Genomic DNA, 144,179 nt, shown 5'->3' on the forward strand with positions numbered 1-144,179 from the left:
ACTTTTAGATACAATGTTCCAACTTCATTACATCCGGATGATGCCTCTACATGTTGGGGCTACTTTATCAATCCTGTTTGGAGTTTTGGGAATTTCTATGTTGTCTAGTTTTGTTTACATGGAATTGATAATGGGCATTGTAGCTTGGGGATCCAAGAGAAATAGGAGATATCAGTTCCAATTAATGAAAATGTGTGATCTTCATGCAAATAATGAGTGTCTGAATAATATGAGGGTTATCAAACTTCAAGAATGGGAAGACAATTTCCAAACACATGTAGAATCTTTTAGGAATTCTGAATATGAATGGCTCTGCAAGACTATGTATTCTGTTTTAGTGAATACAATTACTCTATGGAGCATGCCTTCACTTATTTTAGTATTGAAATTCACTATATGAAACACGCTTTCACACTTGTTTTAGTAGTGACATTCACTACATGCATTTTTCTAGGAGAAAAAATTATAGCAAGGAAGGTGTTCACTGCAACATCTATTTTCAAAATTCTTCAAGAGCCCTTTAGGAAAGTTCCTCAAGATTTAATATCTATCTCACAAATAAAGGTTTCCTTGGATAGATTTGACAGGTATATGACCGACAAGGATCTTGATCCTGAGGAAGTCAAAACATTACCGCTAGGCAAAGAGATTTTTATTGTAGTTGAAAATAGTACTTTCTTTTGGGATGAAGAGGAATCCAAATCCACTACCCAGAATATCAACCTTGAGGTTTGAAGTGGATCTTTGGTGGTAATTTTTCACACAGTTGGATCTGGTAAGTCCTCTTCACTGTCATCTATTGTTGGGTAGATGCTAAAACTCTCTAGCGCGGTATAAGTACTATCCTTACTATCATATTTACTTCCATCTCCATCTTCCTCTTTTAGTCTTCCACTACATTAAAATTATGTAATTTATAATTTGACAACATTATCAAGATAACTGTTACAAAATTTGTTATGGTTTCCTAGTCAAAATTAGGCTAATGGAGAAATCAAGGCGAACTGAATTCTTGGCAAATCAAACTTGCTTCTTAGCCAATACAAAATTGCCATTCTTATCATAAAACATTAGCCTAGTTTTCTTGAGTTTTTCCTGTGTTTGAGCTGATGACTTACTCTCTGGTCTCACTGAAGTTTTTACGGAGCCAAGTTTTTTAACTATAAGAACCAAAACATGGGAAGGCTCCTCATGCCAGAGAAATGTGAGATTGCAATAGGTACAAACCAAGGACAAACGTATATTGAAAATTAGAAACCTGTACCCATTAGAAGTTTTGATTTCGAGGGACTCATATGACTAGTTATTCTTAGTACGTGAAACATAATTTATTGCAAGATAACTAGATGACAAAAATGGTAGTCAGAAGAAATAGAAATGGTAGTTGACTTGAAAAATTGTCACTTCAGAGGTATAATAGACTTGTTTGTTGTTAATTAATGATTCATTGATTCATCAAACATGATTTGTTCTCTCAGACTTATTTCCCTCATTCAGACTAAATATGTATTAGATTGAACTCTAGTTCTCACCAATTTTGTGAGAAATCACTTAGATCTAGGATCTCTGTCTCTTTAAGAAACAAAATAATTTTACTAGAGATGAAACTTTTGCAATGAAATCCCTTACTACTTGTATGGAATTTTTAAAACTGACTTTACATTTTATTTGTGCATAATTTCAACTATATTTTTATCTCTTCTCAGCATTCTTTTCCTTTTACTGCCTCTTTTTCCTAACTAAAACTTTCTTTTGTTGTACCTCTTACCTTGCGGTTCCTTAGCTTAATTTATTTCTTCTTGAACTCATAGTTGATGATGGTTTCTTCTCTCTTGTTTTGCGACTTTATTTATTTACATTTATTTTTATTCCAATTAGAGTTTCCTTCCAAGTTCACTTCATTATCTGATGGGGGTTTTCCTCGATCCTTCACTTTCTTAGGTTTTCTTGCATAGCCTATTCTCATTTTTCCCTTCTCCTTGCATCTCAAAACCATTCTTTCCTTTAGAAATTAGGTTATGGAGAGGTAAATAGTAGTTCTATATTCCATATTCATGGCAAGACTGACACTGAAGGGTAACCTTTTCATAATCTAAAACCTGTTTCTAGATAAAAAAATTGAATTTTAGAGGAAGCCCTAGTGAAGATCCATTTCCAAAAATAATTGTACAAGACATGTGACCAACTATGGGAGGCTTCATTTTCAGGTACTTTCTTAGAAAATTTCCAATACTATTCAAGGTTGATTCATACCAAAATTGTACTAACAAATTTAGGAGCCAAACTTGAAATGACATAGTTTCAAAATTTTCTATGAAAGGATTGAAATTTGAAATTTGTATGCCATGGTTTCAACCAAGGTTTTCCTTCCACAATTAACATGGCCTGACTTTTAGAACAACTAGTTTATTTTCTTGTAACTCAAAAATCAGAATAGAGAAACCCCTACCATAGTATTTTATATTGATAGAGCCAATAATTTTAAGCACCAATCAAAATTAGTACTAAAATGAATTGACCAATGCAAAAATATAGAGCTTTGGACAACTGGAAGCTTCTAAACATGTAGATCTGATATGTGCACAAAAGACAACAATGAGAGAACACTCACATAACAATAAAATGTAAGAGAATAATTGTCACAAATATACACATTGTATTATTGTAGTTTGACTCATCCAAGACTCTTTTGTTGAGCCTTGTGGAGTCTTCTCTAGCCCCCACATTCACTAAAAAACTCACCAACAAACTCACCACTTTCTACACTCACCATAAAATTTCCATACTCATTGAGAATCACCATATTTTTGGGCATTGAATTTATTATATTTTGAGGTTCATTTGTATTTATTGAGTCTTTCCCAATTCAGTGAGTCATGTCAAGTCATTGAGTATTTTTATTCCTAGGCTAGCGGTGCCTTTTTCAAGTTTGAGAGTGACAACATTGCATTGTTGTTAGGGTTGCATGACCACCTTACCTTCCATAGTTAGTGGAATAGATTATTAATGTATTGACAACCATCTTTATTAAATAAGGCTCTACACAGTAGTATAATGTGAAATCAATAAATGTAAGTGAACTTGTTAAAGAAGGTCCATTAGTTAGTGGTTGAGGCGTCATTGATGGAATTCCATTAGGTGGTTACGGTTTTCGTCAATTAGAAACTATATATATAGTAGTAGAAGCTATGTAATGGGTTATCAGGTGAATATTGTAGTATTTGGAGCTCCTCATGTTGGAGATTACCCCCTAGAAAAGGCAAATGAACAGTGCATTTAATTTGGAATATCAATAAAGGATTGCTTAAAGTGTTAATTTCGAATTTTAGTTATATTATTTTATTTTCATAGTTGTGTTCCATCCATATTATTTAATTTATTCCTGCATTTATATTATTCCCTTTTTTCTTTAAATATTCTATTTCAACTAATAAGAAACATCACAAATACAAGTGGTCTCATAGCACTTTCTCATGCCAACACATGTTCCAATTTTAGAAAAACATTATTTAGGTTAGAGATGTGTTTCAACATCTTCAGATAACACAAGTATCTATCATTCAATGGGGAAGCCTATAATTAGGGAAAAATAGATGTAGAAAATAATAGAGGCATCACCTTATTGAACATGTTTGTAACATCTGTTGGCACCCCTTTGAGTATCATTGCATCAAATAACATCTACATATGGAATTATCTTCCATGTTCCTTCAGGTATATCAAAATCCCCCTTCGTACACTTGAAACCAACCTTACATAAGCATATTAGTCATCCTATTGCCATGAGTACATGGAGAATAATACTTGGGAGATAACTATCACATACTACAGAATTGGGTAGTATGACTAAGGATATTATCTATCACGATTAGTTGGTGCCATGAAAGATTCCATTGAGTACTATTGACAGAAACAATAGGTATATTAAGAGCTATAGAACTTGGCACTCCTCTATCCTTAGGACCCTATAAAGCCTAGCCTCTTCATATAAACCATAACTTTTGCAACACAAGTAACAAAGTTCCTACACATTTCGTAGTATCAAGTGTTTTGGAATTTCATCACTGCAGTAATACTTCCCTCAAATTGAAAATATATGTATAGGGCCTGCCAATACCATTACAGGAGACCTAGCTCAACAAAATCCTTGTGCAACATTGATTTTTGTGGTGTCACTTTATAGTAACTAATTTTTCTGTATTCAAGCTTTTGTGATCCATAATGAATTAAACAGTCTTTCGGTAGAAATCACATGAGAGAATTTCCTTTGGCCAACACATTTCGAACCAGCAAGTGTGGTTCATCATCAGGACCAGATGAAGATGTAGATCATGGCAAAGGCTTAAATAGAGATCAATGTAGAGACATAATTTCAAGTAATGATTATAAAACATTCTCTCATGTGATTTCTTCCGAAAGACTTTGTTTAACTAATTTTTCATTTTTTGTGGACTAGCTCATACCATTACCTGTGGCTATCAACAAATGTATTTTTGTACACTCATTATGTTAGGCTAAAATTTGGCTAACCCCTTTGATAGACCCAATGGTCCCATAACAAACCTCGTAGCATGACGATCATGAGGAAGTACATAAAATAGTTGAGTCTTTCGCCTAGTCAATTATCAAAATGGAAACCAATATGTCTTCCCTCACATTTCACATATCCCCCATTTTCAAACTGATAGCCCTTTTTTAGAAGCTTTTCCATACAATGGTAGTTGATTATTTCTCTAGTGGTTTCTTTGAAACCTTTGAACATGTAGGAATTTCCATTCTCTTGAAAATTCATGTAGAATTCGAAGAAATCCATGGTGATAGGTCCTAGTGTTCTTAGCCATTCATCACCTAAAGAAATATCACATGCACCCATTTCAATGGAAAACATGTGGCTTCCTTGTGAGGGAAGACATACTGGTTTCCATTTTTATAACTTAGGGAAAAATTCCTTGCAAGCAAGGAGGAAGAGGTGAGAATAATACTAGGTGAAAAGTGGCAAGTGGGAATGTATCACAATGTATTTGTAAACATATAATTGTAACTCCCGTGTTTAGGAGACAAACAACCACCAATGACCCCATTGATTTCTCCATCAATTACTCCATTAATTAACCTCATTATATTTTGTCTTTTATGTTCTACAATATATCTGCATTTGTGGCATTCCTCTTTTAGTCTTCCATTTATTTTTTAAATGCCACCTATATTAATTCAAGGAAAAGGAGAAATTAGTTACACTTTTTATCATCATCTTATTTTCGTAAGGCTTCTCATCTTTGTTTGTAAGAACAAATAATATATGTAAAAAACATTTCCATCTTCTAGCAACAGTGTGATCTATTGTCAAGCGATTAACACAAGCTAATGTGCATCTTTGACCCATCCATGAAGCTAATGTGAGTTAGGATGAGTTGAGGTTGGTAACTTGAGTTACTTTTCCAATTGAAGCAAGAGAAGGTTATTTTGTTTGCCATTATAAATGACCATACATGTTATTTTGTGCTTGATTTGACAATTCTATGTACAAAGAGCTTCCTTATTGCTGGAAAGATTATCTTTGGGCATTAGCATTACGTTTGGATCAATGTAGGAGGGATTTTTGACATCAAACTCTAAGTCTCTAACCTCTCAATAATGCTTAGAAAGGAAGTATTTTTCCTTCCAGAGATATTTGGCCTAAATGTTTGACATTCCTCATTGGAATGGGCAAGCTTCCTATGATAGGTGTCATATTTATTCTTCCCACAGTGGGATAGAGGATACATAATTGTTTTCTCCTTTGTTATACCTAATATTATTGGTATGAGTAACTAGTAGAAATAAAATGAGGACGGAATTCCCTTCATCTAAAGGAACTAAATGGTCTTATGTAACTTGGCTTCAATATTGGAACCAATTTGCAATTTTTCATAAAATTCTCCATGGAGGAAATAGAAGAAACTCTAACTTATTTCTAATACTAGGGAACAACCCACAAAAAATTTGGTCTAGAGGTTATATTTTGGTCCCTTTGAAACTCTACCTTGAGTTGGGAGAGAGATCCATATCTGGCTCTCCATTCTTATAAAGATATGGTCTCCTTGGGTAATTCTGGTCGAAGGAAATATTGAGACTTTGAGGCCACTTTTTTTCTTCATTTTTCCATTATCTCCATTTATTGACTCCCTACTTTATAATTACCCTTGAACTCACCCCCCCAAAGGAGGATAATAATGAATCAATCAAGGAGGACATCTAATGGTAGTACATTCTAATCACCTAGTTTTCTCCCTCACAATATCTTAGATCTAAGCTAGCATTTAATGCTAAGAACTTTTGCAACTTAATAGTCGGATTTTTGTCCAACTACATATGAAGGCACTAATCCCATGGACTCAATATTCCCCTCCTCAACTAAGATCATGCTCCTACAATTTAGGCGTCAATATATGTATCATTATATTCCCTAAGAGGACAACATTTGTCGACACTCCTCCTTCTAGGAGGTGGAGAACAAAAATCACTTCATGTTTCAACTGCCCCATCTACTATGAGATGCTAGGGAGATTGCATTGCTTCTATAGAGAATCTAGAAAGTCCCTTGCGACCTTTTTTTTAAAACCCAAAACATAAATGCTTACCCTAATAATGCAAGTTGTATTTACTATTGGACAATCTGCCCTACAAGGAACTTCAAGGCCAACTTGGTTGACAACTCCATCTCTCAAACATCAAAGGAAAGAAGAGAATATATATAGAGCGTCACTAGCATGGACAATGATAGATTATTGAAACAAACGCCATCAACATGAGATATCATGAAACCACTTCATCCCACTGCTCTCCACTATAGTAATCCTACTGCAACCTCCTTTAGAGATTTAGGAGTCTTGAATAGCACCATAGCATGCTTGAAGCTTAAAGTGTGGTTTTTACTCTTGTAAAAAAAATTCATGACAGTCTTGATGTGGATGAGAATTGTAGCTCATCTGAGTTTGAGTCATCATTTTCTTTAAAGTTTCACTACCCTAAGAAAGTTGTGGATGACATGACAATAATTATGTATGACAACCATGAGTGAATGTGCAAAACAAAAATGGTGAATTGTTTATATACTCATGGAACAATTAAAAGTCTTTTGACTACTTTTGAAGCAACAAGTTGTTCACATTGGACAATACCATTTATGTCACTGCAAGGGATGGAAACAGAAAATGACAAAGGTATTGAAAATGAGAAGCTAGAGCATGTACCTTGATTGTTAGAGGAATTGTGAAGCTATTGCAGGCTTTTGGACTACCTACCTTGTGAATTATTCTTCGTTGTTAACTGTGCCCTTTGCATCACAATTAGTACAACCATTTGTTGTAGGCTCTGTCACTATTCCAAGGGATCCAAAGATTTTTGTATGTACTCTAGAAGCTCAAGTTCTCAATGTTTTTCTACTTATCTAGCGCAATCCATTATCTTGTCGCCATATTCCATCATTGACTACCTTTGTTGTTTCCATTATTACCCATGTATACACTTCCATAGGTGATGTTAAAGGAAATAGAAATGGTATTCTTGGAAGCACAAATCAATAATTTAGACATCATCCACATGATGAGGCTTCCATTTCTTTGATGGTTGACATGGGATTTCCAAGGTCCAAGGCAGAGGAAGCATTGAGGCGTGTTGAAACAAATAGTGTTGAATTGGCTATGGAGTGGCTCTTTAGTCATCCTGAGGAGCCAATGCAACAAGGTGATGAACTTGCCCAAGATCTTACCTTGTCACTGGGTAATTATGAGGTTCCCAAAGACAATGACAATGAAAAAGGAATAGTTGTTTCTTATGAAGAGAAGCCTTTAGAAAATTCTCCCATTGAGGATATATTAACTACATGTATGAATCTATTGCAAAGTATAGATGCAATTTCTTTTTCCATGACTAAATTGATTGTGACTTTTTGCAACTGAATTAAAGGCCAATACCTTATGAGAGTTGTTTCCCTTCTTATTCAACAACTAAAGTTTTGTAAGGTGGATGGATCTAAAAAAGGCACTAGTCCATTATCAACTATTTCTCATATTTTGGCATTAATTTTGAGTGAAGACAACAATAATAGAGATATAGGAGCCAAGAATGGACTTGTTGGTATACATTGTACTTATTGAAAATATTTATGCCAAATAACCTAATAGGGGAAAAAGTTTCATTTCCCAAGTGGGTGACTGCATTATTGCTCATACTTAACCATATGCTAAAATGTAAACTTCAACTTTCTTTAGATGCCTAGAGCACTGGTGCTATGGGAGGAACATCACTTGTCTATGGTTCTGAAAATATAACTTTAGTTGGTGCAACTGTTGTAGATAAAAATAAAAAGTCTTCGTTGGATGACAACATTAAAGGCAATAGTGCATTCATGAAGATTTTGGGAAATACTTTGGGATATGTGACAACAAAGGAACAATAGAGTAATGATTATATCTTGCAAATATTTGCAAATACACCATCCAACAATTACAATTCAGGTGGTTCTTCAGTTGTGTGCGAATTAGAAAGTCACATTCCGTGGCAATGTAGTTTCTCGAGAGAGGTGGATTGTCTTCCGTTTTGAGCCTTCCTAGAAGTTTTTTTCCCAGGTTTTGATAGCATGGCAGCTACTATTATACAACATCTTCTTGAGGATCCTCAGACTCTTTATATTTCTATGAAGGTAGAGATACTACAAACCCTAATGAACATGTTAAGTCGTCACGATGGTCATGTTTCTCATTGAACATTCTTGGCATCTATGGATCCAATCATTTCACGAGATCCAACAATTTTTATGTAGGCTCCTAGTATGGTTTATTAGTTATAGACTTTGTGGGGTAGGAGAAATATCATTTTGTGAAAGGAGGAGGATAAAGAGAAAGGTAAAGAGAGGGAAATGAAGCTCACTTACAACGAAGTGAATCTCAACAAAAAAGTGAAGGTAAAGAGATCATGTTCAATGAAGCAAAGATTATTTACAACACTCGACTACTAAAGCTCCTGTAAAGTTTCCCATGACTTTTACCTAGCCCCAACTCCATTTACATGCATGTGTGCCAAAATAAGCATGTGCACAGGTGAAGAAAATGTCATTGGAGGGACTAGAACCCTGGTGGGGGTAATGAAAACCATACTTTCACTAACTTGGCAAGTCATTGTTAACCTATCATGGTTTTTGGCTAAATCTGGACAACAACATGTTGTTTATTCTGAGAGAGGTGGAGTACTGTTTAATCCATATTTTACACATGATGAATCTATTGTGTTCAGGATATACACTAGTCTTACAGTCTGCTTTATTGTGGATTGAAAGGCTATGACAATTACAATATAATGCTGGACTTTTTATTTGTACACTTGTTTTAACAGATATAGTGTGCAAAATTGTTCTAGTTGTGATTGATTGTGTGCATTTTCTTGATATATGTATTTGTGATTGTATGCAATTTTTTGGATATATTTGGTTGTGATTGCCTACATTTTTTTCATAAAGATGGTCAACAATATGCTATTTATTCTGAAAGAGTTGGAGTTTTGTTCAATCTAGTTTCCACATGGTGTATGCATTGTGGTTAGGATATATGTGATTCTTAGAGCCTAATTTATTGTGATTTGAAGGGTTATGATAACTACTATAAAATTGTTGTAATTTATTTATTGTTCATTTTCTTTTATTTATATTCTATTATACCTGTAAGTTAAATGAATCTTACTAGTTTAATCCTCATTCATCTTGCATGTGTGGTTTCCAGTGGACAATAGTGATATCTAGAAATAATAAGATTTAGCAAGATATGGATTTGCAAGGCTTGAAATAAATTATTTTGACTGTTTATTTCATTTGTTTGTTGCTAGTAAAATTTTGTAATCGGAATAAATGGGTGGTTTCTTTTCTTATATCTTGTTTCTCTATTTTTCTCATGATCCTTGTGGCCACAATTTCTACTTGAAGTGCTTCCAGAAATGGATGGGACAAGGGAAGAAGAACTATGCAAAATTTTGATCTCCTATTCCCTCCAAAATGGCCTCTCAGCGCATAATCAATGCAACCCTTGTAATAGCTATCCATATGGAAAAGCATGCAACAAATGTGGGTGAATCCCAATCTAGATCTCTGAAAGTTTATACATTCATTTAGAATCAAGACAATCCTGATGAAGCTTTTATCAAATGCAACTAGTGGACGAAATTTTGTTACTGTTCCACCAAATCCCTTTGGTCCAATACTTCCAAAGAATGATCCAGAACAACACCAAGGTATGCTTGCGGGAGAATGATAGGGAGACAGAATGGAATACAGACAATGGGGTGTTGATCTTCCACATGTTTGCAAAATTCAAATGTAAAATATTTTCTCAAGTGAAATATTTTGCAAGTGTTTGAAGGTATATACTTAAGGCTGAGAATCTCTTTCCTTCGCTTGAGAATATTTCCCAAATGGTTGTTGTTGTGATGTGCACTATGTTGCCCATGCAGAATCAAATGGATATGATATGGATTGGTATAGGATTTTGTAGTTGGAAGTGACAATGAATGATTATTTAATTAAAAAGTGGTATAGAAAGCTTTCTCTACTCCTTCACAAGAACAAATTTTGTGGGAAAAAGATGACTGGAGGAGCTGAAGATTGCCTTGGGCAGGGCAAGTAGTTGTTCAGAGGAAAAATTATTAAGTCATGCTGACAATCCTCATCAAGGTATAGGACATGGTCAAGAAGAACTGTCTACAAAGGTGGTTGTTGATGGTAAGTGTTGTAACTGTTATTTATAATTTTGGTTAATTGTTCCTGCAACCTAGGCCACAATCTTTTTTTCAACCATTTACTTTGTACGTGTTACACATATAAATGGTTTTGTAACTGGCATGATTTCCAGTGAAGAAGTCATTATGTACCCAGTAATGGACTTCTTTTTGTGGTTTTATTCACTTATCCTGAACCCTAATTTAATAATCTATGTTTTCCTTGTAGTTTTCTGTTTATATAGATCAAACCTTAATGTCATTGATTATTGATGTCTTGCACACATAATGGGTTATTGGGTGGTGGTTTTGTGTTTTGAATGTTGTTACAATTTATGAAAAATGTTACTCCTATAAACCATATAGCATTTATTATGAGATATTGTGATTTTTTAGATTCACTAAAATAACAAAGTTACAGTGCTTAGTGGATATATATGTAGGAATGATGACTTACAATGTATTGGACTGGCTACTGATGTAAAATCATGTCTTGACCACAACCTGTTACATAGTAAATATTTTAGTAATTATTTATAATAAAATATGGTATTTCATAATAGCATAAGTTCATCTTCAGGATGTTGTGGGGGCATCATTTACTAGGAATATTATATGCTAAGTTTGCATTTGCAATTTCCATTAAATTTCAGGAACCATTTCACTGTTAGCAACTTCTAAATGGGTTGGAAGTGATGGTTATTTGGGTTGTTTTCCTACAGGATAGTTCCATTCTCTTTGAACTTGCATCTATAAGTAGTTTCTAGTGCCACAATTGATTTCTAATTTATGGTTATAATACTCTTTTTCTGCAAAAACAAAAAAAACATGTGTAGGTTCTGGTGGTGCATGTGTTGAAATGGACAAGGACATTTCTACAATACAAATGAATTGAGTTGTGGGCCCTGGTATCGGTGATGAAACTGAGAAAAATGAAGAGGTTGGAAGTATGCATGCTTCTGAGATGGTTAGATTAGATTATTGCAAAAATTCAGATGCCTCATTTGTGTCAAAGCAATGCCAAAATAGTGAGACTTCTATACAGATGCAACCTCAACCTGTGCTTCCAGGGAAATTTGGCAGTGAAGATGATTCAGGTAGGTTGAAGGAAAATATATTACAGAGGTTGGAAAAGCTTGAGTTATAACTTGATCTGACTGAGAAAGAGTATGAAAAACTTGAGGTTCAACCTGAAGTTCATTTCTCATCAAATGTCCCAGTGAAAAATGACTCAATGGTGGATGTGGCTAGAAACTTAGTCATGGTTGAGGTTCAACCTGATGTGCATACCCTGGGACAAAAGGATGGTGTGGGACAAGTTATCTATACCACAGAGGTGAGGGAAGCAGGAAAGGAAGTGGTTGATGATCATATAGGCATGTCATCCTCAAGAATTTAGGAAAACTCTTTATGTCTGCACAACAAGACTGATTCCAAGCAGTCATCATTTGAAGTTCACCATTCATTATCTTTTGATTATTTTCCTATGGTTTCTATAAGAAGTAAAGGAGAGGATGGAATCATCCAAGAAGATGGATGTAATTCAAAAAGAATCAACCTTAAGGGCAGTTCATAATCACCAACTTCATTCTCTGACCTAGGGGAGATGACAAGAGTAACTGACTCTAAGGAAGTTAATGCAGATAACTTATTAAATAATGCTAGAGGCAAATTTTCAAACATTCCCAACAAACCTAGGGTTTCAATTAAAACTGATGCAAGCGAATGTTGGAAAGTTTTGTATAATGACAATTGGGAGCATGTTGAGCATACCTCCAAAGTATTGGCTAATCGTCTTCCATATGCTAAAGTTGAGTCTGGTAGGGTGCTTGTTGGCAAGTCTAAGGACATGCTGATTCAGGAAGAAAGTATAGAAAGAAAGGAGAGAATCAAACAAAAATTGCAGGACATGTTATTAAAGAAAAAAAAATTGTCAGATTCAGGGAGCAAGTTCTTGCTCTTAGGTATCGCGTGTTGAGGGAGACATGGAAGCACGAGTAGGCAGGGCTTTGTCAGTGGAGTGATCATTTAGAAGGTGTCAAAAGGTGTGATATTGACCATAGAAATGGGAGATTAACACCTAGCCAATGCACATCTCATCGGTCATGTCTATCTGGTATGATTTATATTGAAAACTATTGTGATTATGTGTTCTTTATATTCTCTAAATTGTGTGAATCAGTAACTTGAAATTACTTGCATTTGAATGGAGGAGGTTTTTTTATTTTTGAATATGATTCTTTTGATGACAACAAGGGGTTAGCTTGTCCAAGGGGGAATCTAACTGTGGTGGGGGAATATCACCACCCCCACTTTACCAACTAGCTAAGCCACCATTGATAATGGTAGAAGATTTTGTTAGAATTGGTCGTGGTTTTTGATAACTTGTTGGTTGAAAAAAGGTGTGGTAAATAAGTTTGATTCAGGAGCAGAAAATATCAACTATCTCAATTAATTTTTGAGGAGACAAAGGAAGAAGCTTAGCAATGTATTTCTAGGAGATGATTCAGCACGTGTCAAGATCATTCTCTTAGGATCTGATCTGTGTAAGTTACATGCATAGTTGTGTTTTCTAATATTTTAATAAATGTTTCATCATATGTCTAGGTTCTTTGTTTCATTATTATTTAGTTCTCTATGGGTGCATTGCAGCTTTAAGCTCTATGATGGCTGCAATTGGCTATGCATGGTTGTTGGAGCATTCAACAACCCAGAAAATGTGGAATCCAGTGCCTGTCATCAATGCTACTTGACAAAGGATGTGGGGGCATAAGGAAGAAACATGGCTATTCTACTACTCTGGCTTGGATGCTCGAACCCTCTTATTATGTGATGAGGTAAATCATAAACCTGACATTCCTTATAAGGTAGGAGATAGGATTGTGAGAGCCCAATTGATGATTCTATACTACATTGTTTTGCTCCTCTAAATAAAATTTGTAGGCATAAAGAACTCCATATTAAGAACTTGGAAACACAACCAAGTAGTTATATTTTTCCCATGGGACTATCCAAACCAAGGTTAGAATATCAAAAATCACCTTAGAAGTTCAGAACAAAATTGCAATTAAGTGTATTATTTTAACATCTTTTTCTTTCTGTTTATCTTGAATGTCACCCATTGGCTCATGATAGTTTCAAGCTTGTCCTTCTGGTAGAAATATCTTCCTATTACCTCAGTTGAATGATGAATCCTCATTCACAAATTGATTTCCTTGCTATCATATTTGACTTTGACTTTGTAAATATTTTGAGTCACCTATTGCAGTCGTTGCATACATTTCATATTGTTTCCTGAACAGGCTCTCAAGTAACCATCATTCCCATTAACTCTCCTAAATAGTAGCCATGATACTTCTATACATAACTTCTACATTATATTTGATGTCAGTTGTGAATAAAGAAAACTTGGTACCTAGTCACAAAATGTTGAGAATGAGAGTATAATGATTCTAACCCTAGGATAACTCAATCTACTTGAAAGTTATAGGTAAAACTTCTCAAATATGAGTGGTGTTCAATTAATTTCCTATGAAACTTCCTCTCTATTGAATATGTCGTGAACATTTTAGTTCTCGCATGATTTACCTTGTTTATTTCTCTAAATTGTCATGCCTATGTGGCACATTCTAAAATCTGTTGAACATTATCTTGATTTACTTATTCTTAGTCAGGACTACTGTTGAAGTACTTCTGCTTAGAGAACCTGAATAGGGATAAGTCATTCATCCACATAACAAATGTTTCTTTCCAGAATGCTTCCAAAATGAAAAATTGACATATCATGCTCTCTTGTAGACCATTCCACTGGGAAAGAAACCATACCATTTCCATCCTAATTGAAATAGTTTTCTTCCTGTACTTAAAGATGTATCAAAACATTCTTCTATATTTATATTTGAAATAGGTTTATTTAAAATGCAATTATTTTTTCTAATTATGAAATGATGCTTACACAAAATAATATCCCCTACAACTGATACCCTAACTAAAAGGAACTAAGAAGTGATGATGCATCAGGCATGCAAGATTATTAAGAGTCTGATATGCTAAAGTGACTTGGCATAGTTGTTTCTCATACTCTACCTAGTTGTTTACCTTGTTAGTGGAATCATAGATCTATTCAAGTGCTTTCAAGGAGGATTCAAGATGCAGTGGTGAATGATTAATTCTTCTATATTCTTTAATTCACTTGTGATTTCTTCCTCTCAAGTATGTTTTGTCCTCATGGTTTATCCATTAGGAAATGATGTTGTACATGAGTTTGTGAGTGTAATGTCAGTGAAGGAAGACAATTAATTGAACATCTTTATGCCCTTTAATGACATGTTATGTTCCACCAACTATCAGGAAAGGAAGGAGAGGGTTTGGGGATGACTTGAAGATACCTTTAATTCATAGGGAATGAGGAGGAAGGGAAGGCAAAAAAAGTATGAAAAATTAAAATATTAAAAATAATTTTAAAAGATCTAAAAATATAAAATTTCTTTTTAAAGATACAAATTTTAAACAATAAAACTAAACTGCATGATCATCAAAATAGATTATTAAGAGATTAGAAATGGAGCTCATCCATTTGTACTTTCCTTTGCCTTGTGGATCTCATCCTATTGTACTTTTCCTTGTGCTCCATCGATTCCATGTCCACAGGAAGTCCAAGAGATTCCAAGATTCAGTTACATGAAGCTATAATTGCTTTTCCTTCATGGAGTTCACATGGACATTGTGGGGGGTCTTGATTAACGTGGAGCTTGGAGCCAACTTCTAAACTCCTAATGCAACAACCTTTTGGCTCCTATCTTCCCCCATAATGTGGCAGTGAGGGAATGGCTCAACTATTTGATTCGCTATAAGTGGTCAAAGTTTTGGTGACTTGCATGTTCAAATACTGTAGTTGAGAGGTTCATTGATGTGGATCTAGAGGCAACACATCTTCCAAAAATTTGGTCTTCTAATTCCGAGTAAACCCATGTTGATCTATGAACCTAATAACCTATGTGGTAGGCCATTGCATGGTTAGTTTTGCACACAATTCTCCCATGACTCAGGTCTCGCTTCTCCATGGTACCCATCATGTTCTTATCAATGTGGGGTTGGAAGGGGTGTGGGATCTTGACAAGAGCCTCATGACCCCATGTGGATGTGAGCCATCTAATCTCTCTAGACCAAACAATCTACACACTCCCATGGTCTGACAACACCCAAACAGAATGGGATGCACACACCCTCAATGGAATCTAATCTAATGGTGAGAGTGAGATAGTCTGACACCTTCTGTGTGTCCACTCCCTGCCATCTAGCCTCTTCCATATCCAGTGCCTTATTCCACATACAACATCAAGCCTCTAGTTGTCCCATGGGTGTAGTCATAACTACTAGTTTGTGTGAGCTATGCATTCCACATAGGATCCACCTCATAACTATCTAGCCTATGGATTATTGTCACATATTATCTATGACAAATATCTACAATTGTAGTCCATCAACTTGTTGGCACCCCGGTTAGGACTCCTCATTATCAGCACATGTTGATGGGACCCATCGGTACTTGTCATTGTTGGTGCAACTCACTACTTGTCATCGTACTTGTCCCATATTTACCATATCTTTATTAAGTATTGGCCTTGATCTTGTCTTGGCTTCAGTCCTTAGTCTCAATGGATTTAACATCCATTTCAGATCCAATTCTTGTTATTGAGCACTAAAATTATATCAAACAATGTTATAGAGCTTTATCTAAAATTTTAGTGGTCACAATGACACCAAATCACACTTTGTTGTTCATTCTTTGATGAATTTCTTTTGGTTTTCTTGTTTCCCACACTAGAAGGAACTTATGCAGTCTACTATGATAGCTTACATTCCAAGGGCTAGCATATGATATTAATGGACATTACTTACTAGGCAATGAAGCATATACTATACACCACAAGAAAAGATAATATTCAAAGAAATAGAATAATGGAAGAGACAAGATATATATTTTTACCAGGATAATGTTATAAAACTGCACCCATTTTCTATACAGGTGGACATAAAATTTAATTGAGACTATTTTTTTTTTGTGCAACGTTGCAATTTAAAGTCACTTTCAAATGTATGGCTACGTAGATGAGATTTGGTGCCTTCTATGTTTATTAGTATAATAATGGGGGTAGAGAATGAAATTTCAGGGGGTTATTGTTCCTCCTAACATTAACTCTGCTAAAAAGAATCAGTCTAAGAGCCTTTTTCATGGCAACTTCTGTATTACTTTCCACTATTACTATGTTTTAAATTAGTTATTGCTTCCCTGTTTCTCTTGAGTCTTTACATACATGCCATTTTTAATTTTGTTTGTATTAAAGTGCTAGAAAAACATTTTGATTCTAGAGTTGTCCCTATTGAAAGACATAATGTTGTAATTTTTTACGCTTTCTACAAAATTTTCATACTTAAGGGATAGGGTGTAATGGATAATGAAGTATTGTTTGATTAAGATGATCATCATTGTCTCTATGATTTGGTGACAGGTGGACCTTGAGATTCTTGTTCATGCTCAACAACTTAGCATTATGGTTATTGGACAAGATTCCTTGAAGACTGAAGATGAGGTGAATTCCTTTTTACTTGTAAATTTTTAGCCTCTTGATTCAATCCAAGAAATAAATTCCTAATCTCGGGAATTAGTAAATTATTTATAATAAATATTTCTTTAACTGGAAGAAAGTTGTTATAACTGTATTCTTTAGGGGATATTTCTTTCTCATTAAAATTTTTAATTTTTATTATTGGATCAGGTTGGTTCACTATGCACTAGGTAGTTTCCTTAAGCGATAAGCACTTCCCACTGAGATTCCTCCAATTTGTGATGTGTTGAAGCAGGTATGAACCTCCACCTTCCATCTTTGAACACATTTGTTTTGGGTGCATCAGGAGCTTGAGGGGAAGGAATGAGGAGAGCAGGGAGGCTACCTCTAGAAGGAACTCAAAGATCTAAGTGATAAAAACCAATGAATACTGAAACACCTAAAGAGACCACAAACCAGCAGACATAAAACCATAACCCAACCTAAATTTTTCTATTGCAAAAAACCCTTGAATGAAGCTCCTTGATCTACCATTCCCAAGGTGTTTGGCTTCCTTGTCTGCATTTTTTAATGTTGTGCACATTAATATCCACTTTATTTTGAATTTAGTGGATCAGTCTAAATTTCATCACCCTACCTTTAAATAATGTTCTAGGGCCTGGTGAACGGAGCTCATTGAACTGCAATTCCTAAGGTGTTTGGCTGACTTGTTTGCATTGAGGACTTCATATTGATTATTGTGCACATTAATATCCACTATATTTTCAATTTAGGGGATCAGTATAAAGTCCATCACCTCACCTTTTAATAATGTTCCAAGGCTAAAGCTCAGAAGATAACATAGCCCAATGATCTGCCTCCTCATTCATTTCTCACTTGAAAGAATCAGATTCATTCGAAAAGAGAGAGAATGTTGTTTGATTATGGAAAGGAGAGTCTTTATCTATACTTTTATTGATTGGATTGGTCAATTGTTTCTTTTATGACTAGATTATTCAAAATATTTTGAAGACCCCATATGTAATAGGTGTTTTCTATTAGATGTTTTGGAGTTTTTGGTCGAAATTTGGTGAAAATATTGTTGTTCAAATTTTGATTTATTTATTTAAATTGGTGTTTAGACTACATGTATGGATTAAAAACCCTGAAAAAACCCTCAGGAAATTGGATTGCAGATAGTTCACATCTCAAAGTTGTGATTCCATCAAATCCCTACTAGATATTAGGCAAATGAGACTAGAAAGTAGGCTAGAAAAACCTCTAAACTATACAACAGGTAGACTAGGACTACATAATAGGCTATCTTATTTCCTTTGGGATAGTGAAGACTTGGTATATTAAGCTTTCAAACTCGTCCATAATGTTTTATGTTTTTTGTCTATTAAACTATGTTTGTGTGGTGACAATTATGTGTTTCTTTAACATACATTATATTTTATAACAGTCGAAGAAATTGTCTGTTATGAAATAAATGTGATTTAATCACTAATTAATACTTTGGGTTATTCTTTTTAGATTTCTATATCCATTTCCTCTTGTACTTTTTATGTATTGAGTTGTTTGTGTGGTAATTTGGATAAGTGAAATAGGTTTTACAAAAAAAAAATATTTTAGATAAAACAAAATATGTTAATGTAACATATAACAAAAGATGTTAATGAAACAACTAATGTCCAAATATGGAATACTTGGTCCATTGAAAGTCACAATTCCTAGTTATTCAATCTTGTAACCTTAGTTTTGTTAGTCTAATAAACTTCTGAATTCCGTTGTTTTGGTCTTTTTATTTATGTTTGTGTAGTAGAAATTCTTTGTTTCTATGATATACATTACACATTATCTATTTTTCATTTTGTAGTTCAATTTTATTCCTCAGAGGAAAAAATTACTTGACGTTTTTGGGCCTTTTTTCAAAAAAGAAGGAAATTCTTTTTTATGGAAGGTAAACGTTCAAACAACCCCATCTCCCTTCACACACTTAAGCGAAGAATAGGTTTTGTTTGTACTTGGCAGGGCCATTCAACAATTTGACTGTAGGCTACATTGACAATATCCAATATACTAAATAACCACATCAGAGAAACCCCATTCAAAGGAGGAGCATGCCCACCGCGATTTATAAAACATGATATATTGGATTCATGATTTCATTGAAGCCTTATAATGAAGGAATTGTTTTGGGCCATCATATTTCATGTATTGGGATCAAGGTGGATGCATCCAACATAGAATTTATATCCAAAATTTCAATACCCACATGCCAAAGAGATGTTAGAAGCTTTCTTAAATTTACATGGAAATTTCCTCCACAATTGTCAGCCACAAAAAAAGAAAAAGTCATCAAAGCTAGTGCACCCTATTCATGGATAGAGGGATAATTATACTGAAGAGGACCTAATTCTATCATTTGAAGATTTTTTCAAGGTGATGAATTTCCAGAGATATTAAAAGAATGCCATGACGAACCATGTGGAGAACACTTTGTTGATAGAGGGACTGCTTATAAAGTACTTGTTGTTGGATATTATTGGCCTTCTCATTTTAGAGATGCCAAAGAATATGCCAAAGTATGTGATAACTTCTGAAGAATGGGAAAACCTATTCAATCAGACAAGATGCCTCTACATCCTTAGGTACTAATAGAACCTATTGAAGAATGGGCTCTAGATTTTATGAGACCCATGTTGGGTAGGGGTCCCCTAGGTCCAAGTTTTGTTTAAGTCATGTAAAGTCTCTGCATTTTGAGGAATAGAGAGCAATTTTCACAGAGTTCTAGGAGTCAAAGAGGCTTTAGGGTGGGTCAAAGCCCCTTATTTTGTAAAGGGATAGGATAAATTTGACTTTTTTGGGCTTCGCCCATGGTTTGCGGACCATGGTATTGTAAGTGAAAAAATATATATAAAGAGTCAGCGTAGTAAGTCAAAGGCATGTTATGTTACAGTTTTGACCCTGAAGTTGATATATATTTCTGTATTTGGGTGAAAGGGAAGGCTCCTGTAGTTGTGTGTGCAAAGAGCTTGGTAAGTTTGCAACTATGTGCACAGGGCCTTGCAACTACATGCACAGGGTCAGAAAGATTGTATCTGTGAATAATCCAAGTGGATATTGGTGTCCACCCGCCTATTCCACTTGGACCCCCAACACTGCCTCTTTCAGTTTTTCATTTTCCTTAATTGTAGCATAGTTTATTATTTTTGGCAGTTTTTTGGGTCATGAACTTCCATAGCCATTTTGAGGCCCTAAATGATGTTTTCAGGGAACACGAAGAGTCAAAAACCAACCCAAATTGGCTTGTGAATTTGTTTTTGGCCTTCTCTTTGAGATCTTCGAAATGAGGTATTATGATAGCCAAACAGAGATCATATGCCAAAGTTACAACCCTAGGAAGTTGATGTACCAATTTACCCAAACGGGGCCCACAATTTTGGCACTTCAACTCCTAGGGTTTGGTTTTTCGATGTTTAGGGGTTTCCATTGTTTCTTAGTAATAAATAGGCCCTTGAGCCCCATTGTAACATAGTTCAAAGGCATGTATCCACCACATCTCTTCTTAGAGATAAGCTACCATCGCCCGAGCTATTTTATTCCCATTATGTTTGTAAGCATAGTTCACAAATTCTTTTAATGAAATGAAGTGCTTTTCTACTGCATCTCTGTATTTATCTGTAAGTTGTTGCATTCCTGTTTAAGTTTGGATCAATGGTATTAGAGGGTCTACTCTTTCTCTATTTTTCTTTGCATCTCCCCAGCAAGGTTAAGGTATAAGGAGTTAGGGCTCAATCTGGTTTAACTGTTGCAAGATCAGCCTCACAAAACCTGATAACCTCCCATGGCAGAAGAAAATAAATATGAGGTGGTAGGAGATCCTTTCAAACTGTTGCTTGAGGAAGCCCTCGAGCGACAGAGGGATGTGATGATGGATAACTTTACCCAGATCCTTCGACGGCTACCCACAGGCAATGCATCTTCATCCTGCAGCCATTTTGGAGGCGTCACTCCTTTAAAGGTACAAGTTAATTTGATATTCCCATATTTGAAGCGCTGATAGATGCAGACGTCATAGATGAATGGTTAAATCTATTGGAAGGATATTTTTTAGTTCATGACTTTTCCATTCAGGAAAATATTACATTTTTACTTCTCAATGCCGCTCCACATGTCAAGAACAGGGGGAAACATACTATGAACAAAAGGACGAGAGTGAACCCTCATTATTTTTAGCTACACCCACTTGGGATTCTTTCCGAGACACCATCAAGGAAAAATATTACCCTGTCGAGAGCTATGAAGATAAATACATAAGGTGGACCACGGTACGACAAGGAAGGAACCAAGATGTGTCAAAGTTCAAAAATATTTTCCATACCCTCCGCACGAAGCTAGGCATCAAGCATATTGAGTGGAATTTGGTGCTCAAGAACCATGACTGTCTACACAAGTACATCTAGGATGAGATCGAGCTCCTGGACATTTCCTCGCTCGACACAACGTACTGCTATGTTGTCAATATTGAGCAGAAGTTTAAACAAAAGAAGTGGGACTTTGGATCTATGAATCCAAAGTGAGGAAAAAACACCTGCAAACCATAGAACAAAGGACCAAGCCAAGCCGGGGCTACCCATGACATCCTATCTAAGTTGCAAGCAAAGAACAACATGATGAAGACAAAGGAGGACACATGAAAATTGCATGAGTTCCATAAGAGCTCCACTCACAATACAAGTGAGTGTCGGGCCAAGCAGTCAGTGGTGGCTGAGTTGAAGGCTTCTAAATCAGATGCATGTTCCAACTCTGAATCAGAACCCGATAAGAGAACTGATAAAGAGAAGTATATCATTGATGCGGAGCCCAGTGCCACTGTGGCCACCACCAAGATCCAAAAGATTGATGAAGATCCAGAGGAGGGGGAACACCTCTTCCACACAAAGATGTGGGTGAAGGGCTCTCCGCTACAGTTGATTGTTGATAGCAGGAGCCAAAAGAAACTCATTTCAGCAGATGTCATGAAGCAGCTGGTTCTAAAGACTAGAACACATCCAAAATTGTACACCATCGGATGGCTTCACCAAGGATGAGATCTTCATGTTAGCCAACAGTGCCACCTTCCCTATAGCATCAAGACCTTCACAGATGAGGTACTATGGGATGTTTCTCCTCTTGAAGTTTGTGATGTATTGTTAGGACAACCATACTTGTGGAAGCAACATGCGATATATGAGTCTAGACCTCGCTCTGTGATTGTTTCCTTGGCCAACAAGTTTTACAGGATACTAGAAGTAGCCCCACCTACTGCCATCCCTTTTATCACTGTAAAGAAATGTAGTAAGATAATTTGCTAGACCAGGAAATTTGTTTTCCTTATGATTCGCCCTCAGGGAAAGAAGAAGGTTGTGGCCACAAATTCCAAGCAGGGCTCCTCTGCACAGCTGCAGCAGATGGATAAGGTTGTGGAGGAATATAGGGATATCTTTGCCTCACCCATAGGGGTACATCTGCACTATCAGGTCAAGTACTCCATCAATATGACCCCAGGCATGCCACTGCCAAATGGAGTGATCTATCAGCACTCTATTATGGAGAACGATGAGATCAAGAGGTAGATTGAGGAACTATTACAGAAAGGGCACATCATGTCAAGCTCATCACCATGTGGAAGTCCGATTGTATTGGTACAGAAGAAGGATGGGACCTGGAGGCTCTTTATTGACTACTAGGCATTGAACAAGATCACTATTTGGAATAGGTACCCAATCCTACAGATTGATGACCTTCTTAACCAACTAAAGGGGGCAAAATATTTTAGCAAGATTTAATTGAAGTGAGGTTATCACCGGGTACTTAACGAACCCTCTGATGTGTGGAAGATTGCCTTCAAATCCAAGGAGGTGTTTTTGAATGGTTGGTCTTGTCGTTTGGATTAACAAATGCCCCTGCAACCTTCATGAGACTGATGGACGACATCTTATGACCCTTCACCAAAGCATTCGTGTTGGTGTTTTTATATGACATCTTGATCTTCAACCAGAGTTGGGACCAACACCTCCACCATATTTGATAGGTCCTTCAAACCCTGCAACAACAAAAGTTGTGTGCTAACTTGGAGAAATGCACCTTTGGTATGACCCAAGTTCAATATCTTGGGTACATAATTGATGAGCAATGTGTACATGTGGACCCATCCAAGATACAAGTCATTCGAGATTGGCTAGCCCCAACCACTCTAACAGATCTCTGCAGCTTTTTGGGTTTTGCCAACTTCTATCGTAGGTTCGTGTTGGGGTTTTCTCATATCACTTAGCCTTTAAGTCAAGTCACCAAGGGTGGAGCAAAAGCAAAGTTATTTTGGTCTGAAACCCAACAACAAACATTCTCCAAGTTGAAGAATTGCCTCTATTATGCACTAGTTCCCACATTACCAGACCTGTAACAACCATTTGAGATTGAGACAAATGCCTTCGACTATGCTATTGGTGTGGTTCTTACTCAGCATGGGCATCTAGTGGCTTATCACAATGAGACACTTTCAAACACAGTTCGAACGTACCCCACTTGACAAAGAAATGTATTCCATTGTGCAGGCCTGCCATCAATGGAAGCATTACATTCTGGGGAAGGAAACAATCATCCACACAGACCACCGGCCTCTATAGTTCATTCAGACACAAGGGAAGTTGCAGAATGATCACCATAAAAAATGGTCCAACTCCCTGCAACAATTGCATTTGAACATCAAGTATAAGAAGGGCAGCACTAATATTGTCGTCGATTGCCTTAACCGACCACCGGTCATGGCCTTGAACATTGTGCTCGACTCCTGTGGGCACGAGACATCAGGGTGGCCATATCTTTACAAAAGCGATCCAAAATTCTGCAGCACATACCAAACACTCCTGGAAGGGAAGCAAGTTACAAATTATCACCTCTAGGATGCACTCTTATGCCACTTGGGACACATATGTGTTCCTTCAAGCAAGCATGCCAAGATGATTTAGGAGGCACAATACAGTTAGGTCATTGGACATTTTGGAGTAGAGAAAATAGTGGTGGTATTGCAGAAGTATTTTTATTGGCTGAAACTTTGTCAGGATGTTGGGAAATACATTAGATCCTGTACCGCCTACGACATTGCCAAACCAACCATCAAGAAGCAAGGCTTGTATAATCCTATACCTAATCCTAGTCGGCCTTGGGAATTTGTCTCCATGGATTACATGTCAGACCTTCCTTCTACTAAGAACAAAAATGATTGTGTTTCTGTGGTCATCGACAGATTCTCTAAGATGCCCATCATGGCAGCCTGCAAGAAGAGTATCACAACATAGGTCACTCTTAAGCTCTTCTTTGAGCGTGTATGGGTAGACTTTTGGATCCCATAGTCCATTGTCTCAAATCGGGACAACATATTCCTGAGTGCACTTTGGTCAAGTCTCTGGTCGATGTTGGATACAAAACTTACTAAGTCCATGGCTTTCCATCCCAAAACTGATGGCCAAATAGAGGTTTTCAATAGGATGATTGTACACATTATATGGATGTATAGCTCGAAGCATCCACGCACATGGGATCAAAGCCTCCCCTATGTCTAGCAAAACTACAATAGATATCTCCACAGCTTAACGGGCCACAACCCCTTTTAGGTAGGGCTTGGATTTCAACCATTATGTCCCATTGATGTCGCCATACCATTTGTAGCTACTCAAGCAAATTCGGCTCACATCCAGTTCAATGCTGATGAGTCTAATAGCTTCATTGAGTGCATTCAATACATCCGCTAGTAGGTCCATGATATATTGGACATAGCCAATGCTAAGTACACGCAGCGCCATGATCAACATCGGGTGCCGCACAAGTTCTAGGTGGGTGACAAAGTTTGGCTACATTTGCAGAAGGAGCACCTCACTGGACCCCCCCGTAAGCTTTGATCACTCTAATATGGGTCATACACCATCACCAAGGCTGTAGGGGACAATTCCTTCCACCTTAGCATTCCATCATTCCTTGGTCTGCACCCAGTGTTCAATGTAGACCACCTTCGGCCATATGTTCCACTACCATTGGACACATTTGACATTGTAGAACAACTCACACTAACAGAGTTAAACCCAAACTGCATGGAACAGGCCAACATCAATTGGATCATGGACACATAGATCAAGAACACTCTCTAGGAAAAGATCCAACTATATCGGGTTGTCAATGCTGGCCAAGTCCTTCACCAAGGAAAGTGGCTCACCAGGGACCAAGTTCAACAGAAGTTTCCCCATCTCATAGAGGCACTCAATGCAATGGGGACCATTGCTGCCGAAGGGGGCAGGAATTATCCAAGTGGATATTGGTGGCCACCCACCTATTCCATTTAGACCCCCAACACTGTCTCTTTTGATTTTTCGGTTTCCTTAATTGTAGCATTATTTACTATTTTTGGTAGTTTTTCGGGTTCTGAACTTCTGGAGCTATTTTGAAGCCCTAAACGACTTTTTTAGGAAAAACAGAGAGACGGAAAACGTCCCAACTAATCTTGTCTATTTTATTTCGACTTTCTCTTTGAGATCTTCGAAACGAGGTATTATGACAATGAAATGAAGGTCGTATGCTAAAGTTACTACCCCAGGAAGTTGATGTACCAATTTACCCAAATGGGGCCCACAGTTTTGGCACTTCATCTCCTATGGTTAGGTTTTTGGATGTTTAGGGCTTTCCATTGTTTCTCAATAATAAATAGGCCTTTAAGCCTCATTGTAACACAATTCATAGTCATGTAGTTGCCAAATCTCTTCTCAGAGATAAGCTACCATTGCTCGAGCTATCTTATTCCCATTCTGTTTGTAAGCATAGTTCAATATTTTTTTATTAATGAAATGAAGTGTTTTTCTATTGCATCTCTATATTTATGATTATATCTGTAAGTTCTTGTGTTCTTGTTTAAGTTCGGACCAATGAAAAATTGAGATAATAAAGAAGAATTTGGAACGAACCTGTGTATTTTTATATGTTTGCATAGTTTATGTATTTCTACATAATGAGGGTTCAAATTTGTATATTTCTTTTGTAATTACATTGTGAAGGTTCAAATGCTAGTTTATATGATGAATAATGCATGTTAGACTAGTTGGGCATAGCTCGTAAGTCTATTAAGTAGGAAAATTACGACTATAACAATAAGGTTAATAGTTCACGAAGGTCAAATTAAGCCCTAAAACGAAAGAATCCCTACAACCACACTGCATAGCCCCTTTTGATGTAGAAAGCTAGTTCTAGCATCCCCTAATTTCCCAGGGTGAGACTATGGTTTGCACTACGTGGATCATTGTCGAAAGGGCCGATAGTACAGAGTTTCATTGGTTATCACACACTAACTCTGAACATGGGTCTAAGCCCCTCAAGCCAACAAATGGTCCCGACCATAGAACCATTTGTTGTCTTCAAGGGCATAGACCCAGGTTCAGAGTTAGTCTATGCTAACCAAAATAACCCTATACTTACCGGTCCAAGTTTTGTCCAAGTCATGTAAAGTCTCTACATTTTGAGCAGCGGAGCATGATTTGTGCAGAATTCCAGGAGTCGTAGAGTGTTTTCCTACTTAATAGACTTGTGAGCTAGGCCTAACTAGTTTAACATGCATTATTCATAATATAAAACAATATTTGAACCTTTGCGATGTAATTATAGAAGATATATACAAAAGCGAACCATAATTATGCAGAAATAAAGAAACTACATGAACATATAAAAATACACATATTTGTTCCAAATTCTTCTTTATTATCTCAAATCTTCATAGATACAATCTTTCTGGCCCTGTGCATGTAGTTGTAGGGGCCTATGCACACAACTGCAAACTTACCATGATCTCTGCACACACAAATGCAGAAGCCTTTCACTTCACTTGAATACAAAAGGATATATCAATTTCAAACTCAAAATTGTAACATAACATGCCTTTGACTTACTAAGATGACTATTTATATCGATTTTCTCACTTACAATACCATGGTTTGTAAACCATTGGCAAAGCTCAAAACAGTCGAATTTATCCCATACCTTTACAAAATAAGGGTCTTTGACTAGCCCTAAAGCCCCTTTGACTCCTAGAAATTTGTGTGAATTGGGCTTCACTCCTCAAAATGCGGAGACTTTACATGACTTAGACAAAACTTGGAACTAGGGGAACCCTACCCAACATGGGTCCCATAAAATCTAGAGCCCATTCTTCAATAGGTTCAATTAGTACCTAAGGCTGTAGAGGCATCTTGTCTCATTGAATAGGTTTTCCCATTCTTTGGAAGTTATCACATCTTTTGGCATATTATTTGGAATCTCTAAAATGAGAAGGCCAATAATATCCAAAAATAAGTACTTTATAAGTAGTCCCTCTATCAACAAAGTGTTCTCCACATTGTTCATCGTGGCATGCTTTTAATATATCTAGAAATTCATCCTCTTGAACAATTCTTCAAATGATCGAATGAGGTCATGTTTAGTATAATTATCCCTCTATCCATGAATAGGGTGCACTGGATTTGATGACTTTTTGTTTTTCTATGGCTGACAATTGTGAGGAAATTTCCTAGAACTGTACGCGAAGATTTGCAGATGGCTATTGTTGTTCAAAGAGTATGACTTTGAAGTAATGGTTAAGCTAGCATGATTGAATGTTGGTGCAAATCACTTTTCTAGAATTGAGAACGGTGAAGAACCAACAAACATTGAAGAAGGACTACTCTATGCACAAATTTTTATAGTGAGGATTGTTGATGATCATTTTGCTAATATCCTCTACTTTTTGTCTATCGGAGTAGACCCTGCGGAGTATACAACAAAACAGAAGAAAGAACTTGTATATAGAGTTGCCAATTTTTCTCTGATTGCCGAACATTTGTATAAAATGGGTCGTGATGAGATATTGCATAGATATGTCCCTGAGCATGAATGACATAGTATTTTGGTAGAAGCACATGATGGTGTCGCGGGAGGACACTATGCAGGAAAAGTCATTGTGCAAAATATTTTTAGAGCGGAACTATGGTGGCCCATAGTGCACAAGGATTCCAAACAATATTGTGATGCTTGTGATGTCTGCCATAGGGTTGGAAGACCGTCCAGAAGGCATGAGTTTCCATTGAATCCACAAGTCACCTTGAAGGCCTTTGATAAGTGGGCAATTGACTTTGTTGGGCTGATCAATCCATCGGGAAAGAAGACTGGTGCATGATACATTATTAAGTATGTGATGGATTATATGACCAGGTAGGCTGAAGCAAAACCGGTAAAGAATTGCAGTGCAAAGACTGTTACAGACTTCATATTTCAGTATATATTGTCGAGGTTTGGGTGCCCAAAGATCTTGATGAGCAACAGAGGTTCACATTTCTTGCACAACACTATTTAAGTACTAAGGGAGGAGTTTTAGGTACATCAACCAAAAATCATGCCTTATCATCCTCAGGCAAATGGCATGGTTGAGGCTTTCAACAAAATTTTGTAGAATGCTTTGAATAAAGTATGCAATGTCAACAAGAATGACTATGATGTGTGCATACCAGTAGTTTTATGGACATACGAGACTTCTTGGAAGAGGTTGACAGGACAGACTCCATTTAGACTGGTGTATATATATGAAGTTGTAATACCTATGGAATACATAGTACCCAATCTTCGTATTTTTGCCATTACAGATACATCGAACAACAATATTATGGAGGAGAGATTGGAACAACTTCTCATGCTGGAAGAAGATCACTTTCTTGTGGGATTTCACCAACAAGTACAGAAAGCCCAGGATAAGGCATGGCACAATCGACATATTAAGAAGAGAACTTTAAGGAATGGAGACTGAGTTTTTTTGTACTATAGTAAGTTTGTGAAGTTCCCTAGTAAGTTGAGGATGCATTAGCTAGGGCCATACATTCTCAAGGATATCTCAAATGGTGGTGCAGTTGGGATCATGAAGCTAATTGGAAAATTATTTGTTGGATGAGTAAATGGTAGTAGAATGAAAATCTATTGGGACAATTCCATCCCTGCGACTGTGCAATGACTATATGAATGAAGGAAAGACTTAGTGTTAGAGCCAATTGGAAGGAAGCATGGGACTATAAAATACTCTGCTAAAGAGGGACTTTGTCAAAGAGGGAGGGTTGCATGATATTCAGGAGGATGGCGTAGATGGAGGAAGCTGTGACGAAGAAGGGGTAACTGCACTTCAAGGAAGGATCTGACACAGTTCGTCTAGAATATGTTAGTTGGGGTTGCTACAATTGATTTGACAGGGAAATTTTCAGTAAAAGGAGTGGGGGAAGGAATTTAAGGAGCATATATGGGCAAATATGTCACCAAATTCACATTTATCATGATGATATAAATGAGATCGAGGGGTTTGAATTTGAGAAAGGTTATAAATATGGCACCTTGCTCCACATTAAGACACTTTTATTGTTGAGAATTCGAAGTGTGATTTTTCACCTAAGTGTGAGCCGAGTGTTCTGCTGCATGTTTGGTTGGAGTTGGGAGGAGATTGAGCAAGAGTTTCGTATATGAGGGATAAGATACATTATGATTTCTCCACCGTCAACACATGCCACTGCACCAAGATCATCAAGGACAAAGCCTACTGCTGCACCCTGGATGTGGAGAGATCATCAAGGATAAAGCCAAGAGTCATAGTTCCCCACTATGGACCCTGATGTGTGCAAGGCTGCGAGGTATGCCTCACAATGGGCATCTAAGGAACTGATCTAGGCTACAGTGAAAAAATTGTTTTGGGTCTTATTTGAGATGGATCAATGCACAATAATAATCCAGAAGACATGGCTATCGCTAGTTTTGTTTCAAGAATATTGTAGCAATGCTAACTTTAAATCAGATTTTCACCATGTATATATCCGTGCAAATAAATATTTTGAGGAGGTATGGTATGAGCTACCATACTTAGTTACTCAAGATGACATCCTGATAATAATAGGAAAATTGTCTAGTAATTGCCTCACTCCAACTAAAGGAGAGCCAAAGAAGGCAGGCACAAGTAAGACAAAGAAAACAACTGAAGGTGCATAAACCAAAAGGACAATGTCAACAACAGATAAAAATAATGTGCCTCATAAGGTCACAATTGACCTTGAGAAGAACACTACGCAGGAAACAAAGTGTGAAGTTGAACAGGAGGAACAAGCCACCAAAGAGGGTGATTAGGGTGGTGATGACCCTTTTTTGGACACAGAGGACTTATATTCCTCGTTCATAGTGAAAAGATAGAAGAACCAAAGTGTTGGAGGAGCACAGAAGAAGAAGAGGTCAGACAAATCGCGAGCGCAGAGTCAATGGTACTCACTAAGGGTGAATTTGATGAAATTGGAAACACTACCAGAGCTGTGATGGTGGATATTTAGGGAAACATTGAAGATCAGTACAAGGCAGTATTGACAGAGGTCCAAGAGGGCCTCAAATAGTTTCAGGTTCAAGAAAGCATGTTCTAAGCGAGTGTGGTTCAGCCGAGCATGAGTCAAGCGAGCGTGGTACCTTCCGTTATCACTCAGGTTGTTCCCAAAATTTGTAAGAAAGGGAATACGGCCGAGGTAACCACAGACCAATCTTTTAGATATAGATTCTAGCCAATCTGCATCCAGAGAGGGCTCTCTCTTTATGATTTAGCTTTGTTTTTTAAAGGTTTTAGGCTAGTTATGAAGTTTAAGAGTTTTTTTTTGAGTTTTGGTGGTGAGATTCAATAGAATAGTGAGGTAAAACAGAACAGTTCAATCCATTGGGCATGATGGAATCAAAGAAGACAGATTTCTGGATTTGGTTTCTCAACGGAGGATGGCATCACAGAGCAAGGTAGTCAAACATGGAACAATTAAAAGGCTAGAATCAGAGGGAATGGACTCAAATGGGTGAAGGGCAGTTAAGAATCCTTCAACATATTGAAAGAGGGAAAGTGAATGATTACTGATAAGGAGCAGTTAAGAATTCCTTAGCAAATAGTCAACATGAGAGAATCAGGAAACAAGAGCAATTAAGAATTCACTGTTTATGCTAATTCTGAAGAAAAACACAGAGAATAATAAAGACTGAAAACAGAGTGCAGTCAAGCAAATTCTAAATTAATCTTTTGCTTTATCATTTAGATTTATGAAACATAGATGATATAACAGACAGGAAACTGTGAAACATAAGGTAGAAAGTACTCATTGATCCATGAGTTGATTCAAGACTTTTGTGACAGGTCTTTTGCATCAATTCTTGATCCAGTAGGCCAGACAACAGTTTGATCCCAACAACTTTTTATTCCAAAAGTTTCAATATTACAACAAAGTATAAGGAAATCTACATAGACCCAACCTCTTCAAAACTCTTATGAAAGGGGTATTTATACAACAAAATATGTACAACAGGTATCTCATCAAAGCTGTGAGATAATATCTAGAATTTAACCTAAAGTAATTTACAAGCAAAGTAGAAACAGCTAACTTATGTTGTGCTAGAGGCTGGCTCTTTAGGGTTCAGCTTGCAGGTGTCCTTTGTAGCTCTATGCTGACTATTTGTATTAACTGTTCTTTAACTTCTGATCTGCTTCTCTTAGTCGGCTCCGATATTCATTAATTCTAACTTGACTTATCTTTAGTTCTGCACTGATACTCTTTAAAGCTTGATTTGATACTCTTTAATGTGTTTTGACTTCTGCTCACCACTATCTGGCAAAATGGAACTGCAACGTGTCTTTTCACCGCATTTCCTCTGTGTCTGATGTCTCTATAGGTTCCCACTGGCTGGGGTAACAAAATATCTTTGTTCATCCCTTCATTTCTTTTTCTGTGAACTTGGAGTACTCTGTTTGCTTCAAACTGTTATAGAGAGGAAAGCTGCTCCATCCAGGTTGAATGGCTGGCCAAGGAGTTCATTGATGGAGACCTTCCTGGTCAGAGGTGATCAAAAACCTGAATTGAGAGCTTAGTTGGTTTTATGCCTAGAGCGCAAAAATGTAGGAAAACATAAAAAAAAATGATATTTTTACCCTTTTTGACAAAATAATTTTTGAAGAGAAAATTTGGTTCGAAGGACGGATGACATGGCAAGTGACATGGCAGTATGGATGGTGACATGGCGGGTGACTTCAGCGAGGGGTTATGTGGCAGGATGATGTCAGCAAAGGGTCAGCGGGAGGGCGGTAAGCTGTTTTGACTGCACCGCCTTTGGGCTTGGGCGGTTTCGAGCAGAGGGGCAGCGAACACGCCGGGAGAGCGAAGCGTGGCAAAGGTACAGTGCCAAAACCACTGTTTCCCCGCGGCCTAACATTCCGCGGCAAGGGGGGTCACGAAATGGTTAATAGCCATTGGATGGTGAGGTCCAGATCGGACGGATGGCGCTTTGCAGAGATGGCGGATGGTTAAGCAACGGGGGACCGATGTAGTTAACGTTAATAAGTTATATCAAGTACGCTTTAATTGGTTGGCGGGCTTGGTTATAATTAACTCGGGTGGTTAATTATCCCATAATTGCGTGCAAAGGAATGGTTATTAATAAGTTTCAAACAAACATATTAATCCCTGCTTTATGTTAATACTATGGTCGTATTTCGACCGGGGCGGGATATTAATAATGGGGATTATATTATATATATAATACGGGATAAGGGTATTGATTTACATGGGACTTATATAAAATAAAGTTAACAATTAATAAAAAAATGAATAGAACCAACGCTAAGTTGAAAATGTTTTTTGCATGAAAACTTAGGCCTAAGGAAAAAATTCCTAAGTAAAGTAGGAATTCACTTAAGCAATGAATGAAATGGAATGAGTGGCTTCAAGAGGGATATTAAGTAGATCTTAATACCTTGAGGAAGTTAGTGAATGACTGGGGAAAAGGATGAAGGGGAGTTAGTCATGCCTCACTTGAGCTGCTCCAAAAATATCTGCCTTGCACTTGTGAAAGTTAGCACATTTTTTAGAGACAAAAATCAATCACAAGTCTCATTCTGCAACATCATCTACCTACCCTACCTACTTTGCCTAACATTTTTTCTTCTCTTTCTTGGGTGCACTTAGGCTAGCAAACCCTCATAAATCTTCTTTTTCTTTTCATGGGAATCCTACCTAAGTCTGCACTTATTTCTTCCAAGGGCTCAGATTAAACAGTTGAGCTCCTTTGCTTCTCTACCTATTTACTTATCTGCCAAGATTAAACAGTTTGGACAGATTTTTATTCTCTATCTCTAAACATGAAATTCAAACATGAATTGGCCAAGATTAAGCTATTGGGCCATTCATCAATTGTGCCAAAATGTTAACAAGCTGCACACAATGCTTATTTACAGAAAACGAAATAGTAGTGGCATTTGGACTTGCACACTTTCCTGGTCTATTTTTATTTGGGGTTCATTTCTTTTCATTTTTTCTTTTGACCATTTATTTTTTCACCCTTTGATTTTTCTTTTAGGGTATACCCTCTTTGCATTTTTTAATTTTTTTGATTTTTTCATAATATGGAAAACTTTATAACAAGGAAAGGATGAACATATTATAGAGCTCAACCAGTCAATCATGAAATATGGCACCTATTACTATAGGAGTATAACACTGGCTTCACTTGGGGATGGCTTTCCCTCATGGAAAGTCAAGAACAAAAGGTTAGATGGCCTTATGAATACCTTTTATTGTGCTCTGAAATCTTCCTTTGCTGAATGTAGAAATTGTACAAAAGGATGCTGTGAAATATATACACTATTCTAGAGCTGATTTAAACAACTATACATCTGTTCTGGATAGCTTTCACTTGGATTATTTGTTGCTGCTCCCAAGTCTTCTTCTGCAATCTCTGATAAACTGAAATGAGGCAAAGCAAAATGGTAAAGTTCCTTCATTGATTTCTGAATTTTCTACACTTTCCTCCTCATTCTCATTGCTATAATAAACAAGCTGATTACTTCTTCAAGTTGTTGATCCTGAATTTCCTTATGTACATGTTAGAGTCAGAATATATCAAAAAACTGGATCAATGTAGTGTTTCAGAATTCAACCATTCACTGTTCCTTCCTCTGTTTCTGTACCATCCAGGCTCTTCAGAAAGTAAGTGTTGTTCCCTTGCAATGCTTGGATGATAAATGGCCCTTTCCACGGGAAGTCAAACTTCCCATGTTTTCCTTTGTCTTCTCTTCTGGAATCCCACCTCAGAACTTTATCTCGAATGTAGAAATCTTCTACTTCGGTCTTTTTATCAAATATCTTCTTAAGTTTTTCATGTAACACTTGGGATCTTTTGTGCACTTCTTCTCTGGTCTGCTGTAAATGGATGGTCTGATTTATTCTCCTTTGAATAGCATTGGGTTCCACTTGAGCTTCTTGCAGCAATTTTATTACAGGAACTCCTAAAGATGAAGGAAATATAGCCTCCATGCCATAAACTAGCTCATAAGGGCTGGTTCCAATTGATCTTTTTGTAGTTAGTCTGTCTACCCATAGTGCATTTGTGAGTTTCTTGTGCCAGTTTTTCTTGTTCTCCTCCAGCAGCTTCTTAATGATATTAATCAGGCTTTTATTGGAAGACTTAGCTAGACCATTACCTTGAGGGTAATAGGCTATGGAATGGCCTAAAGTGATGTGGTATTTGCTGCAGAAATTTATCAGTTTCTTGGACTTGAAGGCAGTAGCATTGTCGGTTATGATCTTTTCAGGACAGCCAAATCTAGACAAGATGTTGGTTTCTAGGAATCCTATAATGGTTGTATCATTGGCTTGTCTAGAAGGAATGGCTTCTATCCATTTGGTAAAATAGTTTGTGGCAGTAAGGATCCATTTGTGTTGGCTAGAAGAGGGAGCATGTCTTTCTCCAATGAAGTCCAAACCCCATTGTTGAAATGGTTTTTAAGTGGAAATTGGTATCAAAGGCAAGGGTAACTGTTTTCTTTTTCCTTCAAAAATTTGGCATTTGTGGTGAGCAATGACAAACTTCTTTACATCAGTGAACAAGGCTGGCCAGTAAAATCCAACCCTTAGGATTTTGTTTGCAGTTGATTTCTAGTAGAGGTGTCCACCATAGTCCCCTGCATGAAATTCTTTGAGAACTTTGTCAGCTTCTTCTTTTATCAAACAATTCAATAATATACATTCTTGATTTTTCCAAAAAAGAACACCATCTAAAATACAGAATTTTGAAACTTTCATTTTTAAAAACCTTTTCTTTGTTTTGGATAACCCTGTAGGAGCCTGCAAGTTTAATAATACATGAATTATATCAACATACCAAGGTGATTCTAAGAAGGCCTAGCTGATTTGTGGAGTCATCATCTCCTGTTCGTTATCCATTTCATTAATATCTATGGCTTGAAAGTTTGTTTCAGTCATGAGTTTAGCTAATCCCTGTCCTTTTATCAGCATTATAGGTTTTATTTCAATATCATACTCCAGTATTTTAGCTATCCATTTCCCTCTTTTGCCTTGAATTCCATCTTGAGTTAGGATGACTTTAACAACAACATTTGGCACGTAAGCTATTACATGTGAGTAGAGTATGTGGACTCTGAAGTCTTGAATGGCTTTCACAAGTGCAAAGGCCTGTTTTTCCATGATTTTGTAATTTATAGGTGCATCTCTAAGTGCTTTATTGAAAAAGGCTATGGGTCTTTCACATCCTCAATCATCTTTTTGAAGTAAAACAGCTGCTATAGTGTGTTTTGATGCAAAGGAGAAAATTATGAAGTCTCTATCAAACTTTGGACTTGTAAGGAATAGTGTTCTGGTCAAAGTCAATTTAATTTCTTCAAATGCTTGTTTGGCTTCTATTGTCCATTTTACCTTTGAATCATTTCTTAACATGTTGTTCAACAATCTAATTAATTCAACCAAATTAGATATGAATCTTCTCAAGAAGTTAATCTTCCCTAATAAAGCTTGAAGCTCTTTGACATTTCTGGGGGGGTTATTTGCAGAATAGCTTCTATTCTAGTAGGATCAATTTTGATGCCATCTTTGGAGATGATATGGCCTAAGAGTTTCCCTTCTTCTAGACCAAACAGAGATTTTTTAGGATTTAATGAAATACCATATTCTCTGCACTTAAGGAACACTTGTCTCAAATGATCTAAATGTTGTTGATCTATTTTGGAAAACACAGTGAGGTCATCTAGATATACAACTAGAAAATTGTGAATTTCTTTTGCAAAAGCTATGTCCATTGCTTTTTGAAAGGTTTCCCCTACGTTCTTAAGTCCGAATGGAATTTTAACATATTTGAATGTACCCCATGGTGTTGTAAATGTTGTTTTTTCTTGGTCCTCAGAATGAACTAGAATCTGATAAAACCTGAAAACCCATCCAAAAGTGAAATCCTAGAAGCGCCTACTACCCTTTGTAAAATATGATCCATCTTGGGTAAAGGGTAGTTATCTTTCAAAGAAACCTTGTTTAAATTTCTTAAGTCAACTCATAACCTGGTTTCTCCTGTTTTCTTCCTGGTAGGCACTAAGTTAGACACCCACTCTGAAAATCTGATTGGGGCAATTATCCCTGCATCATCCATTCACCTGATTTCTTTTTCTATTAAAGGAAGCAGTACAGGGTTGATTCTTCTGAGCTTCTTTTTGAATGGTTTTTGATTTTCTTTGAGGGGTATTGTATGTTGAATTACCGAGGTGTCATGAGATTTCAGGTCCTCAGAGCTCCAGACAAAAACATCTTGGAATTCTTTGATCAATTCAACATACTTCAGCTTTTGATCACGGGGCAAATATTTGGACAATTTTATCATTTTTGGATTGTGTTCAGTTCCTATGTTGTAGTCTTCAATGTTTGCTTTTGGAGGTTCCATCTGAGGTTTCTTTGGAATATCATTGAAATCAAAGAGATCTTCCAAAGGAGTCAATCCTTTAGGTAAATGATTGTCTTTCAAATGGATGACTTTAGATTCTTCTTCAATCATTTCATCAATGTCTGTTTGTTTGAGCTCTTGTATTTCCTCTTTGGTGAATTTTGTTGGATGAAGCATTTTACTTGTATTTTTTGCTGAAATGTATATTTTTATTTGATTGGCTAGATCAAACTCACTAACTATGTCTTCATCTGCGTTAGTGATAGAAAATACCTCTTCTAGGGTCAAAAAATTGTTGATCTGATTATCACTTTCAAACACTTGCCAGTTCTTCAAATTATCAGGTATGGCTACCCTGTGTCTGATTTCTGCTGTGAACTGATGATTTGTTTCAAATGACAATTTACAGGTGTTGGCAAAAATTGCTAGACTGTGAGCTTGCAAGTTCTATTTTCTCGGGATTTTGGCAAGCTGAGTTTCCAAAAATGTGTTGAGGATTTCTATGGCTGTTTCTCTGTATTCTTTTAATCTAGGATCATTTGTCAAGAACTTCCCTTTTATCTATTGAATGATTAAATTAGAATCTCCTAGGACTGACACTCTAGTCGCTCCCAAATCCTTCAGCTGTTTAAGACCTAGAAACAGAGCCTCATATTCAGCCATATTATTAGTGTGTCTAATGTTTAACCTATAGGCATGACCTTCAGAATGTTTGTTTTCAAGGCTGTGCACCCAGACCCCTGCCCCTGCTCCTAATTTGTTGACAGAACCATCAAACTCTAAGTACCAAAGGATTTGCTATTTATGATTTTTATCTGGACTTGCAGGGATCTTTTCAGTAGGGAGATCTGGTTTTTTAGCTTGTTTTGGTTTATCCAACATTTCATGATTTTTAGAGATCTCTTGGATTCGGGCACTAGAATTTTCATTTGCTATTTCTTATGTTTTATTTGCTGGGAGTTTTATTTCATGTTGGGGATTAATTTCAGCATTGTACAGGATAAAATAATCCATGTCTGAATGTACTGAGTAGATAGGGAAATTTTGAGGTTTCTCTTGACTACTTACTACATACTTCATTAAGGTTTCTTTGTATAGCCTCTTTGGTTGACCAAACACTGAAATAGTAGCATAAGACATGTCTAACTATACAGATCCTTGAAGCTTTACACCCAAAGATCTAGACAATAACATACCATACTTTGGAGGAATATCTGCTACTACTATGTCCATTAAGATGGTTTTGGTAGGATATTGGACTAGTGACACACACAAATCTTTGATTAAACCCAAAAATTTGACCTAACTTGAATCAAAAGAGAAAAGGTCTTTATATGGCCTGGTGATGTCAAGGTCAAGTTTTTCCATTACAGATTTAGGCATTAAGTTATGGGAAGCACCAGAATCAAACATGGCATTATGGAGTATTTTATTATGTATGTTTAAGGCTACATAAAAAGGAGGAGCTTGTCCCTCTGCTGTTTTTCCATTTACATCATGGCCAAATATCAGTTCAGGTTGGTCGTAAAAAATATTTATTAAATCTTCTAAATCCTCGTTCACAGAAATTTTGAGTGATCTACTGATTTGACTTCTGTAGACATCATGTTTAGCTAATTCTGACAATGGAACAACTATATTTAGTTTTCCTACCTCTGTCTCAAGATTAAAAGGTTTTACGGTCTGAATCTTTGTATTTCAGACAGTTGAATTTTCTGTGTTTTTTCCTTCATCAGGTGTGGGATTATGGGCTGCAATTGTTTCCAAATCATGTTCTAGAGGTTGTTCTTCTTTCTCTTTAGCATGAATAGCAGTGGAAGGCTATCTGTTAGGTATTTGATTGTCTGATATATCTTCCACAATTGGATTATCAGGGTTAGGATGTGTTTTAGCAAGAATATGTATAGGGGGGTTATTGATCTTACCTTTGTTAGGCTGCTTGGTATCTTTTTGTTTGCTGATTTCAGGGACATCAATTCTTCTGCTCCTCAGATTGTATTGTTTATGGACTTCATAAATGGTTGTATCATATCCCTCCCTAAAGTCAAATGATTCACCTGACTGAGTTTGGAATTGTTCAAGGATGTGAGCTTCTTGATCCTCTTGGGTCAAGAAAACTTGTTGTTCATTGTTGAGTCCCATGAAATTAATTTTAGTGTATTCTATTGGTTCATCAGATATTGAGGCTTCAGCATAATTTTCTTGAAATGGGGGCCTAATATTTTGGTCAGGCCCTATCTTTCCAGTGCTAGGATTTTGATTCTTCCTGAAATTTGGATTTCTCCCAGTGTTGCTTGGTTGACCATCCCAGGGGGATTTTCTCTCAATTGTTTCCACTCTATCTCCAAGTCTGTCCATTCCTTTGATAATTGCATCTAGTTTTTGTTCAACGGCAGAAGGTTCTTCTTTGAAAGGTATCATTCTTTCAGCTTTGGCTCTAGACCGTTTAGATATCAGGTTGGCCTCCACACTGACAGCTATGCTCTGCATTTCTTCTAAGTTTCTAGGAGCTCTTTCCCTAAGTTGGTATGCCATATCAGAATCAAATACATTAGGGAATTTGATTAAGGCTAAATCTGGAGGAGGTATGAGATTTTGAGGAATAGCATTGTAGATATTGTTGAATCTGGTACAGTAATCTTGGATAGTTTCTTGTGTGCATCTTCTTAGGTTCTCATATTTTGATAAAATGTGGGGAGGATCTTTTTTCTTTTCCCATCTTTTCAAGAAATTCTGATAAAGAGCTTGTCGGTCATTGATACTGTTTGCAGGGAGGGCTCTAAACCAGGTTCTAACATCTCCAGTTAAGCTTTGAACAAATACTTTCATTCTGACATCATCATCATCAATCTCATAGTTTTCAAAATAGTCAGTCATTTTCTTGGTATGTTGTTGAGCTATGTAAGTGCCAGTACAGTTAAAATAGGTGATTTTGCTTTGATAATCTTGAGGCATAGCCCCTTGATTTGCAGGTAAGTTTAGGGGAGTATACCAGTTTTCCATGGTTGCAGAAATAACTGTGACAACTGGAAGAGTAGCGATAACAGTGGGAATGAGAACTATAGATGGAGGAGTGGAAAGGGTGACTTGAGGTGCTGATGGGGAACTTGGAGAAGCTGCAGCAATGACAGAAAGGTTTGGTGTTTTTTCAGAGGTAAGCTTAGATTGAATAGGGTTCTACAAATGTTTGTCAGGATGTGGACTAGCAGAATTTTCTTGGCTCTCTTGTCTTCTAACAATTCTAGAAATCAAATTAGGATTTTCAAACATAGGTAGAGGATTAGGATCAGGATTTGATCTAGTGTAATGAATCTTTTCTGAAGATAGTTTCTAGGTATGTTTTTGGTTTTTTTCTTGGAATATTTTTTGGCAATACAACTTTTAACGGTCTCTTCTAGGAAGTTTTGGATGTTTTAGTTTTGAACTTTCCTAAAGATTTATTGAAAGAAGGAACTGATCAAGTATTTGGAACCAACTGTTCAAAACATAAACTAGATCGGAGATAGACTGAAGCAACATTTATTTACTTCTGCAATTGCAAAGCAAAAGTAGTTTCAAAGGCTACCTAGCTAACTTCAGGCTCCATCTATAGCTTATGAAATAAACAATAGTAACAGACAATTATTCAGGTCCCCAGTGGAGTCGCCAATGATGTTATCACTTAGGTTGTTCCCAAAAGTTGTAAGAAAGGGAATACGGCCGAGGTAACCACAGAACAATCTTTTAGATACAAATTCTAGCCAATTTGCATCCAGAGAGGGCTCTCTCTTTATGATTTAGCTTTGTTTTTTAAAGGTTTTAGGCTAGTTATGAAGTTTAAGAGTTTCGTTTTGAGTTTGGGTGGTGAGATTCAATAGAATAGTGAGGTAAAACATAACATTTCAGTCCATTGGGCATGATGGAGTCAAAGAAGATGGATTTCTGGATTTGGTTTCTCAATAGAGGATGGCATCAAAAAGCAAGGTAGTCAAACATGGAACAATTAAAAGGCTAAAATCAGATGGAATGGACTCAAATGGGTGAAGGGCAGTTAAGAATCCTTCAACATATTGAAAGAGGGAAAGTGAATGATTACTGATAAGGAGCGGTTAAGAATTCCTTAGGAAATACTCAACATGAGAGAATCAGGAAACAGGAGCAATTAAGAATTCACTGTTTATGCTAATTCTGAAGAAAAACATAGAGAATAATAAAGACTAAAAATAGAGTGCAGTCAAGCAAATTCTGAATTAATCTTTTGCTTTATCATTCAAATTTATGAAACATAGATGATATAATAGACAAGAAACTGTAAAACTCAAGGTAGAAAGTACTCATTGATCCACGGGTTGATTCAAAAATTCTGTGACAGGTCTTCTGCATCAATTCTTGATCGAGTAGGCGAGACAACAGTTTGATCCCAACAACTTTTTATTCCAAAACTTTCAATATTACAGCAAAGTCTAAGGAAATATACACAGACCCAACCTCTTCAAAACTCTGATGAAGGGGGTATTTATACAACAAAATATGTACAACAGGTATCTCATCAAAGCTGTGAGATACTATCTGGAATTTAACCTAAAGTAATTTACAAGCAAAGTAGAAACAACTAACTTATGCTGTGCTGGAGGCTGGCTCTTTAGGGTTCGGATTGTAGGTGTCCTTTGTAGCTCTATGCCGACTGTTTGTATTAACTGTTCTTTAACTTCTGATCTTCTTCTCTTAGTCGGCTCTGATATTCATTAATTTTGACTTGACTTGTCTTTAATTCTACATTGATACTCTTTAAAGCTTGATCTGATACTCTTTAATGTGTTTTGACTTCTGCTCACCGCTGTCTGGCAAAATGGAACTGCAACGTGTCTTCTCACCACCTTTCCTCTGTGTTTGATGTCTTTGCAGGTTCCCACTGGCTGGGGTAACAAAATATCTCTGTTCATCCCTTCATTTCTTTTTCTGTGAACTCGGAGTACTCTGTTTTGCTTCAAACTGTTCTAGAGAGGAATGTTGCTCCATGCAGGTTGAATGGCTGGCCGCGGAGTTCGTTGATGGAATCCTTCCTGGTCAGAGGCAGTTGAAAACTTGAACTGAGAGCTCAGTCACTTTTACGCCCAGAGCGCAAAAATGTAGGAAAACATAACAAAAATGATATTTTTACACTTTTTGACAAAAGAATTTTTGGTGGGAGAATTTGGTTCGAAGGATGGATGACGTGGCAAGTGACATGGAAGTATGGATGGTGACATGGCGGGTGACGTCAGTGAGGGGTGATGTGGTAGGATGACATTAGCGAAGGGTCAACGGGAGGACGATAAGCTGTTTTTCCTGCACCGCCTTTGGGCTTGGGCAGTTTCGGGCAGAGGGGCAGTGAACACACAGGGAGAGCGATGCGTGGCAAAGGTACGGCGCTTTATGTTAATACTATGGTCGTATTTCGACCGGGGTGGGATATTAATAATGGGGATTATATTATATATATAATACAGGATAAGGGTATTGATTTACATGGGACTTATATAAAATAAAGTTAATGATTAATAAAAAAATTAATAGAACTAGCGCTAAGTTGAAAATGGTTTTTGCATGAAAACTTAGGCCTAAGGAAAAAGGGGTTTATACAAGAAAAGAGGCCACTTTCCTAAGTAAAGTAGAAATTCACTTAAGCAATGAATGAAATGGAATGAGTGGCTTCAAGAGGGATATTAAGAAGATCTTAATACCTTGAGGAAGTTAGTGAATGACTAGGGAAAAGGATGAAGGGGAGTTAGTCATGCCTCACTTGAGCTGCTCCAAAAATATCTGCCTTGCACTTGTGAAAGTTAACACATTTTTCAGAGACAAAAATCAATCACAAGTCTCATTCTGCAACATCATCTACCTACCCTGCCTACTTTGCCTAACATTTTTTCTTCTCTTTTTTGGGTGCATTTAGACTAGTAAACCCTCATAAATCTTCTTTTTCTTTTCATGGGAATCCTACCTAAGTCTGCACTTATTTCTTCCCAGGGCTCAGATTAAACAGTTGAGCTCCTTGCTTCTCTACCTATTTACTTATCTGCCAAGATTAAACAGTTTGGATAGATTTTTATTCTCTATCTCTAAACATGAAATTCAAACATGAACTAGCTAAGATTAAGCTATTGGGCCATTCATCAATTGTGGCAAAAAGTTAACAAGCTGCACACAATGCTTATTTACAGAAAATGAAATTGTAGTGGCATTTAGACTTGCACACTTTCCTGGTCTATTTTTATTTGGGGTTCATTTCTTTTCATTTTTTCTTTTGACCATTTATGTTTTCACCCTTTGATTTTTCTTTTAGGGTATACCCTCTTTACATTTTTTAATTTTTCTGATTTTTTCATAATATGGAAAAATTTACAACAAGGAAAGGATAAACGTATTACAGAGCTCAACCATTCAATCATGAAATATGACTCCTATTACTCTAGGAGTATAAAGCCTTCAACTTCAGTCAGTGCGCCAATAATACTCATAATAGAGTTTTGAGTTGTGCACTTACGAGATGGGTCCCTACATTTCAAGACCACAGAAGAGCCAGAGAACACACATAACTTAAAGAATTTGAGTCTCAATCTTGCGGCACTCCCCCTTCAGACATTGCATGAATTCCATTAGGGCATTATAGATGAACTCAAGTTATGGGAGAAGTGCACTCTCTTAGTCATAAAATAAGTGAAAAGAAACAACCAAAATATGTTCTACAAGAAGAATAAATCAATATAAGATCATGATAAGGTAGCTACGTAGAGAGAGTAGCTGGAAGAGACTATTACTAAAGCTTGCAGTGAGCTTCTTGAGCTCCAGATCCATACAGAGGCACCCTCAGAAGAGAAGCTTCAAAATATTACAGCAGTGGTCAAGGAATCAAAAGAAGAAGTGGACAAAGTCTTATTTGAGCTACAGATGGAGGTTATGGAACTCTAGATGAAGTTGTAGCCTACCACACCATGTGAAGTTTGAGAGCAGCATGAAGATGAAATAAAAGATGACATGGAAAAAGTAGCCATTAGAGTCAAGGAATGTTGTCAGATTTTTGAGGATACAATGGAGATATGGGCCTCGCTGCAGGAGGACCCACATGTGTAGAAGATCGAGGTAGAAATTCAAGACAAACAATTGTAGTTCAATGAGCTCAAAGCAATGATGCATACCTTAGCACTTGTGCAACGATTTTCTTGTCTTCAGGAGGGAATTATTTTGCAAGGAAAAATTGATGGGTTGTGGTGGAAGGCATAGATAATATTCGTATGGACACACCCTTGGGTAGGTGAGGCCAATCAACTTTCACATACAATGGAAAGAAAGTTGAAGAGCATCTAACATACATAGAGAACAATTGGTCTAGCAATAAAATGGTCGACGATAGAGAAGCTCGTTGAGGATGTTTGATAGGCCGCAACACCGTACACAGAGACACTTCATCAATTGAAGTTGGAATACACCAACCTCAAAGCAAGGGTTCATGATGTACCAATTGAGTGACTTGAGGACAAGTCACATATTTGGGTTGGGGGCTTGTTGGGTAGGGGTCCCCTAGGTCCAAGTTTTGTCTAAGTCATGTAAAGTATCCACATTTTGAGGAGCAGAGCACGATTTACGCAGAGTCCTATGAGTCAAAGGGGCTTTAGGGAATATCAGATGCCCTTATTTTGTAAAGATATGGGATAAATTCGACTATTTTGAGCTCCGCCCATGGTTTGCAGACCATGGTATTGTAATTGAAAAAAGCTATGTAAAGAGTCAACTTAGTAAGTCAAAGGCATGTTATGTTACGGTTTTGAGTCTGAAATTGATATATATTTTTCTATTCCGGTGAAGGGGAAGGTTCCTACAGCTATGTGCATGGAGACCTTGGTAAGTCTACAGCTATGTGCGTAGGTCCTTGCAACTACGTGCGCAAGGTCAGAAATATTGTATCTATGAAGATTTGAGATAATAAAGAAGAATTTGGAACAAATCTGTGTATTTTTATATGTTCGTGTAGTTTCTATATTTCTACATAATTAGGGTTCGCTTATGTATATTTCTTTTGTAATTACATTGTGAAGGTTCAAATACTGTTTTATATGATGAATAATGCATGTTATACTAGTTAGGCATAACTCACAAGTTTTTTAAGTAGGAAAACGCTCTACAACTATAAAAATCAAGCTAATGGTTCGTGAAGGTCAGATTAAGCCCTAAAATGAAAGAAACCCTACAACCACACTACATAACTCCCGTGGATGTAAAAATCTAGTTCTAGCATCCTCCAATATTGCCTTAGGTGAGACTGTAGTCTGTGCTGCGTGGATCATTGCCAAAAGGGCCGATAGTATAGGGTTTTGTTGGTTAGCATAGATTAACTCTGAACCTGGGTCTGAGCCCCTAAAGAAAACAACCCATCAATCCTCCATCTAGAAAAAAAAAGTATATACTTGTTTGAACAAATTATGTTACAAAATGGGTAGAAGCTAAGCCTCTTACTTTTTCTACTAAAAATTATGTAGTTACATTTCTTTTTGTGGATATTTTCTCTCATTTGGTGTCCCAAGGGAAATTGGGACAAATCAAGGTGCTCAATTTACATATATGTTGTTGTATAAAATTATGGATAAATATAATATCAAACACCACAAATCTATTTGGTATCATTCATAAGTAAATGGGAAAGTGGAATCCAACAAAAAGGTACTTGAAGCTATACTGACCGAGACCAATCCAGGTTATTAGGCTCTTCTCTTTTATTCTAAGTTTAAATATTTTCAAGGAAAGTTTCAAACACATTAGCTTGGTCCCTATAGAGTAGAAAGTGTTTTTGATGATGAGGCAGTTAGAATAAATAATATTGATGAATAGGGAGTCACCTTCCTTGTCAATGGAAGAGTTTGTTAGACACCTGCAAGAGAATTCTAATTTGAAATTGGTAGAAAAGGGAGAGTTTTCTCCCCTACTACCAAAACAAATGTAATCTCTTTATTTTAATTAAAAAAAAAAAAAGAGAGAAGAAAAGAAGAAGAAAATTAAAAATAAAAGCATAGACATTGTTGTAGTTTTTTTGGAGCACAAGTGTACCAAAAGACACCCCCTTAGCAGTTGATTTCTCCATGCAAAGGATCACAGTCAAAATTAGTGTTGTTAGTGGACATACTTAAATGAACACAAGATTGTAAATTATGGAAACAATGCATACATAAACATGAACTAAAAGAGGTACATAAACAAAACAATGCTCAAATGGAGCAAAGAAATCAATAATATATGGAAAAATATCCCTTTATTGATTACTAGTGGTAGAGGATGAATAAATACATGAACCTTAGACACTTGAAGAGAATGCTTTGAGCTATGGGGTTCAAAAATCCTCAGAAAGGGTGTTATGAAACTAGCTCATAGAAAGATAGAAAAGATAGATCAATGCCTTATAATTTAGCCTCTTCGAGGGGGAAACCTCCTTTACATTACACAAATGAACAATTCTTCGATGATACAAATGACTAAGCCTCCCTTCTATACATAGGAGTCTAAGGGGTCACAATATAATCAAACCGACATAAGAATAATAACAATAAGGGCTATAATGAAAATAGTAATGGGGGAATCACTAGTATTATAGGGACCTAACAAAGGGGGTTTCTTTCCTCAATCTCTTTGAAAGTTTCACCTTTCTCTCAAAAAAGTGTGAAGACTCTCCAATGGTGGATTCCTCTTATCTCACTAAGATGATGGGTTGCTTAGAAGAAATATGAGGAACATGTTAGTGCTATTCCCTTCTTTGGCTTCAACAATGCAACGGTGGTTTTCTCAAACAATAATTTGACCAACATAAAAATGTCTCATGTTTTGGTTCTCCCATTGCCTGTTTATATAGAAATTTTTGAATCCTTCTTCCCTCTCTTGGTACATATATGATAAAGAAGCATGAGTAGGACAAGATGATTCCATTCAGGGCTGCATATCTCTAAGGTGACTCAACTTCTGTTGTACTAGATTGAGATCATGTCATCGAATCAGCCCCAAGTGTGTAAAGTGGTCATGGAACGCTGAGTCATCCTTTTCTCCAACTGCACGGATTTTTGAGGTTATGTTGCGTGTGTGCATTTATCGAAGAAATAGACGTGTGACCTTAATTGTTTTTCCTTTATAAACTTTGAACCGTAGGAGTACCTTGATTTTTTGAGCTTCATAATGTATTCGATTGGAAAATGTTCACCTAAGAATTTTGCTGGACACTTTTTGTGTCTTTTGGACCATGCTAATAGGTGTACAATTTTTCGGTGTTAACAGTTTCCCCTTAACTTATGAGGTTAGGAGGAACCATATAGCTGAAATACATCACATTGTATTTTTTGATGGAGAGTTTGATCGATGTTTTGAGAGAGAGGATAGCTTGTTGCAGAGATGAGTAGTCAAAAACCCCACTGACTAAGTATCAATGGTAACCATGCTCTGGTGAAAGCCTATAATAAAAATGTGTCTCTATGAGGTGGGCATGTTCCATTCTCGTTATGATGGCTAATCAGACTTGATTACAATTTGGACAAAGACTAATTTTGGTCCAATCAACATTGTGGTTGTTGACATGCTAATAGATGACGATGATAATTTTTGATATCCTCAAGGGAATTTTCTGGTCAAATAGGCGTAATATGGTTCCCCTATGCATAACCAAGGTGAAGCACTACTGATTGGGGTGTTGTGGTATGAATAGGTCTTCAAATCTGGGAACCTCCCCCATATCATAATGTAAGAACTATTGAATGAGGTGCTTAGTGATGCGGGGGTCTTCAACTAAATGGATGAACTGCAATAGTAACTAAGTACAGTACCACCTTGACATGAATGCTTGAGTTGGTGTAGAATGTCAAGGGGACCAATGACATCAGTGGGAAATAATGGTTCCCATTGTGCCACCCAAGGATATCCCTTTTGGTGGGGTGGAGTATCCAAGGTACTACCTCTTTCTTGGAATACATTTGTTGAAATCGACAGGAAAGGGGCGTTAACCGCCCGACATGGTGGGTTGGGAAATCAATGTGAGAACATATTTTAATAAATTGGGTCGGATAGGAAGGATAGCGAGGGTTTTCGATATACGAGGATATGGATAGCTATCCTAAGGTCAGAGCTTGATGTGCCAATGGTGAGGGTCAAAACATGTTTACTAATGGTGATGGTCCTAGAGTCGATAGGATTTCCGGGATTGGTGTGGACAGGTTTTGATAGTTGTGAAAAATGGAAGGTGATTTGCTAGTGAGATGTAAGCTTCAAACAAAGGTGACTAAAGACTGTTGTTAGATCTAGGTCATGAATTTTAAACACAAAATGTGGATGTTTTTGAAAAAATATTTGTACACTTGCCAAAAGAATATGAGGGTAGTTTGGTTGTACAACCACGCAGACGGGTGACCCATGATGATGGTAGCCTGGGTAGAGGTGTGGTGTATCTGTTGAGGGAAGGGGCCTCATTGGTTGGTCTCCATGGTGGGTTGGTGAGGCAGGTGATGTGACCCAAATGGGCTATGCAATATGTATAAATGATAGGCCAAATGTAGGATGAAAGGGTGCATCCATTCAGTACCTGTGATAGCATGGGAAATGGGATGTATGTGTAATAAGTGTAGCATAGTGAGGCTAAACTTTAATATATGTATGTGAGATGGTTCCTAGGCCGAAGTGAGTGGCCATGGCTCCTTTTTAGTGAAGGAGGGTCTACAAAGATGAAGTGAGCCATGAGGGGGGCGGGGTCTGTTAGCCCCCTGTTGCAACAGGATATCATTTTTCATGATTGACATTTTTACATGCCAAATATGTCATACTTTGCAAGCTGCAGTGTTCCATATTTCCAGAACAGACCAAAGAAAAAGCCATGAAATGTGCTAGTTCAAAGGCCACTGCTGTGTTCTAGTTTTGGAGAGTTTTAGAGGGAGGTCCAAACAGTCCAATCTTGGTCTCCCTAGGTTTCAATTTCCTGTTGTAGAATATAGAGAATGATATTTGCCCAAACAGTTTAATCTTGGCAGATTTTGTAGATAGGTAGAGAATCAAAGGGACCCAACTGTTTAATCTGGGCCCTGGCAGAAATAAGGGTAGATTTAGATAGGAAATCAGAAAAAAGAAAATAAAAATTGTAAATATGGGTCTGCAAGTCTAAGTGCACCCAAACCAAAAGAAGAAAAAATGTTAGGAAGTAGGCTGGGTAGGCAGCTGTGGTTGTAGAATGGTGATTCATGATCAATTTTGTGTTTCAAAATGTTTATCTTTTCAGATCACAGTGCAGGCAGTTTTGCATTCAGAAGAGCTCAGAGCTGGACATCACTAACTCCCCCTTCTTCTAATTCCCCAAAGTCACTTACTAACTCCTCAAAGAGGTCAAGATTTGCTTGAGCCTCTTAGTCTCATCATACTCCATATCAGTTCCCTTGGTGAAAGATCTGTTTCACTCAAGGATTTCATTTCTCTACAGGATCTTTTCCCCAAATTTAGCCTAAGGTCCCTGACCTTAGCGCCCTCTGTTCATCTCCATATTAACTACTAACTTTATTATATAAACTCCCTATCAGTTTTTCCCATTCCCCTATTAAACTATACTTATAAAACACCCCTATGTAAATATTCCCTCCCTAGCAATATAGCCATATTTTCATAAGTCCGGGAAAAAATGGTCCATCTGGGGCTGTTTTTAGCCCATCTGAGTCATAGCAGGGATTAATCTGACACCTGCTCAGATTAATAACCTCTTCCCTAACCCTAAAAACCCTCAAAAAACCCACTTTTTATCCCTTTACCCCAAGTTTCGGGCATAAATTGTTAACCCACGCTCAAAAAACCCATAAACCCGCCATTTCCTAAGTCTAAACCCACCGCGCGCTATATTTAAATGGGAATATTCCCACAAATATCCCCGCCCATTAACCCGCTACTGCCCCTTATCCCTCCGTCATATCACACTCCCCGCCAGTCGTTGGATCGCCTGCCCCACAGATCAACGGTGGGCGGGCCGTCCCATCTCCAAAATGCCCGAAGTTTAACATCCGAGAGATGGGCGGTATTCCCGCCGTACTCCCGCCATGCGTCAAGCGTTGGGCTGTGGCGGAGCCCCCTCCCCCGAGACCGCCTTTGCCCATAAGTGGTGCGCCATGAAACCACTTACCACCCGTGACGTCATACCCCACGTCACCCCCTGCATAGTCCCTGCTTATGTCACCCCTTTGTCCAGTCACCCGATGAGTCACCTGCCTCCGTGGCTTCCTGCCACATCACTGCCATGTGTCCCTGCCACCGTACCTGCCACGTCATCATCCGTACGTGATGACATCATGTTGACGTCATCATGCCACGTCGCCCTACTGAAATCATGCTGACGTCACCCATCGTACAATGTCACATCATGCTGATGTCATCAGCACTTTTTTGGGCGCAGAGGCGCGAAAGTCGCACTTCGGAGACCCGGAATCCAATTCTGAGGCAGTTTTTGATGAGCGATTTGCGCCAATCGCTCATCGCAGGATTTTTTAGGCCGAAATGGAGAATCTTCACGGAATCTTTAGGGAATCTTCTCATCATGCGGCCCCAAGAAGCCCGAAGAGGCACAAAAATGATTCGTTTTCTTCATAGAGCATACCAAAAGGAGCAGAAGACAATTCCAGATGATACACAGGCCGAACAGCGGCCATTTACTGGTGATTAGACCCGCAGCACATCAGATCAACAGTCCAGATTTTGTCAGAGAGTATCAGTGGAAGAAAAGACGCCAAAGAGTATCAGTCAAGATTTTTTAGGGGCTCGAGGCACCTGAACATTGATGAGGCCCCCCAAAAAGTCAAATCAGGAGGCGTAAGCCCATCCTTGCCCTCAAATCACAGTTAAAGATTTAAATGCATACAGACAACGAAGGTGCAGAAACCCATACTCATTTATTTCAGAAAACACTGCAGAAAGCCACCAAGGACAACATCATTTATTCAGTTTTGATACGGCGGCCCTGAGCACAGCCCGAGATATTTTTTGCATTTATTTCTGGATAAAATTAGGTTAAGTAGTCATTTTTCTTTATGACCTAATTAGGTCAAGATGTAATAAAGGAACTCTGCAGAGAGTTTTTGCCCTATATATACCACCCTCTGTATAGTTTTAAGGGTTGGTAAATTGAGAATTTTTCACTAGAGACTCGTTGTGTATACCTAAATTTTTCTGTAATCAAAGATTGCCGAAAGCTTGGAGAGCGAACTGTCTGTTGTTAATGAATGTTTTGGAGACTTAAGATGGAATTCTTGTGCTACGGCCTGAAACAATAAGTTCCTCTTATCTCTGTTTATGTGTTTGCCATTATCTAAATAGCAGGAAAAAAGAATAGCCTAGAATTAGTTTAAATACTCTCTATGCTCAATTTCTGCTATTTCTTGATGTTTTCCTCTGAATGAATTGGTTATGAATATTGAATTCCTTCTAGCTCATGTTTACCCCAATTCACCTGTGCTGGCCAATTATCTAGGGATTCTTAACTACCCTTAGGTAGCGCCCTGTTACTTTCTCTGCTAATCTATTGGAGAGATTCTTAACTGCCTCTCTTTGTTTAGCATTCATTCCATCCTTTAAACCTGAAAATTGCTTCAAGCTCAGCTATCTTTCTCCATGTTCCCTCACTGTTATTAAGGAAACACATCAGCAGTTCCCCTCCTCGACTCCACGCCCAATGGTTTGAAACATTCAGGCTATACTCTACCTCTCTACCTGAAAGTGTCAATTTTCCCACCAAAGCAAAACAAAAAACCCTCTGGACCCAAGACCTAGCCTAAAATCCTTTCAAACAAAGCTAAATCATAAAGAGAGAGCCCACTCTGATTGCAGGTTGGCTAGAACCTGCAGTCCAAAGTTGGTTTGTGGTTACCTTGGCCGTATCCTTTTCCGGAGCTTAAGGACAACCTGAGTGATAACATAATGGCGACTCAACTGGGGATTTTGCTCAGTTAATTTTACAAAGTTTCATGAAGAAGGTAAGAAATCTCCACTGAGAGAACCAGACCTTCAGAACTGCTTTTCCAAAGTTTAGTTCTGATCTTTGATGGTGGACAGAGATCAGACACTCCAAAGTTGATCTTTTTCTTGGCGACTCCACATCATCCTCATAATAAAGACTCCACTGGAGAGATGAACCCAAAAGAAATTTATGAGAAGATCAGGCTTTTGACCTAGATTATTATCCAAGAGGTCATGTTCTTTCTCCTCCATAAAATTTTGCTGTACATATTGTTCGAACTTGACTTTTATGTTTTTCCCGTAGAAAATGTTGAAGAAAGCCATCCTTGCACATAATTTAGAACAACAGCCTCTAGATGCTGTTGATGCTCACCTTATAGTCAAGGGGGACACTACTGTCAGATCAAATCATCCCATCCCTATTCACACCGAACCCAATCATTTAGCCCCTATACACAATCCCTTGCCTCGTAAGGTTCCTGATAGATATAAGCCACTCATTTTGCCTTCCGTGCTTAAACCTTTGCCCAAAAATCATCCCATGTGTCTCCCAAGATTTGATGGAGAGAAAGGAGTGACTGCCCAAAAGCACATTCAGGTTTTTGAAGATTATTTGAACATTTTTGAAGTGGAGGATGAGGATGTTAGTGTTAGGCTGTTTGCCCTTTCTTTACAAAGTGAAGTTACGACTTGGTTTAAAGCATTGCCCGAGGCAAGCATCTCAAATCTCCAGCAGTTATTCAAGCTCTTCCTTGATAGATGGATGATCAAAGTCAATTTCCATGCGCTCATAGAAGAATATAATCAGTTAAAAAGGATTCCAAATGAATCTGTTCAGCAATTTTCGGACCGATTCAATCATGTTTATCATTCTATACCATTGAATATAAGACCTCCCCATGATTTGGCTCTATTGCATTATCCAACAGCATTTGATCCAGAAATAGAATTTCATCTGAGAGAAAGGAGCCCCTCTACTATGCAACAGATGCAAAACATGGAAGTAGATGTCGAGGTCAATCTGAAAATTAGGGAAAGGAGGTTGAAAGCAGAAAAAGGGGATGAACTTGATATCTTTGTAAAGAAAGCAGAGGAATTAAAGCAGGTGTGCACAATAGAAGTTGAATGTTTAGAGCACCAGAACAGATCTATTTTGCAAAAGGAAAGTAATGATATTCATGAACAAACCTGCCACAAAACAGATGACATATTCATACCGCCATACATGATGGAGCAGTCTCCTGATACAATGTATGAATATAATAGCTTCTCTTCTTTCAACGGTCTGCCCAAATATGATCAGTATGATGATGATTGTGAGCCTAATGACCAAATCAGTCTTACAGATGAGTTGCACCTTATTTTTTCACAGAGCACAGTTCAGGATCAGTTGCCTGAACACAATGATCAGAATGCCCATCTCAGCTATGAAGAAAAGGAAGAAAATGCAGAGTGTGTTGATTTCAGTGAAGGAACTTTACCTTTCTGTTTTGAATCTTTTCAATTTATTAAAGAGAACTATCATGCAATTAATAAGCAAGTATCAACAAGGGTTAATATTGACCGTCTGGAGGATGATCAAATCATTGTTCAAAATGTATTGCCTCTAATTTTGCAAACCCAAAGAGCCATCGAATATCAGATTGAGGAAGACTTGGAAGCAGCAGCATATGATCAAATGATCCAAGTGGATCCCCTGCCTCTTTGTTTTCAGCCATCTGAGTTATTTGAAGAAGAAGAAGAGGAGCAGCCTGCGCAAATCAGTCAAGTCCTATTCGAGCCAGATTGTAAATTGCAAGCACCTCTGCAAGTTTTGAATGACCTATCTGCTGGTAGGCAGAATGATGAAAGAGATCAATGCTTTTCTCCATTAGCAGGCTGCAAAGCTCAAAATCAAGTTGTTGATGATTCCCCAATTTCAAAGCATGATAGCTATCCCAAACTTTTGTACAGTTCTTCAAGTCAGTCCAGAAATAATGTATATATGCTACAGGACCCTTTTGTACAGTTTCTTGTTTCAGCAAGGAAGGTCAGCAGCTTCCTGACCTTCTCAAAGATTAATAAAGCCATATCAGATTGCAAGATCTCCATTTCAGGTAACAGCAAGCACAAGCAGCAGGGGCCATTCATGTTTATAATGCTTAAGTGGCTGCATTGGCTATTTCATTTCACCTAACGGAAAAGTAAGTGCTGGTTAGGGTAGGTAGGTAGGATTAATAAGGCAACCAGCCAAGCAAATTTTGTAGAATACAACAGCAATTGAATTCAAGGCAGTCTGACCTGTTGTTCTTGGATTTTCACAAGGAAAAGCCATCCCCAAGTGGAGCCACTGTTAGCCTCCTATTGCAACAGGGTATCATTTTTCATGATTGACATTTTTACATGCCAAATATGTCATACTTTGCAAGCTGCAGTGTTCCATATTTCCAGAACAGACCAAAGAAAAAGCCATGAAATGTGCTAGTTCAAAGGCCACTGCTGTGTTCCAGTTTTGGAGAGTTTTAGAGGGAGGTCCAAACAGTCCAATCTTGGTCTCCCTAGGTTTCAATTTCCTGTTGTAGAATATAGAGAATGATATTTGTCCAAACAGTTTAATCTTGGCAGATTTTGTAGATAGGTAGATAATCAAAGGGACCCAACTGTTTAATCTGGGCCCTGGCAGAAATAAGTGTAGATTTAGATAGGAAATCAGAAAAAAGAAAATAAAAATTGTAAATATGGGTCTGCAAGTCTAAGTGCACCCAAATCAAAAGAAGAAAAATGTTAGGAAGTAGGCTGGGTAGGTAGCTGTGGTTGTAGAATGGTGATTCATGATCAATTTTGTGTTTCAAAATGTTTATCTTTTCAAATCACAGTGCAGGCAGTTTTGCATTCAGAAGAGCTCAGAGCTGGACATCACTAACTCCCCCTTCTTCTAATTCCCCAAAGTCACTTACTAACTCCTCAAAGAGGTCAAGATCTGCTTGAGCCTCTTAGTCTCATCATACTCCATATCAGTTCCCTTGGTGAAAGATCTGTTTCACTCAAGGATTTCATTTCTCTACAGGATCTTTTCCCCAAATTTAGCCCAAGGTCCTCGACCTTAGTGCCCTCTGTTCATCTCCATATTAACTACTAACTTTATTATATAAGCTCCATATCAGTTTTTCCCATTCCCCTATTAAACTATACTTATAAAAAACCCCTATGTAAATATTCCCTCCCTGGCAATATAGCCATATTTTCATAAGTCCGGGAAAAAATGGTCCATCTGGGGCTGTTTTTAGCCCATCCGAGTCATAGCAGGGATTAATCTGACACCTGCTCAGATTAATAACCTCTTCCCTAACCCTAAAAACCCTCAAAAAACCCACTTTTTATCCCTTTACCCCAAGTTTCGGGCATAAATTGTTAACCCACGCTCAAAAAACCCATAAACCCGCCATTTCCTAAGTCTAAACCCACCGCGCGCTATATTTAAATGGGAATATTCCCACGAATATCCCCGCCCATTAACCCGCTGCCGCCCCTTATCCCTCCATCATATCACACTCCCCGCCAGCCGTTGGATCGCCTGCCCCACATATCAACGGTGGGCGGGCCGTCCCATCTCCAAAACGCCCGACGTTTAGCGTCCGAGAGATGGGTAGTATTCCCGCTGTACTCCCGCCACGCGTCAAGCATTGGGCTGTGGCGGAGCCCCCTCCCCTGAGACCGCCTTTGCCCATAAGCGGTGTGCCACAAAACCGCTTACCACCCATGACGTCATACCCCACGTCACCCCCTGCACAGTCCCTGCTTATGTCACCCCTTTGTCCAGTCACCCGATGAGTCACCTGCCTGCGTGGCTTCCCGCCACGTCACTGCCACGTGTCCCTGCCACATCATCGTCCATACGTGATGATGTCATGCTGACATCATCCTGCCATGTCGCCCTGCTGACATCATGCTGACGTCACCCACCGTACAATGTCACATCATGTTGACGTCATCAGCACTTTTTTGGGCACAGAGGCGCGAAAGTCGCACTTCGGAGCCCCAGAATCCAATTCTGAGGCAGTTTTTGATGAGCGATTTGCGCCAATCGCTCATCGCAAGATTTTTTAGGCCGAAATGGAGAATCTTCAGGGAATCTTTAGGGAATCTTCTCATCATGCAGCCCCAGGAAGCCCGAAAAGGCACAAAAATGATCCGTTTTCTTCATAGAGCATACCAAAAGGAGCAGAAGACAATTCCAGATGATAGACAGGCCGAACAACGACCATTTACTGGTGATTAGACCCGCAGCACATCAAATCAACAGTCCAGATTTTGTTAGAGAGTATCAGTGGAAGAAAAGACGCCAAAGAGTATTAGTCAAGATTTTTTAGGGGCTCGAGGCACCTGAACATAGATGAGGCCCCCCAGAAAGTCAAATCAGGAGGCGTAAGCCCATCCTTGCCCTCAAATCATAGTTAAAGATTTAAATGCATACAGACAACGAAGGTGCAGAAACCCATATTCATTTATTTCAGAAAACACTGCAGCAAGCCACCAAGGACAACATCATTTATTCAGTTTTGATACGGCGGCCCTGAGCACAGCCCGAGATATTTTTTGCATTTATTTCTGGATAAAATTAGGTTAAGTAGTCATTTTTCTTTATGACCTAATTAGGTCAAGATGTAATAAAGGAACTCTGCAGAGAGTTTTTGCCCTATATATACCACCCTCTGTATAGTTTTAAGGGTTGGTAAATTGAGAATTTTTCACTAGAGACTCGCTGTGTATACCTAAATTTTTCTGTAATCAAAGATTGCCGAAAGCTTGGAGAGCGAACTGTCTGTTGTTAATGAATGTTTTGGAGACTGAAGATGGAATTCTTGTGCTGCGGCCTAAAACAATAAGTGTCTCTTATCTCTGTTTATGTGTTTGCCATTATCTAAATAGCAGGAAAAAAGAATAGCCTAGAATTAGTTTAAATACTCTCTATGCTCAATTTCTACTATTTCTTGATGTTTTCCTCTGAATGAATTGGTTATGAATATTGAATTCCTTCTGGCTCATGTTTACCTCAATTCACCTGTGCTGGCCAATTATCTAGGGATTCTTAACTACCCTTAGGTAGCGCCCTGTTACTTTCTCTGCTAATCTGTTGGAGAGATTCTTAACTGCCTCTCTTTCTTTAGCATTCATTCCATCCTTTAAACCTGAAAATTGCTTCAAGCTCAGCTATCTTGCTCCATGTTCCCTCACTGTTATTAAAGAAACGCATCAACAGTTCCCCTCCTCGACTCCACGCCCAATGGTTTGAAACATTCAGGCTATACTCTGCCTCTCTACCTGAAAGTGTCAATTTTCCCACCAAAGCAAAACAAAAAACCCTCTGGACCCAAGACCTAGCCTAAAATCCTTTCAAACAAAGCTAAATCATAAAGAGAGAGCCCTCTCTGATTGCAGGTTGGCTAGAACCTGCAGTCCAAAGTTGGATTGTGGTTACCTCAGCCGTATCCTTTTCCGGAGCTTAAGGACAACCTGAGTGATAACAGGGTCTATTGACTGGCGTGAATTTTTATCATATGCATGGGTGATATGGTGATAAAAATGGTCGAGATGATGGAACCTATGGTGCGTTTTGGATAAATGATGTCAGGATATGCAAAGATTTAGGAGGAAGCTTATCATGCTGAGTGGACAATGATACCTGCTTTGTTGTTTGCTTATTGGCACATTGGTTGAAGTGGATCATGTGTGATGCTCCTGAAGTGGATACAACCAATACCCCAAGTGAAAGCATTGTTCAAGACATACATATATAATGAAGGCTGTGGATTTAGAGAACTGTATAAGTACCTGACATGAGTTTCTGGGTGCACGACAGGCCAAAAAATGAGTTTTAAATTTATCGGAACCAAGGGTTCCATGATGTAGATGGCGTGGTACTGATCTTTGCGTCTCTTTCGATTTTGTTGATGGATATCCCAGACTTCTGTAATAGACCCCAAGAGATGGAGAAAAGGGTGATATATAGGGTGAAGGGGCCCAAACATCACTCATTTACATTGCTGAGTTGTGGAGTTCAAAGAGCACCATTAGAGCTTTTCTTGCTGTTGTGGTCAACCTAAGTACCAAAGATTCGTGTGGAGAGATCTAGGTAAGAGCTTGTACCTTAGCCTTTGTGAATTTGGTAGTTTCTAGGTTAGGTAGGCCATACAGGGGTCCCGTGTATCACCTTTTATGGTTTACCTACTTGGCCGCATGGGTGATTCATCTAGAGTCATGTGATCATCGTACATATCTTGGGATATTGCGTGGTGACCCCATGAAAAATGGCCACTTAGACACGTGCACTGTGCATCTGAGAGGGAAAATGTCGCGATAGACCCCTGTGAGTTTCACTACAGCTTATTTGATGGATTACGCGATGGGCGTGCACCTGTGTAAGATACAGACATGTGCACCATGCGTCTGTTTGGAAAACAGGTGTGAGTGCTGGGAAAAACAAGATATTTCATTGATTTTTTACCCTCTTTTTGTTTTTTTGATAACTTGGGGGGTTAATAATTTTGGTTTGACATGTGGTATCCTGGGTGGCAAGATGATATGGTGGGAGAGAGATTGGGTGAGGCTACGTTATTGTGGTACAATATCATGCAACTAGTCAGCTGCTGGTGTAGTGGGGGCTCTTGAAGTTTCTTCAAAAACTCCTGATGAGGTCGTAGGACAACTTCCTGCATTTTCTGGTGTAGTGTTGGGACTCAAACTATCACATGATGGTCATCCATCACATAGACCTACCAATATCAGTTCATATCAATATCTATTTTGTTACAGGTTTGATGCCTCGTGGGGAGGCACTTCCCTATCCACTATTAGCTCGGTATGTGGAGATTCAACATTGGGCCATGGAGGGTGAGGGTCACTATGGTCTTGACCCTTATGATGAGGGTTTCATTAGGATTGCAATGGTTTTGGATTTAGCCGAGTGAGTAGCGCTGGCTATGATTGTCATATTGGTGGGGTTGGCATCCCCCCATCAGTGTTTGCGTCCCCATATAGTAGTACTGCAGTAGCTACAAGTGAGGTAAATTTTTTATTGGGTCTAACTACTGCATCAGGGAATGCTGTCACGACCCATACAAGTACAACGAGGGACCATGAGGAGCTTTTGTTATGGGAGTGTGGTCTACAACATACTATATGAGCAGGTAGTCATGTTGTGCCTGATTCTTATAGTACTGATGAGGCTTTCTAGGGACCCACGCATGTGCCACTGGGGAGAGGCGATGCTGAGAGTTGGTGCTGGAGTGGTGGGGTGGTACTAGAGCGCCATGGTAGAGGATTGGATTAACTCCAATCTTTAGCTCATCCTAGAATTTCATTGTCATGGAGTAGACTTTCCAGAAGATCCAGATATGGGGCTTCCTCAGGGTGTTTCTTGGGGACCAACAAGTATATTTAGTTTTCTCCATTCGTATACATATGTGTGCTTTCATGTATTGTTTATGGATTTTTATTTATGATGATGTTGACACTATGATTTGTTTACTTTGCAGATGTGGGGTGACGGGGGCTTCCACTAGACTATTTGGTAGGACATGATCCGATGCACATGGGTGTTGCAGGGGCTGCCCCTATTCCATAGAGACCAAGGGTGGTGAGGCCACCGACTATTCCTCACGGCGATGTAGAGTGAATAGTGCAGTGGTGTCAGTTTGATATTGGTGGGCCCTCCAGTGAGGGAGGCATGATAGCGGTGGATAAGGATGCAACGAGATTGCTCGCACATAGTGAGGATGCAAAGGCTCACTTAGAAGCTACTGAGGCGGTGTTATGGGGTTATCATGATTCCTAGGGGTGAGTTGAGTCCCTGAGTAGAGGGTTGTCCATTGATGGATTGGTCAACCTGGCAGAGGTCATTGTTAGGACAAACATGTCCCTAGAGTAGGCACACTGACCAGTTTTGGACTGCATTGTCATGGCTATGACTGTGGCTAGTCCTATTTTTGGCTCCACATGTAGAGATTGGGCTGCCAGGGCCCTAGATGGATTTAGTAGCTTTTTTCTTTTTGATGAGATTATATATGTACCAGGGTAAGCACCCATCTATGAGGATGCTCCCCTATATTTTGTTAACTTATTCTTCATGGTCATGGGCCAATGATTTTTTGTACTCATATATATTTTTATGTATATACTAGATTGATTTTGGCGGCTCTCTTGATGTGTTATATGCATCTACACTTTTTGGTGTATTTCTACATATTTTTTTTAAGATGTATTTGATATTGATGTTTTATGTATCTTGATGGTTATATATATGTGATGCATGCCAGTCTAAGATTGGACTAGCAATGTAATCAACTATATGGTTTTGATCTCTTGGTATATGTGTAAATGTGATTAGATCAAAATATCTAGCTAACCTTTGTGCATGTAGATATTTTTGAAAAAGACACGGATCACGAATTTGAAAGGTATTGTTTAACTGTGATACTACTAGATGGGAATCAAGGAATACATGGAGGTGACTGATACCTAGGTGGAGGGAATTAGCTAAGAGACCAATGATGGTGTCGTATTTTGCTTGATTGTTGGTGGTTAACCTGATACAAAGTCCATTAAAGAAATGAGTTGTCTAGTAAGGAGGGTATATGGGCCAGGCTATAGCAACGAGATTTTGACCAAAGAGATGCACTATCAACAAACCTATGATGATAAGTTGACAAGAGATCCATCTGTTGACATGAAATGATAGAATGCTTTTTAGAGTGAATCCATGATGAGGAGATCATCATAAAATAAGTCATGGTACATAAATGTCTACTCTAGCATTTTATGAGTGAAATGTTTTGAGGTAGAGACCATAGATGGAATTTTTTAGGCAAGTCCTGTCGGGCTCTGATAGTATGTATGCCCCCTTGAGGAGGAAATGCTTGATGATGTAGGGTCCCTTCCAAAGGGTTTCAAACTTTCTAGGTCATAGTGCTTCCTACGCGACATCATAGTGGAGGACTAACTCCCCGTTAGTGAATGTCTGAGCATGATGTTTTGATTGCACAAGGCGTTAACTCTCTTTTTGTGGGATTAATTATTCTGAAGGGATTTTTATCGGAATTCATCGACGAGGTATAGCTGTTTTATCTCTTAGGTTTCTGCAATCTTTATAGGGTAGATCATCTTCCGGATTCATTGCATTAGGTTATTGTTGCTCGACGTTTCGAACCATCAACGATGGTTCATCATCAGGAGAATTTGTGAACACTGGTCTTATTATTCATTTTTAATAAATAGATCTAAGAGATGTAAGAGATGTATTTCCGATAGATATTAGGGTTTTTTAAATTGTTACCTTATTATTGATTTTTTTTTTTAAATTTATATGATTAGTAAATAGTTAATTAACTACTTACTAATCATATAAATTTCAAAAAAAAAAAAAAACAATAATAAAGTAACAATTTAATAAACCCTAATATCTATTGGCAATACATCTCTTACATCTATTTATTAAAATTGAATAATAAGAATAGTGTTCACAAATTCTCCTGATGATGAACCACCATTGATGGTTCGAAATGTCGAGCAACAATAACCTAATGCAATGAATCCGGAAGAGGTATAGCTATACCAACCATTGTTCCAAAGGTTTGGTGTCAGCTAAAATTTGAATGGCCAAGTGTAAAGTGGGGATCTCACACTCGATGGGAAGTATTACTTTATACCATATACAAGCTAGAAGGGTGTAAACCCTGTGGATGCTTTGACTACTGTGTGGTAGTGCATAGGGAAGAGAACACCATATGGTGCCAATTGGTTCTGTAAGTGTTCACCATACATTGTAACATGATTTTAAGGACCTTGTTGATGGATTCTATTTGTTAGATATCAGACTTTTGTGATCCATAATACAAAAATAAGTCTTTCAGATTAATCACATTGTTAGGATTTGGTCGACGTTTCGAACCAACATCTTGGCTTCTACTTGCCTGTTGGGCTCGAGGTAGCATGGTGATGAAAACTCATGAGAGAAACTAAGATGTTGGGTCAGTTCCTGAAGGATTTCATTTTCAAAATGTTTAACATGATCTGACACCAATTCCTTGGGAACAACAAACCATGTTATGACATGGTTGAAGAAAAATTGTGTAGTGGTTTCGGTGGTGCTATTATATATGGGAATTTCTTCTATCCATTTAGTAAATAGTCCACGACAATGATAATGTATTTGTGGTTGTTGGATGATGGGGGGTTATAGGTCATGAAGTCGATGCCCCATTTACAAAAGGGGCTAGTGACTATGACTAGATGTAAGGGAGCTGGTAGTGCTTGTGCCTTATGAGCATATCGTTGGCCAAAAATAACCAACGCGGAGGATTTTTTGGGTAGTGGCCATCCCTAGTAGATGACTACCACGTGCCCCTATATGACAATCATTTAAGGCTTTCTCAGCTTGTTGGTGATCGAGGCATTAATGTAGGATGGTTTTAATGCCTCGTTGATAGAGTACATACCCTAATAGGAGGAAGTGGGGGGCCTGTTGGTGTATGCATCTCCAATCATCATGCATAAGATGGGGTTTAAGCTTTTGAGTTCGTAAAAAGAGGAGGATATTAATGTACCAAGGGTCATCTATGGACACCAAAAATATATGTTTGTCGAGGAGAGTCTCATTAACAGGAGAGCCTCGGGTCTCTATTTTGAGTTCCATGATGAATTTAGCGAGGATGAGTGCTTTTTTTCTGTTAGGGGTGTTAAAATGTAGACAAAACTCTTATAGAATAACTATCCACCTAGAATATTTGTGGTTCATCATACGGCGAGTGAGTAGGTACCTCATGGGGTTGATGGTTTTTATCACGGTCATGGTTCGAAGGATGATATAGTGTACAAGTTTTTGTGTAAAATGTACGAGTGCTACAACCGTTATTTCTTCAAGATCATACTTCAACGTAGGCTGGAATAAGTTCTTGCTAACGTAATAAATTACATGCTCCTTATTGTGTAGTCCATATTGGACTAATACCCCAGCAATGGCTAATTTTGATGTAGATAGGTACAGGGTATAGTATTTTTTGTGGTCAGGGGGGCTAATGAAAGGTGCTTGATATAATGTATCTTTCAAAGTGTCGAATGATTTTTTGGTTTGATCATCCCATCGGGAGGGGATGTCTTGACGAAGGAGGTGTAGGAAACATTTCATGCAAGTGGTGTAATCGGGTACAAAGTGGTGTAAGAAATTGGGCTTACCCTGTAAGCTTTGTAATTGCTTTAAATTTTTTGATGGAGGTACCTCTTTAATGGATTGGACCTTAAGGGGGTCCACTCTAATACCTTGTTGGGAAACGATGAAACCGAGATGTCTTCCAGCAGTGATGCAAAATACACACTTGAGGGGGTTCAAGCATAGGTTATACTTCTGATATCTAAAATGCTAGGTGGAGGTCCTCTAAATGGTTGGCATGTTTTCTAGAACACACTATGAGATCATCTAGATATGCAAGGATGAGATGAGATAGGTCATGGAAGTTGTAGTTCATAGACCGCTCGAAAGTGGTGCCAACATTTTTAAGGTCGAAAGGCATGACTTGGTATGAAAATGTCCCGCAAGGGGTGGTGAATGTCTTTTTGTATTGATTTGTGTGACAAATCTAAATTTTTTTGTACCTAGAGAACCCATCCATAAATGATAAGGCCTCATGATTGGCACAAGCATCAATGACTTGATTGATGAATGGCGTTGGGTAATTATTTTTAGGACATGCTTTGTTTAGATCCCTAAAATCAGTACAAACATAAATGGTTCCTTGTTTCTTCATGACGGGTACAAGGTTGGAAACCTAAGATGTGTGAGAAATTGGGTAGATAAATCCAGTTTTGTGAAGTTTATCAATTTCTTGTTTAATTGTTGTTGCCTTAGATGGATGAAATTGATGTTATTTTTGTAGATGGGATGGGCATTCGACCATGTGTTAATGTGATGTTCCACTATGTTGGGACTAAGGCCTGACATATCAGAGTAGTCCCATGCCAAAATATCTGTATATTCTTGGAATAGGGATTTATATGCGATTTTTTCTTCAAGTGAGCATGCTACCCCCAAGGAGATCTATTCAGTTTTTCCAAATCTGTTTGAAATACTCACCTTTATGGTAGGTGAAATGTTGGACATGTTCCCTTCCTCGAATGCATTAGATGTTGGGATGGGAGTTTTGAACCAATCCACTTTTCCTGGTGGGAGAAAGTATTTTGAGTCAATGGCACAAATGTCATGGGTCTGTGCATTGCTAGGAAGAAATGTATTTTCGGGTAGAAAAAAAGACCGATGCTGCATGGTTTCCTAAGTGCATTTAGGTTCTATCATGGCTTTGAGAATATCTTCTTATTAATGAAAAATATTATCCAGAGTTGACTTGGGGTGTGCCAGGACTTGAAACTGATATGTGGTCTTGGTTGTGCTAGTGGATAACCAAGAATATGACTCGTCGATTGAGGTCATAGAACCCAGAGAGACTGATAAAGCGTAGATTGGATGGTTCTGTACTGTTGGTGTTGTTACCATCGTTGAGGTGGATTTTGCCGTCCTGATAGTGAAAAACAATGAGCAGACAACATGAATCATGGTTCCTATGGATGAGGAAATAAATCATATATCGTGCTATGTGTCGTCAACATTGGGTGGTGGAAAAATATCAGTTATGGGTGGCTACAACTGTTTGGGAGGAAGCTCTTGCATTCTTGTTGGTGTACAAGAGGCAAGAGTATCTTCTTCCATAGGATGCTATTCTTTAATATTAAGTTGTTGAAATGTGTGTAACAAAGGGCATGCCTCATTGTTATGAGTAGTGTCAGTAAAGATTCCACATACTCACCTCATAGTATGGGTTGTTGATTCCTAGTTACAATATGGAGCATTTGACCTATATTGGTGGTGGTGAGGGGGAATAAGATGATAGGGATCCTACCTTGTTGCTAGTTGTCATTTCTCCTCAAACAAACATAGAATAGACCTTGATGATTCATTCCTAGAGGGTGGTGAATGATTTGATGGTTCAGTTTCTACTCCGGTCAAATCAGAATTCCCCTTGATAAATCACTGCATGAATCCTAACAATGGACGAAATTGAGAAATATGGGGACAGTGTCACACATGATGGTTTCCGACATAAATTTGGCAAGCGTGATGCCTGTGCCTTGATATAATAGGTTGGGTGATGTAGGGAACTGTATTTAATCGATTGAATGTATGTAACTCAGGGAATTTGTTGATTAAATGTTTTGGTGCATCACACAAAGCACAATTAGGTGACACTATGGTAAGTGTTTGCTGAGATAGCCTCCGATTGTGGTGGGAGGTTGATGAACCTATTGAAGGAGAGAAGTAAGAATCTTCTTCTCTTACAATGTAAAAAATATTTTTGGAACCATCCTCTGTGGAGAGTAATAGGGAATTGGATTGGGCTAGTGCAAGTAATGCATCCTAGTATCGAGGACTTTTAGGGAAATGATGGGTATAATTCCCGTACTTTGCATAGATCACACATGCATGATTGGTGCATAACGCTTTAATATGCATGGGCGTGTTATTATTCCCAATGGGCAGGGGGTAGGGTTTAGAGGCTATTTTGGGGCATGTAATAGAGATTTTAACTCTTTTAATTTGGGGCACTCATTGATCGGGTGCCCTATGTTTTCACACAAAGCGCAAGGTTGAGGGACCCTAGAAGAGGGAGCATTCAACGCTTTTTCCTTTTTACCTTTTTTATTATCCTTTTGTTTTACCTCAACTGGTGTTGGTACCAACACTGCTTTTGGTGTAGGCGCTACTTGGGTATGCAATGTATAGGGTGTTGTATTTTCCTTACGAGGAATAGGGACTACCCATATTGCAGTGAAACATGTGCTAGTTGGTGTGGCCCTGGGAGCCAAATACCAGACTGGTATTGTGAGGGCTATTTCAGGCAATGAGAGTGTTGCGATGACTTGATGTGAGACAAAAACTAGTGGTGGATATAATAAGGGTGTATTGGTGATATATTTAGGCAAGAAATTTGGATTGGTGACAATGTCATTGTTGGTGCACTAAGATGTCTTATTACAAGCAATATTAATACCTATATTCATTATCAACCCAAGGCAAATCTTCTTATTTCAAGAGTGTCAACACTATATATGCAGTGAATTCAGAGGTTAATTTATGTTGGAATTATTGCAATTGTTAATGTCTATTTCTCGAAATTCAATCAAAACACTTCTTAAAGGAATTCATAACACACTTTCAAAGCTACTTAATCTATTTTGAAAACAATTGAATTAGAATTCAAATAGAAAGAATCACACTTGACAATCCAACTGGTATTGAAACAAACTCATTCAACATGAAGGAAAGCTATGATAATTGAACAACAAATAACCATATAAACATCTTATGGAAATAAATCACTCTAGCTTTGAAATCTATAATAGTGTTACCTTAGAATGAACAACAATACGTAATTAACATAACTAATTCAATCAAGAGCATCACGCATATATAATCACACAGCTAAACCTAGAATCTTGACTGAACAATAAATGCAAATCAGAATCATCAATCCTCATAGTAATAAGAATGATACTAACTTTGCAAAATAACAATAATAAACACTGAAGAATAAACAGAAATGATTATAGCACAATTGAAGTAGTAGATCTTCTATTGACTACGCCCAAAGTCTCCATAAGTCCCCACTATTAGATATTCAGAATACGATTATGAATTAAACACAGTCTTCTTCATTAAAATGAAGAACAGAGTTAGAGCATCACCGAGATGAAAGTATTATATGTCTAAAAAGAATAGTTACAATCTACGAATTCCTAAACTAGCTGTTCAGTTCACCTTATGGCTTTATATAACATTTGGAAAAGTAAATATATAAAAGTGAATTGTCAGGATCAGGGGATCCTGAGGATTTCGCAATACTCAAAAAGGTTTCATCATAAAATAGCATTTTTGTTCCTAGTCTTCCGCTTCTTCCATGCTCAGGACACTATCTTTTTTCCTTTACTGGCTGCTGTTGTTTTGTCGATTGAACAACGATCATCCAATCCACATCCCTACATATAAAGATAGTGAAAGTCAGTTTTCTGTGCCCAGATTTATCTAATTTGTTACTAATCGATTTTACCCAGCTTCTACTATTGTTTCCTCTATTTTTATCCATAAAATGAAGATAAACATGTGAATACAAATGCTTAATTAAGCTATTTACGAGGAGAAAACATACCTTTTCCTCAGCCCAACATACTCCCCTGCTTACCTTATTGCATGTCCTCATGCAATCAGATGGTTAAGGTGTAGTTGAGTTAAGGAATAGGCTGGATATATTTCCTCCTTATACAACCTGAAACTGTTCTTATTTTTAACCACTACAAAATCCTAGTTCACTTGTTGATTTGTCAAGTTATAATCACTGTGGTACCCATTTGGGGGATACCAGATAATTGGACTTCTATATCAGCACCCTATCCACTCAGGGCCCATGCTCAAGACCATGTTGTTGTATTTATGTAAGTGAGTGGAGGCAGCTTTGAAATTCCTGAATCCAAATGGCTCTCTGTTCCTGATAGTATTGCTGGAGGCTTCCCATCTCTATCTGGCTACAGATAAAGCTTCTTCTTTGATTTCCTGGAAGTACTCCTTCCTTTCCTGTATGATATCTATGTGCAGTGGTCCTAATTGGCCCACAACACACGTTCGTTTGATAAATAGTTTGTGCTGGACAGAGACGTGCAGGGGTTTTGTAGGTTCTCCCCTAACCCACATGTCTATGTCATATTCTCTTTTTCTAAGAGTATTATGGGCCTTAGCCTGTTTGATATGGTTAGTGCCAAAGGAAAGAAAAGCTTGGACTTGGATATCTGCTATGAAGATGCTAGGATTGTTGTCTAAGTCATCTTCTAAAAAGAAATTATGCATGTACAATTCACACAGGAGGCGTTGTACCTGTTCATTCTGCTCCTTGAAACACTTGACAAAATCTGGGGTGGTCTTAATTTCTACTGACTTGCCAGCTTTAATAGCTTTGACCTTCAATAAGAGATATCTTTCTAGTAAGAACAGTGCATAGTTGGTGGCAGGAGCTCGGCATGACAAGGCATCTGAATAAATAGAGAACAATCTCCAATTGCTCTTTAGCTTTCTGCAACTTGACCTATGCTTTTTCGACTTTCTTTTGTTCCTCCTTGTAATTAGTGAAAGTCTCATCCTCTATGATTGTGAGTGCCTAAAATTTCTTTTATAATTCTTGGTGTACTCACAGAGGCACTACTTCCTCTTTATGCCGTGTCAATTCTTGCTGAGTCTTGACTAGCTCATTCTGCAATCTCGTAATGATTTCTTCCCTTACTAGGGGAATGTAAGCAGGCGTCTCCTCTTTCTAGACCTCATTGTCATGTGTTTCCATTAGGTTAGTCTGAACAACAGCCTCAGCCACTTCTCAAATCATGCAACAATCAACTTGGGTGTTTTCTTTAGTATTAGTTTGAACAGCACCATCAATAGTAGGAAAGTCTGTTTGGGTTTCCCGTGGGCAAACACAAGGATCTTTTGTCCGCATTTCACTGTTTTCTAAAATACATGGCTCTATTTGGGTTTCTTTTGAGTAAACCAACAGGGTCTCAATCTAGGTTTCAACATCTTCCCCAGGGAAATGTTTAGTTTGGGTCCCTGTGGTCTTTAATTCTACTTTCACTTTCTTAACCCTCACTGCTTCCTTCAACCACAATCTTAGCTACTTAATTTTTTTCTTTTGCCTCCTATATTTCTTAAGAATATTACTGAGTCTGTCATTATATGTTTTCCTTATTTTGAGGCTTCTGAAAAACGATGGCATGAATTTATTTACTTCAGGTCCCTGTTTAGGTGGAATTGTGTCAACATCAGGATGGGGTTATAATGGGACCGTGTCTCCTGATGGATTTTCAACTTCTAGGTCTCTATAGTCATGAACTTCCCTCTCAAGAGATCCTAATGGAATGGTGTCTCTTGAGCAATTATCGTTTTTGGGGTCTTCTTCAAGATGGGCCTTGTCCTCTGGGGACTTCATAAAAATGGTGCTCCCTGGTTGATTTTCACCTTCTAGGGTTCCTTCTGTAGGGTTTTCCTTAGCTAGGGGTTCAAGTTGACAGTAGCTTCAGCTTGATTACCTTCCCTAATGGTTTCCTCTACATGCACGCCTAGTTCAAGGGGCTCTTCCATAGAAGGGACTGGTTCCCTCTATTCTTCCAGATTACCAGTAAACGATAGGGTTTCATCATGACCAGGACTACTAGCAGGGGCACACTGGTTGGGGGCATAATTTTGTCCTTCAAAATTCTCGGATTTCTCCCTTCCTTCTCCAAATATCCCCATATTTTATAGCACTCGAGCAACCTCTTCCTCATAGTCTTGCAGAGAGACATCTTGTGGACTTGGAGGGGGTATGTGATATGGCCCTACCTCTTCTATTTGAATTGGGTTGTGTCCCTGTGACTTTATCCTTGAAGAGCATCTTTGCTTCGTTGGGCCTAAGGCCGAAGAGAGATTCTTCCTTTTTTGTGGCCTTTTTGAACCTGTCACTCTTGGACCTTACTGTTCAATTCTTGGGTTTTTTATAGGTGGGGCTAGAGTATGATTCAAAAGGTTATCTCAGGTTAGCTACTGTTGGGTCAGTCCATGAATGATTATTAATTTGATCAGCCCATGATTGTTGATGACTGTATGTGGGTCCTTTTCCTTTCTGACCCAGCGAGCAACATCATGCAATACACAATTTAAATAAAATGGTAGGTTAATTGTAATTTTCTGTTTTAAAATGGCTAACAATTTAAGTTAGCGAGGTTTTACCACGTCCTATTGTTTGTCACAAGTGATGTACCTCTACACAATGGATGCCAATTCCTACCATGGTTGTCTCAATGCTATAGGGTGAACCCCTTTTCCATTTCACACTAATTTCTCGGCTGGGTCGTGAAATACTGTAACTGCTTCCTGCAAAAGAACATGTTTGTTTGTCCATCTTGTTCCTTCTACTAGAAGTCTAGTGACTTCAACTATGATTACTTCAGAGACCATTATGTTCCTGCCTCTCACATGGTGTGGCCATTCTGCAAATTCTGTAGAAATTCAAGTGTCATCTCCTCATGAAATCCCTGTAATCTAGTCAAATACCTGTAATCTGCTATGATACCCTAAGTATTGTGGCTTCATTTCGAATGGCCTTTCCTCCCATGGTTGTTATTTTTCTGTGGCTAGTTCACTTGCATGCACTTCTCTCACTCTTTCATAGTTTGGAACAACAACAAAGAATGTTAAATCTATTGATAGGAAAATTACGTTGTTTTGAGAATTAATATCATAGACAATTAAGTTATTTGTCTTGTCAACAATATTTGGCACATGATCATAATAGATTCACGTGCTATCCATAATGGTTTCCTTTTTTCCTCAAATCAGAAATGTTTTGATAATTATTACACATACACAATCATCATGCAATCCTTTAACCAGAAATCAGTTTAATAATCATCACACAACTATCCATAAATTTTCACACTTGTTGTTCATACACAAACCATCCCCCTCCAATCAAAAAAGGGCGTCCACGCCCACCAAGCTTGATAAATAAAGGATAAATAGTTGGTAAATCATAAATGTGGGCAACCAATTAATAAAGGTGGCGTAATAAATGACAATGGAAATCAAAGCAGTACACATCAAAGGATTTAAAATGACTGTGAAATAAAAAAGAGATCTATACCATTATGTCAATAGATTTTTACCTTAATGGAAAAGTGGCAAACACAAGACCAATGATTAATATTAATGACTGGTAGTAAAGTGATTGGACGAATATGATATAATGAATATACAATATAAGTTACCATGCCTATTGGCTTTTAGGAATGCTATTCAAATGGAAATTTTCCTTTAGAAATGAATCCATAGGTGGTAATAGAACAAAGAGCATTTGGAAGTGTCAGATAGTACTTCAATACCACAAGCAGAGCCACTGCTGCCAGCAGGCAATCATAGCCCCGACAGGGTTTCTTTTTAACCCCACAAATGAGCTAGAGTCCTCTTTTTAGTATTTAGATGATCCTCGCTTTTCATTTGCTATAAACAAACCATTATGCTGGCATGGTAACCAGGTAATAATAGTGCCATTCATGAGGATATAACAAAGTGATCAAGATGGCTCATGATGAGACCCCCTATCCTTCTAACACTTTTAATTATCAAGAAGGTCATTACCTTGGTGTGGTGGCCATAATGGAATGTCACCCATTACATCCTTATGATCATGATAGGCTAGCTCATGTTGAGACCCCCTATCCTCTTTAAAACAATATTTGTTGTATTTTTATATTTTTATATTTTCATAGTTTGATGCTTTTGTTATAGAAAGAGGGAGGCTCATTTACTTTTTAAGAGTGAGGGATGGCATAAGAAGTAAAAAAAATTCCAATGAAAGTTATGCTTTTACCCCTATATCATGATATCAAAGTGATTTATCTATTTGAAAGTGTAAAATATAAAGTAGCATGGTATTAGAATAATAAATCATTTTATGATATGTCCAAAGGGAAGATATTCAGCCAGTCATTATAGATATGCACCATGTCAGCTTTTGAATAAAGATGACCATCAAAATTTTTATAGGTCATAATGGTATTAACATCACTATTTTTCTTTATCTTAGGCATATATCCAACCAAATGGTTTTTATTTAAAGCATAAAATGGAAAAGAGAATGACCGATGATAAAATAGAAAAAATAAATCACAGTTATTCATTCTATCGATTGAACAACAAACACATGAAGAAAAATCGAGGTTTTTCAATTGATTGAACAACAATCGTTCAATGATTTAACAATGAACACTCAAAAAAGGAAGTAGTGTTATTCAATTGATTGAATAGCAATCATTCAATCTATTGAACAACAAAACTCACAAAAAGTGTTGTTCAATTGATTGAACAACAATCGTTCAAACAATTGAACAACAAAATACCCAAAAGTGTTATTTAATTGATTGAACACGAATTGTTCAAATGATTGAATAGAAAAATACACAAAAAGTGTTGTTCAATTGATTCAATAGCGATTGTTTGAATGATTGAACAACAAAATACACAAAAGCAAATAAGTGTTGTTTAATTGATTGAACAACAATCACTTTATCAATTGAACAACAAAACATAGGCAATCAAATAAGTGTTGTTCAACTGATTGAACAACAATTGTTCAAATGTTTGAACAACAAAACACAAAAAATATTGTTCAATTGATTGAACAACAATTGTTTAAATGATTGAACAACAAAACACATGAAAATGTGATGTTCAATTGATTGAACAACAATTGTTCAATCAATTGAACAACAAAACACAGGAAGTGTTGTTTAATTGATTGAACAACAAAACATGCAAAGTGTTGTTCAATTGATTGGAAAAAAATTGTTCAAACGATTGAACAACAAAGCACAAAAAGTGCTATTCAATTGGTTGAAAAACTATCATTCAAACGATTGAACAACAAAACACAAAAGGTGTTGTTCAATTGATTGAACAAAAATCATTCAAATGATTGAACAACAGTCATTCAATCAATTGATTGAACGACAGAACACAAAAAGTGATGTTAAATTGATTGAACATCAATCGTTCAATTTATTGAACAACAGAACAAAAAAGGTAAGTGTTGTTCAATTGATTGAACAACAATACACACACGAAAATAAGTGATGATCAATTGATTGAACAACAATCGTTCAATCGATTGAACAACACTAACGAAACACACCAAAATACAAGAGAAATATTTGTATTTACATGGTGATGCCTAACTAGATTGCAATCAATCGTAAAGGAATATATACATTATTTACAACTAAATAAAGATACAATTTCATGAGAGCAACTAAAATTTGCAACTAAAATTTTTGTAGTGGGGTCATCACGTACCTGTTGACAAAAAGACACCTTGGTGAGTGGTTTTTGATAAAGACGCACTCAATTCCAAATCACCTTGAAAGAATGGCCAAACCTATCAATGGTAGTCAAAGTGAAAGTACCATTGTTATGTACTTCTTGAATTTCATAAGGGCCAAGCCACCTTGTCTGTAACTTGCCCAGAAAGTCTTGGAATTTGGAGTCATAGAGAAGTGCCCAATCTCTTTTTTGAAACATCTTCTTTTTAATAAGGTTTTCATGCCACCTCACTCTTTACTTCTGAATAATTGCGGTGCATTGTAGACCAAGTAGTTGAGCCTCATCCAATTTGTTTATTTGTTGAAGTCGTTTGGTTGCTTCTGTGAGATCTAATCCCACTTCCTGGGCTGTTTGTAGAGACTTTATTTCAAATTCAATAGGAAAGATAGGTTCTTTTCCAAATACAAGCTGGTATGAAGAATATCCAGTAGTATTTCACCAATTTCTGTGATAGGCCCACAAGGCCTCTAGCAGTCTAGTAGCCCAGTCCCGCTGCTATGTTGAGATTGTCTTGGTGAGAATTGCTTCGATGACCTTATTGGTGCTTTAAACCTACCCGTTTGCCTATGGGTGATACGGGGAAGTGAATCTGTGTTTTATGTGGTGGTACCTTAGAGTGACTGTAATCTTGTGTCCTACAAATTTCCCTCCTCCATCCGTTATCACTTCCCAAGGTAAACCATACCACACAAATAGCCCAAAAAGGAAATTAATTACAACTTCTTCTGTAGCTCTTAGAAAATCTACTGTTTCTACCCACTTCATTACATCATCAGTGGCAACCAGTATATAGGCCTTTTGGTTTTATGGCGGATGAAATGGGCAAACAAAATCCAGTGCCCATCATTCAAAAGGTTCTATCACCAATTGGGGCTACAGTGGCATTTCATCCGATTAACTAGGTCAGCCCATCCTTTGGTAGCTATCACAAGTCTAGGGATATTTCTTAGCATCTTTAAAAATAGTGAGCCCATAGTAGCCCATTTGTAGTACCTTATGCCCTATTCTATGGTCTGCGAAGTGTCCTCCGTAGGTCTCATCATGGCAAGCCTTCAGGATGTCATAAATCTCATCCTCACGAATGCATCTTCGTATACACATATTAGACCCTGTGTGAAAAAGGTATCTGCCAATCCAAGAAAATGGGCATTGCGCTAGACAATCTATTTCCTTTCCCTTGCTGTCAAGTGCCTGGGCAGCTTTCCTACTACAAGATAGTTTGCTACATCTACATACCATGGTATTTTGACTACCATGGAAAAAAATGTTCATTTGGAAATTGCTCGTCTATTGCCAATGGATCATTTTTCTTTGGAACTCGAGATAGAAAATCAACGACTGGGTTTTCCTTCCCTAGATGATCTTTGATGGTGATATCGAACTCCTGCAAAAGCAACAACCAACAAGTCACTTGACCATTTATAATAGGTTTATTATCTAAGTACCTAATGGCAGAATGATCAGTATAAATAAAAAATTGGTAGCTAGTTATCTAATGTCTAAATTTGTTTATGGCATAAATGACAACTAAGAATTTGTTTTCTATTATTGTATAATTAAATTCAGCAACAGTAAGATTTTTGCTGATATAATATATAGCATAAGGTTTTCTATCCTCCTCTTGGCTAAGGGAAACACCTATTGCTACATCTGATGCGTCTGTGGAGATGTGAAAGGGCAGCTCCCAGTTAGGTCCACGTAATATTGGTTCCTTCAAAACTAGTTTCTTTAAATCTATAAAAGCTATGAAACATTTGTTAGACCATTTAAAGTCAACATTTCCAGTTAAAGAATATAAAGGCACATCAATTTGTGAAATTTTTTTGATAAACCTGTGATAATAGCTTGCATCTCCAAGGAAGCTACGTACCTCCATCTGAGTACAGGATGTAGGTAGTAAAATAATTACCTGTATCTTTTTTGGATCTAGCTGTATCCCTACTGCAGAAATGTAATTTCTGAGGATTATGCCTCCGATCATCATCATGTGACACTTGACCTTGCTTAAACATAGCCTGGTAGTAATGCATCATTCCAAAACCTTCTCTAATGTTTGTAGCTCTTGATCAAAGTCATCCCCATATGGGGTAAAGTCATCCATGTAAACTTCAAGCCCTTCATTTATCGGGTCTGCAAAAATGTTAAGTATGGCTCTTGAAATGTAGTTGGGGCATTGCATAAGCCAAATGGTAACACTCTGTAATCGAATGTACTCCACGGGAAGGTAAAGGTTGTTTTGTCTTTGTCTTCAGGGGTGATTTGAATTTGACTATAGCCATTGAAGCCATCTAGAAAGGAAAAGAATTGCTTCCCTCCCAGGTATTAAGGACTTGATCAATAAATGGAAGAGGGAAGTGATCTTCCTGTGTTGCCTTGTTCAATTCCCAATAATCCACACATATACGCTACTTCCCATTTTTCTTTGGGACAAATACCAATGGAGAGACCCATCTTCTATCTGAAATGGGATAAATGAAATTCACATTCATCAACTTCTGTAGCTCTTCTTTTACAATGCCCTTGAGATGTGGATTCAGTCTCCGGTGAGGCTACCAGAAAGGACGAGCATCCTTTTTGGTGTAGATATGATGCGTAAATAATTGTGAGTCTATGCCCTTCATGTCAGGATAGTCCCAGGCAAAATCCCCTTTACATTTTTGTAGGACCTGAATGAGATTTTGCTGTTAGTCACTGTCCAGGCTATCATTAATGTTTAAAACCTTGCCTAGTTTGATTTCAACAAGCTTGCTGTTATGAACAATAGTTGTCTCGATATGCTAATCATTAGCATCTTTGAAAGGGTCTTCCAAGGCTTCATTATCAAGAGTTGGTTTTAACATTTGACATTGTTCACATTGGTTGGCTAATTGATAAATTTGTTGATAACGTCATATTCAGTTTGGTTCTTGAATTAAAGTGCCTCTTCTATTGTAAGTGGTGAACAAATGCTTTCTTCCAGGTATGTGGGTGGTTGTTTACATATTTTTACAATGGGCAGACTTGGTTTGGCAAGAGTATATAAAACAATATTTTTCACAGCATCCCCTTTAGCAATAGTCATGCTACCCTCTTGGTAGCCTATGTAAGCATCAGTTATTTCCAGCCAAGGTCAGCCCAAAATCAGAGGGTGCCCGTCCAATCGACTCTTTGGGTTTATGACAATAAAATCTACTAGATACTCCCATGAATCAAAATAAGCTGTAATATCCTATAAAGTTCCATCTGGCCTTACCACTGAACAATCAAAAAGTTCTAGCAGGGTGGTGGTTGGTTCCAAAGCTGTAATACCAAGCGTCTGGCATGTTTCTGCTGTTAAGATGTTAATGGCTGCTACCCAGATCAACTAGTGTGTTTGGAAAGGAGTGGCCATATATTTGAACTGTAAGTATGGGGTTCCCAGGATCTTCATACTTTACCAGAGTTTCCCCTCCCAAGAGTAAATCAGATAAGGTCCCTACAACATGAATGGTGGGTGAAGTTTTTGCCTTCTTCACAGGCTTCTTCACACACAGCTCTTTAATCATTTTGGCATACATAGGAATATTTAGGATGGCTTGGAGGAGAGTAATTTTAATAAAAATATTTTTTAGTTCCCTTACAAGATCAAAATCTGGATAAAAAATTGGTTTAGGTATTATTAACCTTTATGGGAATTGGGGAGAAGTGATAATGAGTTTCTCAGGATCTTTATGCTAATTTGTATCTTCTCCTTGTTTTTTTTTCTGTGTCAATTACAGTTGATGGTATATGTACAGGTGTGGTTTCCAACTCAATTGATGGCTGGTCTTTTTTTTCCCCAGGGATGATGATACGTCCTAACCTTAATCTAAGTTCATTACATTATTTTTTTTCAATCTCATACCTTGAGCTTTCGACAATTTAATGCACCAATTGAACTGGTTTGTTATTGGGATTTAGATTCAATTGAGCTGGAAATTGAGGATGTAAAATGAGCTGAGGATTTTTCTGTAATGGATATGGGGCTAATAATGTAGGTTGAGGTTGAGGACCTGTCCCCATAGGTGTATTGGATATCCCCAAAGGTCGCTGCCAATTCAGAGACCAATTTGGATTTTGAGAAGTAGAGGCAGGCCACTGGGATGGATATGGATTACCTTGCCAAACATGAGTAAAAGGAGAATTTAACCAACCATTACCTGGAAAGGACTGAGTTGGCCATGGTGTCATAGGAAATGGCTAGGATTGGCAATTAGAGTTTAAGTTGGTTGGCCTTGCCATGTTTCCCCGGGGTTCTATTGTTGATTAAATGGTGAAGAAGGAAAGAACTGGGATGTGTCTTGTGACATACCTGTAGGTTTGGCCTACCACTGTCGACATTGGTTCATTAAGTATACTGGCTCTATCTCTTCTTCTACTTCTTTGAAAACTACTTTCAGCCCAGGAAGTGATGGACATTGTTCAGTGGTGTGATCCTTGGTGCAGATGGTGCATGTTTGGACCATGTCCAATGGACACTCCCGTTGGTTGTGCTTCTTCCGGCAGCATCAGAAGAAAACAACCAAATTTTGTTCTTCTAATTCTTGTTTATGTTTAGCCTATAGGAAATCCAATTGCGTTGTAAGGGTGCCTAGAATGTCTGTTTTGAAGTCTTCCAAGAGGTTACCAATTTCCATTCTTGTTATGCCTCCACTGTGTGGTTTTCCTTCTCTAGTCATAGGATCTCAGCTTCCTCGCCCTGTGTGTGTGCTACCTCGCAAAGACTTGATACACAAGTGAATGATTTCATCATAATATTATTGAGAAATATCTCATTTCCCCATAAAATTTAGAGTTTCTATCCCTTCTTCTTTCATTCCCTTAACTAATATAGCTCTAAGGACTTCTTTTGGTAAAGTGGTGTCAGGGGATCTCTGCATATTATATTGAAACTGTTCAACATATTCTTCTAGAGTTTCATTATCCTTTGTAGCTATCTTAAAGATTTCATCTTGTAATTCCATAGTCTTGAAAAAGTCCTGGTATCTTGTGAGAAAATAAGTTTTCATGTCATCCTAAGAGTTAATAGTACGTCCGCCTAGACCCATGAACCACCTCAAAGATTCTCCTTTTAGAGTAGAAGGGAACAATTTTAGTTTTTGAGGGTTAGTGGTATAGTCATATCCTCTGTAGAGGACATGAAACTCGAATAAGAAGGCATTCGGATCCTCCGTGATCATCCCATGAAAAGTTGGAGGGAATAACTTTCATCGGGGCATTGCCCACTTGGTCAACTATGGGGTATTCCAATGTCGAGGTCTGACCTTGGGGTGGTAGATTCCCCATTTGGTAAAAAATGTGCCAATATCCTTTAGGGATTTCAGGGGGTGCTATTTGAAGAAGCAGAGAATTCACAGTCCGAGTTGGTTTTGTAGCACTGCCTAGATCTAGGATCATAGGAGATCCTTGTTCAGACAGCTAAGGTCCTACCTTATCAGTTCCACTGGTTTCTCCCCCTCATTCTCTTAAGTTGCATGATTTTCCCTCTTGTAGAGGATCAGAATGTAAATTTGCTGTAACTTGAAAACTCTATTCAGATTCTCCAATTTGGCTATGAATCTCAGTGTAGGCTATAGATGGTGAACCTGCTACCTGAGGGATTATAGTAGGGGTATTTCCAGAGTTAGTCTAGAATCCTACTAATGCTTGAGACTCTGCTTTTCCTACGATTTCATCTATAAAATTTGTTCTCCCAAGGCTCACCGATCCCTTGGGTTTTGTGGATTTAGGTGGGGGGTTCTGATCTTTTTTTATCTTTTTATTCCTAGTCATTCATAAAAAAACTATCTCTATTTAACCTTTATGCTTTCTCTAAAAATAAAGATGATGAGCAAGCACTTTTCTTGCTAGTCACATAGGTTCTTACCTCTTTCTTTTAAAGCCCAATTCTTTTATAGCAAGATAAAATTAAATCACTTTGAAACACTCTCTCTAACAACGACACAAAAAATGTTGGTGCACTAAGATGTCTTATTACAAGCAATATTAATACCTACATTCATTATCAACCCAGGGCAAGTCTTCTTATTTCAAGAGTGTCAGCACTATATATGCAGTGAATTTATAGGTCAATTTATGTTGGAATCATTGAAATTGCTAATGTCTATTTCTGAAAATTCAATCCAAACACTTCTGAAAGGAATTCATAACACACTTTCAAAGCTACGTAATCTATTCTGCAAACAACTGAATCAGAATGAAAATAGAAAGAATCACACTTGACAATCCAACTGGTATTGAAACTAACTCATTCAACATGAAGGAAAACTATGATAACTGAACAACAAATAACCATATAAACATCTTATGGAAAGAAATCACTCTAGATTTGAAATCTATGATAGCATTACCTTAGAATGAACAACAATCTGGAATTAACATAACCAATTCAATGAAGAGCATCACACATATATAATCACATAGCTAAATCTAGAATCTTGACTGAACAGTAAACACAAATCAGAATCATCAATCCTCACAATAATCAGAATGATACTAACTTTGCAACCTAGCAATAATAAACAGTGAAGAATAAATATAAATGATTATAACACAATTGAAGCAGTAGATCTTCTATTGACTCAGCCCAAAGTCTCCAAAAGTCCCTGCTGTTAGATATTCAGAATACGATTATGAATTAAACGCAATCTTCTTCATTAAAATCAATAACATAGTTACAACATCACTGAGATGAAAGCATTATATGTCTAGAAAGAATAGTTACAATCCATGAATTAATAAACTAGCTATTCAATTCACCTTACGACTTTATATAACATTTGGAAACGTAAATAGATAAAAGAAAATCCTCAGCATCAGGGGATCCTGAGGATTTTGCAATACTCGATCTGATTTCATCATAAAATAGCTATGGTCCTCCTCGTCTTCCGCTTTCTTCCATGCTTAGGACATTGTCTTTTTCCTTTACTGGCTGCTGTTGTTCTGTCAATTGAACAAAAATCGTCCAATCCACATCCCTACATATAAAAATGTGAAAGTCGATTTTCCGTGCCCAAATTTATCTAATTTGTTACTAATTGATTTTACCCAGCTTCTGGTGTTGTTTCCTATATTTTTATCTATAAAATGAAGATAAACATGTGAATACAAATGCTTAATTAGGCTATTTATGAGGAGAAAACATACCTTTTCCTTGGCCCGACAGTCGTTGTTATCATCTAAAACTGGTTCTTTCTTTTGGGTCGTGTTTGATGATGTCATCACGCACAACGGTGCTTTGGTATTTGGGAAAAGCTCTCGCCTTATTGAAAGGTCTCCTAGGAATTTTCCTAGGAGAGTTGATGGCTTAAACTAGCCTGGGTTGAGCTCAATGTAAGTAGTGATCATCTCATGGGAGGATGAGAGTAAGGGAAATATGCCATGTGGTGTTGGTAAGGTTTCCTTCTCGTAGTATGTGAGTTGATCAATAGTAATGATATTTCCATCGTGGGGCAATATCATTATTATGAACACTGTTGAGGTGACTGCGAGCATTTGGTACATATAACTTTGGCCTAGTAGGCTGTTGTAATCCAACTAGGCATCTAGTAATTCAATGTTTATTAACACAAATTTTCTATCCAAATTAACTGGCATGCTAGGGTATAAACCGCCGGGAGTAGAAGGGCGTCCATCATATGCTCTAAGAATTATGTGAGAAGGCTTAAGTTCAAGGGGTGCTAATTTCTGCCAAACAGATTTGGACATGATACATGTAGAAGCCCCTTCCTCGACGATGCATTGATGGATGTTGATATTTTGGACTGAGACTGGGATTTGGAAAGTGACAGCTCAGGGTAGTCGTGGAGTATACTTGTCCAAGTCAAAGATGATTATGTGGGAATCGGATGGGTCAATTACACCTAGAGTGGAAAGTAAGGCTTTCATATAGGTTGGGCATGTTTGCAGAACCTATACCGCTGACATAGTTGATGGTGATTGTGCTAATTCGTCGACTATGTTGTAGCTATGAGCTCCTTTTGAGTTGTGTCTTGTGCATTATAAGGATCCTTTGACCATTTTAGGCATGGATTCTACAAAAGTTTGAGGGATGGTCAATGAACTTGTAGGTATTTTCGTAGCCAAGGTGGACGGATTGGGCTCAGGGGGAGATTCATAACTTCGATTCCTTATTTTCAAGGGGATATCTTCTCTTGTCATGAAAATATCATGCTTAGGAGTCTTATGGAGGTTCCCTCCAGATGGATGAGGATGGGAAGTTTGTTTCTGAGTGTTAATGACCCCCTTATGGGGGAAGGGGTCTAGCATCACTGTAGCATGTTGTTTGCCTTTCCCCTACTGTATTATATCCTTTTTTAAATCAGGAAGTTGAGGATAGTGGTGGGTATAATGACCATTTTCCCCAAAGATAGTGCATGCATGGTTAGTCTGCAAAATTTTGTTCTTGCCTTATTTCTATGAGTTATTTTTGGTCATTCCCTGGTTTTGATTCCGGTTGGGGTTGTCCCTTCCTGGTGCCCTTGGGGGTTGCTACTGATTACTGCCCCCTACTCGGGTTCTCCCTTTGGCTTACTTTTTGGTTTTTTCTTAGCAACATTGGAAGCATTAACTGAATTCAGTTGTTCCTCTAATTATTGCTGTGAAGTGTGTTTGGTCAATTTAGTGTGTCCTAAATTGCTATTTAAAATGTCAATCCAGGATTCGTAAACTGATGAAGTAAAGCACACTATATGTGCAAGATAACCATTTTCTTAGTCTTTTGTCGTTTTTGAGTTTTTTTTTAGTTTGTTTTTGGGTTTATCTTCTGTGGATTCCCTAGTGTGTGATGGCGAAATTGAAAGTAAAGTATGGATGGCAATGGTGATTTCTACAGTGATTTTCAAAAAAATTTCAAAAAGAAAGTTTCAAACTGACTGTAATGAAATCAATTCTCAAAAGGAAGTAAATGTACCAAAACAGTGAACTAGTGACAATGGCCCAGTATCCTTACTACTGTATGAAAAAGAAAGTAAAAACTGAACTTAAAGCAACTCAAAGACTGAAAGCAAAGCAAACTAAATCACACTACTTCAACCCACGTTCTGACCCTTCACCTTTCGACTCACTCCGTCTATAGGAAGTAATCATAAACAAGCTGAGTAATATGATATCTAAATTGCAGGAAATTAAATTGCATAAAAGGAAACTAAGATTTAACTACTCATTCATATTTCAACTCTTGAAAATGACATAAGTAATCCAATCTCTAACTTGCAGGGAAGAAAACTAAATCATACTACAACAAGTAATATTCTAATTCCTTACTAATTGAGTCACTTGACTATAGAAAGGAAATCATAAACAGATGAGTAATATGATGTCTAAGTAGCAGAAAAGTAAATAAGCAAAAACAAAACTTGAAAGAAATGATAGTGCTGGAATTAAACTCAGGAAATGAAAATCAGCAGAAAGGACAAGATGATCTCATGTCAGTATTTATAAAAACATATGTGAATTTTCTTGGGCTACCTACAAAAACCTGTGAAAGAAGCACTGATCAGCTAAGAGTTATAAAAGAAAACATAAAGGAAATATGGACAGCAATGAACATCAGAACAGAGAAATATATATACAAGCAATGATTATAAAAACAGTAAATGAAAGCAAGTAAGAAACTATATAAAGCTTTGGTGTATAGGGGCCCTCTGCAACCTCGGCCAGTCAATCACTTAGTCACAAATCAAATTCAGGAATGTTGTCTTCTCATGTATTTAAAGTGCAGTAATAAAACAAAGTGAAGCACAGTACAGTGGGCTGATAACAACAGTCAAAATTACATCTCAAAAAATAACTATCCAGCATATATCAACACGTTATTTATAAGTAAAAGTGCTGCAACTAATCCCTAGATTTTATGCTACCAAGAGACACGTAAATCTCCTTGACCTGAGATCTAGCATGATGGTCATCATGACAGTTGAATCCATGGAGTGGTGGCTGCTCGATTCAGTTCACAGGCTGCTCTACAGGTGTGCCAGTACCTCCGGAAACTAAGGATCGTGCCACACAAACCTTCACGTGGGCAAAACAGAGCCATGCCACCGCAAAACTCCTCATTTGGCCCTTCCTTTGACCGTTGTTGACCACGACCGTTTATGAGTGATTTGGATGAACTGAGGGGACACACTCCATGTACACGTCACTTGCAGCTTACCCATGTGGCCGGTTTCTCCATTGGACACCTGTAACATAGACTTTAACAAAATGGCTGCGGAAACATGCGCTGGCTGTGGAAAGTGACAAGTTTCCGCAGCTGTTTGAACAAAAATCTAAATCAAACAACAGTCATAAACATAGTTAGGAAACCATTTCATAAGCTCTTTTTAGACTAATATGCAATGATTTGAAAGCTTGGTGGATGAAGTAAATGGAAAAAGAAGGCTGAAAGGGTATATAGGGAAGTGCAGGTTTGGGACTCAACAAAGTGAGAGAAGGTTGCACTATATTCACCCTTGCATTATTTTGCATTGATGGGATGTTCTGTTGTTGTGCTAGGAAAGGAGAATATTGTTTTCCTTATCCCTGATTAATGTAATGACTCAAGGGAGCGAACATCATGTTAGTATTTTAGAGGAGTATTGGTTCCCCTTGGGGGGGGGAGGGGAGGGATAAGAGCCTCCTTGAGGGGGTTGGTATTGGTTAACCCTATTGACTATGTTCAACATATGTGTGGGTTGACCATTATAATACCCTGTATGTTTCAATGGTGGTGTACTTTGCGTAACGTCATATGCTTGGCCATTGAACGAATACCTAGGGTTTTAGTACTCATTGCCATGGTGATTTTGGGATAGGGATCTAATTAATCCATCAGGAGCATTGGATGCACCTGGGATATCTTTATAAGTTTACAGGCATGGGGCATCTGGAGGCACATGATAAAATGTACCCAGACTAGGTATAGATAAGATCCAACTATTGGGCTTTACAAATGGCTTCTTCCTCAGTTTGCAGGGATGAATTTTCCACGTCCTTAGAGATTTTAGCTACGAGGGATCTCAGGAATTTGTCCAAGAGGACTTTATCTTCAAACTGATTGTTTCACAGGCTACAGTGTTTTTTCCATTCATGGAGATGGTCGGAGATGTGAGTAGCAGGTGTTTGTTTGAAGTTGGTGAGGAGTTCCAAATGCGAATCGTGGCAGATCGGGAGCTGGAAGAAGGTGAGGAAAACCTTAGCTAATGAGCTAAAGGCCTTGTGTGACGCAGAGGGATGGTCCACATACCATTTTGCAGCAAGCCTAGTTAGGGTGCGTTGAAATAGTTGTAATCTAATAATATCTTCTATGATACTATGAGACGAACATCACATGTGAAATGTCATGACATGGTTTCCTGGGTCTTCACCCTATTTTCCCTTGAAATTTGGAATGTCCGAAGGGAGCTTGGTGGGAATAGCTAACCAATTTTCACCATGGGTGATCGGGTCATTGGTTAACTTGCATAAATTCTATACGTTTAGCAAAGCTAAGAATGAGATCTATGAATTACCTGCCATTGTAAAACGATTATGGATAGCTATATGCAAGAAAGTCCTATGTGGGGATGTCTCAAGATAATTACCTCGATGGGTGTCTTGGGGACTATCCAGAGGAGAGGTTTGTGCGATCCCAAAGGGGGTAGTGTGTGGGGATCCTTTTGGAGTGGTGAAGGGCATACTTTGCCGAGCAGGAGTTCTAAGCAAAGACGAAACAATAAGGGAAGACCCAATGATGGTGGCTGAGTAACATCCTCTACGCCTAAATGGTGGGAGTCCTGGCACACCTCCTAGTAATGGGGGGAGGTTTAAAAAATGTATAGATCGACGGGGAGCCATGGGGTCCCCTATTGTGTCGATTTAGAGTGTGTGCTACTTTGTGTATGGTGAGGGAAGGAGATAAATATCAAAGAAATTGTATCACATTCATAAAACAAAGCGAAAATATAAATGGTGTAGTTTCCTTTAATAATTAAACTATGTGATCAAGAAAACAAGGAAAAGGTTTTTTGTTTATTGTGTATGATAAAAAGTATTATTCAGACTTAATCGCCTTGTCCACTCTCAACGTAGCTGGGCCTTGTGAAGATATATTTTCATGGGTCCTAGGGCAATGTAACGAAGGAACTAGCGATGCCTTCCAACAGCTGAAGAATCAACCAAGGTAATGGTAATGAGGCTCAAGTGCTTCCTGCACCATCACCTATAGGGAAAGGATGCCCTATATTTGGTCACTAAGTACCTTCATCCCACATGAGCATTCGAGTCTTTAGCTTCTTGATAGTCAGTTACCAATACCGAGCACTAGATGGGTTAGGTATCCCCAAAGAGTACCGCATGCACTAGACCTAAGTCGAATTCCCTTTGAATCAGGTCTTTTCCATGCTCGGGTATTCTTTTCCATGGGATGATTGAAGGATTTTAAGCTCCCTAAAAATGTAACAACTATGTTTCAATGGTGCAACATGACCATGGTGACTTATGGGATGCCTACCCCCAATGGTCCTAACCTGAACTATAAGTTTTTTTGTGGCCCCCATGGGGAAATTTAATTGGGTCAAGTTATGGTTTTTCTTAAGGAGTCTCAATTCACTTATGGAGTGATTTTGTAAGCCAAAATAGACTAAGTACCCAAAGCTACAAAAATTGAATGACCATTGAGTACAAAGCATACGAAGGCTTAGTGTGTGATGCAAGTGCACATACAAAGTGTGATAAGATGCGGATATGCAATGATTATTTTTAATATCCTTCTGATTACCCTAAGTGTTGGTTGTTCCTTGCATGGGAAAAATAAATATACTTGTGGATTATGGGCCACTTACTTCTTTCCTATTAAACTATATGGAGTTTAATAAAGGATATGGATATTCAAATGTTTTCAATAAGGTTTTCATGTGCAATCCCAGGTTCATCTAAGGGACACAAGGGAAGTAGAGATTACTTACTTTCTTTAGTATCATTTTCTCCTAGTCCCCAAAAAAATTGCTTTGGTTAGTAGTAAGATTTGTGGATAATGTGCCACTTACTTCTTCACTAATTAAGGTATGTGATTTGCAGAAAATTTAAGCAAGATAGTTTGAAATACATATGTGGAATTTGGCCACTTACTTTTCTCCTTAATTAAGCTATGTGGGTATTCGCAAATGAAAAATGAAAAATACTCTAATTGCTTCACCAATTAAGGTTAATAAAGCAACCAAGGGTATTAAATAGGAAATAACGAATGCAAAGGTGAAGGCAATTCACTAAAGGCTGCCAATCACTTGAGAAAATGTTAGGTCCCTATAATACTAATGATGCCCCCATTACTATTGTAGTTGTATCCCTTATTAATATTGTTGTGCCCCTATTATCCCCATATTATTATTACTATGCCCCATAGAATCCCTCTATTGTTATTTTTGTGCCTTTATATTATTATTGTTAGGTCGGTTTGGTTATATTGTGACCCCTTAGACTCCTATATATAGAAAGGAGGTTTTGTTATTTGAATGATCCAAGAATTTCTCATTTATGTAATGTAAAGGAGGTTTCCCCCTCAAAGAGGCTAAATTTTAAGGCGTTGGTATATCTTTTCTATATTTTGTGAGCTGGCTTCATAACATTTGGTATCAGAGCTTTGGATTCTAGGTTTTCGCTACTCCAAATAGGTCATCGTGGCATTTTCGCTATAACTTTTTTTTGCAACATTTCAGAAGGGAAAAAAAAACCATTTGAGACAAAACTGTGTTGAACCTTGGGTCCGATTTCAGAGCTTTTTGCGCTATATTTACGGAGGTATGATCTGAGGAAGTTAGTCTTTTGGCAGACTCCTGAATTACATTCCAAACAGGTGACCTCGGGAAAATCGCCATAAATTTTGTTTTGAGCTTCAGATTGCAATTTTGTAAGAAGTTACAGAAAGAGGACGGACTATAGTTTCATGTATATATTTTTTAGACTCGAAGGTCAAAATAGTGACATGTGGCACTTCATACAAGTTTGCTCTTCTGAAAAGGTATATAATCAGGTCATCCTGGGAGATTTTGCATAACTCTTTCTTGGAGAATCTAAATTTGATCAGACTGGTGGCATTGGAAAGAGGACACAGAGGGCTATTGCAATACACATTTTCAGAACTAGAAGATCCAAAATCATAGAGATACATTAGATTCAATATTGAGTGCCTACAAAGTAAAAAAAAAAAGGGTGTGTATTTTTTTTCAATATTTGCATAAGCTTGGTTTGAAAAATTAGTTTGAAGGAATTCAAAGGGAATAGTGAAGCATTATTATCGGTAATTGATGCCCCAAAGAAAGAAAATGGAAACACCTAGTAAACAACCTGAAAGCTCTAGCATGACTCATGAAGAAGAGGAAGAAATGCTACATGATATATCAAAATTACAAGACTAAGTGCAACAAATGTCACTCTCACAAAAGCTAACAGAAGCTAAGATAAATGGCGTGGAATCTAAGATAAAAGACGTGGAAGTTAAGATGAATGGCGTGGAAGCTAAGATGAATGGTGTGGAAACTAAGATCAATGGCAGGGAAGCTAAGATGAATGGCATGGACACTAAGATGGATGGCATGGGTGATAAGATGGAAGAATTGAAGATAAATTTAAATAAGTTGCTACAAGAAATGGTCACTAATGGTGAAAGGGTAGTAAAGGAAACTCATGATGAGAAAAAAGAAATGTTAATCATGATCTCATAGACTCTAATGTTGGATCGAAGACCCATCATATTCCAAAAATCGATATGAGGAAGTTTGATGGCAAGGATCCCGCAACATGGATACTATAGATGGAGCAATTTTTCGATCTCAATGATGTGCAAAACACACAAAAGGTACGTATTGTAACTTTATATTTGGAACCAAATTAGTTGGTATGGTATCAATGGCTTTTCTCTCATAAATAAATTGTCAATTGGGCAATTTTTACAGAAGAAATGATAGCACATTATGAGGATACAAAAAGCAACACCTTTTTTAGCCAATTGATAAGTCTCGAACAAAAGGGTTCAATGATGGAGCACATTGACGAGTTCCAAAAATTGATAAGGGTAAAAAATATTCTAGAGGAGCATAGAATTGATGTGTTCATAGGGACTTTAAAGGAGAATATCCAACATGATGTTCACCTTTGGGAACCTGATTCATTGGAGAAGGCATTCAGGTTAGCAAGAAAAATGGAAAGCAAAATTATGGCAACCAGGAAGCCTACCACTCACAACTATAAAGATGGAAGTTTTTTTGGCCCTAGCCTTCCACAACCTATAAAGTTGACACCACAACAATTGGAAGAAAAAAGAGCAAAAGGGCTTTGTTACAATTGTGATAACAAATACACTAAAGTTCATAAGTGTGCTGAGAAGAAATTATTCTACAGATATTGTGAAGAGGAAGACGAAAAGGAAGAAGAAAGGTCAAAAGAAGAGGATATACTCCAGGAACAAACCCTAGATAAAGAAGAAATGAATCCGACCATATCTTGTAATGCATTGGCTAGAATTACCACTCCTCAAACCATCAAGATAGAATGACATATCAAGAAGAAAAAGGTAATAGTGTTGATTGATTCAGGAAGTACCCACAATTTTATTTATTGTAAGATAGCAAAAGAATTGAATTGCTTCCTATATCTAGCACCAAAGTGTCAAGTGATGGTTGCAGGTGGAGGAATGATAAATTTCTTTGGAAAGTGCCATAATATCAAGCTATCCATGGGAGAATATGTATTGAATAGCCCAATGCTTTCCATTCCAATGAGAGGTGTTGAATGGCTACAATCCTTGGGTACAATAGCTTTTAACTTTCAAGAACTTTTCATGAAATTTTATGTGGAAGGAAAGGAATTTGATTAAGGGTTATTGCGGGGAAACTGGGAAAGATAATCAGATCTAATAGCATGACAAAGCTTCTGAAAAAGGAACAACAAGGTGTAAATGCACAATTATGTTCGCTAGATGTTTCCACATCGAAATTATCTATTTCTCCAGATCTCCAAAAAGTCTGGACATCATTCCAAGGTAATTGAGACTCCCAAAGGTATCCCACCTATTTGTGATCATGATCATGCTATTCATTTGATTCCAGGAAGTGTTTTCCTCCAAACATCAGGCCATACAGATATCCTATTCCCAAAAGAGTGTGTTGGGTCCCTATAATACTAGTGATTACCCCATTACTATTGTAGTTATACCCCTTATTTATATTGTTGTGCCCCTATTACCCCCATATTGTTATTTCTGTGCCCCATAGAATCCCTCTATTGTTATTTTTGTGGCTTTATATTATTATTGTTAGGTCGGCTGGATTATATTGTGACTCCTTAGACTCCTATATATAGAAAGGAGGTTTTGTCATTTGTATCATCCAAGAATTGTTCATTTATGTAATGTAAAGGAGGTTGCCCCCTCGAAGAGGCTGAATTCTAAGGCGTTGATCTATCTTTTCTATCTTTTCTTGAGCTGGTTTCATAACATTTGGTATCAGAGCTTTGGATTCTAGGGTTTCGCTGCTCCAAACAGGTCATCGTGGAATTTTCGCTATAACTTTTTTTCTGTGACGTTTCAGAAGTCGCAAAAAAACCCATTTGAGAAGAAATCACGCTGAACCTTGGGTCCGAATTTCAGAGCTTTTCGCGCGATATTTTCGGAGATATGATCTGAGGAAGTTGGTCTTTTTGCAGACTCCTGAATTACATTCAAAACAGGTGACCTGGGGAAAATCGTCATAACTTTCTCTCTGAGCATCGGATTGAAATTTCGTAAGAAGGTACAGAAAGAGGACGGACTGTAGTTTTCTTGTATATATTTTTCAGATTCAAAGGTTGAAACAGTGACTCGTGGCACTTCATACAAGTTCGCTCTACTGAACTAGTCTATAATCAAGTCACTGTGGGAGATTTGCATAACTCTTCCTTGGAGAATCCAATTTGGATCAGACTTGTGGCATTGGAAAGAGGAATAGAAGGCTACTACAGGTCACAATTTCAGAACTGAATGATTCGAAATTACAGAGATACATCAGATTCAATATCAGGCTTCTACAAAGTGAAAAAAGGTGTGTAGTTTTTTTTTTAATTTTTGCATAAGCTTGGTTTGAAGGAATTCAAAGGGCATAGTAAAGCATTATTATCGGTAACTGATGCCCCGAGGAAAGAAAATGCAAACACCTAGTAAGGAACCTGAAAGCTCTAGCATGACTCATGAAGAAGAGGAAGAAATGCTACATGATATATCAAAATTACAAGAACAAGTGCAACAAATGTCACGCTCACAAAAGCTAACAGATGCTAAGATAAATGGCGTGGAATCTAAGATAAATGGCATGGAATCTAAGATAAATGGTGTGGAATCTAAGATAAAGGTATGGAAGCTAAGATGGATGATCTGAAGACAGATTTGAGGACAGATTTGAAGACAGACATGGCAGATTTGAAGACAGATTTGACAAATTTTCTACAAGAAATACTTACTAATGGTGAAAAGGTAGTAAAGGAAACTCATGATGAGAACAAAAGAAATGTTAATCATGATTCCATAGACTCTAATGTTGGATCGAAGACCCACCATATTCCAAAAATCGATATGAGGAAGTTTGATGGCAAGGATCCCGCCACATGGATATTACAGATGGAGCAATTCTTCGATCTCAATAATGTGCAAAACACACAAAAGGTACGTATGGCAACTTTATATTTGGAACCAAATCAGTTTGTATGGTATCAATGGCTTTGCTCTCGTAAACAATTTATCACTTGGGCAATTTTTACGGAAGAATTGATAGCACATTATGAGGATACAAAAAGCAACACTTTTTTTAGCCAATTGATAAGTCTCAAACAAAAGGGTTCAATAATGGAGCACATTGAGGAGTTCCAAAAATTGAACATAAGGGTAAAAGATATTCCAGAGGAGCATAGGATTGATGTGTTCATAGGGTCTTTAAAGGATAATATCCAACATGATGTTCGCCTTTGGGAACCTGATTCATTAGAGAAGGCATTCAGGTTAGCAAGAAAAATGGAAAGCAAAATTATGGCAACTAGGAAGCATACCACTCACAACTATAAAGACGGAAGTGTTGTTGCCCATAGTCTTCCACAACCTATAAGGTTGACACCACAACAATTGGAAGAAAAAAGAGCAAAAGGGCTTTGTTACAATTGTGATAGCAAATACACAAAAGGTCATAAGTGTGCTGAGAAGAAATTATTCTACATAGATTGTGAAGAGGAAGAAGAAAAGGAGCAAGAAAGGTCAAAAGAAGAGGATATACTCCAGGAACAAAGCCTAGATGAAGAACAAATAAATCCGACCATATCTTGTAATGCATTGGCGGGAATTACCACTCCTCAAACCATCAAGATAGAAGGACAAATCAAGAAGAAAAAGGTAATAGTGTTGATTGATTCAGGAAGCACCCACAATTTTATTCATTGTAAGGTAGCAAAAGAATTGAATTGCTTCCTATATCCAGCACCAGAGTGTCAAGTGATGATTGCAAATGGAGGAACAATAAATTGCTCTGGAAAGTGCCATAATATCAAGCTATCCATGGGAGAATATGTATTGACTAGCCCAATGCTTTCCATTCCAATGGGAGGTGCTGATGTTGTACTAGGAGTCCAATGGCTACAATCCTTGGGTACAATAGCTTTTAATTTTCAAGAACTTTTCATGAAATTTTCTGTGGAAGGAAAGGAAGTTGAATTAAGGGGTATTGCAGGGAAACCAGGAAAGATAATCAGCTCTAATGGTATGACAAAGCTTCTAAAAAAGGAGCAAAGAGGTGTAATTGCACAATTATGTTCGCTAGATGTTTCCACATTGGAATCATCTATTTCTCCAGATCTCCAAAAAGTCCTGGACAATCATTCCAAGGTATTTGAGACTCCCAAAGGTCTCCCACCTATGCGTGATCATGATCATGCTATTCATCTGATTCCAGGAAGTGTTCCTCCAAACATCAGGCCGTACAGATATCCCTATGTCCAAAAAAGTGAAATTGAACGTATGGTTGCAGAAATGCTAGAGGCTGGTATAATTCAACCGAGTCAAAGTTCTTTCTCAGCTCCAGTAGTATTGGTGCACAAGAAGGATGGATCATGGCGCATGTGTCCAGATTATAGGGAGCTCAACAAGCTCACTATTAAAGATAAGTTCCCCATTCCTGTCATTGATGAATTACTGGATGAATTGCATGGATCAATTTACTTCACCAAGTTGGATCTTCGTTCGGATATCATCAAATCAGAATGAAGATTGAAGACATTCCGAAAACGGCATTTAGAACTCATGAGGGTCATTATGAATTTTTGGTCATGCCTTTTGGCCTTACCAATGCACCTTCAACATTTCAAGGTTTGATGAATTCAATTTTCAAACCATTCCTTAGAAAATTTGTGTTAGTATTTTTTGATGATATACTAATCTACAGCAAGTCTTGGAAGGATCATGTTGAACATGTTGACAGGGTGCTACAACTATTGGAGGAGAAACAATTATATGCAAAAAGATCCAAATGTTTCTTTGGAGTCCAGGAGGTGGAATATTTGGGTCATATTGTATCTCATGAAGGAGTTAAGGTAGACCCTAGCAAAATTAAAGCCATTAAGGAATGGAAAATCCCCACATCCATAAAGCATCTGCGAGGATTTCTTGGGTTGACAGGGTATTATCGCAAGTTTGTTAAGAATTATGGGAGAATAGCAGCACCTCTAACAACATTATTGAAGAAAGATTCATTTTCATGGACTCCGGAAGCAACAAAGGCCTTTGAACATCTTAAAGAGGCAATGTGCCAAGCACCGGTCTTAGCTACACCGGACTTCACAAAAACCTTTATTGTGGAATGTGATGCTTCAGGAAATGGAATTGGTGCTGTTCTAATGCAAGATGAAAGACCCATTGCTTTTGAAAGTCGTCCAATCAAGGGAAAGTTTTTAAGCAAAGCTATTTATGAGAAGGAAATGTTGGCAATACTCCATGCACTTAAGAAATGGCGACCCTACCTAATGGGAAGACACTTCAAGGTAAAAACGGATCATGATAGCCTTAAATACTTTTTAGAACAAAGATTATCCTCTGAAGAGCAACAAAAGTGGGTCACAAAGATGTTGGGTTATGACTTTGAAATCATCTACAAAAAAGGGAAGCAAAATGTGGTGGCAGATGCACTCTCAAGAAAGGATGAGGATGTGGAAGCATTGTTGTGTGCCATTTCTATTATCCAACCAGATTGGATAAACGAAGCAAGGGAGGAATGGAAGAATGACGAAGAAGTGTGGGCACTTATTCGAAAGCTACAACAAGATTCCAGTACTTCTGATACATTTAGCTGGAAAAATGATTCGTTATGGTACAAAGATCGCTTATACCTCTGTAAGAATTCCCAGCTAAAACAAAAGATTCTTATGGAATTGCACACTTCTCCCTTAGGAGGGCACTCAGGATTTTTAAAAACTTACCACAGGGTTAAGAAGGAATTTTTTGGGATGGCCTTAAATCAGATATTCAAAAGTTTGTGGCGGAATGTTTGGTTTGCCAACAAAATAAAGTTGAAACAATTAAGACACCGGGTCTATTACAACCTTTATCCATTCCAAGCCAACGTTGGGAGGAGGTTTCAATGGATTTTATCACAGGTTTACCCAAGTCTGAGGGAAAGAGTGTCATCATGGTGGTAGTTGACAGACTTACCAAGTATGCACACTTTTGTGCATTATCACATCCATTTAAAGCCAGTACAGTTTCTACTGCATTTATGGAAACAGTTCAAAAGCTACATGGAAACCCAAAGATTATTGTAAGTGACAGAGATCCCATTTTCACTGGAAATTTTTGGACAGAATTATTTTCTTGTCTTGGTACTCAGTTAGCTCATAGCTCATCTTATCATCCTCAATCTGATGGGCAAACTGAGATAGTAAACAAATGTTTGGAAGGATATCTTCGTTGCTTTGTATCTGATAAACAGACACAATGGGTCAAATGGTTGCCTCTGGCTGAATGGTGGTATAACACTTCCTTCCATACAGCAACAAAAATGACCCCATTTATGGCACTTTATGGGTATCAACCACCATCCATCACATCATATTTAAGAGAAAATTCTAAGGTTCAGGCAGTGGAACATCACATCGAACATCAACAACAAGTCCTCCAACTCTTAAAGGATAACCTCGTGTTGGCACAAAATAGAATGAAACAACAGGCAGATCAACATCGCAGTGAAAGAAGTTTTGATGTAGGTGATTGGGTATTCCTACGGCTACAACCATATAAGCAAATGTCCCTAAAGCAAGCTAAGAAGGATAATAAATTATCACCAAAGTATTATGGTCCGTACAAGGTGTTGCAAAAGATTGGTACTATGGCATACAAATTGGAGCTTCCTGCAGCTTCTCGATTGCACCCAGTTTTCCATGTTTCATGTTTAAAGAAGGTTATAGGCGACAAGCTCCCAGTTCAAACAATATTGCCAGAACTTGACGAGGAAGGAAAAATTATATTGGAACCGGAAGCAGTCACAGAAACAAGAACTCGACAGCTACGAAATCGATCAATTTCAGAGTATCTTATCAAGTGGAAGAACTTATCCGCTGAAGATTCCACATGGGAGGATGAGAATTTTATGCAGAAGTATCCAGAACTACTCAAGCGTTGAGGACAACACTTTTTTGAAGGAGAGGGGCATGTTGGGTCCCTATAATACTAGTGATTACCCCATTACTATTGTAGTTATACCCCTTATTTATATTGTTGTGCCCCTATTACCCCCATATTGTAATTTTTGTGCCCCATAGAATCCCTCTATTGTTATTTTTGTGGCTTTATATTATTATTGTTAGGTCGGCTGGATTATATTGTGACTCCTTAGACTGCTATATATAGAAAGGAGGTTTTGTCATTTGTATCATCCAAGAATTGTTCATTTATGTAATGTAAAGGAGGTTGCCCCCTCGAAGAGGCTGAATTCTAAGGCGTTGATCTTTCTTTTCTATCTTTTCTTGAGCTGGTTTCATAACAGAGTGAAATTGAACGTATGGTTGCAAAAATGCTAGAGGCTGGTATAATTCAACCTAGCCAAAGTTCTTGCTCTACTCCAGTAGTATTCATGCACAAGAAGGATGGATCATGGCACAAGTGTCTAGATTATAGGGAGCTCAGCAAGATCACTATTAAAGATAAGTTTCCCATTCCTATCATTGACGAATTATTGGATGAATTGCATGGATCAATTTACTTCACCAAGTTGGATATTCATTCAGGATATCATCAAATCAGAATGAAGACTGAAGACATTCTGAAAAAAGAATTTAGAACTCATGAGGGTCACTATGAATTTTTGGTCATGCCTTTTGGCCTTACCAATTCACCTTCTACATATCAAGGTTTGATGAATTCCATTTTCAAACCCTTCTTTAGAAAATTGGTGTTAGTATTTTTTAATGGTATACTAATCTACAACAAGTCTTGGAAGGATCATGTTGAACATGTTGACAGGGTGCTACAACTATTGGAGGAGAAACAATTATATGCATAAAGATCCAAATGTTTCTTTGGAGTACAAGAGGTGGAATATTTGGGTCATATTTTATCTCATGAAGGAGTTAAGGTAGACCCTAGCAAAATTAAGGACATTAAGGAATGGAAAATCCCCACATCCATAAAGCATTTGTGAGGATTTCTCAAGTTGATAGGGTATTATCATAAGTTCGTTAAGAATTATGGGAAAATAGCAGCATCTCTAACAACATTATTGAAGAAAGATGCATTTTCATGGACTCCAGAAGCAACAAAGGCCTTCAAACATCTTAAAGAGGCAACGTGCCAAGCACCAGTCTTAGCTACACCAGACTTCACAAAAACGTTTATTGTGGAATGTGATGCTTCAGGAAATGGAATTGGTGCTGTTTTAATGCAAGATGAAAGACCCATTGCTTTCGAAAGTCATCCAATCAAGGGAAAGTATTTATAAAAAGCTATTTACGAGAAGGAAATGTTGGCAATACTACATGCACTTAAGAAATGATGACCCTACCCTGTGGGAAGACACTTCAAGGTAAAAACGAATTATGATAGCCTTAAATACTTTTTAGAACTAATATTATCCTATGAAGAACAAAAAAAATGGGTCACAAAGATGTTGGGTTATTACTTTGAAATCATCTGCGAAAAAGGGAAGCAAAATGTTGTGGCAGATGCACTCTCAAGAAAGGATGAGGATGTGGAAGCATTGTTGTGCGCCATTTCTATTATCCAGCTAGACTGGATAAATGAAGCAAGGGAGGAATGGAAGAATTAAAAATAAGTGTGGGCACTTATTCAAAAGTTACAACCCAGTACATCTGATACATTTAGCTGGAAAAATGATTTGTTATGGTACAAAGATTGCTTATACTTCTGTAAGAATTCCCAACTCAAACAAAAGATTCTTCTGGAACTACACACTTCTCCCTTAGGGGGGCACTTAGGATTTTTAAAAACTTACCATAGGGTTAAGAAGGAATTTTTTTGGGATGGCCTTAAATCAGATATTCAAAAGTTTGTGGTGGAATGTTTGGTTTGCCAACAAAATAAAGTTGAAACAATTAAGACATCGGGTCTATTATAACCTTTATTTATTCCAAGCCAACATTGGGAGGAGGTTCCAATGGATTTTATCACAGGTTTACCCAAGTCTGAGGGAAAGAGTGTCGTCATGGTGGTAGTTGACAGACTTACCAAGTATGCACACTTCTGTGCATTATCACATCCATTTAAAGCCAGTACAATTTCTACTTCATTTATGGAAACAATTCAAAAGCTACATGGAAACCCAAAGATTATTGTAAGTGACCGAGATCCCATTTTTACTAGAAATTTTTGGACAAAATTATTTTCTTGTCTTGGTACTTAGTTAGCTCATAGCTCATCTTATCATCCTCAATCTGATGGACAAACTGAGATAGTAAAGAAATGTTTGGAAGGATATCTTCGTTGCTTTGTATCTGATAAACAGACACAATGGGTTAAATGGTTGCCTCTGGCTGAATGGTGGTATAACACTTCCTTCCATACTGCAACAAAAATGACCCAATTTATGGAACTTTATGGATATCAGCCACCATCCATCACATCATATTTAAGAGAAAATTCTAAGGTTCAAGCAGTGGAACATCACATCGAGCATCAAAAACAAGTTCTCCAACTCTTAAACAATAACCTCGTGTTGGCGTAGAATAGAATGAAACAACAAGCAGATCAACATCGTAGTGAAAAAAGTTTTGATGTAGGTGACTAGATATTCCTATGGCTACAACCATATAAACAAATGTCCCTCAAGTAAGCTAAGAAGGATAGTAAATTATCACCAAAGTATTATGGTCCGTACAAGGTTTTGCAAAAGATTGGTACTATGGCATACAAATTGGAGCTTCCTACAGCTTCTCGAGTGCACCCAGTTTTCCATGTTTCATGTTTAAAGAAGGTTGTAGGTGACAAGCTCCAATTTCAAACAATACTGCCAGAACTTTACAAGGAAGGAAAAATTATATTGGAACTGGAAGCAGTCATAGAAACAAGAACTTGACAGCTATGAAATTGATCCATTTTGGAGTATCTCATCAAGTGGAAGAACTTATCTGCTGAAGATTCCACATGGGAGGATGACAATTTTATAGATAAGCATCCATAACTACTCAAGCATTGAGGACAACACTTTTTTGAAGGAGAGGGGCATGTTAGGTTCCTATAATACTAATGATGTCCCCATTACTATTTTAGTTGTATCACTTATTAATATTGGTGTGCCCCTATTGTCCCCATATTGTTATTACTATGCCCCATAAAATCCCTCTATTGCTATTTTTGTGCCTTTATAATATTATTGTTAGGTTGGCTTGGTTATATTGTGACCCCTTAGACTCCTATATATAGAAAGGAGGTTTTGTTATTTGAATGATCTATGAATTTCTCATGTATGTAATGTAAAGGAGGTTTCCCCCTCGAAGAGGCTGAATTCTAAGGCGTTGATCTATCTTTTCTATCTTTTGTGAGCTGGTTTCATAACAGAAAAAAGGACAATACAAGGTTGTTTTCTCTTTCTGTCACTAGTAGAAAATGAGAAATTAGTGACTAGATGACTAAAAACATTAGTCACCACAACTTTTCCAAGTGAAATACTACCAAAAATGAGCAATATTGAGTTATTGAACTAAAAACGACTAACATAAATCACTAATTTAGTCACGACTTAAAATATGACTAGATAATAAGTAACACAACTAAAAATGACTAACATGAATGATTAATTTAGTCTAAGAACAAAAATACAACTACCTTGCAAGTACTACAATAATATGATTAGTTTTTTATGTTAGTCATCTTAATTGTGTCAAGAGATCTAAACTTACAAGTGATAGGGGATTGAAAGGTTGTTAAAGTTTGGTTGAAAGGTTATCATTCCTTAAACACTTCTTCATCCTCACATGGTGTATAGGTTAGCCAACTTTGCATTATTTATCTCTAATAATTTGTAATTTTAAAAATATATTTTTTAATAAAAGAAATTATTTTATGTATTTTTTAAAAGTCTATTCATTGAATCTAATTGGATGTAGTTCCAATTTGAAATTAATTTGAAGAGAAATTTTAATTTTTAATGTTTTTAATATCAAATAAAAACTACTTTAATTTCATATTAACCGACCTAGATCCATATTAACCTCGAATCTATCAAGTGCCAAGAGGGATCTAATCTCTCGAGGTGTAAACTTTTTTTTTTAGTGCAAAACTTGAGGAAATGTTTGCATCTCGAGAGATTGGATCCCACTTGACAATTGATAATTATAGGGTTAATATGGATCTAGGTTGGTTATATAATACTATATAATATCTATATTTGTATTTGTGTCTCTTTGTTATTCTCCCTCTCTATATCACCCCCCCAAACATACACACACTCTCTCTCCCTCTCTTCTCCTTCCCTATCTATCTCTCTCTTCCCCTTCTCTCCCTCTCTATATATATCCTTCTCTCTATTCCCTCCCGATCTCCTCTCTCCCTCACTCTCTCTCCATGACCCTTTTCACCCCTATCTCTCTCCACCTTTCTCCCTATATGTTTTTCTTGTTCCCTCCCTATCCTGCCCCCTCCAATTCCATCTCTCTCTCCTCATCTCTATCTCCCTTCCTCTTTATCCCTTATCTCCCACCTCCCTCTATCTCTCCCTCCCAAATCACTCTCTCTCTCTCTCTCTCTCTCTCTCTCTCTGTCTCTCTCTCTCTCTCTCTTCTGTCAAACTCTATCACTATCTCCCCCCTTGTTCTTCTCCATCTCTATGTCTCCATCTCTCTCCCTTCCCCTTCTCTCCCTACCTCTATCCTCTCCTCTTCTTTCTCTTCCCTTCTCTCCCTACCTCTATCCTCTCCTCTTCTTTCTCTTCCCTTCTCTCCTCTCTCCCTCACTATCTCTCTTCCTCTCCCTTCCTCTCTCTGTCCACCTCTATCTCTCTGTGTCTTTGTTCTTTCCTCCCTCTCTCTCCCACTCCAACTCCATCTCTCTCTCTCTCTCTCCTCTCTCTTCCTTCCTCTCGCTTCTTCTCTCCCAACTCACTTTCTCTACCCCCCATCACTCTCTCTCTCTCTCTCTCTATGCCCTCAAACGTTTTCACTATCTCCTTCCCTCTCGTCATCCCCTCCCCAACTCTCTCTTAAATTTGATCACACTGTATTGTGTTTAAGAAATTATCTAAATTAAAAAAACTTAATTGGTTGTAAGATATTAAACCTATATTTGGATCAATCATGTCAAAGAAAATAAAATAATGAAAAACTTTAAAAAATCATGCACTATATTTAATCTATTATAATTAGTCAATTTGCTTGCTCTCATCCCTTGGATCCTTAGCTAAGATGGATCTATGCTAGTGTGTGTGTGTATATATATATATATATATATATATATATATATATATATATATATATATATATATATATATATATATCTATATCTATATCTATATCTATATCTATATCTATATCTATATATATATATATATATATCTATATATATATATATATATATATATATATATATATATATATATAACTAGCATAGATCCATCTTAGCTTAATTTTATTAAAACCTTAATTTAATTTCTATGGGAATATTTTTAGTAGTCGTGAGGATAGAGGGTTTAGATATATCTCAAATTGTCACATTTTCCCTTTTAGATTCAATTAAAAAAATGTTGTCAAATTAAATTAAAATAAAATATTTTTACTATGAAATAAGTTATGTTTTTTTGCCATGTGGTATTAATAAGCCATGGTGTTGGCCCATGGTATTGTAACATATCCAATTTACAAGTTAATATCTATGGTAAAGTGAGGGTGAATATCCATGGTTAACAATCTTGTCATATTGTTATAAAATATTTTGATTGTGAAATAATTTATGTCTTTTGGGCATGTGGTATTGATAATCCATGGTATTGTAACAAAGACTATTTTTTACAAGTTAGTAATATCTATCGTAAAGTGGGGGTGAATATCCATCATTAAGAATCTTTTCATATTGTTATAAAATATTTTGGTTGTAAAATAAGTTATGGTTTTTGGACTTGTGGTATTGATAAGCCATGGTATTGGCCCATGGAATTGTCACAAAGCCTATTCATAAGTTAATAACAAAATCAAAATATAACAAATTGAATTTTATTATTTTTATTAATTTAACTTTTTTATTATTAATTGGTGTCATATTTAAATGTTTACAATCATCCCAATATCATTTTTAACTTCTTCTTCTTCTTTTTAATTTAGCTTCTTACGCAAAAATAACAAATTCTTATTAAAAATAAATCATTTAACCTAATTGCAATTTATATATTTTATTTTATATTATAAATATTTCTTTTATTTTTTCCATGATAAATATTTCTTTTCTTTTTCATTTCTAGTTTAGCACTGGGTTCAAATAAACTATTCACAGATTACAACATCACATTGCAGCATTGCATTTTTGTATGCCTTGTTACTATCTATGTGGAAATGCTAGAAGAAGGAAGACTGTCAACGTGATCTATGGATTTCATGGGATTCAAACCCCAAATGGAGTTTGCATGGGAAACACCTTAGGAGAGTGCCTTGTTGATATCTACGTGGAAATGCTAGAAGAAGTAAGACCATCAATGTGATCTATGGATTTCATGGGATTCGAACCCCAGATGGAGTTTGCATGGGAAATAACTTAGGAGAGCATCAATGATTAGATGGAGGAAGGGCAAGGTCATTGGGCATGGAAATTCCATTTGTACATGGGTATGAATTTGGACGCTAGAGAGTTCTTCCTTTTTACTGAAGATGAATTTTGTTCTTATGGGTACACAATTTCAAGTGTTTATATGATCAAAGCATAAACTTCATCTAGAGTTGAGAGTTTAATGATTATGATAATGAAAATCTTGATTACGGCCAAAAATTCATTAAAAGAAAATGCACAAGTAAGCATTTTGCATGTCCTTATTGTACAGATCAGTTCGCTCCTCCCTAACTTTTCTAGGGTTAGAATGCATGAAATTTTAATTTTTCTTTTCACCATTTTTTTAGTGGCTGATTGTTTGTGTAATGGATTCTACCATGCCCAAATTCAAATGTCTTGAGTGATGCAAGAAAATTTTCTAGTAGGATGCAAATACTAGACGTTCCTCAAACTTTGTTACATGAAATTAAAATTTCTTGTAATCACAAACATAAAATCTTTTCTATTTCATCCTTAGATTCTGATCTTAATGCTTACAGTTTTAAACCATGTTACTATATTTTATGTAGAATATAGTTAGATCCATTAAACCTTACAACTCTCCAATTCTTAGGTTAATTTCAGCTAAAAAGAAGGAACTTGAATGGATTTTGCAATTTAGACTCAATTGTTACAGATGATGATTAAAAATGGAAGAAACCAAACGGTCAGATAAATTTTACCCACCCATCAATTTCAAAGAACTTTGCTATTATTATGAACCGAAACAGAGAGAGTAGAAGAAGAAGAGGAGCCTGGATGAGGTGGACCCTAACCTGCTTGATACTTTTCAAAAGTTGGGCATGCCCTTGACTAGAAGAAGATATTGACCAACATTGTTGTAGATGTTGTTTTTGACAATGTTTTCATTTCCACCATGCATAGGTAGACTCTATAAGTAGTTGAGGTTATCTTTTATTTGTTATAAGAGGTAATTCAGGAGTATCTTGATCTAGTTGGGAAGTAGCTTCACAGGGTTGTTCCACCTACTAATAACTATTATACTGCATTGTATATTATTTTTTAGTGATAGCTCCTTCTATTAAATACCCAAGCACACTTTGTCACCCATGGAAATATCCACTTATTTTTAGATGAATGAGATGGAGACCAGGCAATTTGAGAGGACTCTTATTGTTGTAGATGAGAGGAGTTATGTGACAAATATTGAAGGATTCCCTGCACCATTTTATGACACCAATCATCTCCATGCCACTGTAGTGGATATCTGTTGTACCGAGGGAGAAATGATAAAGTATTCCACTGTAAAGAATTGGTATGTCGGGGACAAGGAATGCAGATGTGGGATTTATAATTTTATTGCAAAAAGAGGTTTTTGCCATGGAGACAAATCAAGGATTTCATGCACTTGAGTAGAGATTGGTTCGACAATTACCCAGAAATACTCAAGCATTGTTTTGAAAGGCGATGATGCAATTGGAGAGTTTTATCATGTTTCCTTGAAAAATAACTATCAATAGGGGGGACAAAGATGATCCATATAGGGAAGAATTATAGGAGTAGGATTGTTTCTAAAATGATATCTCTAGGAATGTCAAGGAACTACTACAAAGGATTAATGCAGGTGCAATCAAATACTCATAATGCAATGAATTTTGCACAGTGTGATTTGATGCTAATCAGTGACCAAGAAGCTGCAAATACTTATCGTTACATTAAGGTACAATTTGAGTTGCATTCTAAAGTATCTAATTTCATTTATTGATAGTCCTTCTTGTGTCCTTGTCTCTCTTAATTTCATTGTGGTAGGATTGGAATGAGTTAAAAAATCAAGCATATCATTGAGTAAAATAGACACCCACATGTCACTACATGTCATTGTTCATACTCTTTGTCTTTTATATCATTAGAAGTGAGAAATATGATGTGTGAACAACTAAAAGTCCTAATAGACATGATGAATCCAGTCTTAGCATGGAAACTGAAACCAAGAATCATAAAATATCAATAAATTTGTGACATAGAATAAAAGACACAATAAAATATTCTATGCAAACATTGTCTATTTAGTGCAAGATACTTATTAGGATATTCTGACACATAGGAAATAGTTAAGTATAACTTGGTCTAGTGTAGAGTTAGCTAAAGTGTGTTTCTTTACTATGTACTTTTGTAACTTACAATTTGACGATTATGATATGTTCTAGACATGAATTGATTCGACTGTTCATTCTCTCCTCAGTATTATCGACACTTGATTTGTGGCTTAACACCCGATTGGTCCATGATCTCTATTTAAAAAGCATGGAGGGTAATTTGTAAGGTGACCATTAATGAGAGAATCTTACGTAAATTTTCTTTCTTTTACATTAATAAATTTCTTGAAGTGGTCGCGTTGGCTCAGGTCGTGAACTGTTTCCCTCTTTGAGGGCTTTAAGCACGTCAAGAATATTGGGGTAATGATATGTGATCTATTTTTGAGTGGTTTCCTACATGGTATCGGAGCTATTTGAGGGTTGCATTCATTGGTGATCCAAATCCAAAGCTGGTACAACTGCATCCAACTATCGTTTCCTAGATCTACTATTTTTTATTACTTTCGGGCTGAGAGGACTGCTCTATTGTGTTAGGAGCATTTGTTCCAGTGAGGAACCCCTTTACTTTCATGTGAAAAGGTTTCTAGTAGCCCTAGCTATGTCATTTTTAAGATCTAGAGGTATACAGTCTTTATTTGTAGTTTTAGCTATTTATCACTTTATTTATTTCAATTTATTTATCTCTCAGTTTTTTTATTACCGGATCTATACCTTTCATTTCTACGTATGCTCTTTGCCCCGTGACTCTGTGCAATTTTGGAAAATCAGAAACAAAAAGGAAGGATTTTTCATGCATATGCTCTTTTCCGCCGCGCCTTAGTGTGATCTCGGAAAATCAGAAACATTGAGGAAAATATTTAGTTTCTCATGAAATCTAACTTCAAGCCGTAAGGTTTGGTTTATTTTTTCATGTCTATTTTGGGTTGTGGGTCTTTTTTTTTGTAGGAAAAAAGAGCTTTCTCAAGTAAGCACGCACTCCAAAGCTTCAGTAACTTAAAAAAAAAAAAACCCTTCTAAACTAGCTCACTTGGTACAAAGTTACTTTATGAGAATAGAGACTTTGGGTTCAAGTCTTTCTTTTTTTTGAGTTACTTTTTCAAAAAAAAAATGTAACTTATGTTTTAAAGTTACTTTATGTAAAATTTCTCTTACACATTAGAAAAAGTGAGTCACTTATACTTCTAAAGTCTCTTTATCTTTTATTTAAGTTACAATTTGGTGGGTAGCTCATAAAGTACCATTGTAAAAGTGAATTTCACTTATTTGTAAAAGTGGCACATAATTTTTTGTTTTTTTAAAGTGAGTTAATTAGATTAAGTTTGGAAAGGGAGGGATCTTTTTTAAAATGTAACATTATCATTCACTTCCACACATTCACATACTTTGTCGGCGTCTTCAACAACTTTTCTTCAAAAAGCCATAACTTCTTTATCCGGAAGTCGTTTTCAGTGTCGTTTTTTTAATCGGCCTAATTTTTCAAGATCTTTCCATTGGAACACATAGTTTCGACATCTACAACTTCATTTTTTGTTAAAATGGAAAGTGCATGCAAAGTTATTCTTGACATCACCAACTACTTCCAATGGGTGTCCTACATGGAGGATTTACTTAGAAGTAAAGGTGTTTATAGAATAGCCTCAAGCTAAGAGCCTAAACCTAAAGATGAAGATAAGAAAGAAAAATGTGAAAATAGACAAGATCAAGCATGTCGGTTGATAGGTATGTCTATTTATCTTGAACTTAGATTCCATATCCTACAACTTGATACCCCTGATGAAGCAATGAAACAACTCAATAAAGTTTTTGGAATTGAAGATGAAATTAGAGCCCATCAACTCGAAATAAGTTTCTTACGTTAGACCCCAATAATTTTTCTTCCATTGAAGATTTTTTGTCCAAATTCAAGACCCTTAGAATTCTCTTGGAAGGTGTTACTATTAAGAAAGAAGATGGTAGCCTTATCTATTCCATTCTTACTAAGTTGGGACCAACCTACTTTGTGTTTGTTTCCACCTTCCATTCTACTAGAGAAGCCTTTTTTCTCAACGACAAGACTACAAGCCCCACTCTTTTGATGCATTTTATGATTCTTTAATAAGAGAACAAGAGAAAATCTTACATCTTGGTCTTCTCAATCTTAGAAACTCTTCTAAGAAATCCTTAGCCGCCCAGCGGCAACTAAGTTCAAAGAATCCTAAGAAGTAGCGTCCTAAAAAGAATGGTCCTAAACCAACGAAGTGTCCTGAGCACTTTTAGTCTCAAAATGAAAAATCAATTCAACAAAATGATAAGGCAAATAAAAAAAATGGAATAAGACTCATTTAAGAAGATGGAAGCCTTGGAAGCAACAATGAAGAAGCATAACATTCATTTGGAGCACTCTTCAACATCAACTTCATCCTCAGGAATAACACTTTCTACATGTGGTTTTCAAGCATGTCAGTCTGGTTATGCACTAAATGTATCTTCTTCTTCTCATTCTCATGAGTGGCTCATTGAGTCTGGAGCTTCTTATCACATGGCCAAAAACAAAGCCATGTTTTCTTTTTAAATGATTGTAACACCAAAAATATGTATGTTGGTGATGATATACCTCTTAGTGTTGGAGGCACTTGAACTATTCATCTAGACAATGGTCAATTTAATGATATATTATGTGTTCCTACCTTATCCTACAATATTCTATCTGTATATCAGATAACTCATTCAGGTGAAGGTAAAAAAGTTGAATTTTCACCTCATGATGTTGTAATTGAGGACTAAAGAGATCCTAGATAGATTTTAGCTACTGGTATTGTTGAATATTCTACAAGGTTGTATAAGTTTAACAACTTTGGGTCATCAAATCTTCCCTCAGTATTTTTTGCTTATAATGATGAAGTGAGAAAACTTTGGCATGAGCGATTTGGTCACTTAAACTATCGCTCCCTTCAAAATCTATGTAAGGAAAATGTGGTGACAGATCTTCCTATGGAATCTTACAGAGATGGTGTTTGTTTCTGATGTGTACTCAGAAATCATCATCAAGATAGTTTTGAAAAACGTGCCTCTTGGCATGCCTTAGCCCCTTTACAACTTGTACACAGTGATTTATGTGGTCCACTTCCAGTTGTTTCATTCTCTGGCTACAAGTATTTCTTAACATTCATTGATGATTTCTCCAGATGCACTTGGGTATACTTCTTAAAACTCAAGAGTGAAGTATTTAACATGTTCTTCGCTTTTAAGGCCTTTGTTGAGAAATAATATGGACATCAAATTCTTAGGCTGAGATATGATAATGGCGGAGAATATGTTAACAACAAATTCATCAACTTTTGCACTGAGCATGGAATTCAAATGAAACATATTGTTCCATATACTCCACAGCAAAATGGTGTAGCTGAAAGGAAGAATCTCACCTTAAAGGAAATGGCTAATTGTATGCTTCAATCTAAAGGACTTAGTCTTAATTTTTTGCAGAAGCAATTAACTGTGAAAATTACATAGTAAAACACACTCCTACTAAGATTTTAAATAATATCACTGTAGAAGAATCATGGAGCTCAATTAAACCAGATGTAAGTCACTTTCGTGTTTTTGGAAGTGAAGCATGGGCCCATATTCCCAATGAGAAACATAAAGCCTTAGAACCTAAGAGTGAAAAATGTATTTTTGTTTGATATTCTGAAGATGTCAAAGGATAAAGACTTCTTCAACCTAAATCCAAAAATTTTATCATTAGAATAGATGTAAAGTTTTCTAAAAATATATTGGCCTACGAGCCTAGTTTGACAGATGTGCCACCTCTCTCTATCCCTTCTACTTCTGAAAATATTTCTTCTTTAGATGATGAGAATGAGTATGACTGTCCCCCCCCCCCACCTTATCAAGATCCTCCTTTAGCTCCTCGACTTCCAAAATGGGTCTGCGCTACTCACGATGCAACAGGTGCTCTTGCAAGTGATACTACATATCAACGTCACACACGTTCTCAGTTTGATAGAGCCTCTTCTTTACTGGCTCAAGCTTCAATGAGTTATCATGCTGACACCTTTGCAGAAGCTTCAGGCCATCCAGATTGCAATACATCTATGAATGAAGAATATTGTTCATTATTGGCAAATGATACATGGGATCTTGTTCCTCTTCCAAAGGTACGAAAAGTTGTTAGATGCAAATGGGTTTACAGAACTAAGTTTGGACTAGATGGAAAAGTTGATAAACATAAAGCTCGTCTTGTTGCTAAGGGTTCTTCACAGGCTAAAGGCATTGAGTATATTGAAACCTTCTCCCTTGTTGCAAAAATTAACTCTATCCTCTTTGTTCTTTCCCTTGCTGCCTCTTTCAAATGGGAATTCCATCAGATGGATGTTAAATCAACCTTCTTGCATGGGGACTCGCATGAAGAAATCTATATGGAACAACCTCCTGGCTTTATACAAACAGACTCTAGCCTTGTCTGTTAGCTTAAGAAATCTCTTTATGGACTCAAGCAAGCCCCTCGGGCTTGGTATGCCAAAATGGATAGCTTTCTTTTAGATACTGGCTTTTCTAGGTGTCATTCTGACAATATTGTCTACACCAAGAAAGTGGGTAAGTCTATTAGCATTCTTGTTCTTTATGTTGATGATGTTATCCTTATTGGTAGTGATCCCAACCTTATAAACCATGTTAAGTCCAGCCTTAAAAAGCAGTTTGAAATGACAGGCTTAGGACACTTGCATTATTTTCTTGGTCTTCAAGTCTTGCAATCTAAGGAAGGTATTTCCATTTCCCAGTCCATGTATACCTATGATCCTCTACGCCACTTTCATATAGAAGACTGTAAGCCAACCCCTTCTCCCTTTCAGTCTGGATCCAAAATTTCATTCACTTGTACTTCCCCTGAAGTTGATGCTACCTTATACCACCAACTTGTAGGAAAACTTTTGTATTTGACCCATACCTATCCTGACCTTTCCTTTGTTGTTGTCCTTATTGCTCGATTTATGCAAAACCCACATGACAGTCATTAGAAAGCAGCTAAAAGAATACTTTGTTATGTTCGAGTTACAATTCAGTTTGGGATTCATTATAGTGCAGAAGCATCTCCTATATTGGTTGGTTTCACTGATTCTAATTGGGTTGGTGACCCTGATGATCAAAATTCTATTGAAGGCTATGTCTTCACTCTTGATTATGGACCTATTACATGGGCTTGCAAGAAACAAAGTGTCATTTCTCTTTCTTTAGCAGAAGCATAGTATCGTGGCACCATAGAAGCTGGTAAGGAAGCCCTGTGGCTTCGTTAGATCCTGTCAGAGTTTGGATTTCAGTAGCAACATCCGACTAAACTTTTGTTTGATAATAAAAGTGTCGTTCAACAATGAAAAGATCCAGTCCAACATCAGTGCAACAAACACATTGAAATACACATGCACTTCATCAGAAAGCCCATTCATGACCATGTTCTTGAAGTGAAATATTATTCAACCAATGATCAAGTTGCAAACATCTTTACAAAGGCTCTCACAGAGGCGAAGTTTACTAAACTTCGATTTATGGTTGGATTTCAGGAAATTGTCACTAAGGGGGATAGGCTCTACCGCCTCCTTCCTTCTCCTACTGTGTCATATTTTTATATCCTTCAATCCTATCTCAAGTTTTTCTTAAGGGGGGGTGTTAGGATATTCCAACACATAGGAAATAGTTAAGTATAACTTGGTCTAGTGTAGAATTAGGTAAAGTGTGTTTCTTTACTATGTATTTTTGTAACTTACAATCTAACAGACACGATATGTTCTAGACATGAAGTGATCTGACGGTTCATTCTCTCCTCGGTATTACTGACACTTGATCCATGGCTTAACACCCAATTGATCTATGATCTCTATTTAAAGAGCATGGAGGGTCATTTGTAAGGTTACCATTCATGAGATAAACTTATATAAATTTTCTTTCTTTTACAGTAATAAATTTTCTGAAGTGGACATGTTGGCTCAGGCTGTGGACTCTTTCCCTCTTTGAGGGTTTTAACCACATCAAGAATACTGGTAAACTGATATGTCATTTGTTTGTGAGCAGTGTCCTTTGGTGTTCTATCTGGGGAACTTACCCTATAAATTCCTACAATACTACTAATATTTCATAATTTTCAAAGCTGGTGGATGTCATGAAAATGCCCTCAAGAAAAGTTACTGACTTGAAGATAAGATGGCCAGTGCAACTAATTACTTTAAATGGGCTAAATTTAGGTAATTAAAACAAGTTTGAAAATCACTAGAAACACCACCCCCACATCATTTTATTTCGAGTTGTATAAGATAATATTGAATAAAATTATGAGCACTTCCATTTAAATTGACCGTATGTAAAATAACAAACAAAGTTGATGCTTTTAAAAACTATATCCATCATTAAATATAGGATATGACAATGCTAGCTCATAATTTTAAAGGCTATATCCATCACCAACTATAATATAAGAGTTAGTGAGATGAGAAAAAGCTTGTCTTGATATAACATGTAAACATCATATTACTTATAACTCGTGCATGTTATATCTTATTCTGCATATGTTAATTGTATAACTTCAATCTGGGTAATATTTTACATTCAAATTGTCAAATATGTAGAAGTTACATTACATTAGCTTAAATCCACACACAAATAATTTCACACTGGTTTAAAATTTCCCCTTGGTTGGTGAAGAACCAATTCAATTCTATTTTTGGTGGAGTATTAAGTTATTAACCGAAGATAAAAAAATGCTAGTCCCTTAAATGACTGAAAAAAGAATATTTAGAATGTTATATAGAAGTTACATTTCACGTAGCTATAGAAGTTACATTTTACATAGCTATATATCCCTTGACATAACTATAATATTCCAACTCCATCTTTTTCACACTTTTCAACATTTTAAATATTTGTTTATTTTGGTGTGATTATTTAATTAAATAGATGATATTGTTTAAGACATCGCCTATTTGCAACATTTTGAATTCTTAAGTGGGATCTTGGGTAGGTTTTTTTTAATACCATATATCATGTTTTAAGTAGATGGTGTTTTATAATTCAACCAAGGACTTTAGGAGAAACCTTGAATTGCATGCTTGTTTCCATTATAAATCTAATATTTGCAACCTTTTCCATGTGAAGAACCCAATAAACCATGTTGAACATGAAGCAAGTACCTCAAAAATTGGGGAATATCAATTATTCTATTTCCAGAGGGGGATAGATCCAGAGAAGGCAACGAAAACTATCATAAATGGCTTTTGTCGGGTTGTATTTAATGAAATCCCACTAGAATTTGCTACTAAAGTAAATCAATTGATGAATTTGAAGCTTGAAGGTAGTTTTGAATAGGTTTCGGAAGGTATCTCTATAACAATATTTATCTACATGATTCTAATGCCATGATATGGTGTCTCAATAACGCTATTGTCTAGTGACGAGTGCTAGATGTAGATAGCTTTCTCATGTCCTACAGGTAAAGTGTATCATTATATTTCTATGAAATATCAAAATGTGTTCAAAGTTTTTCTCAGATAAGGAAATATATATGTAGTCTTTAATTTATCTATGTTGTAATAAGACCAAGAATAAAGTTTGCATTGCAAATAATTGGGATATACCATCTAAGTTTACTTTACTACATGAAATTCTTGATTTGTTAGATCCCAACTAGTTAGGGTTGAATTTATTTTTGTTATAATGAGATTAAGAATAAAGTTGTCATTTTAATCACTGAAATCTACCATGTAAGATTTATTGACTACATGAAATTGTTTATTTGTTAGAGCCCAACTTATTAGGATTATGAAGAGTCCTCTTTCATGACAATATTTCTAAATTCTCTATTCTTGCTCAAAGAATTACATATTATAGAAAGGTGGAAAATAACTAAGATGTTGATCTGGATTTAAACAGGAATGCAACAAATTATAGAGATAATGATAAATTCAGAGATACAAAAAAAATAATACTTCATTTCATTAATGTAAAATACTAAAATATGCTTGCAAACAGAAATGGAAATAAACTAGCTTGGGCGATGTTAGCTTATCTCTAAGGAGAGATGTGGCAGCTACATGCCTCTGAAATGTCTTACAATGAGGCTCAAAGGCCTATTTATTGTTTAGAAACAATGGAAAACCATAAACATCCAAAACCCTAACCCTAGGAGATGAAGCACCAAACTATGGGCCCCGTTTTGGGTAAATTGGTACATAAAATTCCCGGGGTTGTAACTTGATCTTCGTTTGATGTGAACAATACCTTGTTAGAAAGATCTATCTAAGGACTACAACTTTGGGAACAAAATCATTGTTCCATGGTCCCATGTTGCTCCCATTTTTCCCAAAAAGCATCATTTAGGGCCTCAAAATGGCTCCAAAAGTTCAGGACCCGAAAAACTGCCAAAAATAGTAAATTGTGCTACAAATAAGGAAACTGAAAAACTGAAAGAAACAATGGGGGGGTCCAAGTGGAACTGACGGGTGGCCAAAAATATCCACATGGATCATTCCTCCCCCTTAGGAAGTAGTGGTCCCCATTACGTTGAGTTCCTCCATGAGATGAGGAAACTTCTGTTGAACCTAGTCCTTAGTGAGCCACTTGCTTTGGTGAAGACCTACTTTGACAACTCAATACAGTTGGATCTTCTACTGGTGAGTGTGCCTGATCTACGTGTCCATGATTCGATCAATTGCAGCTTATTCCATGCAATCTAGATTTAACTCTATTTGTGTGAGTTGTTCTACAATGTCGGATGTGTCTAGTAATGGTGGAAAGTATGGCCAAAGGCAATCCACATTGAACACTGGGTGTAGGCAAAGGAATGGGGGAATGCTGAGCTCAAATGCATTGTCTCTAATAGCATTGGTAATGGTTTAAGGATGATATCAGAGTGGTATATGTTTCCGCTAGGCTCCGGTAAGGCATTCCTTTTTCAAATGCAACCAGAATTTATCACCCACCTAAAGCTTGTGTGGCACCCGATGTTGATCATGTCGTTGCTTGTACTTGGCATTTTATTTCTCTAGAATTTCATGGACTTGCTAGTGGATATGTTGGATGTGCTCAATGAAGCTATTTTCCTTATCTGTTTCGAACTAGACATGACCTAAATCTGCCTGAGTAGCTACAAGTGGCATGGCCACATCAATGGGACATAGTGGCTGCAATCCCAAGCCCACCTAAAAAGGGCTGTGGCTAGTCAAGATATGGAGAGCCCAACTATAGTTGTGACGAACATAGGGGAAGCTCTTATCTCATGTGCATGGATGCTTTGAGTTGTAATGCGCAAAATGTGTATGATCATCCTGTTGACAACCTCTGTCTGGCCATCAGTTTGGGGATGGAAGGCTGTGGACTTAGTGAGTTTGGTGTCCAGCATCGACTAGAGACTTGACCAAAATGTACTGAGGAACCTATTGTCCTGATCTGAGATGATAAACTGTGGGATCTCGAAGTGTACCCACACTTGTTCAAAGAATATTTTAGTAGTGGCTTCTGCTGTGAAATTCTTCTTGCAGGCCACCATAATGACCATCTTTGAGAACTTGTTAATGACCACAAAAACACAGTCATTTCTATGCTTAGTAAAATGAAGGCCAAACATGTAATCCATGGAGATGGATTCCCAAGGTTGACTAGGGGTAGGCAGCGGAGTGTAGAGGCCTTGATTCTTGATGGTCGGTTTGGAAATGGCGTAGGCAGTGCAGGATCTAATGTACTTTCTAAAATCTTATCGAAGATTCGGCCAATAGAAATACTTTTGCAGTACTACCACCATTTTCTCGACCCAGAAATGCCAAGTAGCCTAACTATAGTGTGCTTCCGAAATCATCGTGGCATGCTTTCTTGAAGGAACACAAAGGTGACCGAGGTGGCATAACAGGGCATCTTGGAGGTGAAAATCTAGAACATGTTGAGCCTCCAAGAGTGTCTAGTATGTGTGGCCGAATTCTAGGTCACTTTTGTAGAGGAGTGGACAATCAGAAGTCTCGTGCCCACAAGCGTTGAGCACGGTGGTTAACGCCATGATCGGTGGTCAACTAAGGCACTCTACAACATTATTGGTGTTTCCCTTCTTATACATGATATTCAAATGGAACTGTTGCAGGTATGTGGACTACTTTTGATGGCAATCATTATGCAACTTCCCTTGCATCTATATGAATTGCATGGGTCGATGGTCTATATGGATGATCGTTTCCATTCCCAAAATGTAATGCTTCCATTGTCGGCAGGCCTGCATAATGGAATACATCTATTTGTCATAAGTGGGATACTTTTGGACTATGTCTGAAAGTGTCTCATTGTGATATGCCACTGGATGTCCGTGTTGAGTAAGGATTTCCCCAATAGCATAGTCAGAGGCATCTATCTCGATCTCAAATGATTGTTGCAAGTATGGTGATGTGAGCACTGGTGCTGAGCAGAGGTGATGTTTCAACTTTGTGAATGACTTCTGTTGAGATTCAGACCAAAAGAATTTTTCTTTCACTCCTCCCTTAGTGACTTGAATCAAGGGCCAAGTGGTATGAGAAAATCCCAACATGAACCTACGGTATAAGTTGGAAAGACCCAAAAAGCTGCGAAGCTCTGTCAGAGTGGTTGGAGATGTCCAATCCTAAACGACTTGGATCTTGGCTGGATCCACATGCACCCCCTGTTCATCAATAATGTATCCCAGATACTGAACTTGGGTCATGCCAAAAGTAAATTTCTCCAAATTGTCACATAACTTGTGTTTCTACAGTGTTTGGAGAACCTATCGGATGTGGTGGAGGTGCCCTTCCCAACTCTAGTTGAAGATTAGGATGTCATCCAAGTATACCACTACAAATGAGTTGGTGAATGGCCATAAGATGTCATCCATTAGCCTCATGAAAGTTGCAGGAGCATTCATCAACCTGAAAGACATAACCAACCATTCGAAAAGGCCCCCTTAGCTTTGAAGGTAATCTTCCACACATCGGAGGGTTCGATGGTACCTAGTGATATCCTGACTTCAAATCGATCTTGCTGAAATATTTTACCCCTTCAGTTGGTCCAGAAGGTTATCAATCCATGGGATCGGGCACCTATTTCAGACTGTAATCTTGTTTAGCACTTGATAGTCAATACAGAGTCTCCAAGTCCCATCCTTCTTCTGTACCAACACGATCGGGCTCCCACAGGGCGATGAACTCGGTCGATGTGAACTTTTTGCAATAGTTCTTGAATTTTCCTCTTGATTTCATCGTTCTCCAAAATGGAGCATCGATAGATTGGTCCATTGGGTAGTGGCACACTTGGGGTAAGATCAATCGAGTGCTTGACTTGACAATGTAGAGGAACCCCTACAGGGGAGGTGAATATGTCCTTGTACTCCTCCACGACCTTGTCCTTATGTAGTTGTCGTGCAAAGCAGCTTTGTCTAGAGGTCGTGGCTACTGTATTCTTCTTTCCTTGAGGGCGTATCATCAGGAAAACAAATTTCCCAGTTTTGGAAATGAGCTTACTACATTGTTTTGCAGTATCCAAAGAGATGGCAGTAGGTAGTGCTACCTCTGGTATCCTGTACAACTTATTTTACAAAGTAATAATAACAACATGAGGCCTTAACTCATATACAGCATGTCGCTTCCACAAGTATGGTTGGCTTAATAATACTTCACAAACATAAAGGGGGGCAATGTCACACAATACCTCATCCATGAAGGGCTTGATGTTGTATGGAAGGTGACACTGTTGGCTCGCACGAAGATCCTGTCCTTGGTGAATCGACCTGATGGTGTATGGTTCTGGATGTGTTGTGGTCGGTAAGCCCAACCACTTCATGACCTGTGCCGAAATGAGGTTCTTTTGGCTCCCACTGTCAACAGTGAACTGTAGCAGGGAGCCCTTTACCCACATCAGGGAGTGGAAGAGGCACTCCTCCTCCTCTAGATCATTGGGTTCCTCCTAGATCTTCGTAGTGGAAATAGTGGCATTGGGCTCTGCATTGATAATCTGATTCCCTTTATCAATTTCTGACTCAGAGTCTGAACATGCGTCTAATTCCGAATACTTTAGCTCGGCCACCAGTGACTGCTTGGCCCAACACTGACTTGTGTTGTGAGTGGAGAGCTTATGGAACTTACACCACTTTCTCATGTCCTTCTTCAGCTTCGCGGTGTTGTTATTTGCTTACAGCTTTGGCAGGTTGTCCTGGGCCACCCCGACTTGGATTTGTCCTTTGTTCAACAGTTTTGGGGCACCTTTCACTTACTTTAGATTTACACATCCAAAGTCGCGCTTCTTCTGTTTAAAATTCTGCTCGATCGTGACAGCGTATCAATATGCCGTGCCAAGCGAGGAGATGTCCAGGAACTCCATCTCATCCTAGATGTACCTGTGTAGGCAGCCACAATATTTGAGTAGCAAATGTGGCTCAAAATCCTTGATACCCAACATTGTACAAAGGGTATGAAAAACATTGGTAAACTCAGGCACGTCTTGGTCCCTTCCCTATCATAGCATGGTCCACTTTATGTATGTATCCTCATAGCTTTTGACAGGGTAGTATTGCTCCTTGATGGCATTTTAGAATGAATTCCAAGTGGGTGCGGCTGAAAATGTGAGGCCATACTTTCATCCTTCTACTCGCAGTATGTTTCCCATCAATCCTTGACTTGGGGGGCAGCTTTGAGAAGAGCGAAAGTAATCTTTTCCCAGCTATAAAAATCATGAACATAAAAATACCCTTCTAGCAGATTTAACCATTTATCTACAACATCTCCATCTATCTGACCCTCAAATATGGGAATGTCAAAGTTAACTTGTACCTTAAAGGGTGTGGCGCTTCTAGAGTAGCTACTGGAAGTAGATGTGTCACCCCTGGGTAGCTGCTGAAGGGTGTGGGAAATGTTGTTTATCATCGCGTTCCTTTGTCACTCGAGGGCCTCCTCGAGCAAGATTTTGATAGGATCTCCTGCCCCCTCATATTTCTTTTCATCTGCCAGGGGAGGCCGTCAAGATTTTTTGGTTGGTCTTGCAAAGGTTTGACCAATTCAAGCCCTAAGTCCTTATATCCTGACCCTCACTGGGGACATGCAAAGAAAAACACAGAAAGAGTAGACCACTTTGATACCACTGATCCATATTTAAATAGGAATGCAACAAATTACAAAGATAACCATAAATATAGAGATACAACAAAAATAATACTTCATTTCATTAATGTAAAATACTGAAATATGCTTGCAAACAGAAATGGAAATAAACTAGCTTGGGTGATGGTAGCTTATCTCTGAGGAGAGATGTGGCATCTACATACCTCTAAACTATCTTACAATGAGGCTCAAAGACCTATTTATTGCTAAGAAACAATGGAAAACCCTAAAAATCCAAAACCCTAACCCTGGGAGATGAAGTGCCAAACTATGGGCCCTGTTTTCGGTAAATTGGTACATCAACTTCTCGAGGTCGTAACTCTGGGATACGATCTTCATTTGACATGCACAATACCTCGTTAGAAATATATATATGAGGACTACAACTTTGGAAAAGGTAATATTGGTACAGGGACCCATGTTTCTCCCAATATTCCCAAAAAAACGTCATTTAGGGCCCCAAAACGGCTCTAGAAGTTCAGGACCCAAAAAACTACCAAAAATAGTAAATGGTGCTACAAATAAGGAAACTGAAAAACTGAAAGAAACAATGGTGGGTGTCCAAGTGGAACTGGCAGGTGGCCACCATTATCCACCTAGACAGATGCAGTCGAATGGTTTTTATTTTGAAATGTGTGAAGGGAGTATAAAATTATTTTTAGTTGTGTTCAAATATTTTGGACCACCCAATAAAGTGCTTCATTTTCCTCCTAGTTAATTCCATTCCTACTATCCCAATGCTTCTAGAAGTCCTTATCCACAGTGATCTCTTAACTATCTTGGCAGGAAATTGATTACTTGATTGGAACCCACAAATTACAATTTGATTAGGTGCAAGTGATGAGAAAGCTTCATATTATATTCTGCAAGTTAAAGGCATATCAAATGATTTCCTTTCTCTTTAATTGATACAACAATCACTCGAGCATTTGTTAGGATTCTGAAACCTTCTTAAATGAATTTTTTTCTTCTGAAATTTATGTTTTCAATTAATGAAATTAAAGAAAAGGTGAAAATGATGCAATTTAAGGATTTTCTATTTTAGTGCCTAAGAATGTCTTGCTATTGTGAAGGTCTTGGTATTTTCTTGACTCAAGATTAGTCTCATTTGACTTCCTAGCATTTCTTTTAATTTCATTTTTGTTGTGTTTATATTTCTATCCTTGAAGTTGGTGATCTACTGTGTGTGTAATAGGAAGTATTAACTACTAAGCACTCTCAAAGGTGATATTGATGGATGACTAACTTTAAATTTCACTAATTGACACTTTAGTATTACATGATCATGCAAAGAAATTATTAATCAATATTAAAGTGAATATGATTAACATGCAATGTTTCTTGACTTATCATATAATTATTACATTTTGCGCCCCAATAATATATTTGGGGCTATGTTTTGGTTGTTACTTGTGGAGCTTCCGTTTGGCTCAAAAAAACATCGAGGATAAATGTTCATTGCATTGGCATTGGACATCATCAAATAGGATTTCACTAAAAGTAGTAGAGGACGTGGGAGAAATTGGTACAATAATCGGATAACCGCTAAAGAAACACCGAGGCACCATAATTTCTTGTGTATTTAGATTCACTCAAAATTAACTAGTCACAAAAAGTACCTTTTTTTCCAAATATTTTCATGTATACAGAAATACTAAAAATGCAATTTCAAACAAATTATTCAAACTAATAATTATCTGATAGTCATAATCTATAATTAAATAGTATAATATGATTAATATTATAGGACACAACTATAAGGTCTCGTTGTGAGGGGAATTGTGACAATATATGTACACTTCTCATTGTGTTAAATAATCATCTCTCAGAGTGTGATATCCATCCAACGAAATGTACTCCAAGAGGCCATTGTGGGATTGAAATTTTTTCTTGCAGTGGGCAAGTGACGATATATTTTCTTATATAATGAATACGAAAATATCAAAAGAATATAAATGACTATTGAAAATGTAATTTTTTAATTAAAATGATGACTAAATTTTGCATATATACGACTATTAGTAGCTAATTTACAGTATCTTATAACACAACTAAAATTTTCTCATATTTATTTGGTCATTAATTGGTTTCAAATGATGAATAAATTTTTCATATATATGACTATTAGTAGCTAATTTACAGTATCTTATAACACGACCAACATTTTGGTCATATTTCTTTAGTCATTAGCTGGTTTTCTCGAGGATTCATATAGTAATATATTTTGTTGTATATTTAGTCATTAATTCCGACATTTAATGACTAAACCAATGAAAAATAATGACCAAATTTATGACTAGATATACTACTAGATGATAAAATTGAGGAAACCAATTAATGACTAAGCTAAAAATGACTAAAATTTGATCGCGCTATAATATACTGTAAATTAGCTACAATTGGTCACCGACTGAAAAATGATCATTTATATGCAAATTTTAGTTGTTTTTTTTAGTAACTAATTAGTCATTTTGTACTAGTGTGTTGACCACATTTTTTTAGTGCACATAGATGCACACTCACGTATGTTAGAGAAAAAGTGGCATGGGAAAGAAAGAATAGAAAAATATTCACTTCCGCAGGCTTAGAATAGGTCCAGGGGGTCTGTAAAAAATCTAGAGAGGTGTACAGCGCCTTGTAGGATGGTTGTGCAGAGGGGAGGTCCTGCAAAAGCAATCTTTAAATTAAAGAAAAGAGAGTAGTATGGTCTCCATTCCTGTTGTAGTGTTTTTGGAGCACAAGTGTACCAAAAGACACCCCCTTAGCAGTTGATTGTTCCTTGTAAAGGATCAAAATCAAAATTGGTGTTGTTAGTGGACAGACTTAATACACAACATTGTAAATAGCGGAAACAATGCATACATATACATAAACTAAACAAAGAAGTACATAAATAAAATAATGCTAAAATATAGAAAAAAAAAATTAATATAAGGATAAATATCCACTTATTGATTGCTAGTGGTGAAGGTTGAATACAATATATGAATCTTAGACACTTCAAAATAATTCTTTCAACTATGGGGCTCAAAATCCCTCAGCAAGGGGGCTTATTTCCTTAATCTATTTGCAGGTTTCTCCTCTCACTCAAAGAAGTGTGAAGACTCTCCAATGGTGGATTCCTCTTCTCTGACTAATATGACAGGTTTCTTAGAATCAATATGACCAACATGCTAGTGTTATTCCCTTCTTTGGCTTGAACAATACAATGGTGGTTTGTTCAAACAACAATTTGGCCAACATAATAATGTCTCATGTTTTGGTTCTCCCATGGCCTATTTATATAGATTTTTTTGAATCCTTCTTCCCTCTCTTGTTACATTTATTATAAATACACATGATTAGGACAAGATGATTCCATTGAGGGTTACATATCTCCAAGGCGACTAGAACTCGGATGTACTGGACTGAGCTCATGTTAGAGAATCAGCCTCAAGTGCGTAAAGTGGTCTCAGATCACTAAGTCATCCTTTTCTACAATTGCACAACTTTTGGAGGTTATTCCATGAAGAGCATGTTTATTTAAGAAATATATGCGCGAACTTAATTTTTTTTCCTTTATAAACTTTGCAGCTTAGGAGAACTTTGATTTTTTGAACTTCATAATGTATTCGACTAGAAAATGTTCAATTGTGCATTCTACTGGACACTTTTTGTGTCTTATGGAATGTACTAACAAGTGTACAACTTTTTTGTTTTAACAGACATGAAAATCAACAACGTTGACATTTCTATGTCGAAAATCATAGCTGAAAAGCAAGGGATTCTTGACAACTTAGATTTTCACATTCCCCTTTATATTTCCCATTTTATTTTGTGCCCTTCTTTCCTTATAGAATAACAAATTTCAAGGTCAAATGATTTCTTTGAAGAATTTGTTTCTCTTTCAAGACAAAATAAACTCCAGCAATCATTAGCATCATCAAGAATTATCAACATCCAACAACGACAAGTTTCAATTTAGCAACAACAAAGTTGAAGACAAAATTGCAGAATTGACAACATTTTGTAGTTGATTTCAAATTCTGTGGCCAATTTCTTCAAAAAAGAATTATCAACCTATGAGAAAAGGAGAAATTAGTACACCAGAAGGTATGCATTATAAGGTGATTATAGAATGTTGAATCAATTTTCATTAAAGGAAATTATAGATTTATGAGCTGATGAATTTATTGAATATTATTGATACACTTTTTTAAATAATGACCTATAATTATGACCTTATTCATAACCATATCCCATTACTCATACTCCATATGTCATTCAATCATATCAAAAATCTCCCTCATCACATGTGAATAAACTGAATTCTGCAAATTACAATAGCCCTATAAGATCAAATCTATAGAATCGTGGGAAATCATGAGTTCAAAAGGGGGAGTTATATTAAATTTATGCCACCTTAATAAAACATCCCTATCATTTTAACCTTTCCATTGCTAGGTTCAACCATTTCATCGCCCATTTCTCTATCAAAACCCTGTCAAAAAGAGGTAGTTCAGAAGTAAGATTTCTCTGTTACGACGATGGGTGTAATTGTTCAATATGAGCCAAATAGAATGATTTTTCTCAATGCCTACCCATAGGTCTGAGATCAGTTACAAAAGGTAGGGTGGCTTAAGTTCTTCGATAAATTCAATGGGCATGAAGCTAAAGTAATTAGGGCATTCACTTAAGATTTTGATGGTGTAGAAGCCAAGATTGGAGATATAAAGTTGAATATTACAAAGTCATTTGTAGTAGAGGTGACAAAGCTTCCAAGAGGTGGCAAGAGTTAGTTTAAGAACCAAAAATTCAAGAATGAATAGTGGAAAATGTTCCTTTTCAACCTAGGTATATCATCTTTTAAAAATGGAATTCTAGTGTCTGCACTTAAGTCCAAATGGAGAAAGTTGTTATTGGTTCTTCAAAAATTTCTTACATGTGAAGGTAGATATGGAACATTACTATTTTAACATAGAAGTCTTTTGATGCTTTCTATCAAGGGTAAAGAGTTGAATTTTCCATATTACTTGACGTGGAGTCTAAAAAGATAACATTCAACATACAAAAAGATTCTAGGAATATCAATCGAGCCTTGTATCATCACATACCAGTAAAAATTCCTGTAGATGTGCATTTAAGAACCACCACTGACAATTGTCAAAATTTCCCCATCAAAAATCATTTTGTAGAAATCCCTGAAGAATAGGAGGTAAAGAAGATTAGAAGAAGTCAATGTAGGGTTATTCAAGACCCTAACCCTAAGTTTGGAACAAAGGAAGCAAAAAAATTGACATCAAATGAACTAGTTGAGATGGAGATTCAGAACAATGAGGAAGAAGACGATATTCCACTTAACCTATTTATGAATAAATTAAAGAAGAAAGATAGTAAATCCAAAGATGTTAGAAGAAAGAATGCTAACAAAAATAAAGAGTAGCCAGAGGTACTAAAACCCCAAAGACAAGGAAACAAAATAAAAAGCATTCAGAGAACAATGGAACCTGAACCACAATTGAGAAGAAGCAAGAGGATGGCCATAAATTCAAATATGAAAGCAAATCAGGAGCCACCAAAGCCTATAGATCTTTATGAAGTAAATAATATTGAAACATAAATGGCCACATAACCTCCATATGATCAGAGTCCTTCTAGGAAGACCCTAGAGACCAACTCGGCTCAACAACAAGTTTATGACTATTTGGAGACATTAGAAAAGAAGGCACAACAAAAGGTAAATCCTCCCTTGGAATCAAATTTTAATGAAGATATTTTACAAAATGATGCTCCTATGTTTGATTTTCTAAAGCAAGATATCAAGATTCCTTCTCATAAATATCAAGAGACTATCAACACCTTAAAACAATAAGTTTATGTACTAGAGATATTAAATAGGCACATAAAAGATGAAAATGAAGTAATGAAAGCTCAAAATGAAGCCATGCTACTTAGAATGTGTTATTGGTACAACAAGAACAAAAAACTCAAAGAAAATAATAAGGGTCTTAGGCAGAAGATCAAAGGCTTATAGTGACAAATTTTGATGAAGAAATCACAATGGTGGTTGGAGGTAAAGACAAAAATAATAAATACCAATCTAGATGTTCTGATCCAGGCATCAGAGGTTGTCCTTTGAGGGTATCTCTCCAATTTTTGAAATTTTGAGCATGAGGATGTGCAACACCTTCAGCATTAGGGAATGTTGAACCTCTGAATTGTCCTCCTTTTGACAAACCATTTTTCTTTCTTTCATTCATTTTGTACACATTTTCACTTCATCTATGAATTATAGGTCATCCAAGTCATGCAAAGCTATAATAAAAAGGTAATCATCCACTCTCAGCTCATAGTCTATGTTTTCTTTGTGAAATTGATTTAAACTATGCTATAGCTACCAAAAGATGCACATTCTACAGCTAACAAACATTTATGTAGCCAAATCCTAAGTTGTACATGTTTACACGTGTTAGAAGAAAAACAGGACACATGAACAATTGCTAGGTGTTAGCCACATGGACATCCACCTATTGGGCACAACTGGAAGCTCATAGGATGTGTGAATCTTATTGGTCAAACTAAAAGTCAAATGTGGCTATGGAACATTGTTTTCATGCAGAATGTCAAGGAATCAACCTTATCATCAAGCAAGCATGGAGAATATCAAGCGAGAAAGATATGTTATTTATAATCTTAGCTAATGAAGTTTCAATAAGAGCTATTTCATGTTTCACTTCTTCAATAGTGAATCATGAGCAAATCTCCTATTGTGATTTCAAAACTTAGATGTCAAATTTAGAACATATCTCTTAGCATTCATTTCTTAAGTTTTTAATCCAATAATACCTTATAAAATGATTCAATATGGAAGCAAAAGACAATCAATGTTAAGTTTAAATTATTGTTATTGTTTTCTCGAGAAGACTGTAAGTTTTGTAGTAATGCAAATACTATGTTCTATGGCACAATTGAGACTGTGTTGAAAATTCAAACTTCATGATCTGAATTCTTAGCTTCTCATGCTTACCAAGAGAGTCCCCTAGGGAGTTTTGAGAGATAGTATAGATATTTATTTTATAATTTTGATTTTATTTGTGTTATGTATTTATATTAGCATTTTTTTAATTTATCTCCCGAAATAGCTATATGTTTTAAATGCTTTGTTTTCAAATCCAGTCTTCCTTATTTGTATTTGTTTTATGACAGATTGAGTGCTTGATAGTAAAACAAAAACACTAAAAACATTTCTTTTATGCTTAGTCTCAGATTTATACTTTAGATGTTATGATTATTCTGGTTATGAATGCACACATAAGTAATATTTGAAGGCTTTTCATTTGAAATCTTGTCAACAATTCATTGCTTTCAATCACTATTTTCTAGAATAGTTTCATTCCCAAGCTCTATAGAATAATGTTGATTTCAAGTTGATAATTAGATTTCCTTTCATCTCTTATAGAATATATTTATTTTTCATATAATATAATTGTTTCAAGCTTTCTAGAATAATTTCCTTTTCAAGTCCTTTCATTGCTTAATTAGAATAAACTTCCATTTCTTGTCCAATAGAATAAATTTCAATTTTTTCCAATAAAATAGTTTTCAATTCCTTGAACAATAACATAATTTACTTTTGTTCCTTTCCTCGGCAACCTCCTACTGCTGATCCCCTACTGCGCACTCTCTTGACCTTCCTCAGCTCCCATGGCCCCTCCGGACTGCTCATCAGAGGGGGGTGATCCCAGCATGCATTCTCTGCTCTCGTGAAATCTCTCCCACCACAACGACCTCGTCCAGCAATATTGAAGTTTGTAAAAAAGCTATACATTCTCCAATAAGTTAATCTACCTCCAGCCATTCCTCGTATGGCAGCCCTCTCTCTTGCAGAAAAAGGTCTCATCGGCTAGTTCACGGGCCTCTGGCAATCTCCAATAACTGTGCAATATTGGGTTGAAAGAAATTGGTCCGACAAAATACAAGGTAAAATCTCCATCAGATTCTGTGAAAAGGGGTTCTTTACCTTCCACTTTGAATCTAAAGAACACAAGGATTTAATCTTTAGGAATGGGCCTTACTTCATGGACTCCAGAGGACTATACTTAAACAAATTGACCCCAAATTTTGATTCGGAACTAGATGTCCCTAATGTTGTCCCTGTCTGGGTCAGACTCCCTCATCTCCCTCTTCACTGCTGGGGAGATGACTCGGTTCATGCTATTGGAAATGTTGTAGGCAAGTACATAGATTGCAACAAGCCAAAGGATAATATGCAAGCATGCGCGTGCATTTTTGTGGAAGTGGATCTCAGCAAAGGCCTACTGGAAGCCATCAAACTCAAAGTGGATGATTGGATCCATATCCAACAGCTTGATTACGAGAAAATACCATTCAAATGTAAGGTATGTCATGAATACGACCACTTTGCCAATCGTTGTCCCTCTCTTGCTAATGATGAAGATGACCCACAAGAAGAACAGTGGGAGACAGCCAAAAAAAAGAAGTCGGCTCCCTCAGCTAAAGCACCACCAGAATTTGAACTCCCTGCCTCTAAGATTACCTGCCCCTCCTCATCCTCCCTTCCTTCTCTCTCCCCTCCCCTACCCACTTCTACCTCCAATCCCTTCTCAGTTTTATCCGATGCTCCACCCTTGGAAGCCTCGCATCTTCCCACGATTCATTCAGCTGCCTTTGATCCTTCCCCTCCTCTAATTATCCCTTCCCAATCTTCCCTTGAACCCCCCCTCCAGACTCACCAGAAGCTCATCCAAAGATCGTGGAGCCTCTTGCGACAGAAAATCTGCAAAACAACACCGAGATGAGAATGCCCAAAAGGACATAGCAATGGGCACTCAAAGCCCTATTGAATCTTACATCTTAGGACAGCATGATAAGGACAAAACTCACAAGGATCAAGGGGGGTGAGCACCTCTCTGCACACCACTCTCCCAATGATGAAAATCCTATCTTGGAATTGCAGGGGTATAGGGCACCCCTCCAAAGTTGCAAGCCTGAAAGATCTTATTTATTGTGAAAAACTAGGGATCTTTTTGTTACAGGAAACAAAGCAAATCCTGCAAAATATGACTAAAATCATTGAACAAAACAGGCAATACAATGGAAGCATCAGTGAATCCAGGGGAGATTCCAGAGGAATTGCTACAATCTGGAATCAAAACATTTGGAATTATAAGTCATAGATTATTAACCAGCATTGGATCCAAACAGTGTTAGTAAACAAATAAGATTAGTAGATTCTAGTTATATACAACATTTATGTGCCTAACCACTTCAGGGATAAGGAGTGTTGTTGGGAGGAAATCAAAGTCAGCATGAACGCAGAGGAGAATACCAATGGCATACTAGGAGGAGATCTAAATCTTGTTCTCCATGATAATGAGAAAAGAGGAGGTTTTTTCTCCCCGGATCCTTTTAGAACTCAGCTATAAGACATTATGCATGACCACGATCTAGTCGATATCATTCCAAAAAATAGGAGATACACTTGGAGCAATCGCAGGCTAGGTACAGGCAACATAACGCAGAGACTAGACGGAATTCTCATTAACGTCATGCTTCTCTCTTTCTTCACTGTTGGGTACGGTAATATTATTCCCTATTCAGCTTCCGACCATTATCCAATCTCTCTTAATCTAGAAAAGCATTGCCCTCTCAGACCCATCCCATTTAAGTATAGCCTGCTTTGGAATGGTATTATAGTAGTTAAAGTTATTGTGGAGAAATCGTGGAGGTGGCATGTAGAAGGATCTCCCAGATTCATTTGGGAATCCAAGCTTAGAAACACCAAACAAGCGATAAAAGAATGGGCAAAAATCAGTTATAAGGAGCCTGAAAGGATAAAAAAGGAGAAAAAAAATACACTAAACAACATCCAAAAGGAAATAGAAGAGCAGGGCCTCACCCAAGAGAGCAAAATGCTAGAAAGCGAACTATATTCTCAGCTTTGCCATGTAAACATAGAGGAGGAATCTAAATGGAGGATTAAATCGAGGCAACTCTGGCTGCAAGGAGGGGACTAGAATACAGCTTTCTTTCACAAACAGACTACTGTGCAGAGAGTAAGCAATAGCGTTAGCTCAATCTTGGATGCTGAAGATAACCTTCAAACCGCCCAAGAAGCCATCAGATAGGCTGCTACCAACCACTATCGAGACCTTCTAACTAAAAAAATAGATGAAGAGGATTACGATGACCTGCTACAATTCCTTCCCAAAAGCATCAGCAAGGAAATGAATGATACCTTGAATAGGGAAATTGATGAGGAGGAAGTTATAAAAACCATATGGGCTCTCCAGCTGGATAAAACACCAGGACCTGATGGCTTCCCCATTTGCTTTTATCACGCTTTCTGGGGAATTATAAAAAGAGATCTGATTAAAATGCTCAAATGTGTCCAGCGGAAAGCCAAAATCGGTGGTTACACCAATGCCACTCATTTAGCCCTCATTCCCATAGAAAACTGACCTTCTTCTTTTAGTCGATTCCATCCCATCTCCCTTTGCAACTCATCCCACAAGATTCTAACAAAAATTCTTACTTCTCACCTCAAATCCTTTCTCCCTTCTCTAATTTTTGAAAACCAAGGGGGTTTTTTGGCCAATAGACAAATTACAGACTCTATCCTCCTCGTCCAAGAAGCTGTTCATTCAAGCCAAATTAGGAATGAGAAATGATTTGTCCTTAAACTTGATTTAGCCAATGCCTTTGATAGAGTAAGGCACACCTATCTTTTATCTGTTTTAAAAAAGATGGGTTTTGATGCAGCCTTTTTAAATCTCATCAAAGCTTGCATCTTCGGGCCCTGGATCTCTCCTCTTGTTAATGGACGACCTGGAACTGCTTTTCAATATTTGCGGGGTCTTAGGGAAGGTTGCCCTCTTTCACCTTACCTCTTCATTCTAATGGTTGAATCCTTCAGCAAAGCGCTGGACTTCAAGCGGAGAGTTGGTCTCATCAATGGAATAAAATTTTGGAATGGTGTAAAGAACATTAACCACTCTCAATTCACTGATGACACCCTTTTACTTGGAGGAGCATCCACGATAATAGCTAGGTGATTTAAGTTTCTGCTGGAAAAATACATGAGGTATTCTAGTGGTCAAGTCAATCAGTGGAAAAGTTGTATTTATGGATGGAACACTTCAGCACAGGTTCTGCATAGCATAGCCACTATCCTTGGGGTCTCCTGTAATTATGAATGTTCACATTTCACTTACCTAGGCCTACCAATAAGTATAGGTCCCTTGAAGGCTGAAGTTTGGGACACATTTATTGACAAGATGAAAAGAAAGGTACAGTTTTGGGGTTCCATCTGGCTCAACCCAGCTGGTCACCTCATCCTTCTCAAATCAAGTATCTCCTCCCTACCGCTATATCAATTTTCTCTTCTTCAAGCTATAGCCTCTTTCCAATACAAAATGGAAGTCATCCTCCACCAATTCCTCTGGCAAGGAGGGAAAAATGACAAAAAGAAATTCAATTAAGTTAGCTGGAAGCAGGTCATCCAATCTCAAGATAAAGGTGGTCTTGGGATTAGATCCCCTAAATTTCTTAACCTTGCCTTTGGAGGCAAGATTGTCTGGAGGCTTATCACTGGTCTCTCGGCTTGGTGGAAATGAGTGTTGGAGGTCAAATACCTAAATTTCCCAAGGCAGTGGCTCCTTGATCAGGATATCCCTATCAGAGACTCTTCCAAAATTTGGCATCTATGTAAAAAATCAATTCCTCTCATGATCCATAATATCTCCAAAGTTCCCAAAGGAGGTGCTAATATCAATATTGGATCAGACAAAATAATGGGCAGGCAGCCATTAAACAGCCATGCTGGAGTCATTCCCATTCTCACCTATTTTAATAGTATAGGAATTCACCACCTAGACCAGATCTCTCTGTGGGACAACCACTCCAATTTATGGTCAGGATGGACATTCCCAACCATTCTTGTTCATCTCATGGTGTTATCAGGAAAAGTGTCCATTCAGATCTACTCTATCCCACTAAGGTGTGACAGCTACCTTAGAAACAAATAGAGAAAACTACTTTTGTATTCTTCTTTATGAACTATAAACAAAGAGGAATAGGATGAACCAACCTGTGTCTTGCGCAAGTCCTTTGATCCGATCTCTCTCCTCTTTGACAGTTTCCAGCTACTTGCTCTCTCACTTGCCCAGCTTCACCAAGTACCTGTAAGATCACAAAAGAAGGAAACTATACAAAGACATGGGTTTATATTCATAAATAACTTAGGATCAGATTTAAGTTAACCATACAAATGTAACAAGCATCAATGAAACACAAGCATGGAGAAGAAACTCAAATAGTTTTATTGATATACAAGAAGATCCAGGAGGAGTTACAACCGATGATTCCTGACCCAGCATCAACCTCCCAGCAAAGAAATCCCTTCTTCAACCCCAACAAAGCATAGATCACCCAATTCTCTGATATGTATCTCAAAACCAACAGCAATTCCTTACAATGTGCAAAATTCCAGCCTCCGGATCTCTAGGATGAGGGATCCATATATAGATGTATGCAAGGAGGATGAGTCAGCTCATGAATTGATTAGTGGCTTCTCTCTGTCAGTTCTTGCTTCCACTTGGAGACTGAGAGCCTCTTACTCATCCTTGGTCGAATTCAGTGAGGCAAGTGTCATTGGAGAAGATTCTGGAAGCTTCCATTGTCTCTCCACCTCATGGAATGACTCTGCCACTTGTCATTTCCCACTCAACGCACCCTGGTAGTGCATTTAGGTGTGTTGCAACGCACCTAGCTAGTGGACTTAGGTGCTATGCAACGCAATTGGCTAGTGGAGCAGCTGAAATGATCCTGATTTGACTTATTCTGAGCAGTTTCTGGTGGAGAACTTCTGGGAGAAGCTGTAATTTGTTGACCTTGTTCCTTTAGGAGTTAGAACAACACTTTTAGGGACTTAGGAGCCCTTGGTTTATGGACATTTCATGCTTAGAGCTGTAAGGCACAAAAATGTCTATAACAGTTGCCCCCTAAAGTATGAGGCCGTTTATCGAGTGAAATGCTTTATTAGGAGGATCCGAAGTTCTTTCAATGCTGGGTGGAGACCTGTAATAAGATACAATACAATACATTATCTTCATACTGCTTTCATGATCTAGCTAAGGCGGGCATTCCCATGCTCAGCTTTATAAATTCATTTTCATGTACATAGGACAGACAATCGTCTGATGGTAGACTGATGATTCTGATAGAGCCATCATCCTTTTGGTAGGATGATTATCTGTGCTGCAATGCTGTACACTTCAATGTCTTTATTTTCCTGAATATATATCACAGCCCGGATGGATGAAACTAGATCTGGGGTCTTCAATCTCGTCCAATCTTCACTCGAAGTACAAGTCGATCCATGTGAGAAATGTTTTGACGTCGAACATGGAAAGACATCGCTTGATTACCAGTCAATGATGTAAACTGTTAACAAGCGCGAGAGGAATCACCGATAATGATAATGATCCTCAAGGTACTGTAGTACAATTCACGTGGTGTGAATAAAGGACTTGGCGTCGAACACCACGCAAAATCTTTCGGTCGAAGGTCATTGATGTATACCTGTTGCCGGAAGTGAGAAACTTGCCATTGAGGCATGCAAGCTTCAAAGTACTGAATGGGGTGTTCCTAGATCAACTTCTTGGATAATGAGCTGATGTCGACAAGAAGTGAACTGTCATAGGAGGGCTTTAATGAATCCCACATCAATGACACGGAACGGAGCAAATGATTTTGATGAAGGTAAAAACGATCTGATGATATATGGTTTAGGGTGGCGGTCATGAAAGGATGGAGTATAATGTATGGTAGTGGGCAGGACACAGGTGGCCTTTCTGGATGACTTCTCTTGAACATGTCGGCGACACTTATGTGATGGATTGGTAGCATTAACCCCAAATGTAGATGGTATGGCGAGACCATGGCGATGTGACCGGTGAATGAAACAACCCAACCCGACTCGGGCACGGAGTGGAAGTGTCATGTTCAAGAGCGACTTGCTACCAATAAAGATTCTTTGAGTTTTCTTCCCAATTTTTCCCCAGTCATTGCTGACCAGTACCTCTTTATTTTTGTCAAGCTTGAGGAGGATCACATATGCTTGTTCTATAATTTTCCCTTCGGGCAAACCCATCGCTATGTTTTAACGAGCCTAGCGATAGTGAAACTCATTCTCATCTAAAGACAAGTTTGTCGCTATTAATCTTTTTAACGAGTCTAACGACAAAGATAACTCGGTCCTTTTCATTTTTAGAGAGTCTGAAAAGGTACGTAAAGGTAACTCCAAAATTCCTTTTTCTTCATCTAATCCCTTAAGTCCGAAAAAGTATAAAACAATACAGAAGGGATGAATTTTCGATTAGCTTTAACGAGCCGAACAAAACAAGCGCTCGATCTTTTAGTGCAATAATCCCTTAGGTCCAAAAAGATTAATATCTAGAGGAGGGATAGCACTTCCTGTCGCTTTAACGAGCTGGAAGGCCAAAACTCGACAATCTTTTCATATTTTACGAGTCAGTTGAAAAGAGCTTAAAGAAGACTCGTCTTTTTAGGAACGAGTGATAAAATGGGTAGCAGCTGATTCCAGGTAAGGTTTGGAATTTTCCAATCACGACAGTGTTACAAGGATGGCTAGTGAAATCACTCTTCGCAGCTGTTCCTCAAAATGGGTAAACAATCAAATGGAGGTGAATGATCGGCCAATGGAAAAGTGGAGGTGACGGTGCAAACACGACCAAGGCTTTAATGGCTGAAATGCTTCATTCACAGTGGTTATTTACCGGGGAAAAGTTCATTTTTTAACGAGCTTAAACGTGGGTGGAAACATTTGCTCATATCTTATGTTTATTTTTTAGCGAGCTTGAACTATGTGTTAAAACTGCTCGATTAATCCAATCATATGATAAGAATGTCTCATATAAAAATGGCAATTTTTAGATTTTTGCCCCACATCCTTTCTTTATGCAAGTTAGGAAACGATTAATCCAAAAAATAGATAAATAATCGCTCTTTGCTTGCACTCCAAAAGGTTTGCATGCCCCCAGGTATAAAATATGGTTTCAAGGTTACCCCTCAATTTGCAGACAAAACATTTGTTCTATTGGGAGAGGCCTACCTCTTACAGGTTACCAAAGATTGTCTTATTCACGTTGCGAATGAAACATTTCTTCGGCGATGTCTACCGAGATAAACAAAGGTGAGTGATGATGCCCGCCAACTCACATAAATTTGACAAGAGAATCTTATTCTAGAATAACCCCTCTTCCACTGACGGACGGGGTACAAACTAGTCATATTCTCCCGCAGAAACCTACCCTATACCTGAAGTTTTCCTGCCGAAGCAGACCAGGACGCATGCCCCCTGGGTTTCAGTCATATCCCTCCGAATTACTCGTGCTTATCGGGAGGATGGACTGGGGATTGAGACATTTCTTGCGTGAAAAGACCATTTAGGGATGGTATATGACTATTTGCTATGCGTGATCCGGGAAATGAAAGCTGGTCCACGAGCTTGACCACTCTTCCTTTGTGCGGAAAACACATTACTCTAAAGAGTGAGGAGACGATGGCTCCCATGCAATAAATATAGTCTCGTCCAAGGAGTATGTTATAATCCAAGGGTCCTTGAACTACCATTACGTGAACTGTCTTCCCTCTCAATGTTATGGGCACATCGGGAAGGATCCCTAAAGGTCGACTGGTTCTTTTATCAAAGCCTGTCAGATTTCTCATCTCAGGCAAAAGCGATGGCAAACCAAGCACTTTCCAAGCAGTAGAGGAAAGGATACTCACAGAAGCCCCCTCATCTATGATGGTACCAGCCATGACCATTCTATATATTTGAACGATAATTCGGAATGGTACACTTGCTGGTAAGCGGGGTTTGCCTAGTTGATTCCAGTCGAAGGAGACAACTAGGTTGCTTGGAGGTGGGACCGAGTAGACGGCCGGGTATGGCTCTGACGAACTTCCTTCCTACGGTAAAGGAATGGGTAGATTGCCCCCATGTTCGTCGGAGTCTGTTTTGATGAAGAGAATTTGGACGGTGTCATCCTTGTTCTCTTCAATGACTGTATCATGCGAAGATAAAACCTCTGAAGGCAAGACCGGGTCAACTGCCGCCTCGACCTTTTGACTTTCGTCTGGTATGGACTCAGTTGGTTTATCTTCAATGATAGGCGCTTCAGCCGACCACCTGAGCGGGCCAGCTGGATTCTCAACTAGTGACGGACTCGGCAAGAGTTTTTTATATCCAGGAGGAAGTCGTAACGGTGAAACCGGATGATCATCCAAAACTCTTTTAACTTTGTCTAAGAAGGGACAGCGGTGGAGGGCATGATCGCCTTCACATAGTTTACAAGGAAATCTAGCTTTCCCTTTTTGTCCTGGGGCTTCACTTTCACTAGTTGACGGTGTGCTTTCAACATGATCACCAGAGGTTGATGACACCGGATTGTGCAAACGGGGAGACCAATCCCTTAGTATCCGGGGGATGCAAGGACAATCTCTGTGAAAGTGGTCTCCTTTGCAAATGACACATGGCGATTTAGGCCTAGTCAGTGCAGTGTGTGGATTTTCGCTAGACGACACTCGTTTTCCCCCACTCGCCTTTGGCTCCTTCTTCTTTTTCTCTTTCTTCTTCTTTTCCTTCTTCTCCTTAGGAACTTGGCTTTTAGCTTTACCAGTTCCATCAAGTGAAGAGGAAGGAGGAGAGGAAGAATTAGAGGAAGTAGAAGGTTGGTGGGCAACTCTGGACTCGTCTAATTGCTAATTCGATTGTTCAGGAATGGTGGTGTTCTGAACGACATTGGTTGAGAAGAGCCATACTGGCAAGCCAATTGTCAGTCCTGGAAGTGACAATGTGGCCATATGCGGTGCACCAACATCTCCCCAAGAGGAGAAGGGACTAGGATTTCCACCAAGGGGAATTCCTTGGTTGGTAGGCTCCATTTTCTCAACCCAAGATCAACGTAGGAAAAGGGTATAAATATTCCGTTTAAAATAAATTTTAACACGCTTTGACACAACTTGTTTTTTCAGTTTTTAAGAGTCGAGAAAAAACAAAAGATGACTCTAGTCTCCTTCGATTTTTAATGAGCCTGAAGTGACAAGTGCTCAGATGGACCTTTTTCGTTAAGGAGTCTGAAAAGGAACGAAAGGGACTTCTCTGGAGGTCTAGGTAGAGGGAGTACCAAACCAATCGCAAAACTGTAGAATATTTTTTACGGTATGGCAGTCAATCTTCCCGAATGCTGTATTCGGTGCATTGCGATCAATAGGGCGGCCGACACGGCTTCCTATGGATAAAGGTTTTAAGCCTATAGGGGTCTCCCAATATATACTCGACGGTACGTGGGAGCACAAGTCCGTACTGGCACTTATCATCTCAAAGTGGAGGAATCACACAACCATCAGTGAGGACAACAGTTACCAGGCTTTACGACGCCGGAATACGTCTCTAGCCTAGACCTCTAAATGTTGTGCGTTAAGTTCTAAAGCGTTGTTAAGTTCATTGGATTTATTTTAAGTTGATCTTTCTTATGAAGTTTGCCTTTTGGGATCACCACGAGATGTAGATGTAATTCCTAAAATGCAATCTAAAGATGATAAACAAACTTTTATCTCTTTTCAGCAATGAAAATCCTACTACCAGGGGAAAAGAAAGACACAATCTTTTCACAAAGAGCAAAGAGCGCACTGTAAATGCACTTTTCCTAAATCAAGCCAAACAGACTGCCAATATGCAAATGCACATGCATGTGTTTTGTTTTTCACTTTCTTAATATTGATGCCTAAAAAGAAAGTTGTTGTACAAATCTGAATTTGCTTTCAAGTGACAAACACAAACAAGCTTCTTTTCGAAATCAAAAGGCAGAGATGATTACGACACTTTATGATTTTGAAATAAATATTTGTTTCGACACTAGAAAGTCACAAATTCAAGCCAAAGGCAAAAGCAAAAGCATAATCGACTATCAACAGAAAATAAACTTTCTCCTATGATCAAAATCGACACTTGCGACAGATCTAAATCAAAGGACGACAGTACGACTATTATACTTTTGCAATGGAAAACTGTAAACGACGTAAAAAACACATAAAAAACATCTACCGTTTCTTTTGTACAACTGAGGCGGAGTATCAGTAAGGAAAAGGGGTTTGAAACAGTGAAATACTGATCACAGGCTGCAAAAATCAGAGACAAAATTGAAGAAATGAAGCAAAGAACCTCAGCTGCACAAGGCTAGGCTTATCAGTACACCTATTACAAAGAGAAACTACATTGCAGCGTAGGTAGCCCTCTCGGGAAGTGCGTTGAAATGCAGAACCTCTTCACAGAGCCTGCGCTGGGGCAAAAACGAGAATTCTATCCGGGTTCTGGGTCACGATTTGCAGTTTAATCTATGGTTTTTGGCTGAGTAAAAGCAATCAGTAATGCACAATCAGAGGTAGATCTAAGGGGGGTTCTAAGAGCTATCACAAGGGCAATCAGTTGGTCTATGAATCAGCTGTTCAAATCATAAACAGATCCAGTGAATGGATTGAAGCAGCAGATGTCTACTTTGCATTTGTTAATGGCAAATGCAGTTCAATTGCTACTTCTAAGTTTATCAAACAAACAAAAGGAGAAACACAAACAAACTAACTAGACACGATCCCCAGTGGAGTCGCCATTTTGTTATCGGGAAAAGTGTCCATTCAGATCTACTCTATCCCACTAAGGTGTGACAGCTACCTTAGAAACAAACAGAGAAAACTACTTTTGTATTCTTCTTTATGAACTATAAACAAAGAGGAATAGGATGAACCAACCTGTGTCTTGCGCAAGTCCTTTGATCCGATCTCTCTCCTCTTTGACAGTTTCCAGCTACTTGCTCTCTCACTTGCCCAGCTTCACCAAGTACCTGTAAGATCACAAAAGAAGGAAACTATACAAAGACATGGGTTTATATTCATAAATAACTTAGGATCGGAGTTAAGTTAACCATACAAATGTAACAAGCATCAATGAAACACAAGCATGGAAGAAACTCAAATAGTTTTATTGATATACAAGAAGATCCAGGAGGAGTTACAACCGATGATTCCTGACCCAGCATCAACCTCCCAGCAAAGAAATCCCTTCTTCAACCCCAACAAAGCATAGATCACCCAATTCTCTGATATGTATCTCAAAACCAACAGCAATTCCTTACAATGTGCAAAATTCCAGCCTCCGGATCTCTAGGATGAGGGATCCATATATAGATGTATGCAAGGAGGATGAGTCAGCTCATGAATTGATTAGTGGCTTCTCTCTGTCAGTTCTTGCTTCCACTTGGAGACTGAGAGCCTCTTACTCATCCTTGGTCGAATTCAGTGAGTCAAGTGTCATTGGAGAAGATTCTGGAAGCTTCCATTGTCTCTCCACCTCGTGGAATGACTCTACCACTTGTCATTTCCCACTCAATGCACCCTGGTAGTGCATTTAGGTGCGTTGCAACGCACCTAGCTAGTGGACTTAGGTGCTATGCAATGCACTTGGCTAGTGGAGCAGCTGAAATGATCTTGATTTGACTTATTCTGAGCAGTTTCTGGTGGAGAACTTCTGGGAGAAGCTGTAATTTGTTGACCTTGTTCCTTTAGGAGTTAGAACAACACTTTTAGGGACTTAGGAGCCCTTGGTTTATGGACATTTCATGCTTAGAGCTGTAAGGCACAAAAATGTCTATAACACATGGCCAGTCTTCAAGATCTTAAATACCATTTGCACATTATAGCTCCAATTAAAAAGAATGAACTTGATGGCTTTCACTGGGACTTATCAGGCTCAAAGTATACTATTCAATTTTCTCACCAGTACATTTGCAATAGCCATTACCCCATGACCACTTGGAACTGTTGGAAAATGGTTTGGAAATCTAAATCTCTGCCCAAAATTAAATTCTTTCTGTGGACCCTTCTGAAAGGGAAAATACTCACTGCTGATAACCTTCGGAAGCGGGGTATTATTGGTCCTTCACATTGTCCTAACTATCAATCTGACGAAGAATCTATACAACATATTTTTATTGCCTACCCTTTTGCTAAAGTCTGCTAGAGAACTATATCCCATAACAATCACATCCCTTGGAGTGATCAGGATTCCGTAGGAGAGGTTATTCAATAATGGAAGAAAAATTACCCTTGGAAACAAAGAAAACACAACACAGTAAAAAGGGTCTGGGATGCCCTACCCCTCACTATTTTATGGTCTATCTGGCTCGCTAGAAACCGTAAAGTTTTCAAGGACAAGGACGCAATCACTAGGAATCTATGCAACAAAGCAAGGATTCTTGCTTTGGAAACTATTTCAGTCAAAAACTACAGAAGCATAGACATCACCAATCTTAATGTGGAAGAGTGAATTTTCATTGGCTATATACTGAACAGAAATAATAGTAATTAGGTTGAGGCCACCACCACCAACAGGCAAAGTAAAATGTATTATAGTTGGAAAATTCGTCTTAAGGAGGCAGAATTTGCTACATGGCTTAAAAACTGCAACACTTATTATCTCTTTTTCGACGGTGCCTCGAAATGGAATCTTGGGATTTCTGGCGCAGGTGGAGTGATTTTCAATGCCAATGGAGATTGTATGGTCTCATATGAATGGGGGCTTAAGCACCTTTCCAATAACTGGGCTGAGGCTTTAGCCCTGTATCAAGGCCTCATTCAGCTCAGCAAGCTCGACATAGACACAACTCACATCTTTGGAGATTCAGCAATTGTTATTGGCCTCATGGCCCAAAATGAAGATTTGCCCAATGTCCTTCTCCCTCAGTCCATCAGCAAGTGCAAAAATTTGAGCTAGTCCTTCATCACGCTGACCTTCCATCACATCCTTCGTACATTCAACAAGGATGCTGACCTTCTTGTCAATAGGGCATGCAATAGAGCACTGGGTAGCCTACATTGCAATAATGAGGAATCTCATCAATATTTGTCATGACACCGAACCTCTTCTGTTCTTTCCAAGCCCTCAAATCAGAAATCCATAACACTTGGAACTGGTTCAAGATCCTCATGATCCATGTCCAAGACTCTATCTGCTCGATGATCCGCCTTCTTTCAGAAAATACATTCCCCTCTTTTGCAAACATGAAACCCGCCGGCTTATCTCATTTCATGACTCCTGTTCCGCACTCGCTGTCTCCCTCCTGTGACTCCTCCTCCCTGCTTAATCCTCTGCGCCTCCCATCTTATTTATTCGCACTCCTCTCTTCCCCTTCTCATTCTGTCCTCAGGTCTTCCAGAGCTTTCCTCCCGTTGGTTTTTTCTTCTGTCGATCTAAAGGAACAACACCTTTGGTTTCTGCTGTTCCTTTTTCCCGAAGGAACAACAGAAAAGGAACAATAGAAAAGGAATAGCAGAAAAAATGGACAAGAAAAAAAGGAACAACAAAAAATACAGCAAAAAAGGAATAGCAGAAAAGGAGCAGTAGAAAAAACGGAATAGCAGAAAAGGAACAGTAGAAAAGAAAAACACAGCTTCAACAAGTTCATCAAGCTTGAATCAAGTCGGTGCCGACGAAAAACTTGAAGAGTCCACTGCTCGACACATCAGCCATAGTAATATAGATTGATATGCTTTGTAAATGCTGTTATTTATTACTGTAGTTTGTTAGGATTTACCTTTGGTCTTTGATTTTTAGAAGCCCAAAAGGCAGGATTAAGGAGGAATTTTGTTTAAGTTGTAACTCCTTCTTCCCTAGCTCTTCTTGGCACCTCAGCATGTATTTCAGGAGCTCAGTCTCCCTCTCTTTTTTTTTTCAGATTTATATTAGCAACCAAATTTGTCAAAAAAAAAAATAACATAGTTTACTTTTAATTTTATTTACATTTAATTTTTAAATAGCCTTTTTAGACAAAACATGTGCATATGCTTAATGAGATCTAGTCACAAATAGGTTATATTTCCATTTCATATTTAGATTTACTTTCCTTGATTAAAAATTTATTTCCTAGCATATACAATGCATGTATACTTCACAAGCTCATAAAATCTGGTCGATAATTTAATGAAGTAACTTAACAAGTAATTAAATTACGCAACAACCATTATTTCTAGAGACTACATAGTCACTGTCATCAAGAATTATGCAATTACTGTCATCAAGGACTACGCAATGCTTGAATTCCAAGGATACACATTTATTGCTAGGCTTTCTCGGAAGACGTTTGCTATGCAGGCATCACAAGATGAGCATGTAAAATCATGTCACTTCGACACTTAGAATTCTTAAAGGAAGACTTGACCACTTCAAAAACATGATGGAGTATGAACTTAATGGCTTGAAATGAAAGATGGTATGACCATAAGAAGGCTCCAAAATTTGGATGTAGGAAAGATTTTGGAAGGTGTTTGTCGTAGCAGCAACACCACTCTCATATAATTTAATCATCTATGAAACAAAATACTATCAAATAGAATGGAATACCTTTTCCTCCTAGTGCCCTTATTATAACACATCCAAATAGCCTAATAGTAGTTAAGCTTTACTCACTCAACTCATGACTAGAGTTACAATATGATCTCTTTTAGAATATTCTTCATAATTATCACATGGCTAACCCATTTTCCATGAATAATGGGGGCTAACGTGGTATCCTCCCAAAATATGGTGGGCAAAATAGAAAGGCCAAGATCCGAGTGGCATAAATTTTGCATATTGACTCAAATTGAGATGAGTATTGCACCATTGGAAATATATCTATGTGTAGAATAGAATTGAATGATGTTTCTCTTGAATAAAAAAAATTGCTTCAATTTTTTTTCATTTAATGCCTCTAACAACACCCATAAGGTTTCTTTACCCCTATTTGTCAAATTGGGTCCCATCAGTATAAATGGCCTTGTGGGTTGATTCCTCAATTTTTTCACTCTAAAAACTTCAATATGAATGAAAAATAATATAATGATCCAATTTGGATCATTTAGCTGGTGCTGGTGATTCAAAAACCATTTCTCCATCAATCACAAACTTGTTAGGAATTTTTGTTGCATTTTAACTCTACTCTTATGAACAATTTTGTTGCCACCTTTAGCTTTCTTTTCTTGATCATATTGCTTCATATATTCTAGCGTCAAACATGGAATGAGAAAAATAGATAATATGTATAACTATCGACTTTAACCATATTTACAGCCTTATGTTTTTATTTGGAAAAAATAAATTTGTTCTATTTCTTTTCTTCTTTTTCTGCCCATAATTCCTGAGAAAAATAATTAGTTTTTGTCCAATTTAAATGATTAACCTTAGAAGGAATAGTGCTTGATGGATTTTTTTATATTTTATCTTCTACTCAAGTTTTGTTGGTCTATTTTTTCATTCGTGTATGTAATATTATCCATTATCATTCTAGCTTAATCATAAAAGTATTTAGGGAAGAAGGATGTATTTCTAACAATTTTTGTGATACTATACACCATTTATTTCTATAACAATGACATTTAGATTACTAAAAGGACATTTAAGAGCTATATTTTTCTAATTATATAATTGCTTTATGATGTTCATATCATCCAAACTCTATTACAAGAGTCTCTATATTTGTAGAAAAGTTTACTCTACCATCATTGGACCACTTATTAGAATCTTTTCTGAACTCTTCCTTATATGCAAAATTATATCATCCTAAAGAATATGTTTATGTTAATTTTACCTAACTAATTTATAAGTATCTCTATTTTCTACACCCTTCATCATAATTATGTGATTAGTAGCTATATGCACTATTTCTCTACATCGATTGCATTCCTTGTCATCCTTTTCAATGAAGAATTCTTCATTTAGGTAATTTAATTCATTTTGATGGGAATTGGAAGGGTGGTTATCCCTAAAGGATATCTGTGACTTAGATTTATCTAATTTATGTACAATAGAATTTGTAGGGCCATACTTGTTTAGTTCAAATTGGACTATAATAGTATTTATGGTCCATTATTTTTTAACTTCCTATTTATTTCTATGAAATTGTAGAAGCGGTAGTGGATTGGTTATGGTAATATATTTGCTTCACCATATTTTTTCCCTTCATTTGAGTATACATTACACCAACATCGAGAGTTTTAATAACATGATAGACAATTCTATAATGCATGTGAGATGTTCACTTCTATGTGACATGGAAAGGCCAACCGTTTGGAAGTGTTAAGTTAAAATATCTAGGATAGAAAAATAGGAAAAATAAACACATAAGTTAAGATATATAATCAAATATATAGTGCCATCATGAATTGGTACTTACATGGATCCAAACAAAAAATTCATGAACTCATGATGTTCTAGATCTATGACACAAAATAAAACTAAAACATTAAGGCCACAATAAAAAGTTAAATTAATTTCTATTAAGACAAAACCCAATTATAAAAACTTATAAACAATATGATATCCTAAATTTATATCATATTTACTCATAAAATAGTGGCTATCCAAAAAAATATTCAATAAAAAACACCCTAATCTTACATTTCTTTCTAAGTTTTGTTACTCATCTACACCTTAACATAATATTTCCCTTTATAAAATTTTGTCTTATTTCTCTTCACCGTCTCCATTTTAATTTAAAATTTTACCTATAATATTCTCTTATATAAAAAATAGAATAATAAAAAATTATAAATAAATTTATTTTTCTTCCCTTACCCTACCTGAACCGCCCTCCCTCCTCAACCTTGTTAGCATGGGGAGAATAAATCTTATAAAAAGAATTGATGGTCCACGCAAGGGACAATAGGATAGAAGTCGAAAAAGAAATTATAATTTTTCCTTCAAGTTTACGGAAAAAATGTTTATAAAATTTTCTTCACTCCACTACCATTAATCCTCCAAACCCTTTTCCTATTCCACCCCCATCTAGGCGCGAATAACGTTTTATTTTACTTTATTTATTCCCTCGGACTCATCTCCACTCTCTACTAAGTTGTGAATAGGGCTCGAGGAAAAATACAAAGTTGTGTTTTTTAGTTTCTCCTTCCATATGCACATTCTTGATAATTCCACAAAAAAAATTTCAATACTAGTTTAATAGGTTTGATTATTATCTATGTGGATTGCACCTGGCACATCGCTCGGGTTGATTATCATAACTTGTACGCAGAAATTGAAAGCATTCTTTGATGACTTCATTTTATAAAATATCATGATTTTTATATTAAATATATTTTTATTTACGGGATAAGAATTAAATATAAATTTAATAAAACAATTTTATTATATAATTTTTTATTTTATATATATATAAATTTAATAAGCATAGATTATTATTATTATTATCTAATTTTAAGGTCATGACCAAGCTAGATACCAACTCTATACTAAATTGGTTTATGAGAGCTCTTTGTTTGTGGGACAAGGGACCTACCTCTACACAACAATTTGAGTGCCACTATTTGACTCCTAAGTCTATGTAAGAATATATACTCTACCCTCTATTTTTTTGAACCTCTCACTTCTTAAGAGGAAAAACATGCTCTTAACCATTAGCCCCACTGAAACTCTATAATAATACAAATCATCTCATCTCATTAAATTTAATTTAATAAACATAAACATATAAGAGACTATATAAATATAAATCATTTAGTTATATCTCCATATTATATGGGTTGAGAGAACTAAAACATTTTCACAGTTGAGAGAAGGTTTCTACTATTTATTAATAGTGTTGAGAGAAGGTTTCTACTATTTATTAATAGTGTTTTGTCAATCAATATGAATAAAAAAAAATATATATTTAAATATATTTATATTTGTAATTTTGTATTTTTTATGAAATTGAATATGATATGTAATTGTGTTGAGAAGCATTTTATATTTTAATATAGAGATATGAAATGTTAAATAAAATAATAATAATACACTATATTGTGTATGTAATTAAAAGATAAAAATAATAAATCAATTTAAAATTTAAATTTGATTTTATTAATAAATTTACTCTTTTTTTTGGGATAATATTCATATAATATTATAATAAATTTAAATAATAATAATTCGTATTAGTAGTAATTATATTTTAAAACAGATGAGCCTCACCATTGGGTAATTATATGGGCCTTAATTCACCTCCTAGCTTAGTCAAACCAACTATTCTCACAACTTATTATATACTTTTGATTATACTTTTCTTATGAGATGAGTTAGAGTAGGATATTTTGCTTTGTGGTCTAATGTGCATGTAATGTAGGATTAAAGGATAAAAGCAAGGAATTTTAGCAAAGACCTTGGTCAAAACTCAAATGGGACAAGGGAGAGGAATTATAGGAGGTAAATCCTCCTCATTTCCCACCCCTCCATTCGAATATTCCTTCATAAGCTCAAAGTGTGTTAGGTCTAAAATGTGGATTCAAATTAGAGTTTCATTTACTGTCAACTCGGGTAAGTAAACTTTGAGGATCATCCAATATATATGGACTTAGAGGCTAACTAAACTAAGCTAGGTGAAGAAATATTAAATCTCCCTTACAGGAGACTGTTCATTAATATTTCTAATCAACTATTTAAACTAATGAAATTAAAGCTCTTAAACATAATTCTGATTGATTGCATGAAATATTAAAGCTCTCTTACAAGAGACTATTCGTTTATATCTCAAGCATATAAATTAGAAACTTAAACTAATGAAATCAAACATTAAATAACAAATCAGATTCATTGAAGGAAACATTAATACTTTCTTACGAAAGGTCATTCATTAATATTTCAAACATATGAACCTAATAATTTAATCTAATGAAATTCACAAACATAAAATAAAATCTTACCAAAACAAAAGTGTACTTGCTAGGCAATGGGGATCCTTCCAAGGATTCACAAGCACACCAAAAGAGAAGTCAAATGTAGAGGATCAAAGAAGCTCCATTTTATTCATCATAATTTTCAAAGTACAATGGCTATAAGCTCATATGATCCAAACCAAAACTATTCTAAATTCTACTAGGTTCTAAGATTCTAAAAATTAAGATTACAAAAAAAATGAAGATTACAAATGAAGGAGATAACACTCCTATTTATACAAAAGCTATGATAACAAACTCATAAATGTAGACCCATTATTCCCTCCTTTGATCCACATATTTATCAACCAATGGTGACACATAACCCTATCCTTCATGATCTCCTCCATCAGGTCCATGATCTTCTCCATGAGGTCCACAATCTCCTCAAATTCGAATTTGAACATAGAGTGCCACATACAGATGCCTTGGAAGCTTCCTTTGTACCTACACATGTCAAATTTCTCATTCCAATTGTTAGGTATAAGTATATGGATATTATTTTCTAAAGTTTAACAACAAATTCACTTAAAAATACTAAGAATTAAAAATGTTTCAGAAAACACAATGGTAACCCATTTAATGATGACAGCGAAGCTGATGTGGTGACATGGTGGTGGAATACAGGTGAGAAAATGTGTGAATGGAGTGAAAGTTGGTGTATTTTAAGGTGAAAGTGGATGTATTTTAAGGATAATTCTTATGCCCAGCATACCCCCAAACTGAAGGTATTGCATGTTGTCATGCAATCTATTACATTACTTTTTTATACTTGAGCTTTGGCTTAAACTTTGCATGATATCATTTACTTAACTTTTGCAAAGTGTTTTTGATGAATTGCAACTTGGTTGGTTCTTGTGTTTCAACCATATTTTGTTTGTTGCATTCAAT

General features: G+C 37.3%; 1 pseudogene; it reads left to right on the plus strand.

Moving 5' to 3' along the window:
* Positions 1–42,371: 42,371 nt before the first annotated feature.
* LOC149247347 (iron-sulfur cluster assembly SufBD family protein ABCI8, chloroplastic-like) lies at positions 42,372–110,691 on the plus strand (annotated as a pseudogene).
* The last annotated feature ends 33,488 nt before the right edge of the window (positions 110,692–144,179 follow it).

The sequence above is a fragment of the Pinus tabuliformis genome, chromosome 7 (assembly GCF_031772625.1).
Source record: "Pinus tabuliformis cultivar Carrire ecotype Pingquan chromosome 7, CPIR1, whole genome shotgun sequence".
In the NCBI taxonomy this organism is placed as follows: Eukaryota; Viridiplantae; Streptophyta; class Pinopsida; order Pinales; family Pinaceae; genus Pinus; species Pinus tabuliformis.